The 144,179-nt window shown below is 39.2% G+C and overlaps 1 protein-coding gene and 1 non-coding gene across 2 annotated transcripts; one reads left to right on the top strand and one right to left on the bottom strand.

Moving 5' to 3' along the window:
* The first annotated feature begins 31,621 nt into the window (after window positions 1-31,621).
* On the top strand, window positions 31,622-91,266 carry LOC146629478 (tyrosine-protein kinase transmembrane receptor ROR2-like). The gene is made up of 3 exons (XM_085357133.1): window positions 31,622-31,694; window positions 89,467-89,672; window positions 89,806-91,266. Exons 1-3 carry the CDS (start codon window positions 31,622-31,624, stop codon window positions 91,264-91,266), a joined length of 1,740 nt encoding a protein of 579 aa, XP_085213259.1.
* A 5,800-nt stretch (window positions 91,267-97,066) lies between these two features.
* LOC146629477 (U1 spliceosomal RNA) lies at window positions 97,067-97,230 on the bottom strand. Its single transcript, XR_014906453.1, has one exon. It is a non-coding gene; the product is annotated as a U1 spliceosomal RNA (small nuclear RNA).
* Between the last annotated feature and the right edge of the window lie 46,949 nt (window positions 97,231-144,179).

Genomic DNA, 144,179 nt, shown 5'->3' with positions numbered 1-144,179 from the left:
GATTATTCAAAACATGCAACACAGTCACCAATCCCAGCAAATCCACCCCTAAGTCAGACTGTACAATACAGAAAATAAAAGAGCTACAGCTCAGACTCTACAGGCTTCAGTTAGCATGTTAAATGTGAAAGTTCAGTTAGAAAAAGACTGAACAAAAACGGCCTGAGTTTAGCAATTAACCAAAGTGACAAACATTGCTCTAAATAATACTCCCCTAATCCAAGTAGTCACCCAAACAAGTTTCAATTAAAAAAATCAAAATCTTGTGGACGTATGCCTTTTACATGTTGGTAAAATGTTTAGGATGAGATGGAGATATAACACTCATGCACCCTGAAAATTATGAAGGTCTAAACATGTATCAAAGGGACTCACTGAACATCAGTGGATTTCTATGGGGCAAACGTACTTAAACTAGCCACTGTGACCATTGAGGCAGAGCAGAATGAATGATACTGACGGGAACTATGAGAGTTTGTAGTTAAATTCCTGCTCTTACACACTGTAAAATCTAATTAGTTAGAACTCAAAATAATTGAGGAAACTCGTTGCCTCAAAAAAATTGAGTAAAGCTTAGCTAAAAATGACTAAATTAGGACAACTTATTTATTTTGAGTACTCTGTACAAGCTCATTTGTTCCCAGAACTCAAGAAAATTGGATCAAGTTTACGTAAGTTGACCAAGTTAGGGCAACTTACTCATTTTGAGTACACTGTAAAGCCTTGTTAGTTCCCAGAACTCAAAAAAATTAAGGAAACTCATTGCCTCAAAAAAAAAAACTAAGTAAAGCTTACTTAAGATGACTGTTAGGACAACTTATACAGTGCAAGTCTGCAGTATTAAGAATAACTTGATATTTCTGACTGTACAGTGCTAATTGTTTACTTACTGACAAACATTTCAAGTTCAACTAAATGAAAAAACAATTTGTGGTAACCTGAATATGATTAAAAATAATTAACAACACTTTTTGTCTTGATGTTAAAATCAGACCAACTTTTATTTTCAAACACAACAAAGTATAACAGCCAACATACTGGACACTGTTCTGCTGAACAACAAACAATTATATTGCCATCACTGTTATAATCTTACAATGAAACAAGGTCGCAGATGTAATTATTCTGAAAATAAGTTTAGGCCTACCACAAGTTTGTTTTGTACTTACATTACTTATATAATCAAAATAAAAATATGTGTTGTTCTGTCACAAGTGCAGTCTCTAATTTAAACAACACATTTGTTTTGCATTCCAACACATGAGCTGGAATGTTGTAATATTTTAAGGATGGCTTGTTTCCAGTCCAGGCATTACTGCCTGAATGACTATCATGGATCGAGGTGATCCAAATGTAGGTGCAGAAGAAAGTCTTTAACTTCCCTTAAGTACAGTGGCAGTGGATGTGGGTTGGAGATGCAGTGAGCTTGAACCTGCAGGCGACCATCTTCACTGACCACACCATCTGTGACGGAGGACTCATCTCTCCTGGTGTCCTGCAAGCAAACAATCATATTTTTTGGAACATGAACTTAATTGCTTTCTTAAAACATTTTTTTCTGCATTTGGTATAAAACAGACTCCAATTTGGACAATCTCAGGCTCCTTCCCCACCGGAGAGGTGACATTCAATGTCCCAATTGTCAGTCTGGATAGCCCTGACCCCCACCCGACACACAATAATGTCATGAAAGCATCATTTTAAAAAGGGCTATGCAAACATGGCCAATAACTTTCATTCTAATGATGTGCAAAATGATTTGGGCACAAAACAAATTTTGCTGTTAGAAAACTTGCAGACTTCACTATATTCAGTGTAGACCCTCTAAACTAAGTTTGGGGGATGTGATCTTTCAAGAAATGCAGACCAAACTGTTGTTGTTTGTTTACTTACACAGCATGTCTTGTAGAATTAACTGGAGTCACCAGCAACAGCCTAGTGCAGTCATATCTCAAGTCTAATAACAGAAGACAGGAAAAGATCAGTAAAGAAACAACTTCCCCAAACCAAAAAACAAATAAAACAATAAGTAAAACAGGCTGATCTAAAGTATGATTAAAGTTCAGCCTGATTAATATAAATGTCACTGACAGTTGCTAATATATTGGAAAACCAAAATACTTACCACTGAGTTGATGTCTTTCTGTCCAACAGCAGGAGTGCTGGTCCCGAGCCTCAAAGACAGTAAGAAGCAAGCAGAGGGAGAAAAAACAGAACATTTTTCAGAAACCGATTTGATCCTTAATGGCTGTGCAATCATTGTAACATAGAGTTTGCTTATGTTGTTAAATAAAGGCTAGATTTGACATTAATAGATGCCACAGATGTTCAAGGTGCCACAAAGCATGAAAAAAATGGACATCTCAGAAAACGTCGGGGCATTTTTGCAAATATGTGATGTCTTGATAAATCGAGCAGATATTTGAACTTTCGACAGCTACATTCTCGCCTGAAAATATCTTAAAAGTTGATTTTGTGACCCAGAAAAAGCAATAAGCCGCGCTCCTCCGCCATTGGCGAGCTTACAAGTACGCACAGGCTCCGACAACCATGGCCGACATATGCGATCCTCCTTTCCCCTAGATTACCCTTTCTGGGTCACAAAATAACCTTTTAAGATATTTTCAGTGGCGAATGTAGCTGTGTAATGCTCAAATATCTACTTAATTTATCAAAATATCACATATTTGCAAAAGTGCTTCCACGTTTTCGGAGAGCTCTGTTACCCAGCTGACCGGGAGGTCAAGGCTTTATAAGAGTCCGCGAGCACAGCTAACTCTTGGCTTATTGTTTTCACCCCCCCCCCCGAAGAATTTTGTCTGGGCTCTTATCTCACTTTTTTATTTCAAACAAACAATCAACAGAAAATTTCACAGACATATTTTTATATAAGGTTTTTAAGGCTGTGGTGTTAATTTTTAAGTAACATGAGCCCAGCCGCAGCAGCAACGCTAGGCTAACACTAACTAGCTAGCACGATTATAAACCTGGTGCTAAACTAAGAGAAGCCACAAAATCAGTTTGAATAAGAGTAAACATTTACTCACCAAGTCAGTCTATCAGGTAAAGATCCACAGCAATGACAACAATAATCCCTTGAGCTGACGCTTTTCTAGGTTTGCTCAACATATTCCATAAAAAATGCTGGCACCATGAACATGCGGACTGATCCGTGCTAGGGAGGAGGACGGTAGTGACGTGGCATTTTCAAAACACATCTTTCATCTTTCCACACTGAGAAGAAAAACTTCCATCTTACTTAGTTTTTCTAAGTTAAGACAACTCAAATAAATTGAGTTTATCAGCATTTCTGTAGCGGACAGAACCACCTGCTTTAATCTACCATGATGCTCTGTGTTATGTTGTCATGGCAATATGAAGTCAAATAAATACAAATATATAAACTGCACATTTGAAGGAGGACAAGAAGACAGGCAACTGGAAGAGCTTTTGAAGCAGGAAAACTTTTCTGGATTACTCTTAATTTAACTGGAAATTTTGCGAATACAAGTCAAGGAGGAAACAAGGAGGCAGGTTGGATTATATTTGAGGACAGGACGCACGAAGGAGAAGCATGAGGAGAGAGAAAACAGCAGAGCGATGGTGCAGAGCTAATCGTGGGTCAAGTCGAAGAAGCAAGCATCAAAACTGTGAGTAAACATAACACATAAAGACTTAAAAATTACTGTGCTGATTAAGGAAACATTAAATTTGGTTAGTTTGGGGTCTGCAGCTTCAGGTTTGTGGGTTCAGTTGGTCTCAAAATTGAGGAAAGACAAAAAAATTTCTTTTGAAAGGTTGTTGGAGGATTTTTACTGTAAGAAATATCTGGGTGTGCAACTGCTTTTATTTAAAAAAAATTTTTAATTTTATTTAGTCACATTGGAAAGGGAAAATTGGAGGATCGGGACAATAATGTGGCCAGATTTACTGTTTCCTTAATCAGAACAATAAGTTTGATCTGAACTAGAAATTTTGAAATGGGTTATTTTCTTTCTTCTCTACTGATCACTGTGTTAAAGGTTGAGTTACTTGTCAGTCTACATTTATGTTAAAGGTAATTTTAAAAAATGCAGTTTATTCGTAATTTTGTAGAAAAAGGCTCCGCACCTATGAAAAAAAGAAAATGGGTATCCACACCCCCAAAATTCCTGTAGATCAGAGTAGCTAAGCCCTGGTTAACTGCAATTATATAACAGAAGATGAAAAATATTGGAATGATTGAAAGAAACAAAGATTGCTTTAGGGTTTGAAGATTTGACTTTCTTATTGAAAGAGACGAAAACTAATCCATGTGTGACACTGAGAAAAAAACTGAAAGCTTAAAAGATCTGGAGGTCTGACTACTGTTATTCAAATGTGCAAAATTGTTTTAATGACATTAGAAAGAAAAATGGGATGTTTAAAAAGGTAATATATAAAGATGATTTTTATATTACTTGAAAAAATGATGTTGTTTAGCACTTCTGTACTTAGAAAAATGCTGGGTCACTAGTAAGCTGAGATTTAATGTGATAAACTGAGGAAAGGTAATATAATCTACACACTCGCTATTATTGTTGCAATCCATACACCACTTAATATTTAATCAATCGTCATTCATAATTGGTGATCTATGCAAGTTTTAAGGAATAATATTTGAATTGAGGTTGAATGATGCTCTGCCTCTGTGGTCAAGTACAGACATAGGCCTTAAGCAACCATGAGCCACTGATAAGTGTGGCAGATTAGGAAACATGCATACAGTTCATTAGTTAGACTCCTATGAGCCACTAATAGGAGAAAATGAGCACGCAATAAAGTGGACTTGTTAGGGAGAGATTGCCATCAGAGTTAAAACACTCCAACTCAATTTTGATGACAGAAACAGCTAAAAAATGAGCGTTTTGTTGACACTGATGACAAAATCCTGATCAGATACAGACAGACACATGCATACAACACACACTACTGCTCAAAAGTTTGTGGTCAGATTCAAACATTCTTGTCTTAATTTTAAAATTATATTTGCTATAACATAAAATTAGGCAAAGTTTATCAGAAATGTTTTCACAGATGTGTGTTTAATGAATCATTTATGTTAAATCACCCATGATGCATTAGGAAATGTCTACACACTTATACATGGGCCCATTTTTAGTAGCCATCACTCCTGTGTGGACCGATCACATGGTTATAAACCAGGTGAAAATTGACTTCAAACCTTTGAGCTGTAGTGTAGATTGCAATGATAGTGTATAGTTATCTATTACAGAAGAATATATAGAAGTCTGAGGACAGGGAGACACTGTAAAAAAGTTATGAGCTGTCTTGCTGCAGAGAAAGTGGAGTCTGTCATCCTTGAAAAGCTCCCAAGATAGGCAGCTGGCAGGTTGAATGATGCTCTGCCTCTGTGGTCAAGTACAGACATAGGCCTTAAGCAACCATGAGCCACTGATAAGTGTGACAGATTAGGAAACATGCATACAGTTCATTAGTTAGACTCCTATGAGCCACTAATAGGAGAAAATGAGCACGCAATAAAGTGGACTTGTTAGGGAGAGATTGCCATCAGAGTTAAAACACTCCAACTCAATTTTGATGACAGAAACAGCTAAAAAATGAGCGGCTTGTTGAAACTGATGACAAAATCCTGATCAGATACAGACAGACACATGCATACAACACACACTACTGCTCAAAAGTTTGTGGTCAGATTCAAACATTCTTGTCTTAATTTTAAAATTATATTTGCTATAACATAAAATTAGGCAAAGTTTATCAGAAATGTTTTCACAGATGTGTGTTTAATGAATCATTTATGTTAAATCACCCATGATGCATTAGGAAATGTCTACACACTTATACATGGGCCCATTTTTAGTAGCCATCACTCCTGTGTGGACAGATCACATGGTTATAAACCAGCTGAAAACTGACTTCAAACGTTTGAGCTGTAGTGTAGATTGCAATGATAGTGTATAGTTATCTATTACAGAAGAATATATAGAAGTCTGAGGACAGGGAGACACTGTAAAAAAGTTATGAGCTGTCTTGCTGCAGAGAAAGTGGAGTCTGTCATCCTTGAAAAGCTCCCAAGATAGGCAGCTGGCAGGTTGAATGATGCTCTGCCTCTGTGGTCAAGTACAGACATAGGCCTTAAGCAACCATGAGCCACTGATAAGTGTGACAGATTAGGAAACATGCATACAGTTCATTAGTTAGACTCCTATGAGCCACTAATAGGAGAAAATGAGCACGCAATAAAGTGGACTTGTTAGGGAGAGATTGCCATCAGAGTTAAAACACTCCAACTCAATTTTGATGACAGAAACAGCTAAAAAATGAGCGGCTTGTTGAAACTGATGACAAAATCCTGATCAGATACAGACAGACACATGCATACAACACACACTACTGCTCAAAAGTTTGTGGTCAGATTCAAACATTCTTGTCTTAATTTTAAAATTATATTTGCTATAACATAAAATTAGGCAAAGTTTATCAGAAATGTTTTCACAGATGTGTGTTTAATGAATCATTTATGTTAAATCACCCATGATGCATTAGGAAATGTCTACACACTTATACATGGGCCCATTTTTAGTAGCCATCACTCCTGTGTGGACAGATCACATGGTTATAAACCAGCTGAAAACTGACTTCAAACGTTTGAGCTGTAGTGTAGATTGCAATGATAGTGTATAGTTATCTATTACAGAAGAATATATAGAAGTCTGAGGACAGGGAGACACTGTAAAAAAGTTATGAGCTGTCTTGCTGCAGAGAAAGTGGAGTCTGTCATCCTTGAAAAGCTCCCAAGATAGGCAGCTGGCAGGTTGAATGATGCTCTGCCTCTGTGGTCAAGTACAGACATAGGCCTTAAGCAACCATGAGCCACTGATAAGTGTGAGAAATTAGTGCACTTAATGCAGCGGTCCCCAACCCCCGGGCCTCGGAAAGGTGCCGGTCCGCGAGAGTTGAGGCTCAGGTGTGAAATGTATGGTTTTCAGGGTTTTTATCGGTATTCAGAGTTATTTTGTTATCGTTTTTATCGTTAACTCGGTGTCCCTGGGTCTGTTCAAGTGTTTCATAAATAAATCTTCTTTTTTTCCGGTACCGGTACTAGTTTTATTTTGTTGTATTTATCCGCGACACCTTAAAGGCCGGTCCGTGAAAATATTGTCGGGCATAAACCGGTCCGTGGCGCAAAAAAGGTTGAGGACTACTGACTTGATGCATGTTTCCTAATTATATACGTATGAGCAACTAATAGGAGAAAATGAGCACGCAATAAAGTGGACTTGTTAGGGAGAGATTGCCACCAGAATTAAAACACTCCAACTCAATTTTGATGATAGAAACAGCTAAAAAATGAGCGTTTTGTTGACACTGATGACAAAATCCTGATCAGATACAGACAGACACATGCATACAACACACACTACTGCTCAAAAGTTTGTGGTCAGATTCAAACATTCTTGTTTTAATTTTAAAATTATATTTGCTATAACATAAAATTAGGCAAAGTTTATCAGAAATGTTTTCACAGATGTGTGTTTAATGAATCATTTATGTTAAATCACCCATGATGCATTAGGAAATGTCTACACACTTATACATGGGCCCATTTTTAGTAGCCATCACTGCTGTGTGGACAGATCACATGGTTATAAACCAGCTGAAAATTGACTTCAAACCTTTGAGCTGTAGTGTAGATTGCAATGATAGTGTATAGTTATCTATTACAGAAGAATATATAGAAGTCTGAGGACAGGGAGACACTGTAAAAAAGTTATGAGCTGTCTTGCTGCAGAGAAAGTGGAGTCTGTCATCCTTGAAAAGCTCCCAAGATAGGCAGCTGGCAGGTTGAATGATGCTCTGCCTCTGTGGTCAAGTACAGACATAGGCCTTAAGCAACCATGAGCCACTGATAAGTGTGACAGATTAGGAAACATGCATACAGTTCATTAGTTAGACTCCTATGAACCACTAATAGGAGAAAATGAGCACGCAATAAAGTGGACTTGTTAGGGAGAGATTGCCATCAGAGTTAAAACACTCCAACTCAATTTTTGATGATAGAAACAGCTAAAAAATGAGCGTTTTGTTGACACTGATGACAAAATCCTGATCAGATACAGACAGACACATGCATACAGCACACACTACTGCTCAAAGGTTTGTGGTCAGATTCAAACTGTCGTCTTTTTAATTAATAATTTACATTTACTTTTAACATAATATTACATGAAAATGATCAGAAATGTTTTCACAGATGTGTGTTTAATGAATCATTTATGTTAAATCACCCATGATGCATTAGGAAATGTCTACACACTTATACATGGGCCCATTTTTAGTAGCCATCACTGCTGTGTGGACAGATCACATGGTTATAAACAGGTGAAAATTGACTTCAAACTTTTGAGCTGTAGTGTAGATTGCAATGATAGTGTATAGTTATCTATTACAGAAGAATATATAGAAGTCTGAGGACAGGGAGACACTGTAAAAAAGTTATGAGCTGTCTTGCTGCAGAGAAAGTGGAGTCTGTCATCCTTGAAAAGCTCCCAAGATAGGCAGCTGGCAGGTTGAATGATGCTCTGCCTCTGTGGTCAAGTACAGACATAGGCCTTAAGCAACCATGAGCCACTGATAAGTGTGAGAAATTAGTGCACTTAATGCAGCGGTCCCCAACCCCCGGGCCTCGGAAAGGTGCCGGTCCGCGAGAGTTGAGGCTCAGGTGTGAAATGTATGGTTTTCAGGGTTTTTATCGGCATTCAGAGTTATTTTGTTATCGTTTTTATCGTTAACTCGGTGTCCCTGGGTCTGTTCAAGTGTGTCATAAATAAATCTTCTTTTTTTCCGGTACCGGTACTAGTTTTATTTTGTTGTATTTATCCGCGACACCTTAAAGGCCGGTCCGTGAAAATATTGTCGGGCATAAACCGGTCCGTGGCGCAAAAAAGGTTGAGGACTACTGACTTGATGCATGTTTCCTAATTATATACGTATGAGCAACTAATAGGAGAAAATGAGCACGCAATAAAGTGGACTTGTTAGGGAGAGATTGCCACCAGAATTAAAACACTCCAACTCAATTTTGATGATAGAAACAGCTAAAAAATGAGCGTTTTGTTGACACTGATGACAAAATCCTGATCAGATACAGACAGACACATGCATACAACACACACTACTGCTCAAAAGTTTGTGGTCAGATTCAAACATTCTTGTTTTAATTTTAAAATTATATTTGCTATAACATAAAATTAGGCAAAGTTTATCAGAAATGTTTTCACAGATGTGTGTTTAATGAATCATTTATGTTAAATCACCCATGATGCATTAGGAAATGTCTACACACTTATACATGGGCCCATTTTTAGTAGCCATCACTGCTGTGTGGACAGATCACATGGTTATAAACCAGGTGAAAATTGACTTCAAACCTTTGAGCTGTAGTGTAGATTGCAATGATAGCGTATAGTTATCTATTACAGAAGAATATATAGAAGTCTGAGGACAGGGAGACACTGTAAAAAAGTTATGAGCTGTCTTGCTGCAGAGAAAGTGGAGTCTGTCATCCTTGAAAAGCTCCCAAGATAGGCAGCTGGCAGGTTGAATGATGCTCTGCCTCTGTGGTCAAGTACAGACATAGGCCTTAAGCAACCATGAGCCACTGATAAGTGTGACAGATTAGGAAACATGCATACAGTTCATTAGTTAGACTCCTATGAGCCACTAATAGGAGAAAATGAGCACGCAATAAAGTGGACTTGTTAGGGAGAGATTGCCATCAGAGTTAAAACACTCCAACTCAATTTTTGATGATAGAAACAGCTAAAAAATGAGCGTTTTGTTGACACTGATGACAAAATCCTGATCAGATACAGACAGACACATGCATACAGCACACACTACTGCTCAAAGGTTTGTGGTCAGATTCAAACTGTCGTCTTTTTAATTAATAATTTACATTTACTTTTAACATAATATTACATGAAAATGATCAGAAATGTTTTCGCAGATGTGTGTTTAATGAATCATTTATGTTAAATCACCCATGATGCATTAGGAAATGTCTACACACTTATGTATGGGCCCATTTTTAGTAGCCATCACTGCTGTGTGGACAGATCACATGGTTATAAACAGGTGAAAATTGACTTCAAACTTTTGAGCTGTAGTGTAGATTGCAATGATAGTGTATAGTTATCTATTACAGAAGAATATATAGAAGTCTGAGGACAGGGAGACACTGTAAAAAAGTTATGAGCTGTCTTGCTGCAGAGAAAGTGGAGTCTGTCATCCTTGAAAAGCTCCCAAGATAGGCAGCTGGCAGGTTGAATGATGCTCTGCCTCTGTGGTCAAGTACAGACATAGGCCTTAAGCAACCATGAGCCACTGATAAGTGTGAGAAATTAGTGCACTTAATGCAGCGGTCCCCAACCCCCGGGCCTCGGATCGGTACCGGTCCGTGAGTCGTTTGGTGCCGGGCCGCGAGAGTTGAGGCTCAGGTGTGAAATGTATGGTTTTCAGTGTTTTTATCGGTATTCAGAGTTATTTTGTTATCGTTTTTATCGTTAACTCGGTGTCCCTGGGTCTTTTCAAGTGTGTCATAAATAAATCTTCTTTTTTTCCGGTACCGGTACTAGTTTTATTTTGTTGTATTTATCCGCGACACCTTAAAGGCTGGTCTGTGAAAATATTGTCGGGCATAAACCGGTCCGTGGCGCAAAAAAGGTTGAGGACTACTGACTTAATGCATGTTTCCTAATTATATACGTATGAGCCACTAATAGGAGAAAATGAGCACGCAATAAAGTGGACTTGTTAGGGAGAGATTGCCACCAGAGTTAAAACACTCCAACTCAATTTTGATGACAGAAACAGCTAAAAAATGAGCGTTTTGTTGAAACTGATGACAAAATCCTGATCAGATACAGACAGACACATGCATACAACACACACTACTGCTCAAAAGTTTGTGGTCAGATTCAAACATTCTTGTTTTAATTTTAAAATTATATTTGCTATAACATAAAATTAGGCAAAGTTTATCAGAAATGTTTTCACAGATGTGTGTTTAATGAATCATTTATGTTAAATCACCCATGATGCATTAGGAAATGTCTACACACTTATACATGGGCTCATTTTTAGAAACAATCACTGCTGTGTGGACAGATCACATGGTTATAAACCAGGTGAAAATTGACTTCAAACTTTTGAGCTGTAGTGTAGATTGCAATGATAGTGTATAGTTATCTATTACAGAAGAACATATAGAAGTCTGAGGACAGGGAGACACTGTAAAAAAGCTATGAGCTGTCTTGCTGCAGAGAAAGTGGAGTCTGTCATCCTTGAAAAGCTCCCAAGATAGGCAGCTGGCAGGTTGAATGATGCTCTGCCTCTGTGGTCAAGTACAGACATAGGCCTTAAGCAACCATGAGCCACTGATAAGTGTGAGAAATTAGTGCACTTAATGCAGCGGTCCCCAACCCCCGGGCCTCGGACCGGTGCCGGTCCGTGAGTCGTTTGGTACCGGGCCGCGAGAGTTGAGGCTCAGGTGTGAAATGTATGGTTTTCAGGGTTTTTATCGGTATTCAGCATTATTTTGTTATCGTTTTTATCGTTAACTCGGTGTCCCTGGGTCTTTTCAAGTGTGTCATAAATAAATCTTCTTTTTTTCCGGTACCGGTACTAGTTTTATTTTGTTGTATTTATCCGCGACACCTTAAAGGCCGGTCCGTGAAAATATTGTCGGGCATAAACCGGTCCGTGGCGCAAAAAAGGTTGAGGACCACTGACTTAATGCATGTTTCCTAATTATATACGTATGAGCCACTAATAGGAGAAAATGAGCACGCAATAAAGTGGACTTGTTAGGGAGAGATTGCCATCAGAGTTAAAACACTCCAACTCAATTTTGATGACAGAAACAGCTAAAAAATGAGCGTTTTGTTGAAACTGATGACAAAATCCTGATCAGATACAGACAGACACATGCATACAACACACACTACTGCTCAAAAGTTTGTGGTCAGATTCAAACATTCTTGTCTTAATTTTAAAATTATATTTGCTATAACATAAAATTAGGCAAAGTTTATCAGAAATGTTTTCACAGATGTGTGTTTAATGAATCATTTATGTTAAATCACCCATGATGCATTAGGAAATGTCTACACACTTATACATGGGCCCATTTTTAGTAGCCATCACTGCTGTGTGGACAGATCACATGGTTATAAACCAGCTGAAAACTGACTTCAAACGTTTGAGCTGTAGTGTAGATTGCAATGATAGTGTATAGTTATCTATTACAGAAGAATATATAGAAGTCTGAGGACAGGGAGACACTGTAAAAAAGTTATGAGCTGTCTTGCTGCAGAGAAAGTGGAGTCTGTCATCCTTGAAAAGCTCCCAAGATAGGCAGCTGGCAGGTTGAATGATGCTCTGCCTCTGTGGTCAAGTACAGACATAGGCCTTAAGCAACCATGAGCCACTGATAAGTGTGACAGATTAGGAAACATGCATACAGTTCATTAGTTAGACTCCTATGAACCACTAATAGGAGAAAATGAGCACGCAATAAAGTGGACTTGTTAGGGAGAGATTGCCATCAGAGTTAAAACACTCCAACTCAATTTTTGATGACAGACACAGCTAAAAAATGAGCGTTTTGTTGACACTGATGACAAAATCCTGATCAGATACAGACAGACACATGCATACAACACACACTACTGCTCAAAGGTTTGTGGTCAGATTCAAACTGTCGTCTTTTTAATTAATAATTTACATTTACTTTTAACATAATATTACATGAAAATGATCAGAAATGTTTTCACAGATGTGTGTTTAATGAATCATTTATGTTAAATCACCCATGATGCATTAGGAAATGTCTACACACTTATACATGGGCCCATTTTTAGTAACCATCACTGCTGTGTGGACAGATCACATGGTTATAAACCAGGTGAAAATTGACTTCAAACCTTTGAGCTGTAGTGTAGATTGCAATGATAGTGTATAGTTATCTATTACAGAAGAATATATAGAAGTCTGAGGACAGGGAGACACTGTAAAAAAGTTATGAGCTGTCTTGCTGCAGAGAAAGTGGAGTCTGTCATCCTTGAAAAGCTCCCAAGATAGGCAGCTGGCAGGTTGAATGATGCTCTGCCTCTGTGGTCAAGTACAGACATAGGCCTTAAGCAACCATGAGCCACTGATAAGTGTGAGAAATTAGTGCACTTAATGCAGCGGTCCCCAACCCCCGGGCCTCGGATCGGTGCCGGTCCGTGAGTCGTTTGGTGCCGGGCCGCGAGAGTTGAGGCTCAGGTGTGAAATGTATGGTTTTCAGGGTTTTTATCGGTTTTCAGCGTTATTTTGTTATCGTTTTTATCGTTAACTCGGTGTCCCTGGGTCTTTTCAAGTGTGTTATGAATAAATCTTCTTTTTTTCGGTACCGGTACTAGTTTTATTTTGTTGTATTTATCCGCGACACCTTAAAGGCCGGTCCGTGAAAATATTTTTTGGCATAAACCGGTCCGTGGCGCAAAAAAGGTTGAGGACCACTGACTTAATGCATGTTTCCTAATTATATACGTATGAGCCACTAATAGGAGAAAATGAGCACGCAATAAAGTGGACTTGTTAGGGAGAGATTGCCACCAGAGTTAAAACACTCCAACTCAATTTTGATGACAGAAACAGCTAAAAAATGAGCGTTTTGTTGAAACTGATGACAAAATCCTGATCAGATACAGACAGACACATGCATACAACACACACTACTGCTCAAAAGTTTGTGGTCAGATTCAAACATTCTTGTCTTAATTTTAAAATTATATTTGCTATAACATAAAATTAGGCAAAGTTTATCAGAAATGTTTTCACAGATGTGTGTTTAATGAATCATTTATGTTAAATCACCCATGATGCATTAGGAAATGTCTACACACTTATACATGGGCCCATTTTTAGTAGCCATCACTGCTGTGTGGACAGATCACATGGTTATAAACCAGCTGAAAACTGACTTCAAACCTTTGAGCTGTAGTGTAGATTGCAATGATAGTGTATAGTTATCTATTACAGAAGAACATATAGAAGTATGAGGACAGGGAGACACTGTAAAAAAGTTATGAGCTGTCTTGCTGCAGAGAAAGTGGAGTCTGTCATCCTTGAAAAGCTCCCAAGATAGGCAGCTGGCAGGTTGAATGATGCTCTGCCTCTGTGGTCAAGTACAGACATAGGCCTTAAGCAACCATGAGCCACTGATAAGTGTGAGAAATTAGTGCACTTAATGCAGCGGTCCCCAACCCCCGGGCCTCGGAAAGGTGCCGGTCCGCGAGAGTTGAGGCTCAGTTGTGAAATGTATGGTTTTCAGGGTTTTTATCGGTTTTCAGCGTTATTTTGTTATCGTTTTTATCGTTAACTCGGTGTCCCTGGGTCTTTTCAAGTGTGTCATAATAAATCTTCTTTTTTTCCGGTACCGGTACTAGTTTTATTTTGTTGTATTTATCCGCGACACCTTAAAGGCCGGTCCATGAAAATATTGTCGGGCATAAACCGGTCCGTGGCGCAAAAAAGGTTGAGGACCACTGACTTAATGCATGTTTCCTAATTATATACGTATGAGCAACTAATAGGAGAAAATGAGCACGCAATAAAGTGGACTTGTTAGGGAGAGATTGCCACCAGAGTTAAAACACTCCAACTCAATTTTGATGATAGAAACAGCTAAAAAATGAGCGTTTTGTTGACACTGATGACAAAATCCTGATCAGATACAGACAGACACATGCATACAACACACACTACTGCTCAAAAGTTTGTGGTCAGATTCAAACATTCTTGTCTTAATTTTAAAATTATATTTGCTATAACATAAAATTAGGCAAAGTTTATCAGAAATGTTTTCACAGATGTGTGTTTAATGAATCATTTATGTTAAATCACCCATGATGCATTAGGAAATGTCTACACACTTATACATGGGCCCATTTTTAGTAACCATCACTCCTGTGTGGACAGATCACATGGTTATAAACCAGGTGAAAATTGACTTCAAACGTTTGAGCTGTAGTATAGCTTGATTGCAATGATAGTGTATAGTTATCTATTACAGAAGAATATATAGAAGTATGAGGACAGGGAGACACTGTAAAAAAGTTATGAGCTGTCTTGCTGCAGAGAAAGTGGAGTCTGTCATCCTTCAAAAGCTCCCAAGATAGGCAGCTGGCAGGTTGAATGATGCTCTGCCTCTGTGGTCAAGTACAGACATAGGCCTTAAGCAACCATGAGCCACTGATAAGTGTGACAGATTAGGAAACATGCATACAGTTCATTAGTTAGACTCCTATGAACCACTAATAGGAGAAAATGAGCACGCAATAAAGTGGACTTGTTAGGGAGAGATTGCCATCAGTGTTAAAACACTCCAACTCAATTTTTGATGATAGAAACAGCTAAAAAATGAGCGTTTTGTTGACACTGATGACAAAATCCTGATCAGATACAGACAGACACATGCATACAACACACACTACTGCTCAAAGGTTTGTGGTCAGATTCAAACAGTCGTCTTTTTAATTAATAATTTACATTTACTTTTAACATAATATTACATGAAAATGATCAGAAATGTTTTCACAGATGTGTGTTTAATGAATCATTTATGTTAAATCACCCATGATGCATTAGGAAATGTCTACACACTTATACATGGGCCCATTTTTAGTAGCCATCACTGTTGTGTGGAGAGATCACATGGTTATAAACAGGTGAAAATTGACTTCAAACTTTTGAGCTGTAGTGTAGATTGCAATGATAGTGTATAGTTATCTATTACAGAAGAATATATAGAAGTCTGAGGACAGGGAGACACTGTAAAAAAGTTATGAGCTGTCTTGCTGCAGAGAAAGTGGAGTCTGTCATCCTTGAAAAGCTCCCAAGATAGGCAGCTGGCAGGTTGAATGATGCTCTGCCTCTGTGGTCAAGTACAGACATAGGCCTTAAGCAACCATGAGCCACTGATAAGTGTGAGAAATTAGTGCACTTAATGCAGCGGTCCCCAACCCCCGGGCCTCGGAAAGGTGCCGGTCCGCGAGAGATGAGGCTCAGGTGTGAAATGTATGGTTTTCAGGGTTTTTATCGGTATTCAGAGTTATTTTGTTATCGTTTTTATCGTTAACTCGGTGTCCCTGGGTCTTTTCAAGTGTGTTATGAATAAATCTTCTTTTTTTCGGTACCGGTACTAGTTTTATTTTGTTGTATTTATCCGCGACACCTTAAAGGCCGGTCCGTGAAAATATTTTTTGGCATAAACCGGTCCGTGGCGCAAAAAAGGTTGAGGACCACTGACTTAATGCATGTTTCCTAATTATATACGTATGAGCCACTAATAGGAGAAAATGAGCACGCAATAAAGTGGACTTGTTAGGGAGAGATTGCCACCAGAGTTAAAACACTCCAACTCAATTTTGATGACAGAAACAGCTAAAAAATGAGCGTTTTGTTGAAACTGATGACAAAATCCTGATCAGATACAGACAGACACATGCATACAACACACACTACTGCTCAAAAGTTTGTGGTCAGATTCAAACATTCTTGTCTTAATTTTAAAATTATATTTGCTATAACATAAAATTAGGCAAAGTTTATCAGAAATGTTTTCACAGATGTGTGTTTAATGAATCATTTATGTTAAATCACCCATGATGCATTAGGAAATGTCTACACACTTATACATGGGCCCATTTTTAGTAACCATCACTCCTGTGTGGACAGATCACATGGTTATAAACCAGGTGAAAATTGACTTCAAACCTTTGAGCTGTAGTGTAGATTGCAATGATAGTGTATAGTTATCTATTACAGAAGAATATATAGAAGTCTGAGGACAGGGAGACACTGTAAAAAAGTTATGAGCTGTCTTGCTGCAGAGAAAGTGGAGTCTGTCATCCTTGAAAAGCTCCCAAGATAGGCAGCTGGCAGGTTGAATGATGCTCTGCCTCTGTGGTCAAGTACAGACATAGGCCTTAAGCAACCATGAGCCACTGATAAGTGTGACAGATTAGGAAACATGCATACAGTTCATTAGTTAGACTCCTATGAACCACTAATAGGAGAAAATGAGCACGCAATAAAGTGGACTTGTTAGGGAGAGATTGCCATCAGAGTTAAAACACTCCAACTCAATTTTGATGATAGAAACAGCTAAAAAATGAGCGTTTTGTTGACACTGATGACAAAATCCTGATCAGATACAGACAGACATGCATACAACACACACTACTGCTCAAAAGTTTGTGGTCAGATTCAAACATTCTTGTCTTAATTTTAAAATTATATTTGCTATAACATAAAATTAGGCAAAGTTTATCAGAAATGTTTTCACAGATGTGTGTTTAATGAATCATTTATGTTAAATCACCCATGATGCATTAGGAAATGTCTACACACTTATACATGGGCCCATTTTTAGTAACCATCACTCCTGTGTGGACAGATCACATGGTTATAAACCAGGTGAAAATTGACTTCAAACGTTTGAGCTGTAGTGTAGATTGCAATGATAGTGTATAGTTATCTATTACAGAAGAATATATAGAAGTCTGAGGACATGGAGACACTGTAAAAAAGTTATGAGCTGTCTTGCTGCAGAGAAAGTGGAGTCTGTCATCCTTGAAAAGCTCCCAAGATAGGCAGCTGGCAGGTTGAATGATGCTCTGCCTCTGTGGTCAAGTACAGACATAGGCCTTAAGCAACCATGAGCCACTGATAAGTGTGAGAAATTAGTGCACTTAATGCAGCGGTCCCCAACCCCCGGGCCTCGGATCGGTGCCGGTCCGTGAGTCGTTTGGTGCCGGGCCGCGAGAGTTGAGGCTCAGGTGTGAAATGTATGGTTTTCAGGGTTTTTATCGGTATTCAGAGTTATTTTGTTATCGTTTTTATCGTTAACTCGGTGTCCCTGGGTCTTTTCAAGTGTGTTATGAATAAATCTTCTTTTTTTCGGTACCGGTACTAGTTTTATTTTGTTGTATTTATCCGCGACACCTTAAAGGCCGGTCCGTGAAAATATTTTTTGGCATAAACCGGTCCGTGGCGCAAAAAAGGTTGAGGACCACTGACTTAATGCATGTTTCCTAATTATATACGTATGAGCCACTAATAGGAGAAAATGAGCACGCAATAAAGTGGACTTGTTAGGGAGAGATTGCCACCAGAGTTAAAACACTCCAACTCAATTTTGATGACAGAAACAGCTAAAAAATGAGCGTTTTGTTGAAACTGATGACAAAATCCTGATCAGATACAGACAGACACATGCATACAACACACACTACTGCTCAAAAGTTTGTGGTCAGATTCAAACATTCTTGTCTTAATTTTAAAATTATATTTGCTATAACATAAAATTAGGCAAAGTTTATCAGAAATGTTTTCACAGATGTGTGTTTAATGAATCATTTATGTTAAATCACCCATGATGCATTAGGAAATGTCTACACACTTATACATGGGCCCATTTTTAGTAACCATCACTGCTGTGTGGACAGATCACATGGTTATAAACCAGCTGAAAACTGACTTCAAACGTTTGAGCTGTAGTGTAGATTGCAATGATAGTGTATAGTTATCTATTACAGAAGAACATATAGAAGTATGAGGACAGGGAGACACTGTAAAAAAGTTATGAGCTGTCTTGCTGCAGAGAAAGTGGAGTCTGTCATCCTTGAAAAGCTCCCAAGATAGGCAGCTGGCAGGTTGAATGATGCTCTGCCTCTGTGGTCAAGTACAGACATAGGCCTTAAGCAACCATGAGCCACTGATAAGTGTGAGAAATTAGTGCACTTAATGCAGCGGTCCCCAACCCCCGGGCCTCGGAAAGGTGCCGGTCCGCGAGAGTTGAGGCTCAGTTGTGAAATGTATGGTTTTCAGGGTTTTTATCGGTTTTCAGCGTTATTTTGTTATCGTTTTTATCGTTAACTCGGTGTCCCTGGGTCTTTTCAAGTGTGTCATAATAAATCTTCTTTTTTTCCGGTACCGGTACTAGTTTTATTTTGTTGTATTTATCCGCGACACCTTAAAGGCCGGTCCATGAAAATATTGTCGGGCATAAACCGGTCCGTGGCGCAAAAAAGGTTGAGGACCACTGACTTAATGCATGTTTCCTAATTATATACGTATGAGCAACTAATAGGAGAAAATGAGCACGCAATAAAGTGGACTTGTTAGGGAGAGATTGCCATCAGAGTTAAAACACTCCAACTCAATTTTTGATGACAGAAACAGCTAAAAAATGAGCGTTTTGTTGACACTGATGACAAAATCCTGATCAGATACAGACAGACACATGCATACAGCACACACTACTGCTCAAAGGTTTGTGGTCAGATTCAAACTGTCGTCTTTTTAATTAATAATTTACATTTACTTTTAACATAATATTACATGAAAATGATCAGAAATGTTTTCACAGATGTGTGTTAAATGAATCATTTATGTTAAATCACCCATGATGCATTAGGAAATGTCTACACACTTATACATGGGCCCATTTTTAGTAACCATCACTCCTGTGTGGACAGATCACATGGTTATAAACCAGGTGAAAATTGACTTCAAACCTTTGAGCTGTAGTGTAGATTGCAATGATAGTGTATAGTTATCTATTACAGAAGAATATATAGAAGTCTGAGGACAGGGAGACACTGTAAAAAAGTTATGAGCTGTCTTGCTGCAGAGAAAGTGGAGTCTGTCATCCTTGAAAAGCTCCCAAGATAGGCAGCTGGCAGGTTGAATGATGCTCTGCCTCTGTGGTCAAGTACAGACATAGGCCTTAAGCAACCATGAGCCACTGATAAGTGTGAGAAATTAGTGCACTTAATGCAGCGGTCCCCAACCCCCGGGCCTCGGAAAGGTGCCGGTCCGCGAGAGTTGAGGCTCAGTTGTGAAATGTATGGTTTTCAGGGTTTTTATCGGTTTTCAGCGTTATTTTGTTATCGTTTTTATCGTTAACTCGGTGTCCCTGGGTCTTTTCAAGTGTGTCATAATAAATCTTCTTTTTTTCCGGTACCGGTACTAGTTTTATTTTGTTGTATTTATCCGCGACACCTTAAAGGCCGGTCCATGAAAATATTGTCGGGCATAAACCGGTCCGTGGCGCAAAAAAGGTTGAGGACCACTGACTTAATGCATGTTTCCTAATTATATACGTATGAGCCACTAATAGGAGAAAATGAGCACGCAATAAAGTGGACTTGTTAGGGAGAGATTGCCACCAGAGTTAAAACACTCCAACTCAATTTTGATGATAGAAACAGCTAAAAAATGAGCGTTTTGTTGAAACTGATGACAAAATCCTGATCAGATACAGACAGACACATGCATACAACACACACTACTGCTCAAAAGTTTGTGGTCAGTTTCAAACATTCTTGTTTTAATTTTAAAATTATATTTGCTATAACATAAAATTAGGCAAAGTTTATCAGAAATGTTTTCACAGATGTGTGTTTAATGAATCATTTATGTTAAATCACCCATGATGCATTAGGAAATGTCTACACACTTATACATGGGCCCATTTTTAGTAGCCATCACTGCTGTGTGGACAGATCACATGGTTATAAACCAGGTGAAAATTGACTTCAAACGTTTGAGCTGTAGTGTAGATTGCAATGATAGTGTATAGTTATCTATTACAGAAGAACATATACAAGTCTGAGGACAGGGAGACACTGTAAAAAAGTTATGAGCTGTCTTGCTGCAGAGAAAGTGGAGTCTGTCATCCTTGAAAAGCTCCCAAGATAGGCAGCTGGCAGGTTGAATGATGCTCTGCCTCTGTGGTCAAGTACAGACATAGGCCTTAAGCAACCATGAGCCACTGATAAGTGTGACAGATTAGGAAACATGCATACAGTTCATTAGTTAGACTCCTATGAACCACTAATAGGAGAAAATGAGCACGCAATAAAGTGGACTTGTTAGGGAGAGATTGCCATCAGAGTTAAAACACTCCAACTCAATTTTGATGATAGAAACAGCTAAAAAATGAGCGTTTTGTTGACACTGATGACAAAATCCTGATCAGATACAGACAGACACATGCATACAACACACACTACTGCTCAAAAGTTTGTGGTCAGATTCAAACATTCTTGTCTTAATTTTAAAATTATATTTGCTATAACATAAAATTAGGCAAAGTTTATCAGAAATGTTTTCACAGATGTGTGTTTAATGAATCATTTATGTTAAATCACCCATGATGCATTAGGAAATGTCTACACACTTATACATGGGCCCATTTTTAGTAACCATCACTGCTGTGTGGACAGATCACATGGTTATAAACCAGGTGAAAATTGACTTCAAACGTTTGAGCTGTAGTGTAGATTGCAATGATAGTGTATAGTTATCTATTACAGAAGAATATATAGAAGTCTGAGGACATGGAGACACTGTAAAAAAGTTATGAGCTGTCTTGCTGCAGAGAAAGTGGAGTCTGTCATCCTTGAAAAGCTCCCAAGATAGGCAGCTGGCAGGTTGAATGATGCTCTGCCTCTGTGGTCAAGTACAGACATAGGCCTTAAGCAACCATGAGCCACTGATAAGTGTGACAGATTAGGAAACATGCATACAGTTCATTAGTTAGACTCCTATGAACCACTAATAGGAGAAAATGAGCACGCAATAAAGTGGACTTGTTAGGGAGAGATTGCCATCAGTGTTAAAACACTCCAACTCAATTTTTGATGATAGAAACAGCTAAAAAATGAGCGTTTTGTTGACACTGATGACAAAATCCTGATCAGATACAGACAGACACATGCATACAACACACACTACTGCTCAAAGGTTTGTGGTCAGATTCAAACAGTCGTCTTTTTAATTAATAATTTACATTTACTTTTAACATAATATTACATGAAAATGATCAGAAATGTTTTCACAGATGTGTGTTTAATGAATCATTTATGTTAAATCACCCATGATGCATTAGGAAATGTCTACACACTTATACATGGGCCCATTTTTAGTAGCCATCACTGTTGTGTGGACAGATCACATGGTTATAAACAGGTGAAAATTGACTTCAAACTTTTGAGCTGTAGTGTAGATTGCAATGATAGTGTATAGTTATCTATTACAGAAGAATATATAGAAGTCTGAGGACAGGGAGACACTGTAAAAAAGTTATGAGCTGTCTTGCTGCAGAGAAAGTGGAGTCTGTCATCCTTGAAAAGCTCCCAAGATAGGCAGCTGGCAGGTTGAATGATGCTCTGCCTCTGTGGTCAAGTACAGACATAGGCCTTAAGCAACCATGAGCCACTGATAAGTGTGAGAAATTAGTGCACTTAATGCAGCGGTCCCCAACCCCCGGGCCTCGGAAAGGTGCCGGTCCGCGAGAGTTGAGGCTCAGTTGTGAAATGTATGGTTTTCAGGGTTTTTATCGGTTTTCAGCGTTATTTTGTTATCGTTTTTATCGTTAACTCGGTGTCCCTGGGTCTTTTCAAGTGTGTCATAATAAATCTTCTTTTTTTCCGGTACCGGTACTAGTTTTATTTTGTTGTATTTATCCGCGACACCTTAAAGGCCGGTCCATGAAAATATTGTCGGGCATAAACCGGTCCGTGGCGCAAAAAAGGTTGAGGACCACTGACTTAATGCATGTTTCCTAATTATATACGTATGAGCAACTAATAGGAGAAAATGAGCACGCAATAAAGTGGACTTGTTAGGGAGAGATTGCCATCAGAGTTAAAACACTCCAACTCAATTTTTGATGACAGACACAGCTAAAAAATGAGCGTTTTGTTGACACTGATGACAAAATCCTGATCAGATACAGACAGACACATGCATACAACACACACTACTGCTCAAAGGTTTGTGGTCAGATTCAAACTGTCGTCTTTTTAATTAATAATTTACATTTACTTTTAACATAATATTACATGAAAATGATCAGAAATGTTTTCACAGATGTGTGTTTAATGAATCATTTATGTTAAATCACCCATGATGCATTAGGAAATGTCTACACACTTATACATGGGCCCATTTTTATTAACCATCACTGCTGTGTGGACAGATCACATGGTTATAAACCAGGTGAAAATTGACTTCAAACCTTTGAGCTGTAGTGTAGATTGCAATGATAGTGTATAGTTATCTATTACAGAAGAATATATAGAAGTCTGAGGACAGGGAGACACTGTAAAAAAGTTATGAGCTGTCTTGCTGCAGAGAAAGTGGAGTCTGTCATCCTTGAAAAGCTCCCAAGATAGGCAGCTGGCAGGTTGAATGATGCTCTGCCTCTGTGGTCAAGTACAGACATAGGCCTTAAGCAACCATGAGCCACTGATAAGTGTGAGAAATTAGTGCACTTAATGCAGCGGTCCCCAACCCCCGGGCCTCGGAAAGGTGCCGGTCCGTGAGTCGTTTGGTACCGGGCCGCGAGAGTTGAGGCTCAGGTGTGAAATGTATGGTTTTCAGGGTTTTTATCGGTATTCAGAGTTATTTTGTTATCGTTTTTATCGTTAACTCGGTGTCCCTGGGTCTTTTCAAGTGTGTCATAAATAAATCTTCTTTTTTTCCGGTACCGGTACTAGTTTTATTTTGTTGTATTTATCCGCGACACCTTAAAGGCCGGTCCGTGAAAATATTGTCGGGCATAAACCGGTCCGTGGCGCAAAAAAGGTTGAGGACTACTGACTTAATGCATGTTTCCTAATTATATACGTATGAGCCACTAATAGGAGAAAATGAGCACGCAATAAAGTGGACTTGTTAGGGAGAGATTGCCACCAGAGTTAAAACACTCCAACTCAATTTTGATGACAGAAACAGCTAAAAAATGAGCGTTTTGTTGAAACTGATGACAAAATCCTGATCAGATACAGACAGACACATGCATACAACACACACTACTGCTCAAAAGTTTGTGGTCAGATTCAAACATTCTTGTCTTAATTTTAAAATTATATTTGCTATAACATAAAATTAGGCAAAGTTTATCAGAAATGTTTTCACAGATGTGTGTTTAATGAATCATTTATGTTAAATCACCCATGATGCATTAGGAAATGTCTACACACTTATACATGGGCCCATTTTTAGTAGCCATCACTCCTGTGTGGACAGATCACATGGTTATAAACCAGGTGAAAACTGACTTCAAACGTTTGAGCTGTAGTGTAGATTGCAATGATAGTGTATAGTTATCTATTACAGAAGAATATATAGAAGTCTGAGGACAGGGAGACACTGTAAAAACGTTATGAGCTGTCTTGCTGCAGAGAAAGTGGAGTCTGTCATCCTTGAAAAGCTCCCAAGATAGGCAGCTGGCAGGTTGAATGATGCTCTGCCTCTGTGGTCAAGTACAGACATAGGCCTTAAGCAACCATGAGCCACTGATAAGTGTGACAGATTAGGAAACATGCATACAGTTCATTAGTTAGACTCCTATGAACCACTAATAGGAGAAAATGAGCACGCAATAAAGTGGACTTGTTAGGGAGAGATTGCCATCAGAGTTAAAACACTCCAACTCAATTTTGATGATAGAAACAGCTAAAAAATGAGCGTCTTGTTGAAACTGATGACAAAATCCTGATCAGATACAGACAGACACATGCATACAGCACACACTACTGCTCAAAAGTTTGTGGTCAGTTTCAAACAGTTGTCTTTTAATTAATAATTTACATTTACTTTTAACATAATATTACATGAAAATGATCATAAATGTTTTCACAGATGTTTGTTTAATTAATCATTGAAGTTAAATCACCCATGATGCATTAGGAAATGTCAACACACTTATACGTGCGCCAAATTTTAGAAACAATCACTCCTGTGTGGACCGATCACATGGTTATAAACCAGGTGAAAATTGACTTCAAACGTTTGAGCTGTAGTGTAGATTGCAATGATAGTGTATAGTTATGTATTACAGAAGAATATATAGAAGTCTGAGGACAGGGAGACACTGTAAAAAAGTTATGAGCTGTCTTGCTGCAGAGAAAGTGGAGTCTGTCATCCTTGAAAAGCTCCCAAGATAGGCAGCTGGCAGGTTGAATGATGCTCTGCCTCTGTGGTCAAGTACAGACATAGGCCTTAAGCAACCATGAGCCACTGATAAGCGTGACACTACTGCTCAAAGGTTTGTGGTCAGATTGAAACAGTCATCTTTTAATTAATAATTTACATTTACTTTAACATAATATTACATGAAATTTATCAGAAATGTTTTCACAGATGTGTGTTTAATGAATCATTTATGTTAAATCACCCATGATGTATTAGGAAATATCTACACACTTATACATGGGCCCATTTGTAGTAACGATCACTGCTGTATGGACTGATCACATGGTTATATACCTGCAACACATCTGACAAGTGCAAACAGAAAATGGAGTGATCCATCACAAACTTCAACAATTTGCTCTTTTTAATCCACACAATGATTTTGGTTTGTGCTGATATCTTTGGAAAAAGATTTCTTCACTGACAAGTTGGGATCTAACATCACAAACTGACATCTGGTGATACGATGTACCAAATAAAAATGGGCCTCAGTAGATGTCATGGTTCCCTTGCTCTCTTTTGCTGGCCTGCTTCTTTCTCTCTCCTCTTTCGGTGTATGCCTGTGTTGTTGTCCGTGTGCTTGTCTTTTTTAGGGGATGCTCCTCCATCTTCCCGTCCCTCAGTCACTTGTGAACAATCAGCTGATTACTCGCCTGTTCCTCGCGAGGTCTTCATGCTGGCTTCTAAACAACCAGATCATTGCAGTACCAAGGTAACGTATTATGCCACAGTCATGTCACATTTTCCATCAGTTCTTGCCTTTGAATTGAATAGAATAGAATAGAATAGAATAGAATAGAATAGAATTCAACTTTATTGTCATTGCACATGCACAGGTACAGGGCAACGAAATGCAGTTTGCATCCATCCAGAAGTGCTTTAGTGATATAGATATATTACAATATATATTAGCAATAATATAGATATGTGAGTATATTACAGAAATGGGTCTATTATGGTATGTTATAATGTACACGGTATGAAGTAGGTTGTGAATATTCTATAACTATAAGTATGTACAGGCTGTAGTGAGTACAAGCTATGTACAGGATATGAACAGGATATAAATATGAAAAACTATACAGAATATGAAATAAATAACTTTACAGAATCTGGGATATACAGCTATACAGAAATGGGAACTATGCAAGTTGTAAACAGTTGTAGGATTAAAAATTATCGAATGTACAGAATGATTATTTACACAGAGCTATACAGTAGTGCAGTTAAGATAAGTGAGGGTGTAGATAGTTTCTACAGAGGCTGTATAAAGTGCTAGTGGTTGTGAGTGGTGGTTCAGTCCATGTTATTATTGTGTTTGAGGGTACAGTTGTCCATTGTGGGTGTGTGTATGTTCAGTCCATGAGTTTAACGTGGGTCAGATGTCAGGAGGCAGAGTTCAGGAGTCTGACAGCTGTGGGGAAGAAGCTGTTCCGGTACCTGGTGGTCTTAGTCCGGAGGCTCCTGTGGCACCTCCCAGAGGGCAGGAGGGTGAAGAGTCCATGTGATGGGTGACTGGGGTCTTTGATGATTTTCCCAGCCCTTTTCAGACACCGCTTCCTGTAGATGTCTTTTATGGCAGGAAGTGGTGCTCCGGCGATGCGCTGGGCAGTTTTCACGACCCTCTGCAACGCCTTCCGGTCCGAGGCAGAGCAGTTCCCGTACCAGACTGTTATACAGTTGGTCAGGATGCTCTCGATGGTGCAGCGATAGAAGTTCACCAGGATGTCTGAGGACAGGTGGTTCTTCCTCAGAGTCCTCAAGAAGAAGAGGCGCTGGTGAGCCTTCTTGACCAGCTTGGAGCAGTTGGTCGTCCAGGTGAGATCCTCGGAGATGTGGACTCCCAGGAACTTGAAGCTGCTCACACGCTCCACAGCCGTCCCCTTAATGTGGATGGGTGGATGTGGGTCAGCATTCCTCCTGTAGTCCACGATGAGCTCCTTGGTCTTCTCGGTGTTAAGCAGCAGGTTGTTTCTGTCGCACCACTCAGCCAGACGATCCACCTCCTCCCTGTAGGCGGCCTCATCGTTGTCACTGATGAGGCCAATCACCGTGGTGTCATCTGCAAACTTAATGATGGTGTTGGAACCATCAGCAGGTCTGCAGTCGTGGGTGAAGAGGGAGTAGAGGAAAGGGCTCATCACACAGCCTTGTGGTACACCGGTGTTCATTGTGATGGTAGATGAGCAGCGGTTATCCAGCCGGACATGTTGGGGGCGGTTGGTCAGGAAGTCCAGTAACCATTTGCAGATGAGGGAACTGATACCCAGGTCTGTCAGTTTCCTGATGAGTTGTGAGGGGTGGATTGTATTGAATGCTGAACTGAAGTCTATAAACAGCATTCTGGCGTAGGTGTTGTTGTTGTCCAGGTGTGAGAGGACAGAGTGCATTGCGATGGAGACTGCATCCTCTGTGCTCCTGTTCCGGCGGTATGCGAATTGGTGGGGGTCCAGGGTGGGGGGGAGACAGGATTTGAAGTGTGCTAGGACCAGTCGCTCTAAGCACTTAGTGATGATGGGGGTGAGTGCTACTGGGCGGTAATCATTGAGGCAAGATGGGTTGCTCACTCTTTGTTTCTGTGCAGACGTTTCAGTGTTACGGATCTCCATGACCTTCTGTGACAGTGTCTGAGTGTGCCTCCAGACAACCTTCCCTACCTCTGCCCCGTCTCCTGGAGCCCACAGTGTTTATCCTGTATTGATAACTATCTGCAAATATACCTGTAAGACTTTACCACAGTGTCTCATCATCATTCTGTTGTTTTCATAACAGTACACTGTAGAAATAATGGACTGGCTAATAGGTATTGAGGTCATAGTGAATGTAGTTTATTAGTGTGTGTCGTAGTATGATTTTGTTGTTTATAGGATTTAAGATTAGAAAATAGAAAATAGTCCTGGGATGGGAACAAAGAACTGGGGTGCAGGGAAGTGGGGCAATTAACCCCCAAACACAGGACAGTAGCAAGATTTACTGAGGGTGAGGGGCAGACAATTGCCAATGTACATTACCTTAAAAGGAGATGGGGGTCAGGGTGTCAGCACCCCAGGCCACTTTACCAGTGTTTTTCCATTGTGGGGGATTTACTGTAGAAATTGGAGACCAGAGACTATAACTGTAGCTGTTGTGTGAAACTCTTCAGATCAGCCTTTAGAGTAGGACTGCACAGGATGCAGTGTGCTGATCTCCAGATGCATCTGTAAGGAAAATGGGTAATAAAAGGATTGTGTGAAATTTGGAAACATCTCTGCGTGATCTCTACCGAGACAAAAAGAATCGGAGAGACCGACGTCTCAACAACACTAAGTAGATATTCCACTAAATCTCATTTGTGATTTATGATAAATGTTACCATTAATTATTTATATTTCTTTACGCTTCTGATTAATTTAGTAAAACTTCTAAACGATTTTTACTGTTGTCAGAAAATAAGACATTTCTAATTCTCTACAGACTTTTGAGCTGTAGTATAGATTGCAATAATAGTGTATGGTTATTGTTTATAGCAGATGAAATAGCAGTATCAGGACAGATACGAGAGAAACGCTCTCGTATTTTAACATTAAACTCATAACTTTCCTTTTTGATGGTTTGCATTTGGCCTCTCAGGGCCACTGCAGTACAGCCCCCCCCCCATTTTTTTTTAACTTAACCCAACAACATAGTTGGTTAAATTATACAAAAAAAAAAAATCATATGTGCCCATAAAAGAGGTCAAAATCACAGAACTCTACTCAAAGTTAACAACAACCAATACTGATACCTCAAACAAACTGACCTCACTAAAGAAGACAAAGGGGGAAACTTAAATAGTGGCTGATCAGCCCACAAAAATCACAAAAAGGGGTAAAGCACACAAAAACCTAACTGAGACCAAAACCAGTTATTTATTATCCTGTAAATTAAACCTTATATTTAAAGAAAGACCAATGTGAATGCAGTGTTGTGTGTAAGCCTCTACACTGATATTACCACTGTGTGGCTGTAACTGCAGCCATCACATCGCCTGACCACGTTAAGGTGGTAATCTCTCAGGGGGAAAACAGAAAAACAAAACAACAAAAAATAAAATAAAATAATGCTCATCAGATTCTAACAATTCAAAACATGACATTTACCTTAACTGGATGACCTATATAATAAATATATTCTAACCCAACAATAGTACTTCACACTATTGCCAATATTAACAAAACCAAAAAGGGTAAGCCAAGTTATTTAAAAAAAGACAATTCACAAAGTCTTGAAAAATAGAAATAAAGAATAAAAATCCTCAATCCACTCTATAACAACAGTCTCCTGCTTCCCTGCAGATCAACACGTTCTCACTCCTAACTCGTCATATGTGCGACGCCCATACAGCATGTATCACTTCTCAGTTATTTATTGCACTTCTTGCTCGTCAGTGAGGCACTTTTAGTGCTTTATCTATTTTTGTGTGGGGACTTGTTATAAATCAGTCTTCAACCTTTAATCTCTCTCTGAAAATGACTGGGATTAAATGCAGTGTAATAAACTTTCCTGAACGTGTGTCTTGTCATGATCTCCAGTGCTGCCATTTCATAGGATCTCCTGTCCAGGGCTTCTCAAACGTTGGTTGTTTTTATAACTCCTCTCACCTTCTGCTCTTGTGTCTGCTGTGATAAGCCTTTTATACTCACCCATTTTATTTCCATTTCTGTTTCTCACTATTTTTCTTAACAAGATTAAACCAGAATCAAGGTATGACTCAAGTATGTGAGGAAATTCTACACTAATTGGTACCTGCGGTCTTTCTTCTGTTGCATACCACACCCCAAAGAATGGACACACATAATGCAGACACATTTTCAGTGACCCAAATAACATTCAAACACGCTCCGTATCATAACCTCCTTTTTGTTTGTGTTTATTTTAAGCAGTTGATTTAACATAAGGATTAAAATAGAAAGAACAATCCTTGAAATAACACATGTGTGAAATACATAATAAAAAACATAAAATAAATAAATATGTCAAACCTCCTGAGATCCAGCCTCACAATCACTTGTTCTATGACGACTAAAGGAAGTTTATTTACTTCACAGACCCAGTGACGCCCATTCAGTTTCATTGTCCAGGAAATAACAGCTGATGCTCACTTCTGTTTAAGACACAGTCCAATCTTAGGTTTCTCATCCTGAGTGGAACAATGGGTCTATGTGAGTACAGCTGCCTTTTTCAGATCATCTCTACATTATATGAGTTGATGATTCTAGCATTACAGAAAATGTCTTAATATTTCCAGACTCAGCTGTGGTGAGATCTTTAGTTTTCTTTCTTGTGTTTCAGTGACAGCCTTAGCCATCACAGCCGGGCATTTAACAAACCTATTTGCTTATTTATTTATTTTTATTTTATCTCTAAAACTCATAGGTAAATACATATCAATACATGTATTCATTGTGAAGCATCCTGATGATCAGTAACCAAGTGTTTCTTCCTGAAACAATTACATGTAACTGTGCTGCAGTCAGGATAATACGATGTAGTATGAGGGCAAAGTTAAGAAAGGTATTATCGATCATTTTGAGAATAAAGTCAAAATGTGGAGATTACAGCTGTCTCAAGGCAAGCTGCCATGGTTGCTACTGTATATCATCTGAGTTGGTGAAACCGTACTTCAGAATTGGTTTTAGCAAGAAGGAAACATGAGCTAAAATAACCAGAACACAACTTTAAAATGCTTTTCACAGGAGTTTTAGCTCATAAACACAGTGTGGTGATAAGTATTAGGTTGTACCAAAAAAAGGGCTAGTAATAATAATAATGGATTGCATTTATATAGCGCTTTTTTTTACAGTTGTAGCCACAGCTGCCCTGAGGCAGGCCGACAGAAGCGAGGCTGCCATATCACGCCATCGGGCCCTCTGGCCTCTACTAGTAGGCGGTAGGTGAAGTGTCTTGCCCAAGGACACAACGACCAAGACTGTCCGAGCCGTGGCTTGAACCGGCAACCTTCCAATTACAAGACAAACTGCCAAGTCTTGAGCCACGATCTAATGGACAGATGCAAGGTTATCGATGGTTACATCCTCGTGCAATAAAGAGGTTGAATGTTGTATCACACAATGGCTGATCAATTTGTTTCACTAACTCATCTAAATAAGGAATTTTGTAGCAGAAACAGTAATTATAGCAGTTTGTTGTGGAACAGTAATGTCCATATCAACAACTTTTTTCTTGTGGCTCTAATACTCCATCGTAGCGTAGAGCCTCCCCGTCTTCTCTGTAGCTCAGTTACTTGATCTAAATCCTTGATCAGCTGTGTGCTGAGCTATGGCCCAGTTAGATGTTAATGTGTGTTCTTATGTTGTGTTATAGTGACAGCTGTGTGTACTGCTGCAGGAGCAAGTAAGCTAATTTGAATCAAAGCCCAATCCATGTCTGATACATGTCTTGTCTTCCTGCAGTAGGTGCTGTAGTCACTGCTCCTGCTCTTCTGGGAGTTGCAGGTTTCAATTCAGCTGGAATAGCTGCAGGCTCCTGCGCTGCAGGCATGATGTCGTCTGCTGCAGCTTCTAATGGAGGAGAAGTGACAGCCGGAGGTGTGGTGGCTGTTTTGCAGTCAGCAGGTAAATAAATAATTAGACGTTTTATTAGGATTTTAACTTACAACAACATGCAAAAAGAAGAAGTTCATGGCTTTGGGCCTTGGATTCCAGGCCGGAGTTGTGTCCTCAGCCTGTAGTCTGACTTGGAGGAAGAAAACTAAATCTTGTGGACCCCATTGCAGTGTGAGTGTGGTAGTTTCTTACTGGTCAATAGTAGACCTTACTACGTTCTTGTACGGGAGTCATTGTGAACCATACGTAACATTTGACGTTTGTCGACAGGATTTTTGACCAGCATACAAAACCACCTGCCTTAGACTGATCAATATGGCTGATGAACTATCTGAAACCGTTAATATGGTGTCACCATTTTTTATTGGTGCACCCTGTGTACCAGAATTTTGTGGCTTAACACGAATTACGAAGACCGGGAGAGCCAGATTAGTGCAATGCTCCATGCTCAAAAGTGGTCTATAGAACAGCAGTGTGATTTTGTGCTGAGTGCATTAGGAGAACCACAACGTGAAATTCTTATTTTGGAGCAAGTGGAGCGGGATACGCCAGATAAGATCTTTCTTCAACTTAAAGAACTGTACGGGGACAAAACAGCTGTGGGTACCTTGCGTGCCATGTTTTATGACTGCAGACAAAGGCCAGAAGAGCCTATTAGAAAGTTCACTTTACATTTAAGGGAGATCTGTAATTTATTACTTTGGTTTGATTTTTCAGTTTTAACGATGGATAAGCTTGGTGTTAGTCCTTTCCATCAAGTTTGCTTTGTTAAAGCTGTTTTCTGCTTACAGTATGTGAATATCAAATAAAGTCTTATGAATCAAATTATGTCAGTCCTTCATCACATGTATCACTTGTTTTTTTGGAGTGTTTTTTTTTCTTTGTTTTTTAATTTTGTTATCCACATGAAAAATTCCAAAACTGCAGATTTTAGACACTTTAGACCTAAAATGTATATTCATTAGGGGAAAAAAAATTCATTTGTGATAGTAAACGTAAAACAACCTGAAAGACTCCATGTGACAGTCAGAACATTGAGCTTAACAACTAAGGTCCAGTTATTTGTTTTAACAAACATTTCAGGCACATCCTCTAGTCTATTTGTAGGATTGTTGGCTGTCCACTCAAGAAGTTCAGAATACAAAAAGCAGAATAAGAGATTTTTGACTACCTGACTTCTGTCTGTATTAAGAGTGGCCTTTGCTGCCCCTGGGTGGGTCCGGGATGGGCGTGAGGTTCTGGGGGCGCTCCGTCTCTGGGCTGGGGCCCGGGCTGGGCCTCGGGGGCTTGGGTCCTGGTTGGTGTGTTGCCGGGGTTGTGGGCGGGTGGGTGCATGGGGGCCCAGCCCTGGAGCAGGGTGCCGCCGGTGCGTCGAGCCACCTGGGGGGCTCTTCAACTGGTGGGGGAGATAGTCACATCTTGCAGGAGCTTTCCTCTCTTCAGGAACTCTCTCTGCAGGAGGGGGAGATACAGGAGAGGTGGAGGAAGATCTCAGCCTGGGCGTTTATTGTCTTATGTAGTCTGGAAGATGAGTGGATGGTGGGGTGGGTGCAGTTTTCTCTGTGGTGGGGTTGGGTGGACTGTCCCGGGCTCTGTGGGGCCGGGAGGCGCTGCTGCACTGGGCCCCGGTCTGGATGGGCCTGGGCCCCCTTTCCCTGGCGGGTCGCGGAGTGTGGGAGTGCCTACTGGGGTCAGATAGATTTCGTTAAATATTTACAAGAAATCAGGCATTATACAGTGTAAACTTCAGTCCAGTGTGATTTGGATGCTCAGCAGAAAATGTAGCCAGATATCAGCTGGGTTTAGATACAGTTCAGATAAGTTGGGAAATTCAAATTGTTACTGCAGCAGAGTACACAAGGCAGGAACAAATGAACACATGCAGCATACCTAACAGCAATAATGCTTTGCAAAAATAGAAGAAATATAGACTATGCAGGTACAATGAATAGATATGTACTTATATATGTAAATCACTCTATCTATCTATCTATCTACACATACACACACACACGTACACACACACACACACAAATACACACACATACATATACAGACATACATATATACACATATATGATGCAATTATACAGATTACTAGTAGAAGAAGAATGAAACATAGTGCAGTGTTTGGGTGTTAATAGTAGCAGGTATTTAGTATTGCACACTGATATATGTAAAGACCCCAGTGTGTTCATATGTGGTGTACATTCACTGCTGTTGTGCAGTGTACAGTCTGGCAGGAGCAGCAGCCTGTCACTGAAGGGACTGCTCAGTGTTGTCAGGGTGACCTGTATGGGATGGATCGAAGATGGGGTATTTTAATCGAGTATATAGGGAAATGTGAACTCCTCTGACAATCTGAGTAATTGGATAACGCACTGTTATTGAAGTTTCCAACTTCTGAGCCACAGAAAGACATAACAGGCTTCATTAGGTTACCTTCCACTTGTTGACAGCAACTAAATAAAACCAACATATCCACATAATAACACCTTAAAGCAGGGGTGTCAATCTTAAATGAGCTGTGGGCCACTGCTGGTACTGTCATGTCATTGGAGGGCCACTTTAGTGTTCAAGTAGTACAAAAACAAACAAACAAGAAAACACCCACAAATCTTTCAGAAAATGTAGTGTTTTGTTTGTTTGTTTTAAGTTTCAAATATTGTATAACAAAACTGCAAATGTGAATGCAAAAAACTTCTCACTCTTAACTAACTGAAACCTTGTTATTGAACTAACAAATAAAAAGGAAAGATACTCTCTTTCTGGCCAGACACGTGGAAGCATTTCTACAATAGTTTTGTCCATATTTAACAAAATAAAAATGCAGACATAAGTGAACACATTAGTTTTTGACTGCTAGTGAAAATTGTTTTCTTTACATATAACTCTCTCACTGAACTAATACAGCCAATCCCTCAACATGTTTTTACTCTCTGCTCATATTGCCCTCATTTTAAAACATTTTTGCTTTTTAAACAACTTATTTTCAATTTCCACAAAATCCCCCGTAACAAAAACTAACTTCAAGGGCCAAATTGCATTTCCTTTCTTCACGTCAACAGTAGGGGTGGCAAGTAGGGGTGACGTGGGCCGCAGGTGGCCCCTGAGCCGTGAGTTTGAGACCCCTGGTTTACCTACTGTCACTGCAGTGATATTAGCGTTTTTGTTTTGAAAGGTTACTAGGGGATGCTGGCAACAATCTTGGAAGAGAACAATACAATCTGTTATAAGGCCTTCACTGGAAAATATTTGGAATGTAATACCAACATGTAATTTGAAGATAACATGTAGTCAAAGAAGCTTGCAAAGAAAAGCATCTGGACTTCTTTAAGTTACTTGAAGACGTAACTTAAAGAAGTTGCAAGCTCCTTTGACTACGATGACCTGGATGACTGAGAACCTTCACAGACAAGATAACATATAGTATTTCAGTGACCAAATAGTATTTGGGTAAAAGTTACTGAATAGTGTTGGAATAAAGTGTGAAAATTGTGAAGGATTAAAATATCCAGGAGCTCAAATTACTTCACCAAAACATGTTTCAATCATATTTTATCAACACAAATTGCACAGGTTTATTGAATATGAATAACTTGTGTTAATTCACCTCAATAGTTTAAGTTCGTGCCAAAGCAAAACATCTGTGTGCAACCAGTGTCCACTATTGAATTATCTAAACCAACATGTTTTTTTTCAGTGCATAATCACATTTAGTGAAATAAACTATTAAACCAGAATTACATATTAGGATTTAGCCAAGTGTTAGGATGTAATGCAGAGTAGTATTTCTAGTAGGCTTTTTTTGATATGCCTGTTTTCATTTTATTTTCTAATTTTTAAAGAAGGCTTTAGAAAGGTCAAAATAAATCTTCTGTAAGGGAGTATCAGCTATTCTAGTAGAATTTATTTTACCAATGCAAGGGTGCATTAGTACCTTGTAATACAACATATCTATTTCATAAAGGGCGAACACAAATGTCCAAAGAGACTTCCTGGCAGCTGCCATTTTAAGTATAACCTCTGGTACGGGCACGTTCAGTTTGCAGCAGCTATACAACAGTGGCCTCTAGAGGTGTTTACACACTATGACCAAATCAGACAATGCAACACAACACGCAGGTTGCCCCAATGAATTGATTAGGCTGGTAGCAGTGACTTGTTAACTTATCATTTATCAAGCATATCTCCCATGAATGATATGAAATAATTTAGAGACATAACATTGACTAAACAAAGTAGAAGCTGCAATCAGTTTTTAGGAAAGTGAGTTTAATAAGAGTAGGTGAAATAATGCAGTAATTTCTTAGATTTTATAATCCCTTTATAAATCATGTTGGCTACAGCCTATTTAGCAGTGCAACAAGAGCATTAGACAAACAAACAAATAAATAAACAGTCAGCAAAAACAAAAAAGTTAGTACCCAGGGATAAAAATGTTGAGTATGAAAGGGAAACCTAATGGACAGATGTGATGCCTGAACAGTGGTGGCTTTAAGTGATGTATCAACTTAAACATGCATCCACAGTCTATGTTACATAAGTACGATGATCAGTGGTGACGGCTGGCGCCACTTTGGAAGCAGAAACTGTTGGTTTGAAAGCCTTTTGTGTCTCCTTGTGGCGGGACTCTTATACTGTACTGTGAGATGTCGAGCAGTGACCCCCCCCGTCACTCTGGCTCCTACCTCAAAGCACACTGTGCGCTGTCGATCTTACACACAATAATACGCACAATAATATTATATTATATTATAATATTATAATATAATATAATATAATATATTCAATATTTAGTATTTACTGTTATATTCACATAGATCATCGCGATGATGTTATTTAGTATATTGCTTTCTTTTTTTTTTTGCTCGTTTTCTCTTTTTTCTTTCCTGACAGGTGATCCAGGTGATTGATATATGTATTTTTTTGTCTGTTTGTTTTTCTTTTTTGTCCTTTATCACGTTCCTCTTCCCCGCTGTTTTTCCTTTCCTCTTTCTTTCTCCATTTTCTTTCCCGCAGTCAAATCTGTCCCATGTTTAGCAAGTGAAAATAAAACAAAATAAACAATAAAAGCAAAGGTGAATCAAATAGATCATTAAGGCAAGGCTGGGATGGTCCATTTGGTAAAGTAAATCTGTTGGGCATCTTTCTTTGTCTTTACACAATAATTCTGATGGCAAAAGAACCAAACGGGACAGGCAAAAAAAAAAAAAAGAAGATGTCGAGCAGTGTCAGTAGTATGCTAGAAAGTGATACATTAACATTTCTGGGGTCACCATGAAGAGCTCACTTCCTTTCTTGCTCAGTGTGTAAAATGTGGTACTTAATGGATTGAAAAGAAAAAGGATGGCACCCTTGTAGTTCACACAGGTGGTGATGATTCAGGGTTTTAATTTGTAAGGTTTGAATTTTGAGCCATCATAAATTTTAAACCAGGAAAGTATAATATTTAACATATGATAAGTCAAAGCTAATATAGCTGCTCATATATAGCTACTTATAATTTGAAGAGCTGCCTACACCAATGAGTAGACTTCCCAGAATGGAAACAGCACTCTTTGTGAGGTTGGAGAAAACAGTCAAGTTGTTAAGAACTCTGACTGAGAAGAATCCGCCTGTGTACAGCAGCAGGCTGCCTTCCTAGAATTTGGATATCCCCCGTGCGCTCGTCTCTGCATTATGTGCATTACCTCTCTTGGAAAATTAAAACCACAGCAGCTTTTTATAGCTTTTTTCATTCACTATCAGCTTACACCAAAAGTCTACTCTGAAGAAGATTATTCAAAACATGCAACGCAGTCACCAATCCCAGCAAATCCACCCCTAAGTCAGACTGTACAATACAGAAAATAAAAGAGCTACAGCTCAGACTCTACAGGCTTCAGTTAGCATGTTAAATGTGAAAGCTCAGTTAGAAAAAGACTGAACAAAAACGGCCTGAGTTTAGCAATTAACCAAAGTGACAAACATTGCTCTAAATAATACTCCCCTAATCCAAGTAGTCACCCAAACCTGGACATGGATTTAGAGGCCCGAGGGCCATCTCACACATTTATTCAGAATAAAACAAGTTTCAATTAAAAAAATCAAAATCTTGTGGACGTATGCCTTTTACATGTTGGTAAAATGTTTAGGATGAGATGGAGATGTAACACTCATGCACCCTGAAAATTATGAAGGTCTAAACATGTATCAAAGGGACTCACTGAACATCAGTGGATTTCTATGGGGCAAACGTACTTAAACTAGCCACTGTGACCATTGAGGCAGAGCAGAATGAATGATACTGACGGGAACTATGAGGGTTTGTAGTTAAATTCCTGCTCTTACACACTGTAAAATCTAATTAGTTAGAACTCAAAATAATTGAGGAAACTCGTTGCCTCAAAAAAATTGAGTAAAGCTTAGCTAAAAATGACTAAATTAGGACAACTTATTTATTTTGAGTACTCTGTACAAGCTCATTTGTTCCCAGAACTCAAGAAAATTGGATCAAGTTTACGTAAGTTGACCAAGTTAGGGCAACTTACTCATTTTGAGTACACTGTACAGCCTTGTTAGTTCCCAGAACTCAAAAAAATTAAGGAAACTCATTGCCTCAAAAAAACTAAGTAAAGCTTACTTAAGATGACTGTTAGGACAACTTATACAGTGCAAGTCTGCAGTATTAAGAATAACTTGATATTTCTGACTGTACAGTGCTAATTGTTTACTTACTGACAAACATTTCAAGTTCAACTAAATGAAAAAACAATTTGTGGTAACCTGAATATGATTAAAAATAATTAACAACACTTTTTGTAAGGATGTTAAAATCAGACCAACTTTTATTTTCAAACACAACAAAGTATAACAGCCAACATACTGGACACTGTTCTGCTGAACAACAAACAATTATATTGCCATCACTGTTATAATCTTACAATGAAACAAAGTCGCAGATGTAATTATTCTGAAAATAAGTTTAGGCCTACCACAACTTTGTTTTGTACTTACATTACTTATATAATCAAAATAAAATATGTGTTGTTCTGTCACAAGTGCAGTCTCTAATTTAAACAACACATTTGTTTTGCATTCCAACACATGAGCTGGAATGTTGTAATGTTTTAAGGATGGCTTGTTTCCAGTCCAGGCATTACTGCCTGAATGACTATCATGGATCGAGGTGATCCAAATGTAGGTGCAGAAGAAAGTCTTTAACTTCCCTTAAGTACAGTGGCAGTGGATGTGGGTTGGAGATGCAGTGAGCTTGAACCTGCAGGCGACCATCTTCACTGACCACACCATCTGTGACGGAGGACTCATCTCTCCTGGTGTCCTGCAAGCAAACAATCATATTTTTTGGAACATGAACTTAATTGCTTTCTTAAAACATTTTTTTCTGCATTTGGTATAAAACAGACTCCAATTTGGACAATCTCAGGCTCCTTCCCCACCGGAGAGGTGACATTCAATGTCCCAATTGTCAGTCTGGATAGCCCTGACCCCCACCCGACACACAATAATGTCATGAAAGCATCATTTTAAAAAGGGCTATGCAAACATGGCCAATAACTTTCATTCTAATGATGTGCAAAATGATTTGGGCACAAAACAAATTTTGCTGTTAGAAAACTTGCAGACTTCACTATATTCAGTGTAGACCCTCTAAACTAAGTTTGGGGGATGTGATCTTTCAAGAAATGCAGACCAAACTGTTGTTGTTTGTTTACTTACACAGCATGTCTTGTAGAATTAACTGGAGTCACCAGCAACAGCCTAGTGCAGTCATATCTCAAGTCTAATAACAGAAGACAGGAAAAGATCAGTAAAGAAACAACTTCCCCAAACCAAAAAACAAATAAAACAATAAGTAAAACAGGCTGATCTAAAGTATGATTAAAGTTCAGCCTGATTAATATAAATGTCACTGACAGTTGCTAATATATTGGAAAACCAAAATACTTACCACTGAGTTGATGTCTTTCTGTCCAACAGCAGGAGTGCTGGTCCCGAGCCTCAAAGACAGTAAGAAGCAAGCAGAGGGAGAAAAAACAGAACATTTTTCAGAAACCGATTTGATCCTTAATGGCTGTGCAATCATTGTAACATAGAGTTTGCTTATGTTGTTAAATAAAGGCTAGATTTGACATTAATAGATGCCACAGATGTTCAAGGTGCCACAAAGCATGAAAAAAATGGACATCTCAGAAAACGTCGGGGCATTTTTGCAAATATGTGATGTCTTGATAAATCGAGCAGATATTTGAACTTTCGACAGCTACATTCTCGCCTGAAAATATCTTAAAAGTTGATTTTGTGACCCAGAAAAAGCAATAAGCCGCGCTCCTCCGCCATTGGCGAGCTTACAAGTACGCACAGGCTCCGACAACCATGGCCGACATATGCGATCCTCCTTTCCCCTAGATTACCCTTTCTGGGTCACAAAATAACCTTTTAAGATATTTTCAGTGGAGAATGTAGCTGTGTAATGCTCAAATATCTACTTAATTTATCAAAATATCACATATTTGCAAAAGTGCTTCCACGTTTTCGGAGAGCTCTGTTACCCAGCTGACCGGGAGGTCAAGGCTTGATAAGAGTCCGCAAGCACAGCTAACTCTTGGCTTATTGTTTTCACCCCCCCGAAGAATTTTGTCTGGGCTCTTATCTCACTTTTTTATTTCAAACAATCAACAGAAAATTTCACAGACATATTTTTATATAAGGTTTTTAAGGCTGTGGTGTTAATTTTTAAGTAACATGAGCCCAGCCGCAGCAGCAACGCTAGGCTAACACTAACTAGCTAGCACGATTATAAACCTGGTGCTAAACTAAGAGAAGCCACAAAATCAGTTTGAATAAGAGTAAACATTTACTCACCAAGTCAGTGTATCAGGTAAAGATCCACAGCAATGACAACAATAATCCCTTGAGCTGACGCTTTTCTAGGTTTGCTCAACATATTCCATAAAAAATGCTGGCACCATGAACATGCGGACTGATCCGTGCTAGGGAGGAGGACGGTAGTGACGTGGCATTTTCAAAACACATCTTTCATCCTTCCACACTGAGAAGAAAAACTTCCATCTTACTTAGTTTTTCTAAGTTAAGACAACTCAAATAAATTGAGTTTATCAGCATTTCTGTAGCGGACAGAACCACCTGCTTTAATCTACCATGATGCTCTGTGTTATGTTGTCATGGCAATATGAAGTCAAATAAATACAAATATATAAACTGCACATTTGAAGGAGGACAAGAAGACAGGCAACTGGAAGAGCTTTTGAAGCAGGAAAACTTTTCTGGATTACTCTTAATTTAACTGGAAATTTTGCGAATACAAGTCAAGGAGGAAACAAGGAGGCAGGTTGGATTATATTTGAGGACAGGACGCACGAAGGAGAAGCATGAGGAGAGAGAAAACAGCAGAGCGATGGTGCAGAGCTAATCGTGGGTCAAGTCGAAGAAGCAAGCATCAAAACTGTGAGTAAACATAACACATAAAGACTTAAAAATTACTGTGCTGATTAAGGAAACATTAAATTTGGTTAGTTTGGGGTCTGCAGCTTCAGGTTTGTGGGTTCAGTTGGTCTCAAAATTGAGGAAAGACAAAAAAAATTCTTTTGAAAGGTTGTTGGAGGATTTTTACTGTAAGAAATATCTGGGTGTGCAACTGCTTTTATTTAAAAAAAATTTAATTTTATTTAGTCACATTGGAAAGGGAAAATTGGAGGATCGGGACAATAATGTGGCCAGATTTACTGTTTCCTTAATCAGAACAATAATTTTGATCTGAACTAGAAATTTTGAAATGGGTTATTTTCTTTCTTCTCTACTGATCACTGTGTGATCGGTTGAGTTACTTGTCAGTCTACATTTATGTTAAAGGTAATTTTAAAAAATGCAGTTTATTCGTAATTTTGTAGAAAAAGGCTCCGCACCTATGAAAAAACAGAAAATGGGTATCCACACCCCCAAAATTGCTGTAGATCAGAGTAGCTAAGCCCTGGTTAACTGCAATTATATAACAGAAGATGAAAAATATTGGAATGATTGAAAGAAACAAAGATTTCTTTAGGGTTTGAAGATTTGACTTTCTTATTGAAAGAGACGAAAACTAATCCATGTGTGACACTGAGAAAAAAACTGAAAGCTTAAAAGATCTGGAGGTCTGACTACTGTTATTCAAATGTGCAAAATTGTTTTAATGACATTAGAAAGAAAAATGGGATGTTTAAAAAGGTAATATATAAAGATGATTTTTATATTACTTGAAAAAATGATGTTGTTTAGCACTTCTGTACTTAGAAAAATGCTGGGTCACTAGTAAGCTGAGATTTAATGTGATAAACTGAGGAAAGGTAATATAATCTACACACTCGCTATTATTGTTGCAATCCATACACCAGTTAATATTTAATCAATCGTCATTCATAATTGGTGATCTATGCAAGTTTTAAGGAATAATATTTGAATTGAGGTTGAATGATGCTCTGCCTCTGTGGTCAAGTACAGACATAGGCCTTAAGCAACCATGAGCCACTGATAAGTGTGAGAAATTAGTGCACTTAATGCAGCGGTCCCCAACCCCCGGGCCTCGGATCGGTGCCGGTCCGTGAGTCGTTTGGTGCCGGGCCGCGAGAGTTGAGGCTCAGGTGTGAAATGTATGGTTTTCAGGGTTTTTATCGGTATTCAGAGTTATTTTGTTATCGTTTTTATCGTTAACTCGGTGTCCCTGGGTCTTTTCAAGTGTGTTATGAATAAATCTTCTTTTTTTCGGTACCGGTACTAGTTTTATTTTGTTGTATTTATCCGCGACACCTTAAAGGCCGGTCCGTGAAAATATTTTCGGGCATAAACCGGTCCGTGGCGCAAAAAAGGTTGAGGACTACTGACTTAATGCATGTTTCCTAATTATATACGTATGAGCCACTAATAGGAGAAAATGAGCACGCAATAAAGTGGACTTGTTAGGGAGAGATTGCCACCAGAGTTAAAACACTCCAACTCAATTTTGATGACAGAAACAGCTAAAAAATGAGCGTTTTGTTGAAACTGATGACAAAATCCTGATCAGATACAGATAGACACATGCATACAACACACACTACTGCTCAAAAGTTTGTGGTCAGATTCAAACATTCTTGTCTTAATTTTAAAATTATATTTGCTATAACATAAAATTAGGCAAAGTTTATCAGAAATGTTTTCACAGATGTGTGTTTAATGAATCATTTATGTTAAATCACCCATGATGCATTAGGAAATGTCTACACACTTATACATGGGCCCATTTTTAGTAACCATCACTGCTGTGTGGACAGATCACATGGTTATAAACCAGGTAAAAACTGACTTCAAACCTTTGAGCTGTAGTGTAGATTGCAATGATAGTGTATAGTTATCTATTACAGAAGAATATATAGAAGTCTGAGGACAGGGAGACACTGTAAAAAAGTTATGAGCTGTCTTGCTGCAGAGAAAGTGGAGTCTGTCATCCTTGAAAAGCTCCCAAGATAGGCAGCTGGCAGGTTGAATGATGCTCTGCCTCTGTGGTCAAGTACAGACATAGGCCTTAAGCAACCATGAGCCACTGATAAGTGTGACAGATTAGGAAACATGCATACAGTTCATTAGTTAGACTCCTATGAACCACTAATAGGAGAAAATGAGCACGCAATAAAGTGGACTTGTTAGGGAGGGATTGCCATCAGTGTTAAAACACTCCAACTCAATTTTGATGACAGAAACAGCTAAAAAATGAGCGTTTTGTTGAAACTGATGACAAAATCCTGATCAGATACAGACAGACACATGCATACAACACACACTACTGCTCAAAAGTTTGTGGTCAGTTTCAAACAGTTGTCTTTTAATTAATAATTTACATTTACTTTTAACATAATATTACATGAAAATGATCATAAATGTTTTCACAGATGTTTGTTTAATTAATCATTGAAGTTAAATCACCCATGATGCATTAGGAAATGTCAACACACTTATACGTGCGCCAAATTTTAGAAACAATCACTCCTGTGTGGACCGATCACATGGTTATAAACCAGGTGAAAATTGACTTCAAACGTTTGAGCTGTAGTGTGGATTGCAATGATAGTGTATAGTTATCTATTACAGAAGAATATATAGAAATCTGAGGACAGGGAGACACTGTAAAAAAGTTATGAGCTGTCTTGCTGCAGAGAAAGTGGAGTCTGTCATCCTTGAAAAGCTCCCAAGATAGGCAGCTGGCAGGTTGAATGATGCTCTGCCTCTGTGGTCAAGTACAGACATAGGCCTTAAGCAACCATGAGCCACTGATAAGTGTGAGAAATTAGTGCACTTAATGCAGCGGTCCCCAACCCCCGGGCCTCGGAAAGGTGCCGGTCCGTGAGTCGTTTGGTGCCGGGCCGCGAGAGTTGAGGCTCAGGTGTGAAATGTATGGTTTTCAGGGTTTTTATCGGTATTCAGCGTTATTTTGTTATCGTTTTTATCGTTAACTCGGTGTCCCTGGGTCTTTTCAAGTGTGTCATAAATAAATCTTCTTTTTTTCCGGTACCGGTACTAGTTTTATTTTGTTGTATTTATCCGCGACACCTTAAAGGCCCGTCCGTGAAAATATTGTTGGGCATAAACCGGTCCGTGGCGCAAAAAAGGTTGAGGACCACTGACTTAATGCATGTTTCCTAATTATATACATATTAGCAACTAATAGGAGAAAATGAGCACGCAATAAAGTGGACTTGTTAGGGAGAGATTGCCATCAGAGTTAAAACACTCCAACTCAATTTTGATGATAGAAACAGCTAAAAAATGAGCGTTTTGTTGACACTGATGACAAAATCCTGATCAGATACAGACAGACACATGCATACAACACACACTACTGCTCAAAAGTTTGTGGTCAGATTCAAACATTCTTGTCTTAATTTTAAAATTATATTTGCTATAACATAAAATTAGGCAAAGTTTATCAGAAATGTTTTCACAGATGTGTGTTTAATGAATCATTTATGTTAAATCACCCATGATGCATTAGGAAATGTCTACACACATATACATGGGCCCATTTTTAGTAACCATCACTGCTGTGTGGACAGATCACATGGTTATAAACCAGGTGAAAATTGACTTCAAACCTTTGAGCTGTAGTGTAGATTGCAATGATAGTGTATAGTTATCTATTACAGAAGAATATATAGAAGTCTGAGGACAGGGAGACACTGTAAAAAAGTTATGAGCTGTCTTGCTGCAGAGAAAGTGGAGTCTGTCATCCTTGAAAAGCTCCCAAGATAGGCAGCTGGCAGGTTGAATGATGCTCTGCCTCTGTGGTCAAGTACAGACATAGGCCTTAAGCAACCATGAGCCACTGATAAGTGTGAGAAATTAGTGCACTTAATGCAGCGGTCCCCAACCCCCGGGCCTCGGATCGGTGCCGGTCCGTGAGTCGTTTGGTGCCGGGCCGCGAGAGTTGAGGCTCAGGTGTGAAATGTGTGGTTTTCAGGGTTTTTATCGGTATTCAGAGTTATTTTGTTATCGTTTTTATCGTTAACTCGGTGTCCCTGGGTCTTTTCAAGTGTGTCATAAATAAATCTTCTTTTTTTCCGGTACCGGTACTAGTTTTATTTTGTTGTATTTATCCGCGACACCTTAAAGGCCGGTCCATGAAAATATTGTCGGGCATAAACCGGTCCGTGGCGCAAAAAAGGTTGAGGACCACTGACTTAATGCATGTTTCCTAATTATATACGTATGAGCCACTAATAGGAGAAAATGAGCACGCAATAAAGTGGACTTGTTAGGGAGAGATTGCCATCAGAGTTAAAACACTCCAACTCAATTTTGATGACAGAAACAGCTAAAAAATGAGCGTCTTGTTGACACTGATGACAAAATCCTGATCAGATACAGACAGACACATGCATACAACACACACTACTGCTCAAAAGTTTGTGGTCAGAATCAAACATTCTTGTTTTAATTTTAAAATTATATTTGCTATAACATAAAATTAGGCAAAGTTTATCAGAAATGTTTTCACAGATGTGTGTTTAATGAATCATTTATGTTAAATCACCCATGATGCATTAGGAAATGTCTACACACTTATACATGGGCCCATTTTTAGTAGCCATCACTGCTGTGTGGACAGATCACATGGTTATAAACCAGGTGAAAATTGACTTCAAACGTTTGAGCTGTAGTATAGCTTGATTGCAATGATAGTGTATAGTTATCTATTACAGAAGAATATATAGAAGTATGAGGACAGGGAGACACTGTAAAAAAGTTATGAGCTGTCTTGCTGCAGAGAAAGTGGAGTCTGTCATCCTTGAAAAGCTCCCAAGATAGGCAGCTGGCAGGTTGAATGATGCTCTGCCTCTGTGGTCAAGTACAGACATAGGCCTTAAGCAACCATGAGCCACTGATAAGTGTGACAGATTAGGAAACATGCATACAGTTCATTAGTTAGACTCCTATGAACCACTAATAGGAGAAAATGAGCACGCAATAAAGTGGACTTGTTAGGGAGAGATTGCCATCAGTGTTAAAACACTCCAACTCAATTTTTGATGACAGAAACAGCTAAAAAATGAGCGTTTTGTTGACACTGATGACAAAATCCTGATCAGATACAGACAGACACATGCATACAACACACACTACTGCTCAAAAGTTTGTGGTCAGATTCAAACTGTCGTCTTTTTAATTAATAATTTACATTTACTTTTAACATAATATTACATGAAAATGATCAGAAATGTTTTCACAGATGTGTGTTAAATGAATCATTTATGTTAAATCACCCATGATGCATTAGGAAATGTCTACACACTTATACATGGGCCCATTTTTAGTAACCATCACTCCTGTGTGGACAGATCACATGGTTATAAACCAGGTGAAAATTGACTTCAAACCTTTGAGCTGTAGTGTAGATTGCAATGATAGTGTATAGTTATCTATTACAGAAGAACATATAGAAGCATGAGGACAGGGAGACACTGTAAAAAAGTTATGAGCTGTCTTGCTGCAGAGAAAGTGGAGTCTGTCATCCTTGAAAAGCTCCCAAGATAGGCAGCTGGCAGGTTGAATGATGCTCTGCCTCTGTGGTCAAGTACAGACATAGGCCTTAAGCAACCATGAGCCACTGATAAGTGTGAGAAATTAGTGCACTTAATGCAGCGGTCCCCAACCCCCGGGCCTCGGAAAGGTGCCGGTCCGTGAGTCGTTTGGTACCGGGCCGCGAGAGTTCAGGCTCAGGTGTGAAATGTATGGTTTTCAGGGTTTTTATCGGTATTCAGCGTTATTTTGTTATCGTTTTTATCGTTAACTCGGTGTCCCTGGGTCTGTTCAAGTGTGTCATAAATAAATCTTCTTTTTTTCCGGTACCGGTACTAGTTTTATTTTGTTGTATTTATCCGCGACACCTTAAAGGCCGGTCCGTGAAAATATTGTCGGGCATAAACCGGTCCGTGGCGCAAAAAAGGTTGAGGACCACTGACTTAATGCATGTTTCCTAATTATATACGTATGAGCAACTAATAGGAGAAAATGAGCACGCAATAAAGTGGACTTGTTAGGGAGAGATTGCCACCAGAGTTAAAACACTCCAACTCAATTTTGATGATAGAACCAGCTAAAAAATGAGCGTTTTGTTGAAACTGATGACAAAATCCTGATCAGATACAGACAGACACATGCATACAACACACACTACTGCTCAAAAGTTTGTGGTCAGATTCAAACATTCTTGTTTTAATTTTAAAATTATATTTGCTATAACATAAAATTAGGCAAAGTTTATCAGAAATGTTTTCACAGATGTGTGTTTAATGAATCATTTATGTTAAATCACCCATGATGCATTAGGAAATGTCTACACACTTATACATGGGCCCATTTTTAGTAGCCATCACTGCTGTGTGGACAGATCACATGGTTATAAACCAGGTGAAAATTGACTTCAAACCTTTGAGCTGTAGTGTAGATTGCAATGATAGTGTATAGTTATCTATTACAGAAGAATATATAGAAGTCTGAGGACAGGGAGACACTGTAAAAAAGTTATGAGCTGTCTTGCTGCAGAGAAAGTGGAGTCTGTCATCCTTGAAAAGCTCCCAAGATAGGCAGCTGGCAGGTTGAATGATGCTCTGCCTCTGTGGTCAAGTACAGACATAGGCCTTAAGCAACCATGAGCCACTGATAAGTGTGAGAAATTAGTGCACTTAATGCAGCGGTCCCCAACCCCCGGGCCTCGGAAAGGTGCCGGTCCGCGAGAGTTGAGGCTCAGTTGTGAAATGTATGGTTTTCAGGGTTTTTATCGGTTTTCAGCGTTATTTTGTTATCGTTTTTATCGTTAACTCGGTGTCCCTGGGTCTTTTCAAGTGTGTCATAAATAAATCTTCTTTTTTTCCGGTACCGGTACTAGTTTTATTTTGTTGTATTTATCCGCGACACCTTAAAGGCCGGTCCATGAAAATATTGTCGGGCATAAACCGGTCCGTGGCGCAAAAAAGGTTGAGGACCACTGACTTAATGCATGTTTCCTAATTATATACGTATGAGCCACTAATAGGAGAAAATGAGCACGCAATAAAGTGGACTTGTTAGGGAGAGATTGCCACCAGAGTTAAAACACTCCAACTCAATTTTGATGATAGAACCAGCTAAAAAATGAGCGTTTTGTTGACACTGATGACAAAATCCTGATCAGATACAGACAGACACATGCATACAACACACACTACTGCTCAAAAGTTTGTGGTCAGTTTCAAACATTCTTGTGTTAATTTTAAAATTATATTTGCTATAACATAAAATTAGGCAAAGTTTATCAGAAATGTTTTCACAGATGTGTGTTTAATGAATCATTTATGTTAAATCACCCATGATGCATTAGGAAATGTCTACACACTTATACATGGGCCCATTTTTAGTAGCCATCACTGCTGTGTGGACAGATCACATGGTTATAAACCAGGTGAAAATTGACTTCAAACGTTTGAGCTGTAGTATAGATTGCAATGATAGTGTATAGTTATCTATTACAGAAGAACATATACAAGTCTGAGGACAGGGAGACGCTGTAAAAAAGTTATGAGCTGTCTTGCTGCAGAGAAAGTGGAGTCTGTCATCCTTGAAAAGCTCCCAAGATAGGCAGCTGGCAGGTTGAATGATGCTCTGCCTCTGTGGTCAAGTACAGACATAGGCCTTAAGCAACCATGAGCCACTGATAAGTGTGAGAAATTAGTGCACTTAATGCAGCGGTCCCCAACCCCCGGGCCTCGGAAAGGTGCCGGTCCGCGAGAGTTGAGGCTCAGTTGTGAAATGTATGGTTTTCAGGGTTTTTATCGGTATTCAGAGTTATTTTGTTATCGTTTTTATCGTTAACTCGGTGTCCCTGGGTCTTTTCAAGTGTGTCATAAATAAATCTTCTTTTTTTCCGGTACCGGTACTAGTTTTATTTTGTTGTATTTATCCGCGACACCTTAAAGGCCGGTACATGAAAATATTGTCGGGCATAAACCGGTCCGTGGCGCAAAAAAGGTTGAGGACCACTGACTTAATGCATGTTTCCTAATTATATACGTATGAGCAACTAATAGGAGAAAATGAGCACGCAATAAAGTGGACTTGTTAGGGAGAGATTGCCATCAGAGTTAAAACACTCCAACTCAATTTTGATGACAGAAACAGCTAAAAAATGAGCGTCTTGTTGAAACTGATGACAAAATCCTGATCAGATACAGACAGAGACATGCATACAACACACACTACTGCTCAAAAGTTTGTGGTCAGAATCAAACATTCTTGTTTTAATTTTAAAATTATATTTGCTATAACATAAAATTAGGCAAAGTTTATCAGAAATGTTTTCACAGATGTGTGTTTAATGAATCATTTATGTTAAATCACCCATGATGCATTAGGAAATGTCTACACACATATACATGGGCCCATTTTTAGTAACCATCACTGCTGTGTGGACAGATCACATGGTTATAAACCAGGTGAAAACTGACTTCAAACCTTTGAGCTGTAGTGTAGATTGCAATGATAGTGTATAGTTATCTATTACAGAAGAATATATAGAAGTCTGAGGACAGGGAGACACTGTAAAAAAGTTATGAGCTGTCTTGCTGCAGAGAAAGTGGAGTCTGTCATCCTTGAAAAGCTCCCAAGATAGGCAGCTGGCAGGTTGAATGATGCTCTGCCTCTGTGGTCAAGTACAGACATAGGCCTTAAGCAACCATGAGCCACTGATAAGTGTGAGAAATTAGTGCACTTAATGCAGCGGTCCCCAACCCCCGGGCCTCGGAAAGGTGCCGGTCCGTGAGTCGTTTGGTACCGGGCCGCGAGAGTTCAGGCTCAGGTGTGAAATGTATGGTTTTCAGGGTTTTTATCGGTATTCAGAGTTATTTTGTTATCGTTTTTATCGTTAACTCGGTGTCCCTGGGTCTGTTCAAGTGTGTCATAAATAAATCTTCTTTTTTTCCGGTACCGGTACTAGTTTTATTTTGTTGTATTTATCCGCGACACCTTAAAGGCCGGTCCGTGAAAATATTGTCGGGCATAAACCGGTCCGTGGCGCAAAAAAGGTTGAGGACCACTGACTTAATGCATGTTTCCTAATTATATACGTATGAGCAACTAATAGGAGAAAATGAGCACGCAATAAAGTGGACTTGTTAGGGAGAGATTGCCACCAGAGTTAAAACACTCCAACTCAATTTTGATGATAGAACCAGCTAAAAAATGAGCGTTTTGTTGAAACTGATGACAAAATCCTGATCAGATACAGACAGACACATGCATACAACACACACTACTGCTCAAAAGTTTGTGGTCAGATTCAAACATTCTTGTTTTAATTTTAAAATTATATTTGCTATAACATAAAATTAGGCAAAGTTTATCAGAAATGTTTTCACAGATGTGTGTTTAATGAATCATTTATGTTAAATCACCCATGATGCATTAGGAAATGTCTACACACTTATACATGGGCCCATTTTTAGTAGCCATCACTGCTGTGTGGACAGATCACATGGTTATAAACCAGGTGAAAATTGACTTCAAACCTTTGAGCTGTAGTGTAGATTGCAATGATAGTGTATAGTTATCTATTACAGAAGAATATATAGAAGTCTGAGGACAGGGAGACACTGTAAAAAAGTTATGAGCTGTCTTGCTGCAGAGAAAGTGGAGTCTGTCATCCTTGAAAAGCTCCCAAGATAGGCAGCTGGCAGGTTGAATGATGCTCTGCCTCTGTGGTCAAGTACAGACATAGGCCTTAAGCAACCATGAGCCACTGATAAGTGTGAGAAATTAGTGCACTTAATGCAGCGGTCCCCAACCCCCGGGCCTCGGAAAGGTGCCGGTCCGCGAGAGTTGAGGCTCAGTTGTGAAATGTATGGTTTTCAGGGTTTTTATCGGTTTTCAGCGTTATTTTGTTATCGTTTTTATCGTTAACTCGGTGTCCCTGGGTCTTTTCAAGTGTGTCATAAATAAATCTTCTTTTTTTCCGGTACCGGTACTAGTTTTATTTTGTTGTATTTATCCGCGACACCTTAAAGGCCGGTCCATGAAAATATTGTCGGGCATAAACCGGTCCGTGGCGCAAAAAAGGTTGAGGACCACTGACTTAATGCATGTTTCCTAATTATATACGTATGGGCCACTAAAAGGAGAAAATGAGCACGCAATAAAGTGGACTTGTTAGGGAGAGATTGCCATCAGAGTTAAAACACTCCAACTCAATTTTTGATGATAGGAACAGCTAAAAAATGAGCGTTTTGTTGACACTGATGACAAAATCCTGATCAGATACAGACAGACACATGCATACAACACACACTACTGCTCAAAAGTTTGTGGTCAGAATCAAACATTCTTGTGTTAATTTTAAAATTATATTTGCTATAACATAAAATTAGGCAAAGTTTATCAGAAATGTTTTCACAGATGTGTGTTTAATGAATCATTTATGTTAAATCACCCATGATGCATTAGGAAATGTCTACACACATATACATGGGCCCATTTTTAGTAACCATCACTGCTGTGTGGACAGATCACATGGTTATAAACCAGGTGAAAACTGACTTCAAACCTTTGAGCTGTAGTGTAGATTGCAATGATAGTGTATAGTTATCTATTACAGAAGAATATATAGAAGTCTGAGGACAGGGAGACACTGTAAAAAAGTTATGAGCTGTCTTGCTGCAGAGAAAGTGGAGTCTGTCATCCTTGAAAAGCTCCCAAGATAGGCAGCTGGCAGGTTGAATGATGCTCTGCCTCTGTGGTCAAGTACAGACATAGGCCTTAAGCAACCATGAGCCACTGATAAGTGTGAGAAATTAGTGCACTTAATGCAGCGGTCCCCAACCCCCGGGCCTCGGAAAGGTGCCGGTCCGTGAGTCGTTTGGTACCGGGCCGCGAGAGTTCAGGCTCAGGTGTGAAATGTATGGTTTTCAGGGTTTTTATCGGTATTCAGCGTTATTTTGTTATCGTTTTTATCGTTAACTCGGTGTCCCTGGGTCTGTTCAAGTGTGTCATAAATAAATCTTCTTTTTTTCCGGTACCGGTACTAGTTTTATTTTGTTGTATTTATCCGCGACACCTTAAAGGCCGGTCCATGAAAATATTGTCGGGCATAAACCGGTCCGTGGCGCAAAAAAGGTTGAGGACCACTGACTTAATGCATGTTTCCTAATTATATACGTATGGGCCACTAAAAGGAGAAAATGAGCACGCAATAAAGTGGACTTGTTAGGGAGAGATTGCCACCAGAGTTAAAACACTCCAACTCAATTTTGATGATAGAACCAGCTAAAAAATGAGCGTTTTGTTGAAACTGATGACAAAATCCTGATCAGATACAGACAGACACATGCATACAACACACACTACTGCTCAAAAGTTTGTGGTCAGATTCAAACATTCTTGTTTTAATTTTAAAATTATATTTGCTATAACATAAAATTAGGCAAAGTTTATCAGAAATGTTTTCACAGATGTGTGTTTAATGAATCATTTATGTTAAATCACCCATGATGCATTAGGAAATGTCTACACACTTATACATGGGCCCATTTTTAGTAGCCATCACTGCTGTGTGGACAGATCACATGGTTATAAACCAGGTGAAAATTGACTTCAAACCTTTGAGCTGTAGTGTAGATTGCAATGATAGTGTATAGTTATCTATTACAGAAGAATATATAGAAGTCTGAGGACAGGGAGACACTGTAAAAAAGTTATGAGCTGTCTTGCTGCAGAGAAAGTGGAGTCTGTCATCCTTGAAAAGCTCCCAAGATAGGCAGCTGGCAGGTTGAATGATGCTCTGCCTCTGTGGTCAAGTACAGACATAGGCCTTAAGCAACCATGAGCCACTGATAAGTGTGAGAAATTAGTGCACTTAATGCAGCGGTCCCCAACCCCCGGGCCTCGGAAAGGTGCCGGTCCGCGAGAGTTGAGGCTCAGTTGTGAAATGTATGGTTTTCAGGGTTTTTATCGGTATTCAGAGTTATTTTGTTATCGTTTTTATCGTTAACTCGGTGTCCCTGGGTCTTTTCAAGTGTGTCATAAATAAATCTTCTTTTTTTCCGGTACCGGTACTAGTTTTATTTTGTTGTATTTATCCGCGACACCTTAAAGGCCGGTACATGAAAATATTGTCGGGCATAAACCGGTCCGTGGCGCAAAAAAGGTTGAGGACCACTGACTTAATGCATGTTTCCTAATTATATACGTATGAGCAACTAATAGGAGAAAATGAGCACGCAATAAAGTGGACTTGTTAGGGAGAGATTGCCATCAGAGTTAAAACACTCCAACTCAATTTTGATGATAGGAACAGCTAAAAAATGAGCGTCTTGTTGAAACTGATGACAAAATCCTGATCAGATACAGACAGACACATGCATACAACACACACTACTGCTCAAAAGTTTGTGGTCAGATTCAAACATTCTTGTTTTAATTTTAAAATTATATTTGCTATAACATAAAATTAGGCAAAGTTTATCAGAAATGTTTTCACAGATGTGTGTTTAATGAATCATTTATGTTAAATCACCCATGATGCATTAGGAAATGTCAACACACTTATACGTGCGCCAAATTTTAGAAACAATCACTCCTGTGTGGACAGATCACATGGTTATAAACCAGGTGAAAACTGACTTCAAACGTTTGAGCTGTAGTGTAGATTGCAATGATAGTGTATAGTTATCTATTACAGAAGAACATATAGAAGTATGAGGACAGGGAGACACTGTAAAAAAGTTATGAGCTGTCTTGCTGCAGAGAAAGTGGAGTCTGTCATCCTTGAAAAGCTCCCAAGATAGGCAGCTGGCAGGTTGAATGATGCTCTGCCTCTGTGGTCAAGTACAGACATAGGCCTTAAGCAACCATGAGCCACTGATAAGTGTGAGAAATTAGTGCACTTAATGCAGCGGTCCCCAACCCCCGGGCCTCGGAAAGGTGCCGGTCCGCGAGAGTTGAGGCTCAGTTGAGAAATGTATGGTTTTCACGGTTTTTATCGGTATTCAGAGTTATTTTGTTATCGTTTTTATCGTTAACTCGGTGTCCCTGGGTCTGTTCAAGTGTGTCATAAATAAATCTTCTTTTTTTCCGGTACCGGTACTAGTTTTATTTTGTTGTATTTATCCGCGACACCTTAAAGGCCGGTCCATGAAAATATTGTCGGGCATAAACCGGTCCGTGGCGCAAAAAAGGTTGAGGACCACTGACTTAATGCATGTTTCCTAATTATATACGTATGGGCCACTAAAAGGAGAAAATGAGCACGCAATAAAGTGGACTTGTTAGGGAGAGATTGCCACCAGAGTTAAAACACTCCAACTCAATTTTGATGATAGAACCAGCTAAAAAATGAGCGTTTTGTTGAAACTGATGACAAAATCCTGATCAGATACAGACAGACACATGCATACAACACACACTACTGCTCAAAAGTTTGTGGTCAGATTCAAACATTCTTGTTTTAATTTTAAAATTATATTTGCTATAACATAAAATTAGGCAAAGTTTATCAGAAATGTTTTCACAGATGTGTGTTTAATGAATCATTTATGTTAAATCACCCATGATGCATTAGGAAATGTCTACACACTTATACATGGGCCCATTTTTAGTAGCCATCACTGCTGTGTGGACAGATCACATGGTTATAAACCAGGTGAAAATTGACTTCAAACCTTTGAGCTGTAGTGTAGATTGCAATGATAGTGTATAGTTATCTATTACAGAAGAATATATAGAAGTCTGAGGACAGGGAGACACTGTAAAAAAGTTATGAGCTGTCTTGCTGCAGAGAAAGTGGAGTCTGTCATCCTTGAAAAGCTCCCAAGATAGGCAGCTGGCAGGTTGAATGATGCTCTGCCTCTGTGGTCAAGTACAGACATAGGCCTTAAGCAACCATGAGCCACTGATAAGTGTGAGAAATTAGTGCACTTAATGCAGCGGTCCCCAACCCCCGGGCCTCGGAAAGGTGCCGGTCCGTGAGTCGTTTGGTACCGGGCCGCGAGAGTTGAGGCTCAGGTGTGAAATGTATGGTTTTCAGGGTTTTTATCGGTATTCAGAGTTATTTTGTTATCGTTTTTATCGTTAACTCGGTGTCCCTGGGTCTTTTCAAGTGTGTCATAAATAAATCTTCTTTTTTTCCGGTACCGGTACTAGTTTTATTTTGTTGTATTTATCCGCGACACCTTAAAGGCCCGTCCGTGAAAATATTGTCGGGCATAAACCGGTCCGTGGCGCAAAAAAGGTTGAGGACTACTGACTTAATGCATGTTTCCTAATTATATACGTATGAGCAACTAATAGGAGAAAATGAGCACGCAATAAAGTGGACTTGTTAGGGAGAGATTGCCATCAGAGTTAAAACACTCCAACTCAATTTTGATGATAGAAACAGCTAAAAAATGAGCGTTTTGTTGAAACTGATGACAAAATCCTGATCAGATACAGACAGACACATGCATACAACACACACTACTGCTCAAAAGTTTGTGGTCAGATTCAAACATTCTTGTCTTAATTTTAAAATTATATTTGCTATAACATAAAATTAGGCAAAGTTTATCAGAAATGTTTTCACAGATGTGTGTTTAATGAATCATTTATGTTAAATCACCCATGATGCATTAGGAAATGTCTACACACTTATACATGGGCCCATTTTTAGTAGCCATCACTGCTGTGTGGACAGATCACATGGTTATAAACCAGGTGAAAATTGACTTCAAACGTTTGAGCTGTAGTGTAGATTGCAATGATAGTGTATAGTTATCTATTACAGAAGAACATATACAAGTCTGAGGACAGGGAGACGCTGTAAAAAAGTTATGAGCTGTCTTGCTGCAGAGAAAGTGGAGTCTGTCATCCTTGAAAAGCTCCCAAGATAGGCAGCTGGCAGGTTGAATGATGCTCTGCCTCTGTGGTCAAGTACAGACATAGGCCTTAAGCAACCATGAGCCACTGATAAGTGTGAGAAATTAGTGCACTTAATGCAGCGGTCCCCAACCCCCGGGCCTCGGAAAGGTGCCGGTCCGCGAGAGTTGAGGCTCAGTTGTGAAATGTATGGTTTTCAGGGTTTTTATCGGTATTCAGAGTTATTTTGTTATCGTTTTTATCGTTAACTCGGTGTCCCTGGGTCTTTTCAAGTGTGTCATAAATAAATCTTCTTTTTTTCCGGTACCGGTACTAGTTTTATTTTGTTGTATTTATCCGCGACACCTTAAAGGCCGGTACATGAAAATATTGTCGGGCATAAACCGGTCCGTGGCGCAAAAAAGGTTGAGGACCACTGACTTAATGCATGTTTCCTAATTATATACGTATGAGCAACTAATAGGAGAAAATGAGCACGCAATAAAGTGGACTTGTTAGGGAGAGATTGCCATCAGAGTTAAAACACTCCAACTCAATTTTGATGATAGGAACAGCTAAAAAATGAGCGTCTTGTTGAAACTGATGACAAAATCCTGATCAGATACAGACAGACACATGCATACAACACACACTACTGCTCAAAAGTTTGTGGTCAGATTCAAACATTCTTGTTTTAATTTTAAAATTATATTTGCTATAACATAAAATTAGGCAAAGTTTATCAGAAATGTTTTCACAGATGTGTGTTTAATGAATCATTTATGTTAAATCACCCATGATGCATTAGGAAATGTCAACACACTTATACGTGCGCCAAATTTTAGAAACAATCACTCCTGTGTGGACAGATCACATGGTTATAAACCAGGTGAAAACTGACTTCAAACGTTTGAGCTGTAGTGTAGATTGCAATGATAGTGTATAGTTATCTATTACAGAAGAACATATAGAAGTATGAGGACAGGGAGACACTGTAAAAAAGTTATGAGCTGTCTTGCTGCAGAGAAAGTGGAGTCTGTCATCCTTGAAAAGCTCCCAAGATAGGCAGCTGGCAGGTTGAATGATGCTCTGCCTCTGTGGTCAAGTACAGACATAGGCCTTAAGCAACCATGAGCCACTGATAAGTGTGAGAAATTAGTGCACTTAATGCAGCGGTCCCCAACCCCCGGGCCTCGGAAAGGTGCCGGTCCGCGAGAGTTGAGGCTCAGTTGTGAAATGTATGGTTTTCACGGTTTTTATCGGTATTCAGAGTTATTTTGTTATCGTTTTTATCGTTAACTCGGTGTCCCTGGGTCTTTTCAAGTGTGTCATAAATAAATCTTCTTTTTTTCCGGTACCGGTACTAGTTTTATTTTGTTGTATTTATCCGCGACACCTTAAAGGCCGGTACATGAAAATATTGTCGGGCATAAACCGGTCCGTGGCGCAAAAAAGGTTGAGGACCACTGACTTAATGCATGTTTCCTAATTATATACGTATGAGCAACTAATAGGAGAAAATGAGCACGCAATAAAGTGGACTTGTTAGGGAGAGATTGCCATCAGAGTTAAAACACTCCAACTCAATTTTGATGATAGGAACAGCTAAAAAATGAGCGTCTTGTTGAAACTGATGACAAAATCCTGATCAGATACAGACAGACACATGCATACAACACACACTACTGCTCAAAAGTTTGTGGTCAGAATCAAACATTCTTGTTTTAATTTTAAAATTATATTTGCTATAACATAAAATTAGGCAAAGTTTATCAGAAATGTTTTCACAGATGTGTGTTTAATGAATCATTTATGTTAAATCACCCATGATGCATTAGGAAATGTCAACACACTTATACGTGCGCCAAATTTTAGAAACAATCACTCCTGTGTGGACAGATCACATGGTTATAAACCAGGTGAAAATTGACTTCAAACGTTTGAGCTGTAGTGTAGATTGCAATGATAGTGTATAGTTATCTATTACAGAAGAACATATACAAGTCTGAGGACAGGGAGACGCTGTAAAAAAGTTATGAGCTGTCTTGCTGCAGAGAAAGTGGAGTCTGTCATCCTTGAAAAGCTCCCAAGATAGGCAGCTGGCAGGTTGAATGATGCTCTGCCTCTGTGGTCAAGTACAGACATAGGCCTTAAGCAACCATGAGCCACTGATAAGTGTGAGAAATTAGTGCACTTAATGCAGCGGTCCCCAACCCCCGGGCCTCGGAAAGGTGCCGGTCCGTGAGTCGTTTGGTACCGGGCCGCGAGAGTTGAGGCTCAGGTGTGAAATGTATGGTTTTCAGGGTTTTTATCGGTTTTCAGCGTTATTTTGTTATCGTTTTTATCGTTAACTCGGTGTCCCTGGGTCTTTTCAAGTGTGTCATAAATAAATCTTCTTTTTTTCCGGTACCGGTACTAGTTTTATTTTGTTGTATTTATCCGCGACACCTTAAAGGCCGGTCCATGAAAATATTGTTGGGCATAAACCGGTCCGTGGCGCAAAAAAGGTTGAGGACTACTGACTTAATGCATGTTTCCTAATTATATACGTATGAGCAACTAATAGGAGAAAATGAGCACGCAATAAAGTGGACTTGTTAGGGAGAGATTGCCATCAGAGTTAAAACACTCCAACTCAATTTTGATGATAGAAACAGCTAAAAAATGAGCGTCTTGTTGAAACTGATGACAAAATCCTGATCAGATACAGACAGACACATGCATACAACACACACTACTGCTCAAAAGTTTGTGGTCAGATTCAAACATTCTTGTCTTAATTTTAAAATTATATTTGCTATAACATAAAATTAGGCAAAGTTTATCAGAAATGTTTTCACAGATGTGTGTTTAATGAATCATTTATGTTAAATCACCCATGATGCATTAGGAAATGTCAACACACTTATACGTGCGCCAAATTTTAGAAACAATCACTCCTGTGTGGACCGATCACATGGTTATAAACCAGGTGAAAATTGACTTCAAACGTTTGAGCTGTAGTGTGGATTGCAATGATAGTGTATAGTTATCTATTACAGAAGAATATATAGAAGTCTGAGGACAGGGAGACACTGTAAAAAAGTTATGAGCTGTCTTGCTGCAGAGAAAGTGGAGTCTGTCATCCTTGAAAAGCTCCCAAGATAGGCAGCTGGCAGGTTGAATGATGCTCTGCCTCTGTGGTCAAGTACAGACATAGGCCTTAAGCAACCATGAGCCACTGATAAGTGTGAGAAATTAGTGCACTTAATGCAGCGGTCCCCAACCCCCGGGCCTCGGAAAGGTGCCGGTCCGTGAGTCGTTTGGTACCGGGCCGCGAGAGTTGAGGCTCAGGTGTGAAATGTATGGTTTTCAGGGTTTTTATCGGTTTTCAGCGTTATTTTGTTATCGTTTTTATCGTTAACTCGGTGTCCCTGGGTCTTTTCAAGTGTGTCATAAATAAATCTTCTTTTTTTCCGGTACCGGTACTAGTTTTATTTTGTTGTATTTATCCGCGACACCTTAAAGGCCGGTCCGTGAAAATATTGTTGGGCATAAACCGGTCCGTGGCGCAAAAAAGGTTGAGGACTACTGACTTAATGCATGTTTCCTAATTATATACGTATGAGCAACTAATAGGAGAAAATGAGCACGCAATAAAGTGGACTTGTTAGGGAGAGATTGCCATCAGAGTTAAAACACTCCAACTCAATTTTGATGATAGAACCAGCTAAAAAATGAGCGTCTTGTTGAAACTGATGACAAAATCCTGATCAGATACAGACAGACACATGCATACAACACACACTACTGCTCAAAAGTTTGTGGTCAGTTTCAAACAGTTGTCTTTTAATTAATAATTTACATTTACTTTTAACATAATATTACATGAAAATGATCATAAATGTTTTCACAGATGTTTGTTTAATTAATCATTGAAGTTAAATCACCCATGATGCATTAGGAAATGTCAACACACTTATACGTGCGCCAAATTTTAGAAACAATCACTCCTGTGTGGACCGATCACATGGTTATAAACCAGGTGAAAATTGACTTCAAACGTTTGAGCTGTAGTGTGGATTGCAATGATAGTGTATAGTTATCTATTACAGAAGAATATATAGAAGTCTGAGGACAGGGAGACACTGTAAAAAAGTTATGAGCTGTCTTGCTGCAGAGAAAGTGGAGTCTGTCATCCTTGAAAAGCTCCCAAGATAGGCAGCTGGCAGGTTGAATGATGCTCTGCCTCTGTGGTCAAGTACAGACATAGGCCTTAAGCAACCATGAGCCACTGATAAGTGTGAGAAATTAGTGCACTTAATGCAGCGGTCCCCAACCCCCGGGCCTCGGAAAGGTGCCGGTCCGTGAGTCGTTTGGTGCCGGGCCGCGAGAGTTGAGGCTCAGGTGTGAAATGTATGGTTTTCAGGGTTTTTATCGGTATTCAGCGTTATTTTGTTATCGTTTTTATCGTTAACTCGGTGTCCCTGGGTCTTTTCAAGTGTGTCATAAATAAATCTTCTTTTTTTCCGGTACCGGTACTAGTTTTATTTTGTTGTATTTATCCGCGACACCTTAAAGGCCCGTCCGTGAAAATATTGTCGGGCATAAACCGGTCCGTGGCGCAAAAAAGGTTGAGGACTACTGACTTAATGCATGTTTCCTAATTATATACGTATGAGCAACTAATAGGAGAAAATGAGCACGCAATAAAGTGGACTTGTTAGGGAGAGATTGCCATCAGAGTTAAAACACTCCAACTCAATTTTGATGATAGAAACAGCTAAAAAATGAGCGTTTTGTTGACACTGATGACAAAATCCTGATCAGATACAGACAGACACATGGATACAACACACACTACTGCTCAAAAGTTTGTGGTCAGATTCAAACATTCTTGTCTTAATTTTAAAATTATATTTGCTATAACATAAAATTAGGCAAAGTTTATCAGAAATGTTTTCACAGATGTGTGTTTAATGAATCATTTATGTTAAATCACCCATGATGCATTAGGAAATGTCTACACACAAATACATGGGCCCATTTTTAGTAACCATCACTGCTGTGTGGACAGATCACATGGTTATAAACCAGGTGAAAACTGACTTCAAACGTTTGAGCTGTAGTGTAGATTGCAATGATAGTGTATAGTTATCTATTACAGAAGAACACATAGAAGTATGAGGACAGGGAGACACTGTAAAAAAGTTATGAGCTGTCTTGCTGCAGAGAAAGTGGAGTCTGTCATCCTTGAAAAGCTCCCAAGATAGGCAGCTGGCAGGTTGAATGATGCTCTGCCTCTGTGGTCAAGTACAGACATAGGCCTTAAGCAACCATGAGCCACTGATAAGTGTGAGAAATTAGTGCACTTAATGCAGCGGTCCCCAACCCCCGGGCCTCGGAAAGGTGCCGGTCCGCGAGAGTTGAGGCTCAGTTGTGAAATGTATGGTTTTCACGGTTTTTATCGGTATTCAGAGTTATTTTGTTATCGTTTTTATCGTTAACTCGGTGTCCCTGGGTCTTTTCAAGTGTGTCATAAATAAATCTTCTTTTTTTCCGGTACCGGTACTAGTTTTATTTTGTTGTATTTATCCGCGACACCTTAAAGGCCGGTCCATGAAAATATTGTCGGGCATAAACCGGTCCGTGGCGCAAAAAAGGTTGAGGACCACTGACTTAATGCATGTTTCCTAATTATATACGTATGGGCCACTAAAAGGAGAAAATGAGCACGCAATAAAGTGGACTTGTTAGGGAGAGATTGCCATCAGAGTTAAAACACTCCAACTCAATTTTTGATGATAGGAACAGCTAAAAAATGAGCGTCTTGTTGAAACTGATGACAAAATCCTGATCAGATACAGACAGACACATGCATACAACACACACTACTGCTCAAAAGTTTGTGGTCAGAATCAAACATTCTTGTTTTAATTTTAAAATTATATTTGCTATAACATAAAATTAGGCAAAGTTTATCAGAAATGTTTTCACAGATGTGTGTTTAATGAATCATTTATGTTAAATCACCCATGATGCATTAGGAAATGTCTACACACTTATACGTGCGCCAAATTTTAGAAACAATCACTCCTGTGTGGACAGATCACATGGTTATAAACCAGGTGAAAATTGACTTCAAACCTTTGAGCTGTAGTGTAGATTGCAATGATAGTGTATAGTTATCTATTACAGAAGAATATATAGAAGTCTGAGGACAGGGAGACACTGTAAAAAAGTTATGAGCTGTCTTGCTGCAGAGAAAGTGGAGTCTGTCATCCTTGAAAAGCTCCCAAGATAGGCAGCTGGCAGGTTGAATGATGCTCTGCCTCTGTGGTCAAGTACAGACATAGGCCTTAAGCAACCATGAGCCACTGATAAGTGTGAGAAATTAGTGCACTTAATGCAGCGGTCCCCAACCCCCGGGCCTCGGAAAGGTGCCGGTCCGCGAGAGTTGAGGCTCAGGTGTGAAATGTATGGTTTTCAGGGTTTTTATCGGTTTTCAGCGTTATTTTGTTATCGTTTTTATCGTTAACTCGGTGTCCCTGGGTCTTTTCAAGTGTGTCATAAATAAATCTTCTTTTTTTCCGGTACCGGTACTAGTTTTATTTTGTTGTATTTATCCGCGACACCTTAAAGGCCGGTCCATGAAAATATTGTCGGGCATAAACCGGTCCGTGGCGCAAAAAAGGTTGAGGACCACTGACTTAATGCATGTTTCCTAATTATATACGTATGAGCCACTAATAGGAGAAAATGAGCACGCAATAAAGTGGACTTGTTAGGGAGAGATTGCCACCAGAGTTAAAACACTCCAACTCAATTTTGATGATAGAACCAGCTAAAAAATGAGCGTTTTGTTGACACTGATGACAAAATCCTGATCAGATACAGACAGACACATGCATACAACACACACTACTGCTCAAAAGTTTGTGGTCAGTTTCAAACATTCTTGTGTTAATTTTAAAATTATATTTGCTATAACATAAAATTAGGCAAAGTTTATCAGAAATGTTTTCACAGATGTGTGTTTAATGAATCATTTATGTTAAATCACCCATGATGCATTAGGAAATGTCTACACACTTATACATGGGCCCATTTTTAGTAGCCATCACTGCTGTGTGGACAGATCACATGGTTATAAACCAGGTGAAAATTGACTTCAAACGTTTGAGCTGTAGTGTAGATTGCAATGATAGTGTATAGTTATCTATTACAGAAGAACATATACAAGTCCGAGGACAGGGAGACGCTGTAAAAAAGTTATGAGCTGTCTTGCTGCAGAGAAAGTGGAGTCTGTCATCCTTGAAAAGCTCCCAAGATAGGCAGCTGGCAGGTTGAATGATGCTCTGCCTCTGTGGTCAAGTACAGACATAGGCCTTAAGCAACCATGAGCCACTGATAAGTGTGAGAAATTAGTGCACTTAATGCAGCGGTCCCCAACCCCCGGGCCTCGGAAAGGTGCCGGTCCGTGAGTCGTTTGGTACCGGGCCGCGAGAGTTGAGGCTCAGGTGTGAAATGTATGGTTTTCAGGGTTTTTATCGGTTTTCAGCGTTATTTTGTTATCGTTTTTATCGTTAACTCGGTGTCCCTGGGTCTTTTCAAGTGTGTTATGAATAAATCTTCTTTTTTTCCGGTACCGGTACTAGTTTTATTTTGTTGTATTTATCCGCGACACCTTAAAGGCCGGTCCGTGAAAATATTGTTGGGCATAAACCGGTCCGTGGCGCAAAAAAGGTTGAGGACTACTGACTTAATGCATGTTTCCTAATTATATACGTATGAGCAACTAATAGGAGAAAATGAGCACGCAATAAAGTGGACTTGTTAGGGAGAGATTGCCATCAGAGTTAAAACACTCCAACTCAATTTTGATGATAGAAACAGCTAAAAAATGAGCGTCTTGTTGAAACTGATGACAAAATCCTGATCAGATACAGACAGACACATGCATACAACACACACTACTGCTCAAAAGTTTGTGGTCAGATTCAAACATTCTTGTCTTAATTTTAAAATTATATTTGCTATAACATAAAATTAGGCAAAGTTTATCAGAAATGTTTTCACAGATGTGTGTTTAATGAATCATTTATGTTAAATCACCCATGATGCATTAGGAAATGTCTACACACTTATACATGGGCCCATTTTTAGTAGCCATCACTGCTGTGTGGACAGATCACATGGTTATAAACCAGGTGAAAATTGACTTCAAACGTTTGAGCTGTAGTGTAGATTGCAATGATAGTGTATAGTTATCTATTACAGAAGAACATATACAAGTCTGAGGACAGGGAGACGCTGTAAAAAAGTTATGAGCTGTCTTGCTGCAGAGAAAGTGGAGTCTGTCATCCTTGAAAAGCTCCCAAGATAGGCAGCTGGCAGGTTGAATGATGCTCTGCCTCTGTGGTCAAGTACAGACATAGGCCTTAAGCAACCATGAGCCACTGATAAGTGTGAGAAATTAGTGCACTTAATGCAGCGGTCCCCAACCCCCGGGCCTCGGAAAGGTGCCGGTCCGTGAGTCGTTTGGTACCGGGCCGCGAGAGTTGAGGCTCAGGTGTGAAATGTATGGTTTTCAGGGTTTTTATCGGTTTTCAGCGTTATTTTGTTATCGTTTTTATCGTTAACTCGGTGTCCCTGGGTCTTTTCAAGTGTGTCATAAATAAATCTTCTTTTTTTCCGGTACCGGTACTAGTTTTATTTTGTTGTATTTATCCGCGACACCTTAAAGGCCGGTCCGTGAAAATATTGTTGGGCATAAACCGGTCCGTGGCGCAAAAAAGGTTGAGGACTACTGACTTAATGCATGTTTCCTAATTATATACGTATGAGCAACTAATAGGAGAAAATGAGCACGCAATAAAGTGGACTTGTTAGGGAGAGATTGCCATCAGAGTTAAAACACTCCAACTCAATTTTGATGATAGAAACAGCTAAAAAATGAGCGTCTTGTTGAAACTGATGACAAAATCCTGATCAGATACAGACAGACACATGCATACAACACACACTACTGCTCAAAAGTTTGTGGTCAGATTCAAACATTCTTGTCTTAATTTTAAAATTATATTTGCTATAACATAAAATTAGGCAAAGTTTATCAGAAATGTTTTCACAGATGTGTGTTTAATGAATCATTTATGTTAAATCACCCATGATGCATTAGGAAATGTCTACACACTTATACATGGGCCCATTTTTAGTAACCATCACTCCTGTGTGGACAGATCACATGGTTATAAACCAGGTGAAAATTGACTTCAAACATTTGAGCTGTAGTGTGGATTGCAATGATACTGTATAGTTATCTATTACAGAAGAATATATAGAAGTCTGAGGACAGGGAGACACTGTAAAAAAGTTATGAGCTGTCTTGCTGCAGAGAAAGTGGAGTCTGTCATCCTTGAAAAGCTCCCAAGATAGGCAGCTGGCAGGTTGAATGATGCTCTGCCTCTGTGGTCAAGTACAGACATAGGCCTTAAGCAACCATGAGCCACTGATAAGTGTGACAGATTAGGAAACATGCATACAGTTCATTAGTTAGACTCCTATGAACCACTAATAGGAGAAAATGAGCACGCAATAAAGTGGACTTGTTAGGGAGAGATTGCCATCAGAGTTAAAACACTCCAACTCAATTTTGATGATAGAAACAGCTAAAAAATGAGCGTCTTGTTGAAACTGATGACAAAATCCTGATCAGATACAGACAGACACATGCATACAACACACACTACTGCTCAAAAGTTTGTGGTCAGTTTCAAACAGTTGTCTTTTAATTAATAATTTACATTTACTTTTAACATAATATTACATGAAAATGATCATAAATGTTTTCACAGATGTTTGTTTAATTAATCATTGAAGTTAAATCACCCATGATGCATTAGGAAATGTCAACACACTTATACGTGCGCCAAATTTTAGAAACAATCACTCCTGTGTGGACCGATCACATGGTTATAAACCAGGTGAAAATTGACTTCAAACGTTTGAGCTGTAGTGTGGATTGCAATGATAGTGTATAGTTATCTATTACAGAAGAATATATAGAAGTCTGAGGACATGGAGACACTGTAAAAAAGTTATGAGCTGTCTTGCTGCAGAGAAAGTGGAGTCTGTCATCCTTGAAAAGCTCCCAAGATAGGCAGCTGGCAGGTTGAATGATGCTCTGCCTCTGTGGTCAAGTACAGACATAGGCCTTAAGCAACCATGAGCCACTGATAAGTGTGAGAAATTAGTGCACTTAATGCAGCGGTCCCCAACCCCCGGGCCTCGGAAAGGTGCCGGTCCGTGAGTCGTTTGGTGCCGGGCCGCGAGAGTTGAGGCTCAGGTGTGAAATGTATGGTTTTCAGGGTTTTTATCGGTATTCAGCGTTATTTTGTTATTGTTTTTATCGTTAACTCGGTGTCCCTGGGTCTTTTCAAGTGTGTCATAAATAAATCTTCTTTTTTTCCGGTACCGGTACTAGTTTTATTTTGTTGTATTTATCCGCGACACCTTAAAGGCCCGTCCGTGAAAATATTGTCGGGCATAAACCGGTCCGTGGCGCAAAAAAGGTTGAGGACTACTGACTTAATGCATGTTTCCTAATTATATACGTATGAGCAACTAATAGGAGAAAATGAGCACGCAATAAAGTGGACTTGTTAGGGAGAGATTGCCATCAGAGTTAAAACACTCCAACTCAATTTTGATGATAGAAACAGCTAAAAAATGAGCGTTTTGTTGACACTGATGACAAAATCCTGATCAGATACAGACAGACACATGCATACAACACACACTACTGCTCAAAAGTTTGTGGTCAGATTCAAACATTCTTGTCTTAATTTTAAAATTATATTTGCTATAACATAAAATTAGGCAAAGTTTATCAGAAATGTTTTCACAGATGTGTGTTTAATGAATCATTTATGTTAAATCACCCATGATGCATTAGGAAATGTCTACACACAAATACATGGGCCCATTTTTAGTAACCATCACTGCTGTGTGGACAGATCACATGGTTATAAACCAGGTGAAAACTGACTTCAAACGTTTGAGCTGTAGTGTAGATTGCAATGATAGTGTATAGTTATCTATTACAGAAGAACATATAGAAGTCTGAGGACAGGGAGACACTGTAAAAAAGTTATGAGCTGTCTTGCTGCAGAGAAAGTGGAGTCTGTCATCCTTGAAAAGCTCCCAAGATAGGCAGCTGGCAGGTTGAATGATGCTCTGCCTCTGTGGTCAAGTACAGACATAGGCCTTAAGCAACCATGAGCCACTGATAAGTGTGAGAAATTAGTGCACTTAATGCAGCGGTCCCCAACCCCCGGGCCTCGGAAAGGTGCCGGTCCGCGAGAGTTGAGGCTCAGTTGTGAAATGTATGGTTTTCAGGGTTTTTATCGGTATTCAGAGTTATTTTGTTATCGTTTTTATCGTTAACTCGGTGTCCCTGGGTCTTTTCAAGTGTGTCATAAATAAATCTTCTTTTTTTCCGGTACCGGTACTAGTTTTATTTTGTTGTATTTATCCGCGACACCTTAAAGGCCGGTACATGAAAATATTGTCGGGCATAAACCGGTCCGTGGCGCAAAAAAGGTTGAGGACCACTGACTTAATGCATGTTTCCTAATTATATACGTATGGGCCACTAAAAGGAGAAAATGAGCACGCAATAAAGTGGACTTGTTAGGGAGAGATTGCCATCAGAGTTAAAACACTCCAACTCAATTTTGATGATAGAAACAGCTAAAAAATGAGCGTCTTGTTGAAACTGATGACAAAATCCTGATCAGATACAGACAGACACATGCATACAACACACACTACTGCTCAAAAGTTTGTGGTCAGATTCAAACATTCTTGTTTTAATTTTAAAATTATATTTGCTATAACATAAAATTAGGCAAAGTTTATCAGAAATGTTTTCACAGATGTGTGTTTAATGAATCATTTATGTTAAATCACCCATGATGCATTAGGAAATGTCTACACACAAATACATGGGCCCATTTTTAGTAACCATCACTGCTGTGTGGACAGATCACATGGTTATAAACCAGGTGAAAACTGACTTCAAACGTTTGAGCTGTAGTGTAGATTGCAATGATAGTGTATAGTTATCTATTACAGAAGAACACATAGAAGTATGAGGACAGGGAGACACTGTAAAAAAGTTATGAGCTGTCTTGCTGCAGAGAAAGTGGAGTCTGTCATCCTTGAAAAGCTCCCAAGATAGGCAGCTGGCAGGTTGAATGATGCTCTGCCTCTGTGGTCAAGTACAGACATAGGCCTTAAGCAACCATGAGCCACTGATAAGTGTGAGAAATTAGTGCACTTAATGCAGCGGTCCCCAACCCCCGGGCCTCGGAAAGGTGCCGGTCCGTGAGTCGTTTGGTACCGGGCCGCGAGAGTTGAGGCTCAGGTGTGAAATGTATGGTTTTCAGGGTTTTTATCGGTTTTCAGCGTTATTTTGTTATCGTTTTTATCGTTAACTCGGTGTCCCTGGGTCTTTTCAAGTGTGTCATAAATAAATCTTCTTTTTTTCCGGTACCGGTACTAGTTTTATTTTGTTGTATTTATCCGCGACACCTTAAAGGCCGGTCCGTGAAAATATTGTTGGGCATAAACCGGTCCGTGGCGCAAAAAAGGTTGAGGACTACTGACTTAATGCATGTTTCCTAATTATATACGTATGAGCAACTAATAGGAGAAAATGAGCACGCAATAAAGTGGACTTGTTAGGGAGAGATTGCCATCAGAGTTAAAACACTCCAACTCAATTTTGATGATAGAAACAGCTAAAAAATGAGCGTCTTGTTGAAACTGATGACAAAATCCTGATCAGATACAGACAGACACAGGCATACAACACACACTACTGCTCAAAAGTTTGTGGTCAGATTCAAACATTCTTGTCTTAATTTTAAAATTATATTTGCTATAACATAAAATTAGGCAAAGTTTATCAGAAATGTTTTCACAGATGTGTGTTTAATGAATCATTTATGTTAAATCACCCATGATGCATTAGGAAATGTCTACACACTTATACATGGGCCCATTTTTAGTAACCATCACTCCTGTGTGGACAGATCACATGGTTATAAACCAGGTGAAAATTGACTTCAAACGTTTGAGCTGTAGTGTGGATTGCAATGATACTGTATAGTTATCTATTACAGAAGAATATATAGAAGTCTGAGGACAGGGAGACACTGTAAAAAAGTTATGAGCTGTCTTGCTGCAGAGAAAGTGGAGTCTGTCATCCTTGAAAAGCTCCCAAGATAGGCAGCTGGCAGGTTGAATGATGCTCTGCCTCTGTGGTCAAGTACAGACATAGGCCTTAAGCAACCATGAGCCACTGATAAGTGTGACAGATTAGGAAACATGCATACAGTTCATTAGTTAGACTCCTATGAACCACTAATAGGAGAAAATGAGCACGCAATAAAGTGGACTTGTTAGGGAGAGATTGCCATCAGAGTTAAAACACTCCAACTCAATTTTGATGATAGAAACAGCTAAAAAATGAGCGTCTTGTTGAAACTGATGACAAAATCCTGATCAGATACAGACAGACACATGCATACAACACACACTACTGCTCAAAAGTTTGTGGTCAGTTTCAAACAGTTGTCTTTTAATTAATAATTTACATTTACTTTTAACATAATATTACATGAAAATGATCATAAATGTTTTCACAGATGTTTGTTTAATTAATCATTGAAGTTAAATCACCCATGATGCATTAGGAAATGTCAACACACTTATACGTGCGCCAAATTTTAGAAACAATCACTCCTGTGTGGACCGATCACATGGTTATAAACCAGGTGAAAATTGACTTCAAACGTTTGAGCTGTAGTGTGGATTGCAATGATAGTGTATAGTTATCTATTACAGAAGAATATATAGAAGTCTGAGGACATGGAGACACTGTAAAAAAGTTATGAGCTGTCTTGCTGCAGAGAAAGTGGAGTCTGTCATCCTTGAAAAGCTCCCAAGATAGGCAGCTGGCAGGTTGAATGATGCTCTGCCTCTGTGGTCAAGTACAGACATAGGCCTTAAGCAACCATGAGCCACTGATAAGTGTGAGAAATTAGTGCACTTAATGCAGCGGTCCCCAACCCCCGGGCCTCGGAAAGGTGCCGGTCCGTGAGTCGTTTGGTGCCGGGCCGCGAGAGTTGAGGCTCAGGTGTGAAATGTATGGTTTTCAGGGTTTTTATCGGTATTCAGCGTTATTTTGTTATCGTTTTTATCGTTAACTCGGTGTCCCTGGGTCTTTTCAAGTGTGTCATAAATAAATCTTCTTTTTTTCCGGTACCGGTACTAGTTTTGTTTTGTTGTATTTATCCGCGACACCTTAAAGGCCCGTCCGTGAAAATATTGTCGGGCATAAACCGGTCCGTGGCGCAAAAAAGGTTGAGGACTACTGACTTAATGCATGTTTCCTAATTATATACGTATGAGCAACTAATAGGAGAAAATGAGCACGCAATAAAGTGGACTTGTTAGGGAGAGATTGCCATCAGAGTTAAAACACTCCAACTCAATTTTGATGATAGAAACAGCTAAAAAATGAGCGTTTTGTTGACACTGATGACAAAATCCTGATCAGATACAGACAGACACATGCATACAACACACACTACTGCTCAAAAGTTTGTGGTCAGATTCAAACATTCTTGTCTTAATTTTAAAATTATATTTGCTATAACATAAAATTAGGCAAAGTTTATCAGAAATGTTTTCACAGATGTGTGTTTAATGAATCATTTATGTTAAATCACCCATGATGCATTAGGAAATGTCTACACACAAATACATGGGCCCATTTTTAGTAACCATCACTGCTGTGTGGACAGATCACATGGTTATAAACCAGGTGAAAACTGACTTCAAACGTTTGAGCTGTAGTGTAGATTGCAATGATAGTGTATAGTTATCTATTACAGAAGAACATATACAAGTCTGAGGACAGGGAGACACTGTAAAAAAGTTATGAGCTGTCTTGCTGCAGAGAAAGTGGAGTCTGTCATCCTTGAAAAGCTCCCAAGATAGGCAGCTGGCAGGTTGAATGATGCTCTGCCTCTGTGGTCAAGTACAGACATAGGCCTTAAGCAACCATGAGCCACTGATAAGTGTGAGAAATTAGTGCACTTAATGCAGCGGTCCCCAACCCCCGGGCCTCGGAAAGGTGCCGGTCCGCGAGAGTTGAGGCTCAGTTGTGAAATGTATGGTTTTCAGGGTTTTTATCGGTATTCAGAGTTATTTTGTTATCGTTTTTATCGTTAACTCGGTGTCCCTGGGTCTTTTCAAGTGTGTCATAAATAAATCTTCTTTTTTTCCGGTACCGGTACTAGTTTTATTTTGTTGTATTTATCCGCGACACCTTAAAGGCCGGTCCATGAAAATATTGTCGGGCATAAACCGGTCCGTGGCGCAAAAAAGGTTGAGGACCACTGACTTAATGCATGTTTCCTAATTATATACGTATGAGCAACTAATAGGAGAAAATGAGCACGCAATAAAGTGGACTTGTTAGGGAGAGATTGCCATCAGAGTTAAAACACTCCAACTCAATTTTGATGATAGAAACAGCTAAAAAATGAGCGTCTTGTTGAAACTGATGACAAAATCCTGATCAGATACAGACAGACACATGCATACAACACACACTACTGCTCAAAAGTTTGTGGTCAGAATCAAACATTCTTGTTTTAATTTTAAAATTATATTTGCTATAACATAAAATTAGGCAAAGTTTATCAGAAATGTTTTCACAGATGTGTGTTTAATGAATCATTTATGTTAAATCACCCACGATGCATTAGGAAATGTCAACACACTTATACGTGCGCCAAATTTTAGAAACAATCACTCCTGTGTGGACAGATCACATGGTTATAAACCAGGTGAAAATTGACTTCAAACCTTTGAGCTGTAGTGTAGATTGCAATGATAGTGTATAGTTATCTATTACAGAAGAATATATAGAAGTCTGAGGACAGGGAGACACTGTAAAAAAGTTATGAGCTGTCTTGCTGCAGAGAAAGTGGAGTCTGTCATCCTTGAAAAGCTCCCAAGATAGGCAGCTGGCAGGTTGAATGATGCTCTGCCTCTGTGGTCAAGTACAGACATAGGCCTTAAGCAACCATGAGCCACTGATAAGTGTGAGAAATTAGTGCACTTAATGCAGCGGTCCCCAACCCCCGGGCCTCGGAAAGGTGCCGGTCCGCGAGAGTTGAGGCTCAGTTGTGAAATGTATGGTTTTCAGGGTTTTTATCGGTATTCAGAGTTATTTTGTTATCGTTTTTATCGTTAACTCGGTGTCCCTGGGTCTTTTCAAGTGTGTCATAAATAAATCTTCTTTTTTTCCGGTACCGGTACTAGTTTTATTTTGTTGTATTTATCCGCGACACCTTAAAGGCCGGTACATGAAAATATTGTCGGGCATAAACCGGTCCGTGGCGCAAAAAAGGTTGAGGACCACTGACTTAATGCATGTTTCCTAATTATATACGTATGAGCCACTAATAGGAGAAAATGAGCACGCAATAAAGTGGACTTGTTAGGGAGAGATTGCCATCAGAGTTAAAACACTCCAACTCAATTTTGATGATAGAAACAGCTAAAAAATGAGCGTCTTGTTGAAACTGATGACAAAATCCTGATCAGATACAGACAGACACATGCATACAACACACACTACTGCTCAAAAGTTTGTGGTCAGATTCAAACATTCTTGTTTTAATTTTAAAATTATATTTGCTATAACATAAAATTAGGCAAAGTTTATCAGAAATGTTTTCACAGATGTGTGTTTAATGAATCATTTATGTTAAATCACCCATGATGCATTAGGAAATGTCTACACACTTATACATGGGCCCATTTTTAGTAGCCATCACTGCTGTGTGGACAGATCACATGGTTATAAACCAGGTGAAAATTGACTTCAAACGTTTGAGCTGTAGTGTAGATTGCAATGATAGTGTATAGTTATCTATTACAGAAGAACATATACAAGTCTGAGGACAGGGAGACGCTGTAAAAAAGTTATGAGCTGTCTTGCTGCAGAGAAAGTGGAGTCTGTCATCCTTGAAAAGCTCCCAAGATAGGCAGCTGGCAGGTTGAATGATGCTCTGCCTCTGTGGTCAAGTACAGACATAGGCCTTAAGCAACCATGAGCCACTGATAAGTGTGAGAAATTAGTGCACTTAATGCAGCGGTCCCCAACCCCCGGGCCTCGGAAAGGTGCCGGTCCGTGAGTCGTTTGGTACCGGGCCGCGAGAGTTGAGGCTCAGGTGTGAAATGTATGGTTTTCAGGGTTTTTATCGGTTTTCAGCGTTATTTTGTTATCGTTTTTATCGTTAACTCGGTGTCCCTGGGTCTTTTCAAGTGTGTCATAAATAAATCTTCTTTTTTTCCGGTACCGGTACTAGTTTTATTTTGTTGTATTTATCCGCGACACCTTAAAGGCCGGTCCGTGAAAATATTGTTGGGCATAAACCGGTCCGTGGCGCAAAAAAGGTTGAGGACTACTGACTTAATGCATGTTTCCTAATTATATACGTATGAGCAACTAATAGGAGAAAATGAGCACGCAATAAAGTGGACTTGTTAGGGAGAGATTGCCATCAGAGTTAAAACACTCCAACTCAATTTTGATGATAGAAACAGCTAAAAAATGAGCGTCTTGTTGAAACTGATGACAAAATCCTGATCAGATACAGACAGACACAGGCATACAACACACACTACTGCTCAAAAGTTTGTGGTCAGATTCAAACATTCTTGTCTTAATTTTAAAATTATATTTGCTATAACATAAAATTAGGCAAAGTTTATCAGAAATGTTTTCACAGATGTGTGTTTAATGAATCATTTATGTTAAATCACCCATGATGCATTAGGAAATGTCTACACACTTATACATGGGCCCATTTTTAGTAACCATCACTCCTGTGTGGACAGATCACATGGTTATAAACCAGGTGAAAATTGACTTCAAACGTTTGAGCTGTAGTGTGGATTGCAATGATACTGTATAGTTATCTATTACAGAAGAATATATAGAAGTCTGAGGACAGGGAGACACTGTAAAAAAGTTATGAGCTGTCTTGCTGCAGAGAAAGTGGAGTCTGTCATCCTTGAAAAGCTCCCAAGATAGGCAGCTGGCAGGTTGAATGATGCTCTGCCTCTGTGGTCAAGTACAGACATAGGCCTTAAGCAACCATGAGCCACTGATAAGTGTGACAGATTAGGAAACATGCATACAGTTCATTAGTTAGACTCCTATGAACCACTAATAGGAGAAAATGAGCACGCAATAAAGTGGACTTGTTAGGGAGAGATTGCCATCAGAGTTAAAACACTCCAACTCAATTTTGATGATAGAAACAGCTAAAAAATGAGCGTCTTGTTGAAACTGATGACAAAATCCTGATCAGATACAGACAGACACATGCATACAACACACACTACTGCTCAAAAGTTTGTGGTCAGTTTCAAACAGTTGTCTTTTAATTAATAATTTACATTTACTTTTAACATAATATTACATGAAAATGATCATAAATGTTTTCACAGATGTTTGTTTAATTAATCATTGAAGTTAAATCACCCATGATGCATTAGGAAATGTCAACACACTTATACGTGCGCCAAATTTTAGAAACAATCACTCCTGTGTCGACCGATCACATGGTTATAAACCAGGTGAAAATTGACTTCAAACGTTTGAGCTGTAGTGTGGATTGCAATGATAGTGTATAGTTATCTATTACAGAAGAATATATAGAAGTCTGAGGACATGGAGACACTGTAAAAAAGTTATGAGCTGTCTTGCTGCAGAGAAAGTGGAGTCTGTCATCCTTGAAAAGCTCCCAAGATAGGCAGCTGGCAGGTTGAATGATGCTCTGCCTCTGTGGTCAAGTACAGACATAGGCCTTAAGCAACCATGAGCCACTGATAAGTGTGAGAAATTAGTGCACTTAATGCAGCGGTCCCCAACCCCCGGGCCTCGGAAAGGTGCCGGTCCGTGAGTCGTTTGGTGCCGGGCCGCGAGAGTTGAGGCTCAGGTGTGAAATGTATGGTTTTCAGGGTTTTTATCGGTATTCAGCGTTATTTTGTTATCGTTTTTATCGTTAACTCGGTGTCCCTGGGTCTTTTCAAGTGTGTCATAAATAAATCTTCTTTTTTTCCGGTACCGGTACTAGTTTTGTTTTGTTGTATTTATCCGCGACACCTTAAAGGCCCGTCCGTGAAAATATTGTCGGGCATAAACCGGTCCGTGGCGCAAAAAAGGTTGAGGACTACTGACTTAATGCATGTTTCCTAATTATATACGTATGAGCAACTAATAGGAGAAAATGAGCACGCAATAAAGTGGACTTGTTAGGGAGAGATTGCCATCAGAGTTAAAACACTCCAACTCAATTTTGATGATAGAAACAGCTAAAAAATGAGCGTTTTGTTGACACTGATGACAAAATCCTGATCAGATACAGACAGACACATGCATACAACACACACTACTGCTCAAAAGTTTGTGGTCAGATTCAAACATTCTTGTCTTAATTTTAAAATTATATTTGCTATAACATAAAATTAGGCAAAGTTTATCAGAAATGTTTTCACAGATGTGTGTTTAATGAATCATTTATGTTAAATCACCCATGATGCATTAGGAAATGTCTACACACAAATACATGGGCCCATTTTTAGTAACCATCACTGCTGTGTGGACAGATCACATGGTTATAAACCAGGTGAAAACTGACTTCAAACGTTTGAGCTGTAGTGTAGATTGCAATGATAGTGTATAGTTATCTATTACAGAAGAACATATACAAGTCTGAGGACAGGGAGACACTGTAAAAAAGTTATGAGCTGTCTTGCTGCAGAGAAAGTGGAGTCTGTCATCCTTGAAAAGCTCCCAAGATAGGCAGCTGGCAGGTTGAATGATGCTCTGCCTCTGTGGTCAAGTACAGACATAGGCCTTAAGCAACCATGAGCCACTGATAAGTGTGAGAAATTAGTGCACTTAATGCAGCGGTCCCCAACCCCCGGGCCTCGGAAAGGTGCCGGTCCGCGAGAGTTGAGGCTCAGTTGTGAAATGTATGGTTTTCAGGGTTTTTATCGGTATTCAGAGTTATTTTGTTATCGTTTTTATCGTTAACTCGGTGTCCCTGGGTCTTTTCAAGTGTGTCATAAATAAATCTTCTTTTTTTCCGGTACCGGTACTAGTTTTATTTTGTTGTATTTATCCGCGACACCTTAAAGGCCGGTCCATGAAAATATTGTCGGGCATAAACCGGTCCGTGGCGCAAAAAAGGTTGAGGACCACTGACTTAATGCATGTTTCCTAATTATATACGTATGGGCCACTAAAAGGAGAAAATGAGCACGCAATAAAGTGGACTTGTTAGGGAGAGATTGCCATCAGAGTTAAAACACTCCAACTCAATTTTGATGATAGAAACAGCTAAAAAATGAGCGTCTTGTTGAAACTGATGACAAAATCCTGATCAGATACAGACAGACACATGCATACAACACACACTACTGCTCAAAAGTTTGTGGTCAGAATCAAACATTCTTGTTTTAATTTTAAAATTATATTTGCTATAACATAAAATTAGGCAAAGTTTATCAGAAATGTTTTCACAGATGTGTGTTTAATGAATCATTTATGTTAAATCACCCACGATGCATTAGGAAATGTCAACACACTTATACGTGCGCCAAATTTTAGAAACAATCACTCCTGTGTGGACAGATCACATGGTTATAAACCAGGTGAAAATTGACTTCAAACCTTTGAGCTGTAGTGTAGATTGCAATGATAGTGTATAGTTATCTATTACAGAAGAATATATAGAAGTCTGAGGACAGGGAGACACTGTAAAAAAGTTATGAGCTGTCTTGCTGCAGAGAAAGTGGAGTCTGTCATCCTTGAAAAGCTCCCAAGATAGGCAGCTGGCAGGTTGAATGATGCTCTGCCTCTGTGGTCAAGTACAGACATAGGCCTTAAGCAACCATGAGCCACTGATAAGTGTGAGAAATTAGTGCACTTAATGCAGCGGTCCCCAACCCCCGGGCCTCGGAAAGGTGCCGGTCCGTGAGTCGTTTGGTGCCGGGCCGCGAGAGTTGAGGCTCAGGTGTGAAATGTATGGTTTTCAGGGTTTTTATCGGTATTCAGCGTTATTTTGTTATCGTTTTTATCGTTAACTCGGTGTCCCTGGGTCTTTTCAAGTGTGTCATAAATAAATCTTCTTTTTTTCCGGTACCGGTACTAGTTTTATTTTGTTGTATTTATCCGCGACACCTTAAAGGCCCGTCCGTGAAAATATTGTTGGGCATAAACCGGTCCGTGGCGCAAAAAAGGTTGAGGACTACTGACTTAATGCATGTTTCCTAATTATATACGTATGAGCAACTAATAGGAGAAAATGAGCACGCAATAAAGTGGACTTGTTAGGGAGAGATTGCCATCAGAGTTAAAACACTCCAACTCAATTTTGATGACAGAAACAGCTAAAAAATGAGCGTTTTGTTGACACTGATGACAAAATCCTGATCAGATACAGACAGACACATGCATACAACACACACTACTGCTCAAAAGTTTGTGGTCAGTTTCAAACATTCTTGTCTTAATTTTAAAATTATATTTGCTATAACATAAAATTAGGCAAAGTTTATCAGAAATGTTTTCACAGATGTGTGTTTAATGAATCATTTATGTTAAATCACCCATGATGCATTAGGAAATGTCTACACACAAATACATGGGCCCATTTTTAGTAACCATCACTGCTGTGTGGACAGATCACATGGTTATAAACCAGGTGAAAACTGACTTCAAACCTTTGAGCTGTAGTGTAGATTGCAATGATAGTGTATAGTTATCTATTACAGAAGAACATATAGAAGTCTGAGGACAGGGAGACACTGTAAAAAAGTTATGAGCTGTCTTGCTGCAGAGAAAGTGGAGTCTGTCATCCTTGAAAAGCTCCCAAGATAGGCAGCTGGCAGGTTGAATGATGCTCTGCCTCTGTGGTCAAGTACAGACATAGGCCTTAAGCAACCATGAGCCACTGATAAGTGTGACAGATTAGGAAACATGCATACAGTTCATTAGTTAGACTCCTATGAACCACTAATAGGAGAAAATGAGCACGCAATAAAGTGGACTTGTTAGGGAGAGATTGCCATCAGTGTAAAAACACTCCAACTCAAATTTTGATGATAGAAACAGCTAAAAAATGAGCGTTTTGTTGACACTGATGACAAAATCCTGATCAGATACAGACAGACACATGCATACAGCACACACTACTGCTCAAAGGTTTGTGGTCAGATTCAAACTGTCGTCTTTTTAATTAATAATTTACATTTACTTTTAACATAATATTACATGAAAATGATCAGAAATGTTTTCACAGATGTGTGTTAAATGAATCATTAATGTTAAATCACCCATGATGCATTAGGAAATGTCTACACACTTATACATGGGCCCATTTTTAGTAGCCATCACTGCTGTGTGGACAGATCACATGGTTATAAACCAGGTGAAAATTGACTTCAAACTTTTGAGCTGTAGTATAGCTTGATTGCAATGATAGTGTATAGTTATCTATTACAGAAGAATATATAGAAGTCTGAGGACAGGGAGACACTGTAAAAAAGCTATGAGCTGTCTTGCTGCAGAGAAAGTGGAGTCTGTCATCCTTGAAAAGCTCCCAAGATAGGCAGCTGGCAGGTTGAATGATGCTCTGCCTCTGTGGTCAAGTACAGACATAGGCCTTAAGCAACCATGAGCCACTGATAAGTGTGAGAAATTAGTGCACTTAATGCAGCGGTCCCCAACCCCCGGGCCTCGGACCGGTGCCGGTCCGTGAGTCGTTTGGTGCCGGGCCGCGAGAGTTGAGGCTCAGGTGTGAAATGTATGGTTTTCAGGGTTTTTATCGGTATTCAGAGTTATTTTGTTATCGTTTTTATCGTTAACTCGGTGTCCCTGGGTCTTTTCAAGTGTGTCATAAATAAATCTTCTTTTTTTCCGGTACCGGTACTAGTTTTATTTTGTTGTATTTATCCGCGACACCTTAAAGGCCGGTCCATGAAAATATTGTCGGGCATAAACCGGTCCGTGGCGCAAAAAAGGTTGAGGACCACTGACGTAATGCATGTTTCCTAATTATATACGTATGGGCCACTAAAAGGAGAAAATGAGCACGCAATAAAGTGGACTTGTTAGGGAGAGATTGCCACCAGAGTTAAAACACTCCAACTCAATTTTGATGACAGAAACAGCTAAAAAATGAGCGTTTTCTTGACACTGATGACAAAATCCTGATCAGATACAGACAGACACATGCATACAACACACACTACTGCTCAAAAGTTTATGGTCAGATTCAAACATTCTTGTCTTAATTTTAAAATTATATTTGCTATAACATAAAATTAGGCAAAGTTTATCAGAAATGTTTTCACAGATGTGTGTTAAATGAATCATTTATGTTAAATCACCCATGATGCATTAGGAAATGTCTACACACTTATACATGGGCCCATTTTTAGTAACCATCACTGCTGTGTGGACAGATCACATGGTTATAAACCAGGTGAAAATTGACTTCAAACCTTTGAGCTGTAGTGTAGATTGCAATGATAGTGTATAGTTATCTATTACAGAAGAATATATAGAAGTCTGAGGACAGGGAGACACTGTAAAAAAGTTATGAGCTGTCTTGCTGCAGAGAAAGTGGAGTCTGTCATCCTTGAAAAGCTCCCAAGATAGGCAGCTGGCAGGTTGAATGATGCTCTGCCTCTGTGGTCAAGTACAGACATAGGCCTTAAGCAACCATGAGCCACTGATAAGTGTGAGAAATTAGTGCACTTAATGCAGCGGTCCCCAACCCCCGGGCCTCGGAAAGGTGCCGGTCCGCGAGAGTTGAGGCTCAGTTGTGAAATGTATGGTTTTCAGGGTTTTTATCGGTTTTCAGCGTTATTTTGTTATCGTTTTTATCGTTAACTCGGTGTCCCTGGGTCTTTTCAAGTGTGTCATAAATAAATCTTCTTTTTTTCCGGTACCGGTACTAGTTTTATTTTGTTGTATTTATCCGCGACACCTTAAAGGCCGGTCCATGAAAATATTGTCGGGCATAAACCGGTCCGTGGCGCAAAAAAGGTTGAGGACCGCTGACTTAATGCATGTTTCCTAATTATATACGTATGAGCCACTAATAGGAGAAAATGAGCATGCAATAAAGTGGACTTGTTAGGGAGAGATTGCCATCAGAGTTAAAACACTCCAACTCAATTTTGATGATAGAACCAGCTAAAAAATGAGCGTTTTGTTGACACTGATGACAAAATCCTGATCAGATACAGACAGACACATGCATACAACACACACTACTGCTCAAAGGTTTGTGGTCAGTTTCAAACATTCTTGTTTTAATTTTAAAATTATATTTGCTATAACATAAAATTAGGCAAAGTTTATCAGAAATGTTTTCACAGATGTGTGTTTAATGAATCATTTATGTTAAATCACCCATGATGCATTAGGAAATGTCTACACACTTATACATGGGCCCATTTTTAGTAGCCATCACTGCTGTGTGGACAGATCACATGGTTATAAACCAGGTGAAAATTGACTTCAAACGTTTGAGCTGTAGTGTAGATTGCAAGGATAGTGTATAGTTATCTATTACAGAAGAACATATACAAGTCTGAGGACAGGGAGACACTGTAAAAAAGTTATGAGCTGTCTTGCTGCAGAGAAAGTGGAGTCTGTCATCCTTGAAAAGCTCCCAAGATAGGCAGCTGGCAGGTTGAATGATGCTCTGCCTCTGTGGTCAAGTACAGACATAGGCCTTAAGCAACCATGAGCCACTGATAAGTGTGACAGATTAGGAAACATGCATACAGTTCATTAGTTAGACTCCTATGAACCACTAATAGGAGAAAATGAGCACGCAATAAAGTGGACTTGTTAGGGAGAGATTGCCATCAGTGTAAAAACACTCCAACTCAAATTTTGATGACAGAAACAGCTAAAAAATGAGCGTTTTGTTGACACTGATGACAAAATCCTGATCAGATACAGACAGACACATGCATACAACACACACTACTGCTCAAAGGTTTGTGGTCAGATTCAAACTGTCGTCTTTTTAATTAATAATTTACATTTACTTTTAACATAATATTACATGAAAATGATCAGAAATGTTTTCACAGATGTGTGTTTAATGAATCATTTATGTTAAATCACCCATGATGCATTAGGAAATGTCTACACACTTATACATGGGCCCATTTTTAGTAGCCATCACTGCTGTGTGGACAGATCACATGGTTATAAACCAGGTGAAAATTGACTTCAAACCTTTGAGCTGTAGTGTAGATTGCAATGATAGTGTATAGTTATCTATTACAGAAGAATATATAGAAGTCTGAGGACAGGGAGACACTGTAAAAAAGTTATGAGCTGTCTTGCTGCAGAGAAAGTGGAGTCTGTCATCCTTGAAAAGCTCCCAAGATAGGCAGCTGGCAGGTTGAATGATGCTCTGCCTCTGTGGTCAAGTACAGACATAGGCCTTAAGCAACCATGAGCCACTGATAAGTGTGAGAAATTAGTGCACTTAATGCAGCGGTCCCCAACCCCCGGGCCTCGGATCGGTGCCGGTCCGTGAGTCGTTTGGTGCCGGGCCGCGAGAGTTGAGGCTCAGGTGTGAAATGTATGGTTTTCAGGGTTTTTATCGGTATTCAGAGTTATTTTGTTATCGTTTTTATCGTTAACTCGGTGTCCCTGGGTCTTTTCAAGTGTGTTATGAATAAATCTTCTTTTTTTCGGTACCGGTACTAGTTTTATTTTGTTGTATTTATCCACGACACCTTAAAGGCCGGTCCGTGAAAATATTTTTGGGCATAAACCGGTCCGTGGCGCAAAAAAGGTTGAGGACCACTGACTTAATGCATGTTTCCTAATTATATACGTATGAGCAACTAATAGGAGAAAATGAGCACGCAATAAAGTGGACTTGTTAGGGAGAGATTGCCACCAGAGTTAAAACACTCCAACTCAATTTTGATGACAGAAACAGCTAAAAAATGAGCGTTTTGTTGAAACTGATGACAAAATCCTGGTCAGATACAGACAGACACATGCATACAACACACACTACTGCTCAAAAGTTTGTGGTCAGATTCAAACATTCTTGTTTTAATTTTAAAATTATATTTGCTATAACATAAAATTAGGCAAAGTTTATCAGAAATGTTTTCACAGATGTGTGTTTAATGAATCATTTATGTTAAATCACCCATGATGCATTAGGAAATGTCAACACACTTATACGTGCGCCAAATTTTAGAAACAATCACTCCTGTGTGGACAGATCACATGGTTATAAACCAGGTGAAAATTGACTTCAAACGTTTGAGCTGTAGTGTAGATTGCAATGATAGTGTATAGTTATGTATTACAGAAGAATATATAGAAGTCTGAGGACAGGGAGACACTGTAAAAAAGTTATGAGCTGTCTTGCTGCAGAGAAAGTGGAGTCTGTCATCCTTGAAAAGCTCCCAAGATAGGCAGCTGGCAGGTTGAATGATGCTCTGCCTCTGTGGTCAAGTACAGACATAGGCCTTAAGCAACCATGAGCCACTGATAAGCGTGACACTACTGCTCAAAGGTTTGTGGTCAGATTGAAACAGTCGTCTTTTAATTAATAATTTACATTTACTTTAACATAATATTACATGAAATTTATCAGAAATGTTTTCACAGATGTGTGTTTAATGAATCATTTATGTTAAATCACCCATGATGCATTAGGAAATATCTACACACTTATACATGGGCCCATTTGTAGTAACGATCACTGCTGTATGGACTGATCACATGGTTATATACCTGCAACACATCTGACAAGTGCAAACAGAAAATGGAATGATCCATCACAAACTTCAACAATTTGCTCTTTTTAATCCACACAATGATTTTGGTTTGTGCTGATATCTTTGGAAAAAGATTTCTTCACTGACAAGTTGGGATCTAACATCACAAACTGACAGCTGGTGATACGATGTACCAAATAAAAATGGGCCTCAGTAGATGTCATGGTTCCCTTGCTCTCTTTTGCTGGCCTGCTTCTTTCTCTCTCCTCTTTCGGTGTATGCCTGTGTTGTTGTCCGTGTGCTTGTCTTTTTTAGGGGATGCTCCTCCATCTTCCCGTCCCTCAGTCACTTGTGAACAATCAGCTGATTACTCGCCTGTTCCTCGCGAGGTCTTCATGCTGGCTTCTAAACAACCAGATCATTGCAGTACCAAGGTAACGTATTATGCCACAGTCATGTCACATTTTCCATCAGTTCTTGCCTTTGAATTGAATAGAATAGAATAGAATAGAATTCAACTTTATTGTCATTGCACATGCACAGGTACAGGGCAACGAAATGCAGTTTGCATCCATCCAGAAGTGCTTTAGTGATATAGATATATTACAATATATATTAGCAATAATATAGATATGTGAGTATATTACAGAAATGGGTCTATTATGGTATGTTATAATGTACACGGTATGAAGTAGGTTGTGAATATTCTATAACTATAAGTATGTACAGGCTGTAGTGAGTACAAGCTATGTACAGGATATGAACAGGATATAAATATGAAAAACTATACAGAATATGAAATAAATAACTTTACAGAATCTGGGATATACAGCTATACAGAAATGGGAACTATGCAAGTTGTAAACAGTTGTAGGATTAAAAATTATCGAATGTACAGAATGATTATTTACACAGAGCTATACAGTAGTGCAGTTAAGATAAGTGAGGGTGTAGATAGTTTCTACAGAGGCTGTATAAAGTGCTAGTGGTTGTGAGTGGTGGTTCAGTCCATGTTATTATTGTGTTTGAGGGTACAGTTGTCCATTGTGGGTGTGTGTATGTTCAGTCCATGAGTTTAACGTGGGTCAGATGTCAGGAGGCAGAGTTCAGGAGTCTGACAGCTGTGGGGAAGAAGCTGTTCCGGTACCTGGTGGTCTTAGTCCGGAGGCTCCTGTGGCACCTCCCAGAGGGCAGGAGGGTGAAGAGTCCATGTGATGGGTGACTGGGGTCTTTGATGATTTTCCCAGCCCTTTTCAGACACCGCTTCCTGTAGATGTCTTTTATGGCAGGAAGTGGTGCTCCGGCGATGCGCTGGGCAGTTTTCACGACCCTCTGCAACGCCTTCCGGTCCGAGGCAGAGCAGTTCCCGTACCAGACTGTTATACAGTTGGTCAGGATGCTCTCGATGGTGCAGCGATAGAAGTTCACCAGGATGTCTGAGGACAGGTGGTTCTTCCTCAGAGTCCTCAAGAAGAAGAGGCGCTGGTGAGCCTTCTTGACCAGCTTGGAGCAGTTGGTCGTCCAGGTGAGATCCTCGGAGATGTGGACTCCCAGGAACTTGAAGCTGCTCACACGCTCCACAGCCGTCCCCTTAATGTGGATGGGTGGATATGGGTCAGCATTCCTCCTGTAGTCCACGATGAGCTCCTTGGTCTTCTCGGTGTTAAGCAGCAGGTTGTTTCTGTCGCACCACTCAGCCAGACGATCCACCTCCTCCCTGTAGGCGGCCTCATCGTTGTCACTGATGAGGCCAATCACCGTGGTGTCATCTGCAAACTTAATGATGGTGTTGGAACCATCAGCAGGTCTGCAGTCGTGGGTGAAGAGGGAGTAGAGGAAAGGGCTCATCACACAGCCTTGTGGTACACCGGTGTTCATTGTGATGGTAGATGAGCAGCGGTTATCCAGCCGGACATGTTGGGGGCGGTTGGTCAGGAAGTCCAGTAACCATTTGCAGATGAGAGAACTGATACCCAGGTCTGTCAGTTTCCTGATGAGTTGTGAGGGGTGGATTGTATTGAATGCTGAACTGAAGTCTATAAACAGCATTCTGGCGTAGGTGTTGTTGTTGTCCAGGTGTGAGAGGACAGAGTGCATTGCGATGGAGACTGCATCCTCTGTGCTCCTGTTCCGGCGGTATGCGAATTGGTGGGGGTCCAGGGTGGGGGGGAGACAGGATTTGAAGTGTGCTAGGACCAGTCGCTCTAAGCACTTAGTGATGATGGGGGTGAGTGCTACTGGGCGGTAATCATTGAGGCAAGATGGGTTGCTCACTCTTTGTTTCTGTGCAGACGTTTCAGTGTTACGGATCTCCATGACCTTCTGTGACAGTGTCTGAGTGTGCCTCCAGACAACCTTCCCTACCTCTGCCCCGTCTCCTGGAGCCCACAGTGTTTATCCTGTATTGATAACTATCTGCAAATATACCTGTAAGACTTTACCACAGTGTCTCATCATCATTCTGTTGTTTTCATAACAGTACACTGTAGAAATAATGGACTGTGTAATAGGTATTGAGGTCATAGTGAATGTAGTTTATTAGTGTGTGTCGTAGTATGATTTTGTTGTTTATAGGATTTAAGATTAGAAAATAGAAAATAGTCCTGGGATGGGAACAAAGAACTGGGGTGCAGGGAAGTGGGGCAATTAACCCCAAACACAGGACAGTAGCAAGATTTACTGAGGGTGAGGGGCAGACAATTGCCAATGTACATTACCTTAAAAGGAGATGGGGGTCAGGGTGTCAGCACCCCAGGCCACTTTACCAGTGTTTTTCCATTGTGGGGGATTTACTGTAGAAATTGGAGACCAGAGACTTTAAAAGTAATGGGGCTCAAGTTCTGTGTAGTTGAGCAGGCATCAAATGGGTCACTGAGTCACATAATCCCTCACAGGTCCCAAGAAGGACACAGTCAAATGCCTTCCGCAAGTCCACAAAGCACATGTACACTGGTTGAGCAAAGTCCCATGCACCCTATTATAGAGTGGCTAAAGAACTAGTCTAGGGCTCCTCGGCCGAGGGGAAAACTGAACTGTTCCTCCTGAAATTGAAAGATGATTTCCCCCTATTATACCTTTGTGTATACCTTATCAGGGTGGCCGAATAGCACAATCTCTCTATGACTTGAGCACAGCCGCTGGTCCTCCTTTTTAAAGATGGTAACCAACAATCCAGATGTCCCGCCCAGGGCTTTAACGAACTTACTTAAGAAAATCTCATACACCCCTTTGGGCCCATGCCACCAGGGAGTTTTTTTTGTTTGTTTTTTAACCTCCCTTATTGACCTTCCCTCCAGTGATGAGCAAGGCATCCCCTTGTCCTCAAACTTTCCTCTAGAGAAGTTTTGAATGTAGGATTAAAGAGATGAGTATTCCTTGGCTATATCCTCAGTTTGTCTGTGGAAAATCCATATTCCATATTCCCATCCCCTCCTAAGTCACCCCTACTAAGACGGTTTACCAGAATTGTTTAGAGGCCAACAAAATGTTTGTTTCTGCTAGTCCCACAGGAGTCCCACAGGCTAGCCAAGCCTGATAGGATGACGTCTTCTCCTTAATGGCTCTTTTCATCTTCTGTGTCCACCATCTCGTTCGGGGATTATCACGTTCTAAATCTTTTAATCTAGAAGCAGGCAGTTGTCATTCACAGGAAGGCAAGCAGCTAAGCAAACAAATCCAGCAAGGGCAGGCAAAAGCAAAATCCCCCAAAAATATTTACAGGAATTAGCCCACTGACATGGGCAATGTTGTGAAATGGAAGGTGCTGTGGTATCATTAGTTTTTTTTTTGTAAACAAAACAAAAAACATGGGTTTTGATATTGCATCATTTGAGATTTTTTTCCATGAATCTCATTTTGACAGGTACACTTTTCAGGTATTTCAGAAATACTTAAATACTTTTTTAATGTTTATTCACACAATATTTGAAATATTACAATTATTCTACAAAACAGATATTTTCTCAGATTATGTTTAAAGCTATAACAAAAGAACGTATGATTAAGAAAAATAATACAAAACATTGATCGTCACGACTAGAAATCTGCAGCATTTTTTCTGCAATGTAGACCCCATCAAGAAAACCCAGTTTTAAAGCCGAAGATTTCAAAGGCATGTTCTTAACCATCCACAATGCTTTCCTATTAATCTGTTATACAATATTGCATACCTTTTATTATAATTTTCTTTAAAAAAAAAAAATCATCCTATTGAGCAGCACACATCATTCTTAAGAAAAGGGAAAAGCAGTTTTCATAGTCAATTGAGTAAACTTGATTTTCAAAAAAAAAATATATATATAACATGTGCTTTTGATGCTGCCAGTTGGTCACTAGGTGAAACAAATAAGCACAACTTCTGGCTGCAGAGCTCCATTCACTGTGGATTCAGGCTCCGCTACAATAGTTCATCTAGATCAGGGATGTCAACTATAAGGACCGGGGGCCGGCATAGACTCTAATCTGGCCCTCTGAACAATTTATATTTTTGGACAGCTTTTCCTCCTGACAAAGACCTCACCCACAGCCAGCCACTATACACCAAAGTAGTGAAGTAATAGATAAACAATTAAATGACAGAAAAGCTCCTGTTTTTCACTGTCTACTATAGAAATTTTGGTTTTATAAATATGGGACAGTCTGGGCAGTGAACTACCAGAACTCGTTCTGTAATTTTACACATTTATCATATCAAGAAACTCAGTTGTACTTCTTTAGCCTATATTAAGAAATCTCAGGGATTAAATGTGTAGTTAAGCATCTTTATGTTGACAGAAAGTGGAGTTTCACCCATCTGGCCCACTTCAAGGTTCAAGGTTCTTTATTTGTCACATGCATAGTTATACAAGTATAACACACAGTGAAATGTAGCCATACACAGTGAAATGTAGCCATACAACGCCACACATCTAAGGTTGATAAGTTTATATTTTTATTCATTTAGAAATCCAGAAATACTGTTCATAAAGAGACTAGCAAAAAAAAAACATTAAAGAACTGATTTGGGTAGGTACTTCCATCTATGGTTATTGGTAAAATTATTGTTCATTGTTTGGAAAATTAGTGAACAAATGCTGATAAGTAACTTTTTGCAATTGTGGAACAAGTACGTCACTAAATCCCATGCTTAATTAAAAGCAATAATGCTACAGTATATGTTGTACATTTTGTAAATAAAAGTACAAAGGTTTTGCATTACAATATACTTTAAATTCTATATAAGAATCTGCACAACTGAGAACTAATTCACTGTAGCCAAATTACACCATCATTTATTAGCTCATTTGTATTTTATGCTAATCTAATTCTGATAAATGGAGTTCACAGTGAAATATTTGCCTTTTGTATAGTATATCTTTTCATGAATAAATAAAAAATTTATAAGAAAGATTTGCTCTGTGATTCACATCAGTAACTTGTTTTCTCGATTAAAGTAAAGTTTGCCAGTCTGCATATAGCTGTTGTTTCTATTGTACTGATTTATCACTGACTTCACTTTGATGTTATTTGCAGTTACATGTGTCCGCTGCAGGCTGAGCAAAAACGTTTTTTTGGCAGGTTTAAATGTCTCTATTATTATCATTTCTAAGTACCTGGGTAGTTTTCCTTTTTTTAAACTAGAATTTAATTTTCTGCTGACCCTTGAAATGTTGGAAAAATACATTAGAAATTATTTTCAGAACAGACTATTTAGCTAAGAACAGCTTCTAACTTTACTTGCTTCCACTCTAAAAGAAAGATTTTTGATCTAATCAAACAAAAGAGTGTCTGTTTCACACATTCACTGAGGGACAGAGATGCAATAAACTGTTCCTATTCTACTGCAGCACCTTTTGTTCACACAGGTCATTTTTAACACAATTTGACATTCACACACAATCAACTGGTAACACTAAACTACGCTGCACACATGGTGACAAAAGATCATTATATATAACTGCCCTATTAGCTATCATGTGCCTGGAGAGATTTGGACATGAGATTTACCACCATCACGTAGCTTTTCACATTACTCTGGCAAAATGCCAATACCCACAAAAACTAACCCCAGTTTTGGGGAAACACACATTTGTTACTTACCCTTTCAATACATGAGTACAGTACAGTCTTAAAGACTTCTTAGTGATAGTTGTCAGTATTTCCCGTGCTGCACAGCAAACAATAACTTTTGATATCTAATTCGGCACACTTTATTTTCCAAATTGTAAACAAATGCGGTGTAAAACAGCGCTGATGTTGCTGCCATGGTGAAGTGTCCATCATAACCAATCATATTAGGACACTCCTCCTTCCTTTGGGCTCCACCTCCAGACATTTAAAAGTCAGTTGCAGCTACCTGCAGCAGCATGCGTAAAGCAGACACTTCCACGTGTGTTCAGAGTTCCGCGCACCAGAAATTTAACTGCGCGAGTGGCAGTGAATATAAAATAATTTTCATTTTGTATATAATTTGACCTTGTTTCTGTTATTATTTCAGAGCCACAAGAAAACCCCAGGAAGGAGATCCTGTTTATTTTAATACCTGCAGTTGCCATCCCATTGGTTATCGCTTGCCTCTTCTTTCTGGTTTGCTTGTGTCGCAATAAACATAAGGCTTCAAATGACACACCACCTCGTTCCCAGCTCAGCAGCTCACCCTCCCAGGACACGGAGCTGTCGCCCCTGAATCATCAAAAACAACAGGTAGTAATAATAATAACAAGGTAACATTAAATATGGTCACAGTAAATGTGATTTACATACATTTGTTTAAGTATTGTTGAATTCTGGTGGCCAGAGTCTTTGGTGACATGTATTTATTGTTTCATGGCTGCAGGCGAAGCTGCGTGAGATTAACATGTCAGCAGTGCGATTTATGGAGGGGCTCGGTGAGGACCGGTTTGGCAAGGTGTACAAGGGCCACCTATATGGCACAGTACCTGGTGAGCAGACCCAAGTGGTGGCCATAAAAACTTTAAAGGACAAGGTAGATTCTGCTCTTTGTGAGGAATTTCACCATGAAGCTATGGTCCGTTTCCATCTGCAGCACCCAAACATTGTTTGTTTGCTTGGCGTGGTCACCAAAGAGCAGCCAATGAGCATGATTTTCACCTATTCCAGCCTTGGTGACTTGCATGAGTATCTGGTAATGCGCTCCCCTAACTCCGATGTTGGCAGCTCAGATGATGACAAGACAATCAAATCCACTCTAGAGCAAGCTGATTTTATTCATGTTATCACCCAGATTGCTTCTGGAATGGAGTACCTTTCCAGCCAGCAGATAGTCCATAAAGACCTTGCTGCTCGAAACATTCTTGTGTTTGAAAAACTCGGTATCAAAATCCTGGATCTTGGGCTATTCAGAGATGTTTACTCTGCTGATTACTACAGTCTCATGGGAACAAGTCCTTTCCCTATTCGTTGGATGTCCCCAGAAGCTATTAAGCATGGCAAATTCTCCACCGACTCTGACATCTGGTCTTATGGAGTGTTGCTGTGGGAGATATTCAGTTATGGTCTTCAGCCATATTGTGGCTACTCTAACCAGGATGTAATTGACATGGTGCGCAGCCACCAGTTACTGCCCTGTCCAGATGACTGCCCGGCCTGGATTTACAACCTTATGCTGGAGTGTTGGAGTGAAGTCCCAGCCCGGAGAACTCGCTTCAAAGACATCCATGCACGTCTGCGCTCCTGGGAGAGCCTGTCCAACTATAATGGCTCTGCTCAGGTGTCTGGCACTAGCAATAATACTACCCAGACCAGCTCTCTTAGCACCAGCCCTGTTAGCAACCTTAGCATAAATACAACAAGTGCATCAAGATACACCAGCCCTAAAAAGAGCTCACCATTCCATCAGCCCCAATTCATGCCAATAAAGGGTCAACTACATCGGCCAATGGTGCCCCCACAGCTCTACATCCCTGTCAATGGATATCACCCAATTCCAGCTTACCCATACCTGCAGAACTTTTACCCCATGCAAATACCGATGGCAATGCCACACCAGCAGATCCACCACCCACAACAAATGGTTACCAAATCAGGTTCTCAGCATAGTGGCAGTGGATCCACATCTACAGGATATGTGACCACTGTCCCTTCCAACACTTCTGCCACAGAGAGAACAGCAATGGTAAATGAGGACTCTAAGACCAACGATGAAGAATTGGCTGATGGGGCATCAGAGGAAGAACTGAACCAAAACCAGGACTTGGCAGTGCCAGAAACAGAATTACTAGGTGAAAGTGAGGCTCCTCAGACTGAAGAATTGGCGATCCACTTGTCTGACACATAACTGAAGGACAGTAGATCTGAAATAATATGCCAGCTGTGCTATTTTTGCCCAAAATTCTATGAACACATTGAATGAAGGGAGCCATTTTTCCACAACCGTGAATAAATGTCTTTGTATATAATGTCCCATGTTTGTATCTCTCAAACCCCTGTGATGAAGTAAAATGAATTGTGCTATTCCTCTTTTTTAAATGTTGCCATTTGGAAGAAATGATATTCTTTCAGTTGCTGTGCAACATAAAACTTGTTCTTAACTTTAGAAAAGTATTTTAGAGTTTTTCTTACAATGGTAGATTGTTTACCTTCTCTAATGCTCACGGTGTTACCAGATTTTTAATTTTCACGTGCCAGTGAGACAGTTTGTGTGGAGTGTAATATGGATGATGATCTTGCCATCAGTGCCACCATTAATTCTTGGATGCCATACCTTCGACTTACTCATGGAAACTGATTGTTAAACGAAGGCTGAGATGATTCCTAAATGACTTTGTTCATTGAAATGAAAAAATGGATATTTGATAACTCAGAAGTGAAAAGGTTCTACTGTGCTGAACAAGTGTTTCGCAACTCTTGTACCCCCAATTTTTATGCTTGCTTTTTTTATGTTATTATTGTATTGTCTGTGAATGCAGAACAACAGTTTATGGTTTATAGAACTGATTCAGAATTGATTTTTCTTTCATTAAAATGGTTTCGTATAACACACATTTCCATCCATCAAAACAATAAAGGTTTACACCCTTATTTTGATCATTTTCAGGCCAGAGACAGTTTTTATTCCTCATGACACGTGTTCCATGAATTTGGTACTGTTAACATTAACTTTTATACCCAGCTGAATAGATCTGTAATTTATTACTTTGGTTTGATTTTTTTTTTTTTAGTTTTCTTTTTTTTTTTTTTTTTTTTTACAGGAAAAGATGGATAAGCTTGGTGTTAGTCCTTTCCACCAAGTTTGCTTTGTTAAAGCTGTTTTCTGCTTCCAGTATGTGAATATCAAATAAAGTCTTATGGATCAAATTATGCCAGTCTTTCATCACATGGATCACTTGTTTGTTTTTTATTTTGTCATCCCACATTCAAAGTTCAAACACTACAGATTTTAGACACTTTAGACCTAAAATTAATGTATATTTATTAGTCAAAAACATTCATTTGTGCTAGTAAACGTATAACAAGTGTAACAACCTGAAAGTCTCCATGTGGCAGTGAGAACAATGAGCTTAACAAGTAAGGTCCAGTTATTTGTTTTAACAAACATTTCAAGCACATCCTCTAGTCTATTTGTAGGATTGTTGGCTGTCCACTCAAGAAGTTCAGAATACAAAAAGCAGAATAAGAGATTTTTGACTACCCGACTTCTGTCTGTATTAAGAGTGGCCTTTGGTGTCATATTTCAGCTGCTGCACATGTCAATTGATTTTGTAACACCAAGACTTTAATATTTGAGACTGCTATTAAGCAGGTCAAAAATGAAATTTCATGCTCATCTGAGGCTACATATATACAAACCCGATTTACTTCACACCACATCATTTTTCATATGTAGGAAAAGGTAAGTTCATCAGATGAAACTTAAAGGATCTTTGGCTCACGTCTTCATCTGGATCAGCGGTCCCCAACCCCCGGTCCGTGAGTCCTTTGGTACCGGGCCACGAGAGTTGAGGCTCAGGTGTGAAATGTCAAGTCAATGAAAGTAGAAAAATGTTTTAATATATATTAATTTTATAGTATTTTGTAAACGTAAACAGGGGTGGCCATTTTTGGCCACGAACAAGCTGAGAGGGAGTTTTTTTGTTTTTCTGTTACTGCACACAAAAAAACAAAGATACATAAAACTCATTGATACTTTTAATTATTGCTATGCATCTAACCTCCATCATGGTTAGAAAATAATTCAGTTTGCATGTTTTATTTGGAAAAAAATTGGGGTTTTGTGATTTTTTCCATTTATGAGTTCCTAGGATTATGTGATCTAACTGGTATTTAAAGGGTTAGAATTCTGAATTTGAATGAAATTTTGATTTTCATGAACAGCACTGATGCTAATCTAAAAAATCAAGTAAAAAAAAGTGGAAATTTTTCTTAATATATATGAATTTTATAGCATTTTGTAGTTGTAAACAAGGGGTGGCCATTTTTGGCCACGAACAAGCTGAGAGGGAGTTTTCATGTTTTTGCTCTCTCTGCACAAAAATAACAATGCATTATAATCAATGTTGATGTGAATCAATTACATGACCCATACTCTACTATTAATAATACAAGAAATTTCAGTAGCAACTCAATTATATAAAATTGCAAGATTTGAGGTTGTCTTCCAGCTAGTCGCAGTGGACAAACAAACTGGTGTTTAAAGGGTTAAAAATGTAAAAAGTAATAATTATTTTATATTTATGAAAAGAACTGAAGTTACTTAAAAGCTTTATGCAGATAAAATGGCAAAATAAACATGAAAATAACAGACCTAATCTGTTGGTGGCCACGAACAAGCTGAAAGGGTAGTGATTTTGAACAAAGGCAAGGCAAGGCAAATTTATTTGTATAGCACAATTCAACAACAAGGTGATTCAAAGTGCTTTACAGAGACATTAGAAACAAAAACAAATAAAAAGTATGATTTAAAATTGATTAAAACAAGCAAACAAACAAACTAACTAAACACACACATTTCACACCTGTTCGCGCGATCTGAACCCTTATCGTAAGGGGAGCTACCAGTCCTTCTGTGGACGAGCTACTTTCTATTTTAAATTCCCTGAATTTAAAATACTCTCTAGACCCAGTCTAGACCCAGCTGGGGAGCTACCCAGAGCTCTAATCCACTTAACAAACAAACAAACAAACAAACAAACAAACAAACAAACAAACAAACAAAGCAGTATGTAAAATCAAAACAGATAAAATCAGAACAGTAGATAAAATCAGTAGTTAATGTAAGTTTTGAAATTTAAGCTTAACTAATTAACAAACAAACAAAACAGTATATAAAATCAAAACAGATAAAATCAGAAATAGATAAGATCAGTAGTTAATGTAAGTTTTGAAATTTAAGCTTAAAAGTGTGGATTTGGTGCTTTATTCAAATGCAGCTGAGAATAGGTGAGTCTTCAACCTGGATTTAAATAAACTGAGTGTTTCAGCTGATCTGAGGCTTTCTGGGAGTTTGTTCCAGATATAAGGAGCATAAAAGCTGAATGCAGCTTCTCCGTGTCTGGTTCTGACTCTAGGAACTGATAAAAGACCGGATCCAGATGACCTGAGGGATCTGGATGGTTCATACTGGGTCAGGAGGTCACTGATGTATTTTGGTCCTAAACCATTCAGAGCTTTATAGGCCAGCATCAGAACTTTAAAGTCTATCCTCTGACGGACAGGCAGCCAGTGTAAAGACCTCAGAGCTGGACTGATGTGGTCCACTTTTTTGGTCTTAGTGAGGACTCGAGCAGCAGAGTTCTGAATGAGCTGTAGTTGTCTGACTGATTTTTTAGGTAGACCTGTAAAGATGCTGTTACAGTAATCAAGCCTACTAAAGATGAATGCATGGACTAGTTTTTCCAGGTCCTGTTGAGACATCAGATCTTTTATCCTTGAAATATTCTTGAGGTGATAGTAAGCTGACTTTGTTATTGTCTTAATGTGTTTTTCTAAGTTTAGGTCTGCATCCATCACTACACCCAAATTTCTCGCCTGGTTTGTGGTTTTTAGATGTATAGATTGAAGTTCTCTGGTGACCTGTAATCGTTTTTCTTTGGCGCCAAAGACTATTACCTCAGTTTTGTTTTTGTTTAGTTGGAGAAAATTGTGGCACAACCAGTCATTAATTTCCTCAATGGATTTACCAAGAGCCTGTACAGGGCCTCGGTCTCCTGGTGACATTGTGATATATATTTGTGTGTCATCTGCATAGCTGTGATAGTTTATTTTGTTGTTGTTTATAATCTGTGCCAGTGGGAGCATGTAAATGTTAAACAGAAGGGGTCCCAAGATGGAACCTTGGGGAACTCCACATGTGATACTTGTCTGCTCAGATGTGAAGTTACCTATTGATACAAAGTATTTCCTGTTTTCTAAGTATGTTTTGAACCAGTTTAGTACAGTTCCTGAAAGACCTGCCCAGTTCTCCAGTCGTTTGAGTAATATGTTGTGGTCAACTGTATCAAATGCTGCACTGAGATCCAGTAAAACTAGGACTGACATTTTTCCACTGTCTGTATTCAGACATATGTCATTAAACACTTTTGTCAGAGCGGTTTCAGTGCTGTGGTTCTGTCTAAAACCTGACTGGAAGGCATCATAGCAGTTATTCTGTTTTAAGAAGTAATTGAGCTGTTGAGAAACTGCTTTTTCAATGATCTTACTTAAAAATGGGAGATTTGAGATCGGCCTGTAGTTTTTCATTTGTGTCTTGTCAAGATTGTCCTTTTTCAGTATAGGTTTGATTACAGCAGTTTTTAGTGGTTCTGGAAACACACCTGACATTAAGGAAAAGTCGACGATCTGTAACAGGTCTGACTCTAAAGTCTTTGAGACCTTTTTGAAAAAACTTGTTGGCAGGACATCTAAACAGCAAGAGGAGGAGTTCAGTTGACCTAAGATGTCCTCCAGGTCTTTGCTGTTAATCGGGTGAAACTCTTTGATGGTGTTTAAACAGTTTTTCAGTGGACACAGTACATATCCTGGATCTGCTGTTGATGTACCAACTGCTTGTCTAATCTTTTGGATTTTGTCTGTGAAGAATTTGGCAAAGTCATTGCAGGCCATGGTTGAATGAAGTTCAGCTGCCACTGGCACAGGAGGGTTTGTTAGCCTGTCAACTGTAGAAAATAAGACCCGAGCATTATGGCTGTTTTTAGTGATGATGTCAGAGAAGTAGGACCTTCTTGCACTCCTCAGTTGTAAATTATAATTGTGAAGTTTCTCTTTATAGATGTCATAGTGAACCTGGAGGTTTGTTTTTCTCCATCTGCGCTCAGCTTTCCTACACTCTCTTTTTTCATTTTTCACTAGTGTGGAGTTTCTCCATGGAGACTTTTTCCTTCCAGAGATAACCTTCACCTTAATGGGGGCAATAGTATCCATTACATTTAACAGTTTTGCATTAAAGCTATTGACGAGCTCATTGACTGAACCTTTGGACAGGTCAGGTGTTAATGGGAAGACCTGGTTAAAGATCTCACTACTGTCTTCAGTTATACACCGTTTTGTGATCACTGCTGTTGATATATTTGTGTGGGCTGAGATTTTACTTTCAAAGAAAACACAGTAATGATCAGATAAGCCCACATCAGACACAGCAATGTTTGAAATGCTCAGGCTTGGAGATCAGTAGGTCAAGAGTGTGTCCTCTATTATGTGTGGCCTCTGTTACATGCTGAGTCAGCCCAAAGTTGCCCAGAGTGTTACTCAGGTCTTTAGTCCCTTTGTCCTGAGGGTTGTCCACATGGATGTTAAAATCCCCAACAATAATTACACAGTCGAAATCAACACAGATCACAGACAGCAGTTCACTGAGGTCATTAATGAATCATTTCAATGTAAGCAGCTGTCTCCTGGAAGTTTTCAGTCTTTTGAATATGTGGCTTTACAGCTGAAGGCCCCATCCAAAGTTGTGTTTGTTAATGTTTACAGGCCTCCCAAATGCTGCACAGACTTTTTTAAATAAGACAGCATCCCCTCCTCCTCTCCTGCTTACCCTGGCCTCACTGATAAAACTGTAGTTAGGAAGCCAGAAGATTGCATGACGTCGTCATTGAAAATAAGCGCAAACATTCCCACTCATTTTTCTTTCAACATATGATGAGGGGAGAGCGCGAACGCAGTCCCCACTACCAGAAATTATGTAGTCGAGATTCCCACATTTGGGGAATTCGCAGGCTGTCAGCAAAGCCAGAGTGCAATGGCTGAGCCTCGGCCTGAGAGAACCACCTTCGTGATCATGGTATCTCTCCTACCAGGTAAGTATGAATTCTTTAGCTCACGTATGGGGCAGTCTTTCACACACAAACCCTGCACACTCACGGTGCTCACAATCTCAAAATCAACACAAACACAGCCTGTAGGAAGCTGGGACTACACACTATTTATATATACACATGAAGCAGTTTCCAACAGAGCCCCATAAGGTTATTTAGCTTTACAAATACCGGGAGAATTTCCCATCATGCATTGCTGTATCTGCGCAACAAGAGCTAGCTGAAAGATAACTTTTTTTCATCCATTTAACCTCCTTAAATCCACCAACAAACCACCAGAAGTTCAGCTAACTCAAAGGTAAAGCACGCTGCTAAACGAGTTTGTCTGATACTCGGGAAAAAGAGGATAAACGCAAAAGTTTTCTAGTTGAAGCACAGTCACTTCCGGTCTTTTCGTTAACTGCTGCTAGGCAACCAACAGTTTCCCGCTACGGTCTCGGAGTATGAACAGTGTTGCTCACGAAAACACGTCTGTGAACATGTCCGTGTGCAACAAACAACCAGAAAACAATCCAAATAAAAACACTAAAAATTTACTCATTAACAACGACTGAATTCACTCAGAGCAACCTTTTGCTTTGGCGGGAGTTTATTACCTGCTAAAGATGGCAGGAAGTCTCAAATCACGCGGGTCCGGCGCACATACACGTCTGGATGGTACAGCATAACCAGGTTAAGACATCTCTAAAAAAATATATTTTTGAGTGTTTTTCAGTGTTTTTAATTATTTGTTTTAATTTTGTTTATTTTCCATTGTTCACTGTGGCCTGATAAACATTTTATCAAAATATATTTCATAAGGCCATCGCTAAATATTTACAAGAAATCAGGCATTATACAGTGTGTAAACTTCAGTGTGATTTGGATGCTCAGCAGAAAATGTAGCCAGATATCAGCTGGGTTTAGATACATTTCAGATAAGAAAACCTTTGTTAGTCCCAGAGTTGGGAAATTCAAATTGTTACTGCAGCAGAGTACACAAGGCAGGAACAAATGAACACACACAGCATACCTAACAGCAATAATGCTATGCAAAAATAGAAGAAATATAGACTAAGAAATAGATAAGTACTTATATATGTAAGTCTATTTATCTATATCCATAGCCATCTATCTATATATATCTACATACATACATATACTTATATATGATGTAATAATACAGATTACTATTAGAAGAAGAATGAAACACAAGAAAACCCCAGGAAGGAGATCCTGTTTATTTTAATACCTGCAGTTGCCATCCCATTGGTTATCGCTTGCCTCTTCTTTCTGGTTTGCTTGTGTCGCAATAAACATAAGGCTTCAAATGACACACCACCTCGTTCCCAGCTCAGCAGCTCACCCTCCCAGGACACGGAGCTGTCGCCCCCGAATCATCAAAAACAACAGGTAGCAATAATAATAACAAGGTAACATTAAATATGGTCACAGTAAATGTGATTTACATACATTTGTTTAAGTATTGTTGAATTCTGGTGGCCAGAGTCTTTGGTGACATGTATTTATTGTTTCATGGCTGCAGGCGAAGCTGCGTGAGATTAACATGTCAGCAGTGCGATTTATGGAGGGGCTCGGTGAGGACCGGTTTGGCAAGGTGTACAAGGGCCACCTATATGGCACAGTACCTGGTGAGCAGACCCAAGTGGTGGCCATAAAAACTTTAAAGGACAAGGTAGATTCTGCTCTTTGTGAGGAATTTCACCATGAAGCTATGGTCCGTTTCCATCTGCAGCACCCAAACATTGTTTGTTTGCTTGGCGTGGTCATTTCATAGTGCAGTGGTTGGGTGTTAATAGGTATTAACAGGTATTGCACACTGATATATGCAAAGACCCCAGTGTGTGAATATGTGGTGTACATTCATTGCTGTTGTGCAGTGTACAGTCTGACAGCAGCTGGAGGGAAAGGCCTCCAAAATGTCCACTTGGAACACGGCCTGTCACTGAAGGGTGACCTGTATGGGGTGGGAGCTGTTATCTGACAGGGATAACTACCTCCACTGGGTCAAGAGGACATCCCAGAACAGAGCTAGTTTTCTTGATGAACCTGTTCAGTTTCTTCCTATCCCCAGCAGACCACACCATAAAACATGGACAATACCACCACAGCGTCTGAGGTCTTCAGGAGCTCTCCCTGCTCCCTTCCAAAAGACTTCTCTGTTGCAAATACAACCGTCTTTATCCTTTTGTGTAGATGTACACTCTGTTGTTACTCCAGATCCGTTTATTAATCAGATCACTTATATGAGTCAGCTATCTTAATGCCCATTCTCTGGATGTTCACTGGTGTAGGTGGAGTCCACTACCTGCTCCTTGGTTTTCGGAGTGTTGATCTGGAAGTGGTTCTGCTGGCACCAGTTGACAAAGTCCTCAGTCAGTTCTCTGTATTCCCTGTTGTCCTGTTGTACACATCGAGGAGATGCTCTCATTGCCCACCCATTATTTTAAAATAGAGATAGCCTACATAGTTCATACATATGAGAGACCATTATGAGCCAATTAGGAGAAAGCATTAAATGAGCTGTGGGCCACTGCTGGCACTGTCATCACATTGGAGGGTCACTTTAGTGTTCAAGTAGTATAAAAACGTTTGTCTTTAAACAAGAAAAAACTCACTAATATTTCAGAAAATGTAGTGTTTTGTTTTAATTTTCAAATATTGTATAACAAGGCAAAACTGCAAATGTGAATGCAAATTCTTTTTCCTCAATCTTAATTAACTAAAACCTTTCATTGAATAAAAAAAGAATTGGCACTCAGACATGTGGCAGCACTTTGCTATAATTTTTGTTTTATTTAACAAAATAAAAATGCAGACATAAGTGTACATTTATGTCTACTAGTGAAAATTGTTTGCTTTACAAATAACTCTCACTGAACTAACACAGCCAATCCCTCAACATGGTTTTACTCTCTGCTCATATTGCCTTCATATTAAATAATTTTTTGCTTTTTATAGAAGTTATTTTCACATTGCACTCAACAACAAAATCCCCCGTAACAAAAACTAACTTCAAGGACCAAAATGCACAATATTTCCTCACGTCAACAGTACGGGTGGCAAGTAGGGGTGATGTGGGCCTCACGCAAGTCGGCCCCGGGCCGTGTGTTTCAGACCGCTGATTCACCTACTGTCACTATAGTGAAATTACTGTTTTTGTTTTGAAAGGTGGATGCTGGCAACCATCTTGGAAGAGAACAATACAATCTGTTGTAAGGCCTTCACTGGAAAATTGTGTATTTAGAATATAATACCAACATGTCATTTGAAGATAACATAGTATTTCAGTGACCAAATAGTATTTGGGTAAAAGTCACTGAATAGTGTTGGAATAAAGTGTGAAATTTGTGAAGAATTAAAATATCCAGGAGCTCAAATTACTTCACCAAAACATGTTTCAATCATATTTTATCAACACAAATTGCACAGGTTTATTGAATATGAATAACTTCACCTCAGTTGTTTAAGCTCCTGCCAAAGCAAAACATCTGTGTGCAACCAGTGTCCACTATTGAATTAAGTAAACCCAACATGTTCTTTTTTAGTGCATAATCACATTTAGTGAAATAAACTATTAAACCAGAATTACATATTAGGATTTAGCCAAGTGTTAGGATGTAATGCAGAGAAGTATTTCTAGTAGGCTTTTTTTCATATGCCTGTTTTCATTTTATTTTCTAATTTTTAAAGAAGGCTTTAGAAAGGTCAAAATAAATCTTCTGTAAGGGAGTATCAGCTATTCTAGTAGAATTTATTTTACCAATGCAAGGGTGCATTAGTACCTTGTAATACAACATATCTATTTCATAAAGGGCGAACACAAATGTCCAAAGAGACTTCCTGGCAGCTGCCATTTTAAGTATAACCTCTGGTACGGGCACGTTCAGTTTGCAGCAGCTATACAACAGTGGCCTCTAGAGGTGTTTACACACTATGACCAAATCAGACAATGCAACACAACACGCAGGTCGCCCCAATGAATTGATTAGGCTGGTAGCAGTGACTTGTTAACTTATCATTTGTCAAGCATATCTCCCATGAATGATATGAAATAATTTAGAGACATAACATTGACATCACAAAGTAGAAGCTGCAATCAGTTTTTAGGAAAGTGAGTTTAATAAGAGTAGGTGAAATAATGCAGTAATTTTTTTAGATTTTATAATCCCTTTATAAATCATGTTGGCTACAGCCTATTTAGCAGTGCAACAAGAGCATTAGACAAACAAACAAATAAATAAACAGTCAGCAAAAACAAAAAAGTTAGTACCCAGGGATAAAAATGTTGAGTATGAAAGGGAAACCTAATGGACAGATGTGATGCCTGAACAGTGGTGGCTTTAAGTGATGTATCAACTTAAACATGCATCCACAGTCTATGTTACATAAGTACGATGATCGGTGGTGACGGCTGGCGCCACTTTGGAAGCAGAAACTGTTGGTTTGAAAGCCTTTTGTGTCTCCTTGTGGCGGGACTCTTATACTGTACTGTGAGATGTCGAGCAGTGACACACCCCCCCCCCCCCCCCCCCCCCCCCCCGTCACTCTGGCTCCTACCTCAAAGCACACTGTGTGCTGTCGATCTTACGTGCTGCACAATAATATTCAATATTTAGTATTTACTGTTATATTCACATAGATCATCGCGATGATGTTATTTATTATATTGCTCTCTTTTTTTTTTGCTCGTTTTCTCTTTTTTCTTTCCTGACAGGTGATCCAGGTGATGGATATATGTATTTTTTTGTCTGTTTGTTTTTCTTTTTTGTCCTTTATCACGTTCCTCTTCCCCGCTGTTTTTCCTTTCCTCTTTCTTTCTCCGTTTTCTTTCCCGCAGTCAAATCTGTCCCATGTTTAGCAAGTGAAAATAAAACAAAATAAACAACAAAAGCAAAGGTGAATCAAATAGATCATTAAGGCAAGGCTGGGATGGTCCATTTGGTAAAGTAAATCTGTTGGGCATCTTTCTTTGTCTTTACACAATAATTCTGATGGCAAAAGAACCAAACGGGACAGGCAAAAAAAAGAAAAGAAGATGTCGAGCAGTGTCAGTAGTATGCTAGAAAGTGATACATTAACATTTCTGGGGTCACCATGAAGAGCTCACTTCCTTTCTTGCTCAGTGTGTAAAATGTGGTACTTAATGGATTGAAAAGAAAAAGGATGGCACCCTTGTAGTTCACACAGGTGGTGATGATTCAGGGTTTTAATTTGTAAGGTTTGAATTTTGAGCCATCATAAATTTTAAACCAGGAAAGTATAATATTTAACATATGATAAGTCAAAGCTAATATAGCTGCTCATATATAGCTACTTATAATTTGAAGAGCTACCTACACCAATGAGTAGACTTCCCAGAATGGAAACAGCACTCTTTGTGTGGTTGGAGAAAACAGTCAAGTTGTTAAGAACTCTGACTGAGAAGAATCCGCCTGTGTACAGCAGCAGGCTGCCTTCCTAGAATTTGGATATCCCCCGTGCGCTCGTCTCTGCATTATGTGCATTACCTCTCTTGGAAAATTAAAACCACAGCAGCTTTTTATAGTTTTCTTCATTCACTATCAGCTTACACCAAAAGTCTACTCTGAAGAAGATTATTCAAAACATGCAACACAGTCACCAATCCCAGCAAATCCACCCCTAAGTCAGACTGTACAATACAGAAAATAAAAGAGCTACAGCTCAGACTCTACAGGCTTCAGTTAGCATGTTAAATGTGAAAGTTCAGTTAGAAAAAGACTGAACAAAAACGGCCTGAGTTTAGCAATTAACCAAAGTGACAAACATTGCTCTAAATAATACTCCCCTAATCCAAGTAGTCACCCAAACCTGGACGTGGATTTAGAGGCCCGAGGGCCATCTCACACATTTATTCAGAATAAAACAAGTTTCAATTAAAAAAATCAAAATCTTGTGGACGTATGCCTTTTACATGTTGGTAAAATGTTTAGGATGAGATGGAGATATAACACTCATGCACCCTGAAAATTATGAAGGTCTAAACATGTATCAAAGGGACTCACTGAACATCAGTGGATTTCTATGGGGCAAACGTACTTAAACTAGCCACTGTGACCATTGAGGCAGAGCAGAATGAATGATACTGACGGGAACTATGAGAGTTTGTAGTTAAATTCCTGCTCTTACACACTGTAAAATCTAATTAGTTAGAACTCAAAATAATTGAGGAAACTCGTTGCCTCAAAAAAATTGAGTAAAGCTTAGCTAAAAATGACTAAATTAGGACAACTTATTTATTTTGAGTACTCTGTACAAGCTCATTTGTTCCCAGAACTCAAGAAAATTGGATCAAGTTTACGTAAGTTGACCAAGTTAGGGCAACTTACTCATTTTGAGTACACTGTAAAGCCTTGTTAGTTCCCAGAACTCAAAAAAATTAAGGAAACTCATTGCCTCAAAAAAACTAAGTAAAGCTTACTTAAGATGACTGTTAGGACAACTTATACAGTGCAAGTCTGCAGTATTAAGAATAACTTGATATTTCTGACTGTACAGTGCTAATTGTTTACTTACTGACAAACATTTCAAGTTCAACTAAATGAAAAAACAATTTGTGGTAACCTGAATATGATTAAAAATAATTAACAACACTTTTTGTAAGGATGTTAAAATCAGACCAACTTTTATTTTCAAACACAACAAAGTATAACAGCCAACATACTGGACACTGTTCTGCTGAACAACAAACAATTATATTGCCATCACTGTTATAATCTTACAATGAAACAAGGTCGCAGATGTAATTATTCTGAAAATAAGTTTAGGCCTACCACAAGTTTGTTTTGTACTTACATTACTTATATAATCAAAATAAAAATATGTGTTGTTCTGTCACAAGTGCAGTCTCTAATTTAAACAACACATTTGTTTTGCATTCCAACACATGAGCTGGAATGTTGTAATGTTTTAAGGATGGCTTGTTTCCAGTCCAGGCATTACTGCCTGAATGACTATCATGGATCGAGGTGATCCAAATGTAGGTGCAGAAGAAAGTCTTTAACTTCCCTTAAGTACAGTGGCAGTGGATGTGGGTTGGAGATGCAATGAGCTTGAACCTGCAGGCGACCATCTTCACTGACCACACCATCTGTGACGGAGGACTCATCTCTCCTGGTGTCCTGCAAGCAAACAATCATATTTTTTGGAACATGAACTTAATTGCTTTCTTAAAACATTTTTTTCTGCATTTGGTATAAAACAGACTCCAATTTGGACAATCTCAGGCTCCTTCCCCACCGGAGAGGTGACATTCAATGTCCCAATTGTCAGTCTGGATAGCCCTGACCCCCACCCGACACACAATAATGTCATGAAAGCATCATTTTAAAAAGGGCTATGCAAACATGGCCAATAACTTTCATTCTAATGATGTGCAAAATGATTTGGGCACAAAACAAATTTTGCTGTTAGAAAACTTGCAGACTTCACTATATTCAGTGTAGACCCTCTAAACTAAGTTTGGGGGATGTGATCTTTCAAGAAATGCAGACCAAACTGTTGTTGTTTGTTTACTTACACAGCATGTCTTGTAGAATTAACTGGAGTCACCAGCAACAGCCTAGTGCAGTCATATCTCAAGTCTAATAACAGAAGACAGGAAAAGATCAGTAAAGAAACAACTTCCCCAAACCAAAAAACAAATAAAACAATAAGTAAAACAGGCTGATCTAAAGTATGATTAAAGTTCAGCCTGATTAATATAAATGTCACTGACAGTTGCTAATATATTGGAAAACCAAAATACTTACCACTGAGTTGATGTCTTTCTGTCCAACAGCAGGAGTGCTGGTCCCGAGCCTCAAAGACAGTAAGAAGCAAGCAGAGGGAGAAAAAACAGAACATTTTTCAGAAACCGATTTGATCCTTAATGGCTGTGCAATCATTGTAACATAGAGTTTGCTTATGTTGTTAAATAAAGGCTAGATTTGACATTAATAGATGCCACAGATGTTCAAGGTGCCACAAAGCATGAAAAATGGACATCTCAGAAAACGTCGGGGCATTTTTGCAAATATGTGATGTCTTGATAAATCGAGCAGATATTTGAACTTTCGACAGCTACATTCTCGCCTGAAAATATCTTAAAAGTTGATTTTGTGACCCAGAAAAAGCAATAAGCCGCGCTCCTCCGCCATTGGCGAGCTTACAAGTACGCACAGGCTCCGACAACCATGGCCGACATATGCGATCCTCCTTTCCCCTAGATTACCCTTTCTGGGTCACAAAATAACCTTTTAAGATATTTTCAGTGGAGAATGTAGCTGTGTAATGCTCAAATATCTACTTAATTTATCAAAATATCACATATTTGCAAAAGTGCTTCCACGTTTTCGGAGAGCTCTGTTACCCAGCTGACCGGGAGGTCAAGGCTTGATAAGAGTCCGCAAGCACAGCTAACTCTTGGCTTATTGTTTTCACCCCCCCCGAAGAATTTTGTCTGGGCTCTTATCTCACTTTTTTATTTCAAACAATCAACAGAAAATTTCACAGACATATTTTTATATAAGGTTTTTAAGGCTGTGGTGTTAATTTTTAAGTAACATGAGCCCAGCCGCAGCAGCAACGCTAGGCTAACACTAACTAGCTAGCACGATTATAAACCTGGTGCTAAACTAAGAGAAGCCACAAAATCAGTTTGAATAAGAGTAAACATTTACTCACCAAGTCAGTGTATCAGGTAAAGATCCACAGCAATGACAACAATAATCCCTTGAGCTGACGCTTTTCTAGGTTTGCTCAACATATTCCATAAAAAATGCTGGCACCATGAACATGCGGACTGATCCGTGCTAGGGAGGAGGACGGTAGTGACGTGGCATTTTCAAAACACATCTTTCATCCTTCCACACTGAGAAGAAAAACTTCCATCTTACTTAGTTTTTCTAAGTTAAGACAACTCAAATAAATTGAGTTTATCAGCATTTCTGTAGCGGACAGAACCACCTGCTTTAATCTACCATGATGCTCTGTGTTATGTTGTCATGGCAATATGAAGTCAAATAAATACAAATATATAAACTGCACATTTGAAGGAGGACAAGAAGACAGGCAACTGGAAGAGCTTTTGAAGCAGGAAAACTTTTCTGGATTACTCTTAATTTAACTGGAAATTTTGCGAATACAAGTCAAGGAGGAAACAAGGAGGCAGGTTGGATTATATTTGAGGACAGGACGCACGAAGGAGAAGCATGAGGAGAGAGAAAACAGCAGAGCGATGGTGCAGAGCTAATCGTGGGTCAAGTCGAAGAAGCAAGCATCAAAACTGTGAGTAAACATAACACATAAAGACTTAAAAATTACTGTGCTGATTAAGGAAACATTAAATTTGGTTAGTTTGGGGTCTGCAGCTTCAGGTTTGTGGGTTCAGTTGGTCTCAAAATTGAGGAAAGACAAAAAAATTTCTTTTGAAAGGTTGTTGGAGGATTTTTACTGTAAGAAATATCTGGGTGTGCAACTGCTTTTATTTTAAAAAAAATTTTTAATTTTATTTAGTCACATTGGAAAGGGAAAATTGGAGGATCGGGACAATAATGTGGCCAGATTTACTGTTTCCTTAATCAGAACAATAAGTTTGATCTGAACTAGAAATTTTGAAATGGGTTATTTTCTTTCTTCTCTACTGATCACTGTGTGATCGGTTGAGTTACTTGTCAGTCTACATTTATGTTAAAGGTAATTTTAAAAAATGCAGTTTATTCGTAATTTTGTAGAAAAAGGCTCCGCACCTATGAAAAAAAGAAAATGGGTATCCACACCCCCAAAATTCCTGTAGATCAGAGTAGCTAAGCCCTGGTTAACTGCAATTATATAACAGAAGATGAAAAATATTGGAATGATTGAAAGAAACAAAGATTGCTTTAGGGTTTGAAGATTTGACTTTCTTATTGAAAGAGACGAAAACTAATCCATGTGTGACACTGAGAAAAAAACTGAAAGCTTAAAAGATCTGGAGGTCTGACTACTGTTATTCAAATGTGCAAAATTGTTTTAATGACATTAGAAAGAAAAATGGGATGTTTAAAAAGGTAATATATAAAGATGATTTTTATATTACTTGAAAAAATGATGTTGTTTAGCGCTTCTGTACTTAGAAAAATGCTGGGTCACTAGTAAGCTGAGATTTAATGTGATAAACTGAGGAAAGGTAATATAATCTACACACTCGCTGTTATTGTTGCAATCCATACACCAGTTAATATTTAATCAATCGTCATTCATAATTGGTGATCTATGCAAGTTTTAAGGAATAATATTTGAATTGAGGTTGAATGATGCTCTGCCTCTGTGGTCAAGTACAGACATAGGCCTTAAGCAACCATGAGCCACTGATAAGTGTGACAGATTAGGAAACATGCATACAGTTCATTAGTTAGACTCCTATGAGCCACTAATAGGAGAAAATGAGCACGCAATAAAGTGGACTTGTTAGGGAGAGATTGCCATCAGAGTTAAAACACTCCAACTCAATTTTGATGATAGAAACAGCTAAAAAATGAGCGTTTTGTTGACACTGATGACAAAATCCTGATCAGATACAGACAGACACATGCATACAACACACACTACTGCTCAAAAGTTTGTGGTCAGATTCAAACATTCTTGTTTTAATTTTAAAATTATATTTGCTATAACATAAAATTAGGCAAAGTTTATCAGAAATGTTTTCACAGATGTGTGTTTAATGAATCATTTATGTTAAATCACCCATGATGCATTAGGAAATGTCTACACACTTATACATGGGCCCATTTTTAGTAGCCATCACTGCTGTGTGGACAGATCACATGGTTATAAACCAGGTGAAAACTGACTTCAAACCTTTGAGCTGTAGTGTAGATTGCAATGATAGTGTATAGTTATCTATTACAGAAGAACATATAGAAGTATGAGGACAGGGAGACACTGTAAAAAAGTTATGAGCTGTCTTGCTGCAGAGAAAGTGGAGTCTGTCATCCTTGAAAAGCTCCCAAGATAGGCAGCTGGCAGGTTGAATGATGCTCTGCCTCTGTGGTCAAGTACAGACATAGGCCTTAAGCAACCATGAGCCACTGATAAGTGTGACAGATTAGGAAACATGCATACAGTTCATTAGTTAGACTCCTATGAACCACTAATAGGAGAAAATGAGCACGCAATAAAGTGGACTTGTTAGGGAGAGATTGCCATCAGTGTTAAAACACTCCAACTCAATTTTTGATGATAGAAACAGCTAAAAAATGAGCGTTTTGTTGACACTGATGACAAAATCCTGATCAGATACAGACAGACACATGCATACAACACACACTACTGCTCAAAAGTTTGTGGTCAGATTCAAACTGTCGTCTTTTTAATTAATAATTTACATTTACTTTTAACATAATATTACATGAAAATGATCAGAAATGTTTTCACAGATGTGTGTTAAATGAATCATTTATGTTAAATCACCCATGATGCATTAGGAAATGTCTACACACTTATACATGGGCCCATTTTTAGTAACCATCACTCCTGTGTGGACAGATCACATGGTTATAAACCAGGTGAAAATTGACTTCAAACCTTTGAGCTGTAGTGTAGATTGCAATGATAGTGTATAGTTATCTATTACAGAAGAATATATAGAAGTCTGAGGACAGGGAGACACTGTAAAAAAGTTATGAGCTGTCTTGCTGCAGAGAAAGTGGAGTCTGTCATCCTTGAAAAGCTCCCAAGATAGGCAGCTGGCAGGTTGAATGATGCTCTGCCTCTGTGGTCAAGTACAGACATAGGCCTTAAGCAACCATGAGCCACTGATAAGTGTGAGAAATTAGTGCACTTAATGCAGCGGTCCCCAACCCCCGGGCCTCGGAAAGGTGCCGGGCCGCGAGAGTTGAGGCTCAGTTGTGAAATGTATGGTTTTCAGGGTTTTTATCGGTATTCAGAGTTATTTTGTTATCGTTTTTATCGTTAACTCGGTGTCCCTGGGTCTTTTCAAGTGTGTTATGAATAAATCTTCTTTTTTTCAGTACCGGTACTAGTTTTGTTTTGTTGTATTTATCCGCGACACCTTAAAGGCCGGTCCGTGAAAATATTGTCGGGCATAAACCGGTCCGTGGCGCAAAAAAGGTTGAGGACCGCTGACTTAATGCATGTTTCCTAATTATATACGTATGAGCCACTAATAGGAGAAAATGAGCACGCAATAAAGTGGACTTGTTAGGGTGAGATTGCCATCAGAGTTAAAACACTCCAACTCAATTTTGATGACAGAAACAGCTAAAAAATGAGCGTCTTGTTGAAACTGATGACAAAATCCTGATCAGATACAGACAGACACATGCATACAACACACACTACTGCTCAAAAGTTTGTGGTCAGATTCAAACATTCTTGTTTTAATTTTAAAATTATATTTGCTATAACATAAAATTAGGCAAAGTTTATCAGAAATGTTTTCACAGATGTGTGTTTAATGAATCATTTATGTTAAATCACCCATGATGCATTAGGAAATGTCTACACACTTATACATGGGCTCATTTTTAGAAACAATCACTGCTGTGTGGACAGATCACATGGTTATAAACCAGGTGAAAATTGACTTCAAACTTTTGAGCTGTAGTATAGCTTGATTGCAATGATAGTGTATAGTTATCTATTACAGAAGAATATATAGAAGTCTGAGGACAGGGAGACACTGTAAAAAAGTTATGAGCTGTCTTGCTGCAGAGAAAGTGGAGTCTGTCATCCTTGAAAAGCTCCCAAGATAGGCAGCTGGCAGGTTGAATGATGCTCTGCCTCTGTGGTCAAGTACAGACATAGGCCTTAAGCAACCATGAGCCACTGATAAGTGTGAGAAATTAGTGCACTTAATGCAGCGGTCCCCAACCCCCGGGCCTCGGACCGGTGCCGGTCCGTGAGTCGTTTGGTACCGGGCCGCGAGAGTTGAGGCTCAGGTGTGAAATGTATGGTTTTCAGGGTTTTTATCGGTATTCAGCATTATTTTGTTATCATTTTTATCGTTAACTCGGTGTCCCTGGGTCTTTTCAAGTGTGTCATAAATAAATCTTCTTTTTTTCCGGTACCGGTACTAGTTTTATTTTGTTGTATTTATCCGCGACACCTTAAAGGCCGGTCCGTGAAAATATTGTCGGGCATAAACCGGTCCGTGGCGCAAAAAAGGTTGAGGACCACTGACTTAATGCATGTTTCCTAATTATATACGTATGAGCCACTAATAGGAGAAAATGAGCACGCAATAAAGTGGACTTGTTAGGGAGAGATTGCCATCAGAGTTAAAACACTCCAACTCAATTTTGATGACAGAAACAGCTAAAAAATGAGCGTCTTGTTGAAACTGATGACAAAATCCTGATCAGATACAGACAGACACATGCATACAACACACACTACTGCTCAAAAGTTTGTGGTCAGATTCAAACATTCTTGTCTTAATTTTAAAATTATATTTGCTATAACATAAAATTAGGCAAAGTTTATCAGAAATGTTTTCACAGATGTGTGTTTAATGAATCATTTATGTTAAATCACCCATGATGCATTAGGAAATGTCTACACACTTATACATGGGCCCATTTTTAGTAGCCATCACTGCTGTGTGGACAGATCACATGGTTATAAACAGGTGAAAACTGACTTCAAACGTTTGAGCTGTAGTGTAGATTGCAATGATAGTGTATAGTTATCTATTACAGAAGAATATATAGAAGTCTGAGGACAGGGAGACACTGTAAAAAAGTTATGAGCTGTCTTGCTGCAGAGAAAGTGGAGTCTGTCATCCTTGAAAAGCTCCCAAGATAGGCAGCTGGCAGGTTGAATGATGCTCTGCCTCTGTGGTCAAGTACAGACATAGGCCTTAAGCAACCATGAGCCACTGATAAGTGTGAGAAATTAGTGCACTTAATGCAGCGGTCCCCAACCCCCGGGCCTCGGAAAGGTGCCGGTCCGCGAGAGTTGAGGCTCAGGTGTGAAATGTATGGTTTTCAGGGTTTTTATCGGTATTCAGAGTTATTTTGTTATCGTTTTCATCGTTAACTCGGTGTCCCTGGGTCTTTTCAAGTGTGTCATAAATAAATCTTCTTTTTTTCCGGTACCGGTACTAGTTTTATTTTGTTGTATTTATCCGCGACACCTTAAAGGCCGGTCCGTGAAAATATTGTCGGGCATAAACCGGTCCGTGGCGCAAAAAAGGTTGAGGACCACTGACTTAATGCATGTTTCCTAATTATATACGTATGAGCAACTAATAGGAGAAAATGAGCACGCAATAAAGTGGACTTGTTAGGGAGAGATTCCCACCAGAGTTAAAACACTCCAACTCAATTTTGATGACAGAAACAGCTAAAAAATGAGCGTTTTGTTGACACTGATGACAAAATCCTGATCAGATACAGACAGACACATGCATACAACACACACTACTGCTCAAAGGTTTGTGGTCAGATTCAAACTGTCGTCTTTTTAATTAATAATTTACATTTACTTTTAACATAATATTACATGAAAATGATCAGAAATGTTTTCACAGATGTGTGTTAAATGAATCATTGAAGTTAAATCACCCATGATGCATTAGGAAATGTCAACACACTTATACGTGCGCCAAATTTTAGAAACAATCACTCCTGTGTGGACAGATCACATGGTTATAAACCAGGTGAAAACTGACTTCAAACGTTTGAGCTGTAGTGTAGATTGCAATGATAGTGTATAGTTATCTATTACAGAAGAATATATAGAAGTATGAGGACATGGAGACACTGTAAAAAAGTTATGAGCTGTCTTGCTGCAGAGAAAGTGGAGTCTGTCATCCTTGAAAAGCTCCCAAGATAGGCAGCTGGCAGGTTGAATGATGCTCTGCCTCTGTGGTCAAGTACAGACATAGGCCTTAAGCAACCATGAGCCACTGATAAGTGTGAGAAATTAGTGCACTTAATGCAGCGGTCCCCAACCCCCGGGCCTCGGATCGGTGCCGGTCCGTGAGTCGTTTGGTGCCGGGCCGCGAGAGTTGAGGCTCAGGTGTGAAATGTATGGTTTTCAGGGTTTTTATCGGTTTTCAGCGTTATTTTGTTATCGTTTTTATCGTTAACTCGGTGTCCCTGGGTCTTTTCAAGTGTGTTATGAATAAATCTTCTTTTTTTCGGTACCGGTACTAGTTTTATTTTGTTGTATTTATCCGCGACACCTTAAAGGCCGGTCCGTGAAAATATTGTCGGGCATAAACCGGTCCGTGGCGCAAAAAAGGTTGAGGACCGCTGACTTAATGCATGTTTCCTAATTATATACGTATGAGCCACTAATAGGAGAAAATGAGCACGCAATAAAGTGGACTTGTTAGGGAGAGATTGCCATCAGAGTTAAAACACTCCAACTCAATTTTGATGACAGAAACAGCTAAAAAATGAGCGTTTTGTTGAAACTGATGACAAAATCCTGATCAGATACAGACAGACACATGCATACAACACACACTACTGCTCAAAAGTTTGTGGTCAGATTCAAACATTCTTAAGAGTGCTACGTAGAAGGATATATATGTATATATCCTTCTACGTAGCACTCTTAATTCTTATTCTCATGTATATATCTCATGTATATCTCATGCACATATCTTTCTTTCTACATAGCACTTTAATTCTTATTGTTTGCACTGAAGCACCGCAGCAAATTCCTAATGTTGTAAACCTCAACATCTGGCAATAAACCCATTCTGATTCTGATTCTGATTCTGATTCTAATTTTAAAATTATATTTGCTATAACATAAAATTAAGCAAAGTTTATCAGAAATGTTTTCACAGATGTGTGTTTAATGAATCATTTATGTTAAATCACCCATGATGCATTAGGAAATGTCTACACACTTATACATGGGCCCATTTTTAGTAACCATCACTGCTGTGTGGACAGATCACATGGTTATAAACCAGGTGAAAACTGACTTCAAACCTTTGAGCTGTAGTGTAGATTGCAATGATAGTGTATAGTTATCTATTACAGAAGAATATATAGAAGTCTGAGGACAGGGAGACACTGTAAAAAAGTTATGAGCTGTCTTGCTGCAGAGAAAGTGGAGTCTGTCATCCTTGAAAAGCTCCCAAGATAGGCAGCTGGCAGGTTGAATGATGCTCTGCCTCTGTGGTCAAGTACAGACATAGGCCTTAAGCAACCATGAGCCACTGATAAGTGTGAGAAATTAGTGCACTTAATGCAGCGGTCCCCAACCCCCGGGCCTCGGAAAGGTGCCGGGCCGCGAGAGTTGAGGCTCAGGTGTGAAATGTATGGTTTTCAGGGTTTTTATCGGTATTCAGCGTTATTTTGTTATCATTTTTATCGTTAACTCGATGTCCCTGGGTCTTTTCAAGTGTGTCATAAATAAATCTTCTTTTTTTCCGGTACCGGTACTAGTTTTATTTTGTTGTATTTATCCGCGACACCTTAAAGGCCGGTCCGTGAAAATATTGTCGGGCATAAACCGGTCCGTGGCGCAAAAAAGGTTGAGGACCACTGACTTAATGCATGTTTCCTAATTATATACGTATGAGCCACTAATAGGAGAAAATGAGCACGCAATAAAGTGGACTTGTTAGGGAGAGATTGCCATCAGAGTTAAAACACTCCAACTCAATTTTGATGACAGAAACAGCTAAAAAATGAGCGTCTTGTTGAAACTGATGACAAAATCCTGATCAGATACAGACAGACACATGCATACAACACACACTACTGCTCAAAAGTTTGTGGTCAGATTCAAACATTCTTGACTTAATTTTAAAATTATATTTGCTATAACATAAAATTAGGCAAAGTTTATCAGAAATGTTTTCACAGATGTGTGTTTAATGAATCATTTATGTTAAATCACCCATGATGCATTAGGAAATGTCTACACACTTATACATGGGCCCATTTTTAGTAGCCATCACTGCTGTGTGGACAGATCACATGGTTATAAACCAGGTGAAAATTGACTTCAAACGTTTGAGCTGTAGTGTAGATTGCAATGATAGTGTATAGTTATCTATTACAGAAGAACATATAGAAGTCTGAGGACAGGGAGACACTGTAAAAAAGTTATGAGCTGTCTTGCTGCAGAGAAAGTGGAGTCTGTCATCCTTGAAAAGCTCCCAAGATAGGCAGCTGGCAGGTTGAATGATGCTCTGCCTCTGTGGTCAAGTACAGACATAGGCCTTAAGCAACCATGAGCCACTGATAAGTGTGACAGATTAGGAAACATGCATACAGTTCATTAGTTAGACTCCTATGAACCACTAATAGGAGAAAATGAGCACGCAATAAAGTGGACTTGTTAGGGAGAGATTGCCATCAGAGTTAAAACACTCCAACTCAATTTTGATGACAGAAACAGCTAAAAAATGAGCGTTTTGTTGACACTGATGACAAAATCCTGATCAGATACAGACAGACACATGCATACAACACACACTACTGCTCAAAGGTTTGTGGTCAGATTCAAACTGTCGTCTTTTTAATTAATAATTTACATTTACTTTTAACATAATATTACATGAAAATGATCAGAAATGTTTTCACAGATGTGTGTTAAATGAATCATTTATGTTAAATCACCCATGATGCATTAGGAAATGTCAACACACTTATACGTGCGCCAAATTTTAGAAACAATCACTTCTGTGTGGACAGATCACATGGTTATAAACCAGGTGAAAACTGACTTCAAACGTTTGAGCTGTAGTGTTGATTGCAATGATAGTGTATAGTTATCTATTACAGAAGAACATATAGAAGTCTGAGGACAGGGAGACACTGTAAAAAAGTTATGAGCTGTCTTGCTGCAGAGAAAGTGGAGTCTGTCATCCTTGAAAAGCTCCCAAGATAGGCAGCTGGCAGGTTGAATGATGCTCTGCCTCTGTGGTCAAGTACAGACATAGGCCTTAAGCAACCATGAGCCACTGATAAGTGTGAGAAATTAGTGCACTTAATGCAGCGGTCCCCAACCCCCGGGCCTCGAAAAGGTGCCGGTCCGTGAGTCGTTTGGTACCGGGCCGCGAGAGTTGAGGCTCAGGTGTGAAATGTATGGTTTTCAGGGTTTTTATCGGTATTCAGAGTTATTTTGTTATCGTTTTTATCGTTAACTCGGTGTCCCTGGGTCTTTTCAAGTGTGTCATAAATAAATCTTCTTTTTTTCCGGTACCGGTACTAGTTTTATTTTGTTGTATTTATCCGCGACACCTTAAAGGCCGGTCCGTGAAAATATTGTCGGGCATAAACCGGTCCGTGGCGCAAAAAAGGTTGAGGACCGCTGACTTAATGCATGTTTCCTAATTATATACGTATGAGCCACTAATAGGAGAAAATGAGCACGCAATAAAGTGGACTTGTTAGGGAGAGATTGCCATCAGAGTTAAAACACTCCAACTCAATTTTGATGACAGAAACAGCTAAAAAATGAGCGTTTTGTTGAAACTGATGACAAAATCCTGATCAGATACAGACAGACACATGCATACAACACACACTACTGCTCAAAAGTTTGTGGTCAGATTCAAACATTCTTGTCTTAATTTTAAAATTATATTTGCTATAACATAAAATTAGGCAAAGTTTATCAGAAATGTTTTCACAGATGTGTGTTTAATGAATCATTTATGTTAAATCACCCATGATGCATTAGGAAATGTCTACACACTTATACATGGGCCCATTTTTAGTAACCATCACTGCTGTGTGGACAGATCACATGGTTATAAACCAGGTGAAAATTGACTTCAAACCTTTGAGCTGTAGTGTAGATTGCAATGATAGTGTATAGTTATCTATTACAGAAGAATATATAGAAGTCTGAGGACAGGGAGACACTGTAAAAAAGTTATGAGCTGTCTTGCTGCAGAGAAAGTGGAGTCTGTCATCCCTGAAAAGCTCCCAAGATAGGCAGCTGGCAGGTTGAATGATGCTCTGCCTCTGTGGTCAAGTACAGACATAGGCCTTAAGCAACCATGAGCCACTGATAAGTGTGAGAAATTAGTGCACTTAATGCAGCGGTCCCCAACCCCCGGGCCTCGGATCGGTGCCGGTCCGTGAGTCGTTTGGTGCCGGGCCGCGAGAGTTGAGGCTCAGGTGTGAAATGTATGGTTTTCAGGGTTTTTATCGGTATTCAGCGTTATTTTGTTATCGTTTTTATCGTTAACTCGGTGTCCCTGGGTCTTTTCAAGTGTGTTATGAATAAATCTTCTTTTTTTCGGTACCGGTACTAGTTTTATTTTGTTGTATTTATCCGCGACACCTTAAAGGCCGGTCCATGAAAATATTGTCGGGCATAAACCGGTCCGTGGCGCAAAAAAGGTTGAGGACCACTGACTTAATGCATGTTTCCTAATTATATACGTATGAGCCACTAATAGGAGAAAATGAGCATGAAATAAAGTGGACTTGTTAGGGAGAGATTGCCACCAGAGTTAAAACACTCCAACTCAATTTTGATGACAGAAACAGCTAAAAAATGAGCGTTTTGTTGAAACTGATGACAAAATCCTGATCAGATACAGACAGACACATGCATACAACACACACTACTGCTCAAAAGTTTGTGGTCAGATTCAAACATTCTTGTCTTAATTTTAAAATTATATTTGCTATAACATAAAATTAGGCAAAGTTTATCAGAAATGTTTTCACAGATGTGTGTTTAATGAATCATTTATGTTAAATCACCCATGATGCATTAGGAAATGTCTACACACTTATACATGGGCCCATTTTTAGTAACCATCACTGCTGTGTGGACAGATCACATGGTTATAAACCAGGTGAAAATTGACTTCAAACGTTTGAGCTGTAGTATAGCTTGATTGCAATGATAGTGTATAGTTATCTATTACAGAAGAATATATAGAAGTCTGAGGACAGGGAGACACTGTAAAAAAGTTATGAGCTGTCTTGCTGCAGAGAAAGTGGAGTCTGTCATCCTTGAAAAGCTCCCAAGATAGGCAGCTGGCAGGTTGAATGATGCTCTGCCTCTGTGGTCAAGTACAGACATAGGCCTTAAGCAACCATGAGCCACTGATAAGTGTGACAGATTAGGAAACATGCATACAGTTCATTAGTTAGACTCCTATGAACCACTAATAGGAGAAAATGAGCACGCAATAAAGTGGACTTGTTAGGGAGAGATTGCCATCAGTGTTAAAACACTCCAACTCAATTTTTGATGACAGAAACAGCTAAAAAAATGAGCGTTTTGTTGACACTGATGACAAAATCCTGATCAGATACAGACAGACACATGCATACAGCACACACTACTGCTCAAAGGTTTGTGGTCAGATTCAAACTGTCGTCTTTTTAATTAATAATTTACATTTACTTTTAACATAATATTACATGAAAATGATCAGAAATGTTTTCACAGATGTGTGTTAAATGAATCATTTATGTTAAATCACCCATGATGCATTAGGAAATGTCAACACACTTATACGTGCGCCAAATTTTAGAAACAATCACTTCTGTGTGGACAGATCACATGGTTATAAACCAGGTGAAAACTGACTTCAAACGTTTGAGCTGTAGTGTAGATTGCAATGATAGTGTATAGTTATCTATTACAGAAGAACATATAGAAGTCTGAGGACAGGGAGACACTGTAAAAAAGTTATGAGCTGTCTTGCTGCAGAGAAAGTGGAGTCTGTCATCCTTGAAAAGCTCCCAAGATAGGCAGCTGGCAGGTTGAATGATGCTCTGCCTCTGTGGTCAAGTACAGACATAGGCCTTAAGCAACCATGAGCCACTGATAAGTGTGAGAAATTAGTGCACTTAATGCAGCGGTCCCCAACCCCCGGGCCTCGGAAAGGTGCCGGTCCGTGAGTCGTTTGGTACCGGGCCGCGAGAGTTGAGGCTCAGTTGTGAAATGTATGGTTTTCAGGGTTTTTATCGGTATTCAGCGTTATTTTGTTATCGTTTTTATCGTTAACTCGGTGTCCCTGGGTCTTTTCAAGTGTGTCATAAATAAATCTTCTTTTTTCCCGGTACCGGTACTAGTTTTATTTTGTTGTATTTATCCGCGACACCTTAAAGGCCGGTCCGTGAAAATATTGTCGGGCATAAACCGGTCCGTGGCGCAAAAAAGGTTGAGGACCGCTGACTTAATGCATGTTTCCTAATTATATACGTATGAGCCACTAATAGGAGAAAATGAGCACGCAATAAAGTGGACTTGTTAGGGAGAGATTGCCATCAGAGTTAAAACACTCCAACTCAATTTTGATGACAGAAACAGCTAAAAAATGAGCGTTTTGTTGAAACTGATGACAAAATCCTGATCAGATACAGACAGACACATGCATACAACACACACTACTGCTCAAAAGTTTGTGGTCAGATTCAAACATTCTTAAGAGTGCTACGTAGAAGGATATATATGTATATATCCTTCTACGTAGCACTCTTAATTCTTATTCTCATGTATATATCTCATGTATATCTCATGCACATATCTTTCTTTCTACATAGCACTTTAATTCTTATTGTTTGCACTGAAGCACCGCAGCAAATTCCTAATGTTGTAAACCTCAACATCTGGCAATAAACCCATTCTGATTCTGATTCTGATTCTGATTCTAATTTTAAAATTATATTTGCTATAACATAAAATTAAGCAAAGTTTATCAGAAATGTTTTCACAGATGTGTGTTTAATGAATCATTTATGTTAAATCACCCATGATGCATTAGGAAATGTCTACACACTTATACATGGGCCCATTTTTAGTAACCATCACTGCTGTGTGGACAGATCACATGGTTATAAACCAGGTGAAAACTGACTTCAAACCTTTGAGCTGTAGTGTAGATTGACTGCAATGATAGTGTATAGTTATCTATTACAGAAGAATATATAGAAGTCTGAGGACAGGGAGACACTGTAAAAAAGTTATGAGCTGTCTTGCTGCAGAGAAAGTGGAGTCTGTCATCCTTGAAAAGCTCCCAAGATAGGCAGCTGGCAGGTTGAATGATGCTCTGCCTCTGTGGTCAAGTACAGACATAGGCCTTAAGCAACCATGAGCCACTGATAAGTGTGAGAAATTAGTGCACTTAATGCAGCGGTCCCCAACCCCCGGGCCTCGGAAAGGTGCCGGGCCGCGAGAGTTGAGGCTCAGGTGTGAAATGTATGGTTTTCAGGGTTTTTATCGGTATTCAGAGTTATTTTGTTATCATTTTTATCGTTAACTCGGTGTCCCTGGGTCTTTTCAAGTGTGTCATAAATAAATCTTCTTTTTTTCCGGTACCGGTACTAGTTTTATTTTGTTGTATTTATCCGCGACACCTTAAAGGCCGGTCCGTGAAAATATTGTCGGGCATAAACCGGTCCGTGGCGCAAAAAAGGTTGAGGACCACTGACTTAATGCATGTTTCCTAATTATATACGTATGAGCCACTAATAGGAGAAAATGAGCACGCAATAAAGTGGACTTGTTAGGGAGAGATTGCCATCAGAGTTAAAACACTCCAACTCAATTTTGATGACAGAAACAGCTAAAAAATGAGCGTCTTGTTGAAACTGATGACAAAATCCTGATCAGATACAGACAGACACATGCATACAACACACACTACTGCTCAAAAGTTTGTGGTCAGATTCAAACATTCTTGTCTTAATTTTAAAATTATATTTGCTATAACATAAAATTAGGCAAAGTTTATCAGAAATGTTTTCACAGATGTGTGTTTAATGAATCATTTATGTTAAATCACCCATGATGCATTAGGAAATGTCTACACACTTATACATGGGCCCATTTTTAGTAGCCATCACTGCTGTGTGGACAGATCACATGGTTATAAACCAGGTGAAAATTGACTTCAAACGTTTGAGCTGTAGTGTAGATTGCAATGATAGTGTATAGTTATCTATTACAGAAGAACATATAGAAGTCTGAGGACAGGGAGACACTGTAAAAAAGTTATGAGCTGTCTTGCTGCAGAGAAAGTGGAGTCTGTCATCCTTGAAAAGCTCCCAAGATAGGCAGCTGGCAGGTTGAATGATGCTCTGCCTCTGTGGTCAAGTACAGACATAGGCCTTAAGCAACCATGAGCCACTGATAAGTGTGACAGATTAGGAAACATGCATACAGTTCATTAGTTAGACTCCTATGAACCACTAATAGGAGAAAATGAGCACGCAATAAAGTGGACTTGTTAGGGAGAGATTGCCATCGGAGTTAAAACACTCCAACTCAATTTTGATGACAGAAACAGCTAAAAAATGAGCGTTTTGTTGACACTGATGACAAAATCCTGATCAGATACAGACAGACACATGCATACAACACACACTACTGCTCAAAGGTTTGTGGTCAGATTCAAACTGTCGTCTTTTTAATTAATAATTTACATTTACTTTTAACATAATATTACATGAAAATGATCAGAAATGTTTTCACAGATGTGTGTTTAATGAATCATTTATGTTAAATCACCCATGATGCATTAGGAAATGTCTACACACTTATACATGGGCCCATTTTTAGTAACCATCACTGCTGTGTGGACAGATCACATGGTTATAAACCAGGTGAAAATTGACTTCAAACCTTTGAGCTGTAGTGTAGATTGCAATGATAGTGTATAGTTATCTATTACAGAAGAATATATAGAAGTCTGAGGACAGGGAGACACTGTAAAAAAGTTATGAGCTGTCTTGCTGCAGAGAAAGTGGAGTCTGTCATCCCTGAAAAGCTCCCAAGATAGGCAGCTGGCAGGTTGAATGATGCTCTGCCTCTGTGGTCAAGTACAGACATAGGCCTTAAGCAACCATGAGCCACTGATAAGTGTGAGAAATTAGTGCACTTAATGCAGCGGTCCCCAACCCCCGGGCCTCGGATCGGTGCCGGTCCGTGAGTCGTTTGGTGCCGGGCCGCGAGAGTTGAGGCTCAGGTGTGAAATGTATGGTTTTCAGGGTTTTTATCGGTATTCAGCGTTATTTTGTTATCGTTTTTATCGTTAACTCGGTGTCCCTGGGTCTTTTCAAGTGTGTTATGAATAAATCTTCTTTTTTTCGGTACCGGTACTAGTTTTATTTTGTTGTATTTATCCGCGACACCTTAAAGGCCGGTCCATGAAAATATTGTCGGGCATAAACCGGTCCGTGGCGCAAAAAAGGTTGAGGACCACTGACTTAATGCATGTTTCCTAATTATATACGTATGAGCCACTAATAGGAGAAAATGAGCATGAAATAAAGTGGACTTGTTAGGGAGAGATTGCCACCAGAGTTAAAACACTCCAACTCAATTTTGATGACAGAAACAGCTAAAAAATGAGCGTTTTGTTGAAACTGATGACAAAATCCTGATCAGATACAGACAGACACATGCATACAACACACACTACTGCTCAAAAGTTTGTGGTCAGATTCAAACATTCTTGTCTTAATTTTAAAATTATATTTGCTATAACATAAAATTAGGCAAAGTTTATCAGAAATGTTTTCACAGATGTGTGTTTAATGAATCATTTATGTTAAATCACCCATGATGCATTAGGAAATGTCTACACACTTATACATGGGCCCATTTTTAGTAACCATCACTGCTGTGTGGACAGATCACATGGTTATAAACCAGGTGAAAATTGACTTCAAACGTTTGAGCTGTAGTATAGCTTGATTGCAATGATAGTGTATAGTTATCTATTACAGAAGAATATATAGAAGTCTGAGGACAGGGAGACACTGTAAAAAAGTTATGAGCTGTCTTGCTGCAGAGAAAGTGGAGTCTGTCATCCTTGAAAAGCTCCCAAGATAGGCAGCTGGCAGGTTGAATGATGCTCTGCCTCTGTGGTCAAGTACAGACATAGGCCTTAAGCAACCATGAGCCACTGATAAGTGTGACAGATTAGGAAACATGCATACAGTTCATTAGTTAGACTCCTATGAACCACTAATAGGAGAAAATGAGCACGCAATAAAGTGGACTTGTTAGGGAGAGATTGCCATCAGTGTTAAAACACTCCAACTCAATTTTTGATGACAGAAACAGCTAAAAAAATGAGCGTTTTGTTGACACTGATGACAAAATCCTGATCAGATACAGACAGACACATGCATACAGCACACACTACTGCTCAAAGGTTTGTGGTCAGATTCAAACTGTCGTCTTTTTAATTAATAATTTACATTTACTTTTAACATAATATTACATGAAAATGATCAGAAATGTTTTCACAGATGTGTGTTAAATGAATCATTTATGTTAAATCACCCATGATGCATTAGGAAATGTCAACACACTTATACGTGCGCCAAATTTTAGAAACAATCACTTCTGTGTGGACAGATCACATGGTTATAAACCAGGTGAAAACTGACTTCAAACGTTTGAGCTGTAGTGTAGATTGCAATGATAGTGTATAGTTATCTATTACAGAAGAACATATAGAAGTCTGAGGACAGGGAGACACTGTAAAAAAGTTATGAGCTGTCTTGCTGCAGAGAAAGTGGAGTCTGTCATCCTTGAAAAGCTCCCAAGATAGGCAGCTGGCAGGTTGAATGATGCTCTGCCTCTGTGGTCAAGTACAGACATAGGCCTTAAGCAACCATGAGCCACTGATAAGTGTGAGAAATTAGTGCACTTAATGCAGCGGTCCCCAACCCCCGGGCCTCGGAAAGGTGCCGGTCCGTGAGTCGTTTGGTACCGGGCCGCGAGAGTTGAGGCTCAGTTGTGAAATGTATGGTTTTCAGGGTTTTTATCGGTATTCAGCGTTATTTTGTTATCGTTTTTATCGTTAACTCGGTGTCCCTGGGTCTTTTCAAGTGTGTCATAAATAAATCTTCTTTTTTTCCGGTACCGGTACTAGTTTTATTTTGTTGTATTTATCCGCGACACCTTAAAGGCCGGTCCGTGAAAATATTGTCGGGCATAAACCGGTCCGTGGCGCAAAAAAGGTTGAGGACCGCTGACTTAATGCATGTTTCCTAATTATATACGTATGAGCCACTAATAGGAGAAAATGAGCACGCAATAAAGTGGACTTGTTAGGGAGAGATTGCCATCAGAGTTAAAACACTCCAACTCAATTTTGATGACAGAAACAGCTAAAAAATGAGCGTTTTGTTGAAACTGATGACAAAATCCTGATCAGATACAGACAGACACATGCATACAACACACACTACTGCTCAAAAGTTTGTGGTCAGATTCAAACATTCTTAAGAGTGCTACGTAGAAGGATATATATGTATATATCCTTCTACGTAGCACTCTTAATTCTTATTCTCATGTATATATCTCATGTATATCTCATGCACATATCTTTCTTTCTACATAGCACTTTAATTCTTATTGTTTGCACTGAAGCACCGCAGCAAATTCCTAATGTTGTAAACCTCAACATCTGGCAATAAACCCATTCTGATTCTGATTCTGATTCTGATTCTAATTTTAAAATTATATTTGCTATAACATAAAATTAAGCAAAGTTTATCAGAAATGTTTTCACAGATGTGTGTTTAATGAATCATTTATGTTAAATCACCCATGATGCATTAGGAAATGTCTACACACTTATACATGGGCCCATTTTTAGTAACCATCACTGCTGTGTGGACAGATCACATGGTTATAAACCAGGTGAAAACTGACTTCAAACCTTTGAGCTGTAGTGTAGATTGACTGCAATGATAGTGTATAGTTATCTATTACAGAAGAATATATAGAAGTCTGAGGACAGGGAGACACTGTAAAAAAGTTATGAGCTGTCTTGCTGCAGAGAAAGTGGAGTCTGTCATCCTTGAAAAGCTCCCAAGATAGGCAGCTGGCAGGTTGAATGATGCTCTGCCTCTGTGGTCAAGTACAGACATAGGCCTTAAGCAACCATGAGCCACTGATAAGTGTGAGAAATTAGTGCACTTAATGCAGCGGTCCCCAACCCCCGGGCCTCGGAAAGGTGCCGGGCCGCGAGAGTTGAGGCTCAGGTGTGAAATGTATGGTTTTCAGGGTTTTTATCGGTATTCAGAGTTATTTTGTTATCATTTTTATCGTTAACTCGGTGTCCCTGGGTCTTTTCAAGTGTGTCATAAATAAATCTTCTTTTTTTCCGGTACCGGTACTAGTTTTATTTTGTTGTATTTATCCGCGACACCTTAAAGGCCGGTCCGTGAAAATATTGTCGGGCATAAACCGGTCCGTGGCGCAAAAAAGGTTGAGGACCACTGACTTAATGCATGTTTCCTAATTATATACGTATGAGCCACTAATAGGAGAAAATGAGCACGCAATAAAGTGGACTTGTTAGGGAGAGATTGCCATCAGAGTTAAAACACTCCAACTCAATTTTGATGACAGAAACAGCTAAAAAATGAGCGTCTTGTTGAAACTGATGACAAAATCCTGATCAGATACAGACAGACACATGCATACAACACACACTACTGCTCAAAAGTTTGTGGTCAGATTCAAACATTCTTCTCTTAATTTTAAAATTATATTTGCTATAACATAAAATTAGGCAAAGTTTATCAGAAATGTTTTCACAGATGTGTGTTTAATGAATCATTTATGTTAAATCACCCATGATGCATTAGGAAATGTCTACACACTTATACATGGGCCCATTTTTAGTAACCATCACTGCTGTGTGGACAGATCACATGGTTATAAACCAGGTGAAAATTGACTTCAAACCTTTGAGCTGTAGTGTAGATTGCAATGATAGTGTATAGTTATCTATTACAGAAGAATATATAGAAGTCTGAGGACAGGGAGACACTGTAAAAAAGTTATGAGCTGTCTTGCTGCAGAGAAAGTGGAGTCTGTCATCCTTGAAAAGCTCCCAAGATAGGCAGCTGGCAGGTTGAATGATGCTCTGCCTCTGTGGTCAAGTACAGACATAGGCCTTAAGCAACCATGAGCCACTGATAAGTGTGAGAAATTAGTGCACTTAATGCAGCGGTCCCCAACCCCCGGGCCTCGGATCGGTGCCGGTCCGTGAGTCGTTTGGTGCCGGGCCGCGAGAGTTGAGGCTCAGGTGTGAAATGTATGGTTTTCAGGGTTTTTATCGGTATTCAGCGTTATTTTGTTATCGTTTTTATCGTTAACTCGGTGTCCCTGGGTCTTTTCAAGTGTGTTATGAATAAATCTTCTTTTTTTCGGTACCGGTACTAGTTTTATTTTGTTGTATTTATCCGCGACACCTTAAAGGCCGGTCCATGAAAATATTGTCGGGCATAAACCGGTCCGTGGCGCAAAAAAGGTTGAGGACCACTGACTTAATGCATGTTTCCTAATTATATACGTATGAGCCACTAATAGGAGAAAATGAGCACTCAATAAAGTGGACTTGTTAGGGAGAGATTGCCACCAGAGTTAAAACACTCCAACTCAATTTTGATGACAGAAACAGCTAAAAAATGAGCGTTTTGTTGAAACTGATGACAAAATCCTGATCAGATACAGACAGACACATGCATACAACACACACTACTGCTCAAAAGTTTGTGGTCAGATTCAAACATTCTTGTCTTAATTTTAAAATTATATTTGCTATAACATAAAATTAGGCAAAGTTTATCAGAAATGTTTTCACAGATGTGTGTTTAATGAATCATTTATGTTAAATCACCCATGATGCATTAGGAAATGTCTACACACTTATACATGGGCCCATTTTTAGTAACCATCACTGCTGTGTGGACAGATCACATGGTTATAAACCAGGTGAAAATTGACTTCAAACGTTTGAGCTGTAGTATAGCTTGATTGCAATGATAGTGTATAGTTATCTATTACAGAAGAATATATAGAAGTCTGAGGACAGGGAGACACTGTAAAAAAGTTATGAGCTGTCTTGCTGCAGAGAAAGTGGAGTCTGTCATCCTTGAAAAGCTCCCAAGATAGGCAGCTGGCAGGTTGAATGATGCTCTGCCTCTGTGGTCAAGTACAGACATAGGCCTTAAGCAACCATGAGCCACTGATAAGTGTGACAGATTAGGAAACATGCATACAGTTCATTAGTTAGACTCCTATGAACCACTAATAGGAGAAAATGAGCACGCAATAAAGTGGACTTGTTAGGGAGAGATTGCCATCAGTGTTAAAACACTCCAACTCAATTTTTGATGACAGAAACAGCTAAAAAATGAGCGTTTTGTTGACACTGATGACAAAATCCTGATCAGATACAGACAGACACATGCATACAGCACACACTACTGCTCAAAGGTTTGTGGTCAGATTCAAACTGTCGTCTTTTTAATTAATAATTTACATTTACTTTTAACATAATATTACATGAAAATGATCAGAAATGTTTTCACAGATGTGTGTTAAATGAATCATTTATGTTAAATCACCCATGATGCATTAGGAAATGTCAACACACTTATACGTGCGCCAAATTTTAGAAACAATCACTTCTGTGTGGACAGATCACATGGTTATAAACCAGGTGAAAACTGACTTCAAACGTTTGAGCTGTAGTGTAGATTGCAATGATAGTGTATAGTTATCTATTACAGAAGAACATATAGAAGTCTGAGGACAGGGAGACACTGTAAAAAAGTTATGAGCTGTCTTGCTGCAGAGAAAGTGGAGTCTGTCATCCTTGAAAAGCTCCCAAGATAGGCAGCTGGCAGGTTGAATGATGCTCTGCCTCTGTGGTCAAGTACAGACATAGGCCTTAAGCAACCATGAGCCACTGATAAGTGTGAGAAATTAGTGCACTTAATGCAGCGGTCCCCAACCCCCGGGCCTCGGATCGGTGCCGGTCCGTGAGTCGTTTGGTGCCGGGCCGCGAGAGTTGAGGCTCAGGTGTGAAATGTATGGTTTTCAGGGTTTTTATCGGTTTTCAGCGTTATTTTGTTATCGTTTTTATCGTTAACTCGGTGTCCCTGGGTCTTTTCAAGTGTGTTATGAATAAATCTTCTTTTTTTCGGTACCGGTACTAGTTTTATTTTGTTGTATTTATCCGCGACACCTTAAAGGCCGGTCTGTGAAAATATTGTCGGGCATAAACCGGTCCGTGGCGCAAAAAAGGTTGAGGACTACTGACTTAATGCATGTTTCCTAATTATATACGTATGAGCCACTAATAGGAGAAAATGAGCACGCAATAAAGTGGACTTGTTAGGGAGAGATTGCCACCAGAGTTAAAACACTCCAACTCAATTTTGATGACAGAAACAGCTAAAAAATGAGCGTTTTGTTGAAACTGATAACAAAATCCTGATCAGATACAGACAGACACATGCATACAACACACACTACTGCTCAAAAGTTTGTGGTCAGATTCAAACATTCTTGTCTTAATTTTAAAATTATATTTGCTATAACATAAAATTAGGCAAAGTTTATCAGAAATGTTTTCACAGATGTGTGTTTAATGAATCATTTATGTTAAATCACCCATGATGCATTAGGAAATGTCTACACACTTATACATGGGCCCATTTTTAGTAGCCATCACTCCTGTGTGGACAGATCACATGGTTATAAACCAGCTGAAAACTGACTTCAAACCTTTGAGCTGTAGTGTAGATTGCAATGATAGTGTATAGTTATCTATTACAGAAGAATATATAGAAGTCTGAGGACAGGGAGACACTGTAAAAAAGTTATGAGCTGTCTTGCTGCAGAGAAAGTGGAGTCTGTCATCCTTGAAAAGCTCCCAAGATAGGCAGCTGGCAGGTTGAATGATGCTCTGCCTCTGTGGTCAAGTACAGACATAGGCCTTAAGCAACCATGAGCCACTGATAAGTGTGACAGATTAGGAAACATGCATACAGTTCATTAGTTAGACTCCTATGAACCACTAATAGGAGAAAATGAGCACGCAATAAAGTGGACTTGTTAGGGAGAGATTGCCATCAGTGTTAAAACACTCCAACTCAATTTTTGATGACAGACACAGCTAAAAAATGAGCGTTTTGTTGACACTGATGACAAAATCCTGATCAGATACAGACAGACACATGCATACAACACACACTACTGCTCAAAAGTTTGTGGTCAGATTCAAACTGTCGTCTTTTTAATTAATAATTTACATTTACTTTTAACATAATATTACATGAAAATGATCAGAAATGTTTTCACAGATGTGTGTTAAATGAATCATTTATGTTAAATCACCCATGATGCATTAGGAAATGTCTACACACTTATACGTGCGCCAAATTTTAGAAACAATCACTCCTGTGTGGACAGATCACATGGTTATAAACCAGGTGAAAATTGACTTCAAACCTTTGAGCTGTAGTGTAGATTGCAATGATAGTGTATAGTTATCTATTACAGAAGAATATATAGAAGTCTGAGGACAGGGAGACACTGTAAAAAAGTTATGAGCTGTCTTGCTGCAGAGAAAGTGGAGTCTGTCATCCTTGAAAAGCTCCCAAGATAGGCAGCTGGCAGGTTGAATGATGCTCTGCCTCTGTGGTCAAGTACAGACATAGGCCTTAAGCAACCATGAGCCACTGATAAGTGTGAGAAATTAGTGCACTTAATGCAGCGGTCCCCAACCCCCGGGCCTCGGAAAGGTGCCGGTCCGCGAGAGTTGAGGCTCAGTTGTGAAATGTATGGTTTTCAGGGTTTTTATCGGTTTTCAGCGTTATTTTGTTATCGTTTTTATCGTTAACTCGGTGTCCCTGGGTCTTTTCAAGTGTGTCATAAATAAATCTTCTTTTTTTCCGGTACCGGTACTAGTTTTATTTTGTTGTATTTATCCGCGACACCTTAAAGGCCGGTCCGTGAAAATATTGTCGGGCATAAACCGGTCCGTGGCGCAAAAAAGGTTGAGGACCACTGACTTAATGCATGTTTCCTAATTATATACGTATGAGCCACTAATAGGAGAAAATGAGCACGCAATAAAGTGGACTTGTTAGGGAGAGATTGCCACCAGAGTTAAAACACTCCAACTCAATTTTGATGATAGAACCAGCTAAAAAATGAGCGTTTTGTTGACACTGATGACAAAATCCTGATCAGATACAGACAGACACATGCATACAACACACACTACTGCTCAAAAGTTTGTGGTCAGTTTCAAACATTCTTGTTTTAATTTTAAAATTATATTTGCTATAACATAAAATTAGGCAAAGTTTATCAGAAATGTTTTCACAGATGTGTGTTTAATGAATCATTTATGTTAAATCACCCATGATGCATTAGGAAATGTCTACACACTTATACATGGGCCCATTTTTAGTAGCCATCACTGCTGTGTGGACAGATCACATGGTTATAAACCAGGTGAAAATTGACTTCAAACGTTTGAGCTGTAGTGTAGATTGCAATGATAGTGTATAGTTATCTATTACAGAAGAACATATACAAGTCTGAGGACAGGGAGACACTGTAAAAAAGTTATGAGCTGTCTTGCTGCAGAGAAAGTGGAGTCTGTCATCCTTGAAAAGCTCCCAAGATAGGCAGCTGGCAGGTTGAATGATTCTCTGCCTCTGTGGTCAAGTACAGACATAGGCCTTAAGCAACCATGAGCCACTGATAAGTGTGACAGATTAGGAAACATGCATACAGTTCATTAGTTAGACTCCTATGAACCACTAATAGGAGAAAATGAGCACGCAATAAAGTGGACTTGTTAGGGAGAGATTCCCACCAGAGTTAAAACACTCCAACTCAATTTTGATGACAGAAACAGCTAAAAAATGAGCGTTTTGTTGACACTGATGACAAAATCCTGATCAGATACAGACAGACACATGCATACAACACACACTACTGCTCAAAGGTTTGTGGTCAGATTCAAACTGTCGTCTTTTTAATTAATAATTTACATTTACTTTTAACATAATATTACATGAAAATGATCAGAAATGTTTTCACAGATGTGTGTTTAATGAATCATTTATGTTAAATCACCCATGATGCATTAGGAAATGTCTACACACTTATACATGGGCCCATTTTTAGTAGCCATCACTGCTGTGTGGACAGATCACATGGTTATAAACCAGGTGAAAATTGACTTCAAACGTTTGAGCTGTAGTGTAGATTGCAATGATAGTGTATAGTTATCTATTACAGAAGAATATATAGAAGTCTGAGGACAGGGAGACACTGTAAAAAAGTTATGAGCTGTCTTGCTGCAGAGAAAGTGGAGTCTGTCATCCTTGAAAAGCTCCCAAGATAGGCAGCTGGCAGGTTGAATGATGCTCTGCCTCTGTGGTCAAGTACAGACATAGGCCTTAAGCAACCATGAGCCACTGATAAGTGTGAGAAATTAGTGCACTTAATGCAGCGGTCCCCAACCCCCGGGCCTCGGAAAGGTGCCGGTCCGTGAGTCGTTTGGTACCGGGCCGCGAGATTTGAGGCTCAGGTGTGAAATGTATGGTTTTCAGGGTTTTTATCGGTATTCAGCGTTATTTTGTTATCGTTTTTATCGTTAACTCGGTGTCCCTGGGTCTTTTCAAGTGTGTCATAAATAAATCTTCTTTTTTTCCGGTACCGGTACTAGTTTTATTTTGTTGTATTTATCCGCGACACCTTAAAGGCCGGTCCGTGAAAATATTGTCGGGCATAAACCGGTCCGTGGCGCAAAAAAGGTTGAGGACCGCTGACTTAATGCATGTTTCCTAATTATATACGTATGAGCCACTAATAGGAGAAAATGAGCACGCAATAAAGTGGACTTGTTAGGGAGAGATTGCCATCAGAGTTAAAACACTCCAACTCAATTTTGATGACAGAAACAGCTAAAAAATGAGCGTTTTGTTGAAACTGATGACAAAATCCTGATCAGATACAGACAGACACATGCATACAACACACACTACTGCTCAAAAGTTTGTGGTCAGATTCAAACATTCTTGTCTTAATTTTAAAATTATATTTGCTATAACATAAAATTAGGCAAAGTTTATCAGAAATGTTTTCACAGATGTGTGTTTAATGAATCATTTATGTTAAATCACCCATGATGCATTAGGAAATGTCTACACACTTATACATGGGCCCATTTTTAGTAGCCATCACTGCTGTGTGGACAGATCACATGGTTATAAACCAGGTGAAAATTGACTTCAAACTTTTGAGCTGTAGTGTAGATTGCAATGATAGTGTATAGTTATCTATTACAGAAGAATATATAGAAGTCTGAGGACAGGGAGACACTGTAAAAAAGTTATGAGCTGTCTTGCTGCAGAGAAAGTGGAGTCTGTCATCCTTGAAAAGCTCCCAAGATAGGCAGCTGGCAGGTTGAATGATGCTCTGCCTCTGTGGTCAAGTACAGACATAGGCCTTAAGCAACCATGAGCCACTGATAAGTGTGAGAAATTAGTGCACTTAATGCAGCGGTCCCCAACCCCCGGGCCTCGGAAAGGTGCCGGGCCGCGAGAGTTGAGGCTCAGTTGTGAAATGTATGGTTTTCAGGGTTTTTATCGGTATTCAGAGTTATTTTGTTATCGTTTTTATCGTTAACTCGGTGTCCCTGGGTCTTTTCAAGTGTGTCATAAATAAATCTTCTTTTTTTCCGGTACCGGTACTAGTTTTATTTTGTTGTATTTATCCGCGACACCTTAAAGGCCGGTCCATGAAAATATTGTCGGGCATAAACCGGTCCGTGGCGCAAAAAAGGTTGAGGACCACTGACTTAATGCATGTTTCCTAATTATATACGTATGGGCCACTAAAAGGAGAAAATGAGCACGCAATAAAGTGGACTTGTTAGGGAGAGATTGCCACCAGAGTTAAAACACTCCAACTCAATTTTGATGATAGAACCAGCTAAAAAATGAGCGTTTTGTTGACACTGATGACAAAATCCTGATCAGATACAGACAGACACATGCATACAACACACACTACTGCTCAAAAGTTTGTGGTCAGTTTCAAACATTCTTGTTTTAATTTTAAAATTATATTTGCTATAACATAAAATTAGGCAAAGTTTATCAGAAATGTTTTCACAGATGTGTGTTTAATGAATCATTTATGTTAAATCACCCATGATGCATTAGGAAATGTCTACACACTTATACATGGGCCCATTTTTAGTAGCCATCACTGCTGTGTGGACAGATCACATGGTTATAAACCAGGTGAAAATTGACTTCAAACGTTTGAGCTGTAGTGTAGATTGCAATGATAGTGTATAGTTATCTATTACAGAAGAACATATAGAAGTCTGAGGACAGGGAGACACTGTAAAAAAGTTATGAGCTGTCTTGCTGCAGAGAAAGTGGAGTCTGTCATCCTTGAAAAGCTCCCAAGATAGGCAGCTGGCAGGTTGAATGATGCTCTGCCTCTGTGGTCAAGTACAGACATAGGCCTTAAGCAACCATGAGCCACTGATAAGTGTGACAGATTAGGAAACATGCATACAGTTCATTAGTTAGACTCCTATGAACCACTAATAGGAGAAAATGAGCACGCAATAAAGTGGACTTGTTAGGGAGAGATTGCCATCAGAGTTAAAACACTCCAACTCAATTTTGATGACAGAAACAGCTAAAAAATGAGCGTTTTGTTGACACTGATGACAAAATCCTGATCAGATACAGACAGACACATGCATACAACACACACTACTGCTCAAAGGTTTGTGGTCAGATTCAAACTGTCGTCTTTTTAATTAATAATTTACATTTACTTTTAACATAATATTACATGAAAATGATCAGAAATGTTTTCACAGATGTGTGTTTAATGAATCATTTATGTTAAATCACCCATGATGCATTAGGAAATGTCTACACACTTATACATGGGCCCATTTTTAGTAACCATCACTGCTGTGTGGACAGATCACATGGTTATAAACCAGGTGAAAATTGACTTCAAACGTTTGAGCTGTAGTGTAGATTGCAATGATAGTGTATAGTTATCTATTACAGAAGAATATATAGAAGTCTGAGGACAGGGAGACACTGTAAAAAAGTTATGAGCTGTCTTGCTGCAGAGAAAGTGGAGTCTGTCATCCTTGAAAAGCTCCCAAGATAGGCAGCTGGCAGGTTGAATGATGCTCTGCCTCTGTGGTCAAGTACAGACATAGGCCTTAAGCAACCATGAGCCACTGATAAGTGTGAGAAATTAGTGCACTTAATGCAGCGGTCCCCAACCCCCGGGCCTCGGATCGGTGCCGGTCCGTGAGTCGTTTGGTGCCGGGCCGCGAGAGTTGAGGCTCAGGTGTGAAATGTATGGTTTTCAGGGTTTTTATCGGTATTCAGAGTTATTTTGTTATCGTTTTTATCGTTAACTCGGTGTCCCTGGGTCTTTTCAAGTGTGTTATGAATAAATCTTCTTTTTTTCGGTACCGGTACTAGTTTTATTTTGTTGTATTTATCCACGACACCTTAAAGGCCGGTCCGTGAAAATATTTTTGGGCATAAACCGGTCCGTGGCGCAAAAAAGGTTGAGGACTACTGACTTAATGCATGTTTCCTAATTATATACGTATGAGCCACTAATAGGAGAAAATGAGCATGCAATAAAGTGGACTTGTTAGGGAGAGATTGCCACCAGAGTTAAAACACTCCAACTCAATTTTGATGACAGAAACAGCTAAAAAATGAGCGTTTTGTTGAAACTGATGACAAAATCCTGATCAGATACAGACAGACACATGCATACAACACACACTACTGCTCAAAAGTTTGTGGTCAGATTCAAACATTCTTCTCTTAATTTTAAAATTATATTTGCTATAACATAAAATTAGGCAAAGTTTATCAGAAATGTTTTCACAGATGTGTGTTTAATGAATCATTTATGTTAAATCACCCATGATGCATTAGGAAATGTCTACACACTTATACATGGGCCCATTTTTAGTAACCATCACTGCTGTGTGGACAGATCACATGGTTATAAACCAGGTGAAAATTGACTTCAAACGTTTGAGCTGTAGTATAGCTTGATTGCAATGATAGTGTATAGTTATCTATTACAGAAGAATATATAGAAGTCTGAGGACAGGGAGACACTGTAAAAAAGTTATGAGCTGTCTTGCTGCAGAGAAAGTGGAGTCTGTCATCCTTGAAAAGCTCCCAAGATAGGCAGCTGGCAGGTTGAATGATGCTCTGCCTCTGTGGTCAAGTACAGACATAGGCCTTAAGCAACCATGAGCCACTGATAAGTGTGACAGATTAGGAAACATGCATACAGTTCATTAGTTAGACTCCTATGAACCACTAATAGGAGAAAATGAGCACGCAATAAAGTGGACTTGTTAGGGAGAGATTGCCATCAGTGTTAAAACACTCCAACTCAATTTTTGATGACAGACACAGCTAAAAAATGAGCGTTTTGTTGACACTGATGACAAAATCCTGATCAGATACAGACAGACACATGCATACAGCACACACTACTGCTCAAAGGTTTGTGGTCAGATTCAAACTGTCGTCTTTTTAATTAATAATTTACATTTACTTTTAACATAATATTACATGAAAATGATCAGAAATGTTTTCACAGATGTGTGTTAAATGAATCATTTATGTTAAATCACCCATGATGCATTAGGAAATGTCAACACACTTATACGTGCGCCAAATTTTAGAAACAATCACTCCTGTGTGGACAGATCACATGGTTATAAACCAGGTGAAAACTGACTTCAAACGTTTGAGCTGTAGTGTAGATTGCAATGATAGTGTATACTTATCTATTACAGAAGAACGTATAGAAGTCTGAGGACAGGGAGACACTGTAAAAAAGTTATGAGCTGTCTTGCTGCAGAGAAAGTGGAGTCTGTCATCCTTGAAAAGCTCCCAAGATAGGCAGCTGGCAGGTTGAATGATGCTCTGCCTCTGTGGTCAAGTACAGACATAGGCCTTAAGCAACCATGAGCCACTGATAAGTGTGAGAAATTAGTGCACTTAATGCAGCGGTCCCCAACCCCCGGGCCTCGGATCGGTGCCGGTCCGTGAGTCGTTTGGTGCCGGGCCGCGAGAGTTGAGTCTCAGGTGTGAAATGTATGGTTTTCAGGGTTTTTATCGGTTTTCAGCGTTATTTTGTTATCGTTTTTATCGTTAACTCGGTGTCCCTGGGTCTTTTCAAGTGTGTTATGAATAAATCTTCTTTTTTTCGGTACCGGTACTAGTTTTATTTTGTTGTATTTATCCGCGACACCTTAAAGGCCGGTCTGTGAAAATATTGTCGGGCATAAACCGGTCCGTGGCGCAAAAAAGGTTGAGGACTACTGACTTAATGCATGTTTCCTAATTATATACGTATGAGCCACTAATAGGAGAAAATGAGCACGCAATAAAGTGGACTTGTTAGGGAGAGATTGCCACCAGAGTTAAAACACTCCAACTCAATTTTGATGACAGAAACAGCTAAAAAATGAGCGTTTTGTTGACACTGATGACAAAATCCTGGTCAGATACAGACAGACACATGCATACAACACACACTACTGCTCAAAAGTTTGTGGTCAGATTCAAACATTCTTGTCTTAATTTTAAAATTATATTTGCTATAACATAAAATTAGGCAAAGTTTATCAGAAATGTTTTCACAGATGTGTGTTTAATGAATCATTTATGTTAAATCACCCATGATGCATTAGGAAATGTCTACACACTTATACATGGGCCCATTTTTAGTAGCCATCACTGCTGTGTGGACAGATCACATGGTTATAAACCAGCTGAAAACTGACTTCAAACCTTTGAGCTGTAGTGTAGATTGCAATGATAGTGTATAGTTATCTATTACAGAAGAACATATAGAAGTATGAGGACAGGGAGACACTGTAAAAAAGTTATGAGCTGTCTTGCTGCAGAGAAAGTGGAGTCTGTCATCCTTGAAAAGCTCCCAAGATAGGCAGCTGGCAGGTTGAATGATGCTCTGCCTCTGTGGTCAAGTACAGACATAGGCCTTAAGCAACTATGAGCCACTGATAAGTGTGACAGATTAGGAAACATGCATACAGTTCATTAGTTAGACTCCTATGAACCACTAATAGGAGAAAATGAGCACGCAATAAAGTGGACTTGTTAGGGAGAGATTGCCATCAGTGTTAAAACACTCCAACTCAATTTTTGATGATAGAAACAGCTAAAAAAATGAGCGTTTTGTTGACACTGATGACAAAATCCTGATCAGATACAGACAGACACATGCATACAACACACACTACTGCTCAAAAGTTTGTGGTCAGATTCAAACTGTCGTCTTTTTAATTAATAATTTACATTTACTTTTAACATAATATTACATGAAAATGATCAGAAATGTTTTCACAGATGTGTGTTAAATGAATCATTTATGTTAAATCACCCATGATGCATTAGGAAATGTCTACACACTTATACATGGGCCCATTTTTAGTAGCCATCACTGCTGTGTGGACAGATCACATGGTTATAAACCAGGTGAAAATTGACTTCAAACGTTTGAGCTGTAGTATAGCTTGATTGCAATGATAGTGTATAATTATCTATTACAGAAGAACATATACAAGTCTGAGGACAGGGAGACACTGTAAAAAAGTTATGAGCTGTCTTGCTGCAGAGAAAGTGGAGTCTGTCATCATTGAAAAGCTCCCAAGATAGGCAGCTGGCAGGTTGAATGATGCTCTGCCTCTGTGGTCAAGTACAGACATAGGCCTTAAGCAACCATGAGCCACTGATAAGTGTGAGAAATTAGTGCACTTAATGCAGCGGTCCCCAACCCCCGGGCCTCGGATCGGTACCGGTCCGTGAGTCGTTTGGTGCCGGGCCGCGAGAGTTGAGGCTCAGGTGTGAAATGTATGGTTTTCAGGGTTTTTATCGGTATTCAGCGTTATTTTGTTATCGTTTTTATTGTTAACTCGGTGTCCCTGGGTCTTTTCAAGTGTGTTATGAATAATCTTCCTTTTTTTCGGTACCGGTACTAGTTTTATTTTGTTGTATTTATCCGCGACACCTTAAAGGCCGGTCCGTGAAAATATTTTTGGGCATAAACCGGTCCGTGGCGCAAAAAAGGTTGAGGACTACTGACTTAATGCATGTTTCCTAATTATATACGTATGAGCCACTAATAGGAGAAAATGAGCACGCAATAAAGTGGACTTGTTAGGAAGAGATTGCCACCAGAGTTAAAACACTCCAACTCAATTTTGATGACAGAAACAGCTAAAAAATGAGCGTTTTGTTGACACTGATGACAAAATCCTGGTCAGATACAGACAGACACATGCATACAACACACACTACTGCTCAAAAGTTTGTGGTCAGATTCAAACATTCTTGTCTTAATTTTAAAATTATATTTGCTATAACATAAAATTAGGCAAAGTTTATCAGAAATGTTTTCACAGATGTGTGTTTAATGAATCATTTATGTTAAATCACCCATGATGCATTAGGAAATGTCTACACACTTATACATGGGCCCATTTTTAGTAGCCATCACTCCTGTGTGGACAGATCACATGGTTATAAACCAGCTGAAAACTGACTTCAAACCTTTGAGCTGTAGTGTAGATTGCAATGATAGTGTATAGTTATCTATTACAGAAGAATATATAGAAGTCTGAGGACAGGGAGACACTGTAAAAAAGTTATGAGCTGTCTTGCTGCAGAGAAAGTGGAGTCTGTCATCCTTGAAAAGCTCCCAAGATAGGCAGCTGGCAGGTTGAATGATGCTCTGCCTCTGTGGTCAAGTACAGACATAGGCCTTAAGCAACCATGAGCCACTGATAAGTGTGACAGATTAGGAAACATGCATACAGTTCATTAGTTAGACTCCTATGAACCACTAATAGGAGAAAATGAGCACGCAATAAAGTGGACTTGTTAGGGAGAGATTGCCATCAGTGTTAAAACACTCCAACTCAATTTTTGATGACAGACACAGCTAAAAAATGAGCGTTTTGTTGACACTGATGACAAAATCCTGATCAGATACAGACAGACACATGCATACAACACACACTACTGCCCAAAAGTTTGTGGTCAGATTCAAACTGTCGTCTTTTTAATTAATAATTTACATTTACTTTTAACATAATATTACATGAAAATGATCAGAAATGTTTTCACAGATGTGTGTTTAATGAATCATTTATGTTAAATCACCCATGATGCATTAGGAAATGTCAACACACTTATACGTGCGCCAAATTTTAGAAACAATCACTCCTGTGTGGACAGATCACATGGTTATAAACCAGGTGAAAACTGACTTCAAACGTTTGAGCTGTAGTGTAGATTGCAATGATAGTGTATAGTTATCTATTACAGAAGAATATATAGAAGTCTGAGGACAGGGAGACACTGTAAAAAAGTTATGAGCTGTCTTGCTGCAGAGAAAGTGGAGTCTGTCATCCTTGAAAAGCTCCCAAGATAGGCAGCTGGCAGGTTGAATGATGCTCTGCCTCTGTGGTCAAGTACAGACATAGGCCTTAAGCAACCATGAGCCACTGATAAGTGTGAGAAATTAGTGCACTTAATGCAGCGGTCCCCAACCCCCGGGCCTCGGATCGGTGCCGGTCCGTGAGTCGTTTGGTGCCGGGCCGCGAGAGTTGAGGCTCAGGTGTGAAATGTATGGTTTTCAGGGTTTTTATCGGTTTTCAGCGTTATTTTGTTATCGTTTTTATCGTTAACTCGGTGTCCCTGGGTCTTTTCAAGTGTGTTATGAATAAATCTTCTTTTTTTCGGTACCGGTACTAGTTTTATTTTGTTGTATTTATCCACGACACCTTAAAGGCCGATCCGTGAAAATATTTTTGGGCATAAACCGGTCCGTGGCGCAAAAAAGGTTGAGGACTACTGACTTAATGCATGTTTCCTAATTATATACGTATGAGCCACTAATAGGAGAAAATGAGCATGCAATAAAGTGGACTTGTTAGGGAGAGATTGCCACCAGAGTTAAAACACTCCAACTCAATTTTGATGACAGAAACAGCTAAAAAATGAGCGTTTTGTTGAAACTGATGACAAAATCCTGATCAGATACAGACAGACACATGCATACAACACACACTACTGCTCAAAAGTTTGTGGTCAGATTCAAACATTCTTGTCTTAATTTTAAAATTATATTTGCTATAACATAAAATTAGGCAAAGTTTATCAGAAATGTTTTCACAGATGTGTGTTTAATGAATCATTTATGTTAAATCACCCATGATGCATTAGGAAATGTCTACACACTTATACATGGGCCCATTTTTAGTAACCATCACTCCTGTGTGGACAGATCACATGGTTATAAACCAGCTGAAAACTGACTTCAAACCTTTGAGCTGTAGTGTAGATTGCAATGATAGTGTATAGTTATCTATTACAGAAGAATATATAGAAGTCTGTGGACAGGGAGACACTGTAAAAAGGTTATGAGCTGTCTTGCTGCAGAGAAAGTGGAGTCTGTCATCCTTGAAAAGCTCCCAAGATAGGCAGCTGGCAGGTTGAATGATGCTCTGCCTCTGTGGTCAAGTACAGACATAGGCCTTAAGCAACCATGAGCCACTGATAAGTGTGAGAAATTAGTGCACTTAATGCAGCGGTCCCCAACCCCCGGGCCTCGGATCGGTGCCGGTCCGTGAGTCGTTTGGTGCCGGGCCGCGAGAGTTGAGGCTCAGGTGTGAAATGTATGGTTTTCAGGGTTTTTATCGGTATTCAGAGTTATTTTGTTATCGTTTTTATCGTTAACTCGGTGTCCCTGGGTCTTTTCAAGTGTGTTATGAATAAATCTTCTTTTTTTCGGTACCGGTACTAGTTTTATTTTGTTGTATTTATCCGCGACACCTTAAAGGCCGGTCCGTGAAAATATTGTTGGGCATAAACCGGTCCGTGGCGCAAAAAAGGTTGAGGACCTCTGCATGTTTCCTAATTATATACGTATGAGCCACTAATAGGAGAAAATGAGCATGCAATAAAAACACTCCAACTCAATTTTTGATGACAGAAACAGCTAAAAAATGAGCGTTTTGTTGACACTGATGACAAAATCCTGATCAGATACACACAGACACATGCATACAACACACACTACTGCTCAAAAGTTTGTGGTCAGATTCAAACATTCTTGTCTTAATTTTAAAATTATATTTGCTATAACATAAAATTAGGCAAAGTTTATCAGAAATGTTTTCACAGATGTGTGTTTAATGAATCATTTATGTTAAATCACCCATGATGCATTAGGAAATGTCTACACACTTATACATGGGCCCATTTTTAGTAACCATCACTGCTGTGTGGACAGATCACATGGTTATAAACCAGGTGAAAATTGACTTCAAACGTTTGAGCTGTAGTATAGCTTGATTGCAATGATAGTGTATAGTTATCTATTACAGAAGAACATATAGAAGTATGAGGACAGGGAGACACTGTAAAAAAGTTATGAGCTGTCTTGCTGCAGAGAAAGTGGAGTCTGTCATCCTTGAAAAGCTCCCAAGATAGGCAGCTGGCAGGTTGAATGATGCTCTGCCTCTGTGGTCAAGTACAGACATAGGCCTTAAGCAACCATGAGCCACTGATAAGTGTGACAGATTAGGAAACATGCATACAGTTCATTAGTTAGACTCCTATGAACCACTAATAGGAGAAAATGAGCACGCAATAAAGTGGACTTGTTAGGGAGAGATTGCCATCAGAGTTAAAACACTCCAACTCAATTTTGATGACAGAAACAGCTAAAAAATGAGCGTTTTGTTGACACTGATGACAAAATCCTGATCAGATACAGACAGACACATGCATACAACACACACTACTGCTCAAAGGTTTGTGGTCAGATTCAAACTGTCGTCTTTTTAATTAATAATTTACATTTACTTTTAACATAATATTACATGAAAATGATCAGAAATGTTTTCACAGATGTGTGTTAAATGAATCATTTATGTTAAATCACCCATGATGCATTAGGAAATGTCAACACACTTATACGTGCGCCAAATTTTAGAAACAATCACTCCTGTGTGGATAGATCACATGGTTATAAACCAGCTGAAAATTGACTTCAAACCTTTGAGCTGTAGTGTAGATTGCAATGATAGTGTATAGTTATCTATTACAGAAGAATATATAGAAGTCTGAGGACAGGGAGACACTGTAAAAAAGTTATGAGCTGTCTTGCTGCAGAGAAAGTGGAGTCTGTCATCCTTGAAAAGCTCCCAAGATAGGCAGCTGGCAGGTTGAATGATGCTCTGCCTCTGTGGTCAAGTACAGACATAGGCCTTAAGCAACCATGAGCCACTGATAAGTGTGACAGATTAGGAAACATGCATACAGTTCATTAGTTAGACTCCTATGAACCACTAATAGGAGAAAATGAGCACGCAATAAAGTGGACTTGTTAGGGAGAGATTGCCATCAGTGTTAAAACACTCCAACTCAATTTTTGATGATAGAAACAGCTAAAAAATGAGCGTTTTGTTGACACTGATGACAAAATCCTGATCAGATACAGACAGACACATGCATACAACACACACTACTGCTCAAAAGTTTGTGGTCAGATTCAAACTGTCGTCTTTTTAATTAATAATTTACATTTACTTTTAACATAATATTACATGAAAATGATCAGAAATGTTTTCACAGATGTGTGTTAAATGAATCATTTATGTTAAATCACCCATGATGCATTAGGAAATGTCTACACACTTATACATGGGCCCATTTTTAGTAGCCATCACTGCTGTGTGGACAGATCACATGGTTATAAACCAGGTGAAAATTGACTTCAAACGTTTGAGCTGTAGTATAGCTTGATTGCAATGATAGTGTATAGTTATCTATTACAGAAGAACATATAGAAGTCTGAGGACAGGGAGACACTGTAAAAAAGCTATGAGCTGTCTTGCTGCAGAGAAAGTGGAGTCTGTCATCCTTGAAAAGCTCCCAAGATAGGCAGCTGGCAGGTTGAATGATGCTCTGCCTCTGTGGTCAAGTACAGACATAGGCCTTAAGCAACCATGAGCCACTGATAAGTGTGAGAAATTAGTGCACTTAATGCAGCGGTCCCCAACCCCCGGGCCTCGGATCGGTGCCGGTCCGTGAGTCGTTTGGTGCCGGGCCGCGAGAGTTGAGGCTCAGGTGTGAAATGTATGGTTTTCAGTGTTTTTATCGGTTTTCAGCGTTATTTTGTTATCGTTTTTATCGTTAACTCGGTGTCCCTGGGTCTTTTCAAGTGTGTTATGAATAAATCTTCTTTTTTTCGGTACCGGTACTAGTTTTATTTTGTTGTATTTATCCGCGACACCTTAAAGGCCGGTCCATGAAAATATTGTCGGGCATAAACCGGTCCGTGGCGCAAAAAAGGTTGAGGACCACTGACTTAATGCATGTTTCCTAATTATATACGTATGAGCCACTAATAGGAGAAAATGAGCACGCAATAAAGTGGACTTGTTAGGGAGAGATTGCCACCAGAGTTAAAACACTCCAACTCAATTTTGATGACAGAAACAGCTAAAAAATGAGCGTCTTGTTGACACTGATGACAAAATCCTGATCAGATACAGACAGACACATGCATACAACACACACTACTGCTCAAAAGTTTGTGGTCAGATTCAAACATTCTTGTCTTAATTTTAAAATTATATTTGCTATAACATAAAATTAGGCAAAGTTTTTCAGAAATGTTTTCACAGATGTGTGTTTAATGAATCATTTATGTTAAATCACCCATGATGCATTAGGAAATGTCTACACACTTATACATGGGCCCATTTTTAGTAGCCATCACTGCTGTGTGGACAGATCACATGGTTATAAACCAGCTGAAAACTGACTTCAAACCTTTGAGCTGTAGTGTAGATTGCAATGATAGTGTATAGTTATCTATTACAGAAGAACAGATAGAAGTATGAGGACAGGGAGACACTGTAAAAAAGTTATGAGCTGTCTTGCTGCAGAGAAAGTGGAGTCTGTCATCCTTGAAAAGCTCCCAAGATAGGCAGCTAGCAGGTTGAATGATGCTCTGCCTCTGTGGTCAAGTACAGACATAGGCCTTAAGCAACCATGAGCCACTGATAAGTTTGAGAAATTAGTGCACTTAATGCAGCGGTCCCCAACCCCCGGGCCTCGGATCGGTGCCGGTCCGTGAGTCGTTTGGTGCCGGGCCGCGAGAGTTGAGGCTCAGGTGTGAAATGTATGGTTTTCAGGGTTTTTATCGGTTTTCAGCGTTATTTTGTTATCGTTTTTATCGTTAACTCGGTGTCCCTGGGTCTTTTCAAGTGTGTCATAAATAAATCTTCTTTTTTTCCGGTACCGGTACTAGTTTTATTTTGTTGTATTTATCCGCGACACCTTAAAGGCCGGTCCGTGAAAATATTTTTTGGCATAAACCGGACCGTGGCGCAAAAAAGGTTGAGGACTACTGACTTAATGCATGTTTCCTAATTATATACGTATGAGCCACTAATAGGAGAAAATGAGCACGCAATAAAGTGGACTTGTTAGGGAGAGATTGCCATCAGAGTTAAAACACTCCAACTCAATTTTGATGACAGAAACAGCTAAAAAATGAGCGTTTTGTTGAAACTGATGACAAAATCCTGATCAGATACAGACAGACACATGCATACAACACACACTACTGCTCAAAAGTTTGTGGTCAGATTCAAACATTCTTGTCTTAATTTTAAAATTATATTTGCTATAACATAAAATTAGGCAAAGTTTATCAGAAATGTTTTCACAGATGTGTGTTTAATGAATCATTTATGTTAAATCACCCATGATGCATTAGGAAATGTCTACACACTTATACATGGGCCCATTTTTAGTAGCCATCACTGCTGTGTGGACAGATCACATGGTTATAAACCAGGTGAAAATTGACTTCAAACGTTTGAGCTGTAGTGTAGATTGCAATGATAGTGTATAGTTATCTATTACAGAAGAACATATACAAGTCTGAGGACAGGGAGACACTGTAAAAAAGTTATGAGCTGTCTTGCTGCAGAGAAAGTGGAGTCTGTCATCCTTGAAAAGCTCCCAAGATAGGCAGCTGGCAGGTTGAATGATGCTCTGCCTCTGTG

The sequence above is a fragment of the Diplotaxodon limnothrissa genome, linkage group LG7 (genome assembly GCF_057381915.1).
Source record: "Diplotaxodon limnothrissa isolate DT_005_m linkage group LG7, D_limnothrissa_male_GT1.1, whole genome shotgun sequence".
Lineage (NCBI taxonomy): Eukaryota > Metazoa > Chordata > Actinopteri > Cichliformes > Cichlidae > Diplotaxodon > Diplotaxodon limnothrissa.
This window is presented reverse-complemented; position numbering and strand designations above follow the sequence as displayed.

What these genes read in the sequence shown, in the direction of transcription:
- LOC146629478 (XM_085357133.1), top strand. Translation starts at nt 31,622, where the DNA reads ATGTCGTCTGCTGCAGCTTCTAATGGAGGAGAAGTGACAGCCGGAGGT. An exon ending in GGCTGTTTTGCAGTCAGCAG is followed by an intron (nt 31,695 to 89,466) that starts GTAAATAAATAA and finishes TTATTATTTCAG; the next exon opens with AGCCACAAGAAAACCCCAGG. An exon ending in TGAATCATCAAAAACAACAG is followed by an intron (nt 89,673 to 89,805) that starts GTAGTAATAATA and finishes TCATGGCTGCAG; the next exon opens with GCGAAGCTGCGTGAGATTAA.